Source organism: Rhinolophus sinicus, chromosome 3 (assembly GCF_057876585.1).
Source record: "Rhinolophus sinicus isolate RSI-liver-muscle chromosome 3, RSI-T2T, whole genome shotgun sequence".
NCBI lineage: Eukaryota > Metazoa > Chordata > Mammalia > Chiroptera > Rhinolophidae > Rhinolophus > Rhinolophus sinicus.
This window is the reverse complement of record NC_142503.1, coordinates 93,083,469-93,226,237: the sequence shown is the minus strand read 5'-3', so window position 1 is coordinate 93,226,237 and position 142,769 is coordinate 93,083,469. Positions and strand designations below refer to the sequence as shown.

The 142,769-nt window shown below is 43.4% G+C and overlaps 5 protein-coding genes and 3 pseudogenes across 9 annotated transcripts in view; 7 read left to right on the top strand and 1 right to left on the bottom strand.

The window, feature by feature from the left end:
* Positions 1–6,454, top strand: part of MLXIPL (MLX interacting protein like) — an 18,162-nt gene extending 11,708 nt beyond the window's left edge. Inside the window, exons 8-17 of one of the 3 annotated variants that reach the window (XM_019755007.3) lie at positions 1,234–1,403; positions 2,695–3,223; positions 3,449–3,504; positions 3,578–3,728; positions 3,884–3,993; positions 4,085–4,204; positions 4,376–4,503; positions 4,585–4,708; positions 5,292–5,421; positions 5,689–6,454. In XM_019755007.3, coding sequence (XP_019610566.3) covers positions 1,234–1,403; positions 2,695–3,223; positions 3,449–3,504; positions 3,578–3,728; positions 3,884–3,993; positions 4,085–4,204; positions 4,376–4,503; positions 4,585–4,708; positions 5,292–5,421; positions 5,689–5,807 — 1,637 coding nt within the window. In that variant the 3' untranslated portion in view covers positions 5,808–6,454. The other 2 variants (XM_019755005.3, XM_019755010.3) reach the window with 2 other exon arrangements.
* Positions 6,455–11,982: 5,528 nt separating this feature from the next.
* TBL2 (transducin beta like 2) lies at positions 11,983–18,976 on the top strand. Its single transcript, XM_019755012.3, has 7 exons — positions 11,983–12,194; positions 13,668–13,798; positions 14,058–14,242; positions 14,724–14,875; positions 15,216–15,342; positions 15,697–15,849; positions 16,034–18,976. Exons 1-7 carry the CDS (start codon positions 12,071–12,073, stop codon positions 16,494–16,496), a joined length of 1,335 nt encoding a protein of 444 aa, XP_019610571.1. The 5' UTR covers positions 11,983–12,070; the 3' UTR covers positions 16,497–18,976.
* Positions 18,977–38,109: 19,133 nt separating this feature from the next.
* On the top strand, positions 38,110–52,847 carry BCL7B (BAF chromatin remodeling complex subunit BCL7B). Its single transcript, XM_019755011.3, has 6 exons — positions 38,110–38,331; positions 41,649–41,724; positions 47,843–47,939; positions 50,164–50,334; positions 51,448–51,527; positions 51,790–52,847. Exons 1-6 carry the CDS (start codon positions 38,240–38,242, stop codon positions 51,880–51,882), a joined length of 609 nt encoding a protein of 202 aa, XP_019610570.1. The 5' UTR covers positions 38,110–38,239; the 3' UTR covers positions 51,883–52,847.
* Positions 52,848–61,211: 8,364 nt separating this feature from the next.
* Positions 61,212–129,638, top strand: BAZ1B (bromodomain adjacent to zinc finger domain 1B). Of its 3 annotated transcripts, none has more exons than XM_019754962.3 (20): positions 61,212–61,696; positions 70,034–70,150; positions 73,711–73,855; positions 81,956–82,157; positions 86,438–86,559; positions 88,418–88,615; positions 95,588–97,289; positions 101,320–101,458; positions 102,048–102,181; positions 105,126–105,231; positions 106,116–106,214; positions 109,123–109,300; positions 111,186–111,368; positions 120,440–120,587; positions 121,715–121,862; positions 123,681–123,796; positions 126,117–126,262; positions 127,428–127,531; positions 127,822–128,194; positions 128,661–128,710. In XM_019754962.3, the coding sequence occupies exons 1-19, from the start codon at positions 61,590–61,592 to the stop codon at positions 128,177–128,179; spliced, it is 4,452 nt and encodes a 1,483-aa protein (XP_019610521.2). In that variant the 5' UTR covers positions 61,212–61,589; the 3' UTR covers positions 128,180–128,194; positions 128,661–128,710. The 3 variants fall into 3 exon arrangements, with proteins under 3 accessions (XP_019610521.2, XP_019610520.2, XP_019610519.2); XM_019754961.3 differs by lacking the exon at positions 128,661–128,710 and adding an exon at positions 128,468–128,546; XM_019754960.3 differs by having other exon boundaries at positions 127,822–129,638.
* Positions 77,170–78,215, top strand: LOC148758530 (small ribosomal subunit protein uS2B pseudogene; annotated as a pseudogene).
* On the top strand, positions 78,515–80,323 carry LOC141570383 (calmodulin pseudogene; annotated as a pseudogene).
* Positions 103,773–104,354, top strand: LOC141570655 (large ribosomal subunit protein eL33 pseudogene; annotated as a pseudogene).
* A 4,182-nt stretch (positions 129,639–133,820) lies between the features above and the next one.
* Positions 133,821–136,175, bottom strand: FZD9 (frizzled class receptor 9). The gene has a single exon (XM_019754932.3). It carries the CDS (start codon positions 135,944–135,946, stop codon positions 134,171–134,173), a length of 1,776 nt encoding a protein of 591 aa, XP_019610491.2. The 5' UTR covers positions 135,947–136,175; the 3' UTR covers positions 133,821–134,170.
* Between the last annotated feature and the right edge of the window lie 6,594 nt (positions 136,176–142,769).

Here is a 142,769-nt window from a genome sequence, read left to right as displayed (position 1 = left end):
TCGTTAAAGGGAGGCAGGACAAGAAGATCCCTTCTGACGGTGTGGCCAAGAACACACACACACACACACACACACACACACACGGGCACAGGGCAGACATACACACACCGAGTATCTCACATCAGGGCAGGTGCACGCAGACTCAGAGCTACAGACAGTGGGACAGACACACAGCGAGGCAGATAGGCAGATGCTGCATGACATCACACACTGACTTGAAAAGCCATCTGCCCAGTGACATGTGGGCCCCAGAGTCACAAAAGGTATATACACAGGTTTGACCCCGTCAGTCTCAAGGTTTGCTGTGGTCTTCTCTGTCCCACTCCTGGGTGTCCTTCGAGGTGGACCCTGGGGGAGAGACCTGACCAGCTCTCTTGGCTGGGGGGCCGGGGCCCATGCAAGCGGGTAGGGCTGGGTCTGACCAGACCAGGAGGCCTTGGGAGCTGGTGCAGACTGAAGGCTGGTCAGGGTCAGAGATAGGTGCCCGGAAGGGAGCGGGTGGGCGGGCAGCACCCAGGCCCGGGATGTGGTTAGGCCACAGGCAGCTGCTTCCCAAAACCAGAATAGCCTGGGGCTTACACAACCCGCACCTCAAAAACTCTGATTGCCCCCTCCGCACCAAGTCGTCTTGGTTTTCCAGCCCCTCCACACTCCAGCCCCAGCTCTGAGCCCATTTCTGACCTGTATCACCCCTTAGCCCCTTCAGCCCACTCCTGGGCTCTACTCTTGAGGCCCCACTTGTTGACCTTCCGACAAACCACTTGTCCCAGACCCACTGACCTCCTGACCCCTCTCACCCCTTGAACTCGTGTCACCCAGACCTCCTCCCTTGGACCTCACCCCTTTCCCTCCCTGGCACACTCTATTACCCTTCCCCCTGCCTTCTACATCCCAGCAGGGCTGGTAACAGGAGCAGCAAAGGGAGGGTATAGGCCTGGGGATGGGGAAGGGGGCCTCATGAGCCAAGTGTGGGGCTCAGTGGGAAAGCTGCTTCTGGGGTCCTGCTCACACTGCCACACAGTTCCCTGCTGTCTTCCACTCAGGCCCATCCCACCCAAGCCTCTTGCTGCTTCCCCTGAGTGAGACAGAAACTCTCCCAGTTTCACAATCTCCTGTGGAAGCCCCCCCTCCCCAGCCCAGCCTGGGGACAGGGCACGAGGTCCGCTCTCCTCCCACAGCTTCTAGCCATGGCCTTAGCCCTAACTGCTGCCACCCTATGTATCTGAATTACAGATTTTTTCACCAACTACCGCCTCCCACAGACGCCCACACCTTCAGACTTCCTGGAGCCCCCCAGCTTTGGCCCCATGGCTGACCCCCTTTTCAGCAGTGGGGTCCTGGGCGTGGAGGTACCCCTGGCCTCCTCAGGCATGACCCACCTCTCAGGGCATGACCGCCTGCAGGTGAGTTCACCCCACCCAACCTTACCAAGCTCACCTGCCCATATCCAGGAGGTATTTCGGGCACTTTCTGAGTGTTCAGTCCTGTGCTTGGTCCACGGAGAGACACTGGCGGGGGCGAAAGACTACATTTCTGCTCTCCTCTCCAGGAGGACGTAATTCAGCTGTGGAGGAAAGACCACCCCCATGAAATAGAATTGACAAGATGGCTATGGGGGAGTTAGGCTGAGGGCAGGGGGATCATGGAGCAGGCACCACCGAGGGCTGGGTTGCTTGTGGAAGGCTTCCTGGAGGAGGGGGAGTTCTGGGCCTTACTGAACTGGTTGGATTTGGGCAGAAGAAACCAGTAGAGGGCAAGTCAGATGGGAGAAGCTCGAATGAGTGCATGGAGGCAGAAAGCTGAGAAAGTGTGTTTGGAAAACAGTGAATCTACCATTTTGGCTCAAGAAATCCCAGACCCAAATCGGATGTTGTCACCTGCTGCTAGGTTAGATGCCTTTCCCTCCATCATCAGACTTTTCAGGCATTATTATAGTTCATTGTTGAGGGTCTCTCTCTCCTGGACTGGACAGTGAGCTCCTTGCTGGAAAGGCTATGTTTTGCTCACCACTGCATCTTCCATACCTAGCACAGTTCAAGCACATTAACAGTACTGGGTAAATGATTGAGCAAGTGAATGAATAAATGAGTGTATGGACGGATGGGTATGTTGATGAATGGACAGATGGATTGTAGATGGGAGTAGATGCTTATATGGATTGATGTATATATAGGTCAGTGAGTGGTTGGATGGATGGATGGGCTGATGGATGAATCCATAGATGAATCAATAGTTTAGCGGATCAATGAATGGGGTGGTGGGTACATAAGTGGTGAATGTACAGATGGTGGATGAATGAAGGAAGTATAGATGGTTGGGTGAATTGGTGAATGTATTAGTACCTAGTGGGCTGATGGAAAGATAGATGAGTTAGCTCATAGGTGAGAGAATAAATAGGTAGGTGGATGGATGGATGGATGGATGGATGGATGGATGGATGGATAAATTATTTGGTGAATGAATGGGTGGGCAGGAAGATTGATGCTCTTTCTCATGCCTAATTTGTGCATAAATGTGTTCCACTCCCTCCTCTCATTAGGTTATAATGTCCCTTGTGTGTGTGTGTTGAAGGGCAGGGATCATGTCTCTGATCTTTCCCGGTGTCCAGTCCAGAGCTCAGCCAGGGCAGGAGGCGGCCTCGGTGGCTGCAAAGGCTAGCCTTCTCCCCTGCTGTCTGTCTGTCCCCCCAACCAGGCTCAGAGCAGCTGCCCTGGTTCCGTGGACTCCAGTGCCTTCCTGAGCTCTGATTTCCTTCTTCCTGAAGACCCCAAGCCCAAGCTCCCCCCGCTTCCCACACCCCTACCCCTCCTTCAATACCCTGCTCCTGCCAAGGGGCCTGGCCTGGAGCCCTGTCCCCCACCCCTCTTCCCTCCTATGGCTCCACCCCCTACGATGCTACAGGAAGAACCTCTCTTCCCTCCCAGATTCTCCTTCCCTACTGTCCCTCCCGCACAGGGAGTGTCCCCACTGCCTGCTCCCACAGCCTTTCCACCCAGCCCACAGCCTGGCCCAGGCCCTGACCCCTCCCACTTCCCCATGGACCATCTACCCTCGGGGTATCCAGAGCCCCCATTTGGGCCTCACTTCACAGTGCCCCAAGGCCTGCAGTCCAGAGGCAAGCCCCCCACACCATCCCCAAGGGGGCAGAAACCCAGCTCCCCCACCTTGGCCCCTGTCACTGCTGGGGGCAATAACCCCTGCCTCACACAGCTGCTCACAACAGGTGAGATGGGAGGGGCAGGATCGACTGAGGGTGAGATGGGGACAAATGTGGGAGTAGAGGGTGAAGGTTAAGGGGCAGGCTCAGCTGGGGGCAGGGTGGGGAGGAATTAAGGACAAGGGGCTGCCCTGAAAGGGGAGTGGGCTATTAGGAGTGGATGGAGGGGGTCTTGGGAGATGAGGGGTTGGGGCCAGTCCCAGTGGCCCTCACTGTTCTGCCTGTGCACAGCCAAGCCGGAGCCACCGCTCGTGTCCAGCACGCTCCTGCGGCCCCCAGAGTCCCCGGTAAGATGGTGGGCACTGGGAGTGGGGGGAGCTTCAGAGCTTCACCCCAACTCTTCACCCTTCTTCACCCCAGCAGGAGATGGTCCCTGAATTCCCCTGCACCTTCTTTCCCCTGACCCCAGCCCCGACACCACCCCGGCTACCTCCAGGCCCAGCCACCCTGGCCTCTCCCAGGCCCCTGATTGTCCCCAAAGCAGAACGGCTATCGCCCCCAGCACTCAGTGGTAAACAGGGTTTGCAGGAATTGGGGGACTCCAGGGGAGGGAGGGAGGAGAAGGAAGAAGGGGGAACTATGTCTGGGGCCAGGATGAGAGGGACGGAGCAACGGGCCATGTCCCCTGTGTTGGTCTGTCTGTGGGTCTGTCTATCCCTGCCACAGGTGGTGAGCGGCGGCTGTCTGGGGAGCTCAACTCCATGCCAGGCTTGGGGACTGTGAGTGTCCGAGTCTCTTCCCCTCAACCCGTTCTAAACCGGAGCCGTCTGGACAAGGTGGAACTATCCCCCTACCCCAAGATGTGTTTGCTACCCCTAAACTCTCCCACACTCTTTTTTATGCTCACCCCACTTTCTGCCCCCCAAGACTGAGAACCGTCGCATCACCCACATCTCTGCAGAGCAGAAGCGGCGCTTCAATATCAAGCTGGGGTTTGACACCCTGCATGGGCTGGTGAGCACGCTCAGTGCCCAGCCCAGCCTCAAGGTGAGCCCGCAATCCAGTCTGGCACCCCCAGAACCACAGGGTGCTTTGTGGACCCCCTACCCAAAACCAAACCCCAGAACACCCAGTTGCCTCTTTCCACCCCCTCAGTGCCTCAGTGGGTCCCAGGCTGGAGGGCTCCAGCACCTGAGTCCACACTGGCGATGCCTGCAGGTCAGCAAAGCAATGACGCTGCAGAAGACGGCCGAGTACATCACCATGCTGCAGCAGGAGCGGGCGGCCTTGCAGGAGGAGGCCCAGCAGCTGCGGGACCAGATTGAGGAGCTGAACGCTGCCATTAAGTAAGTAGATGGGGACCTGCGGGCCCTGGGCAAGGGCCCTGCCACCTGACTCCCAACACCTGACCCGCCCCATGCCCCCAGCCGGTGCCAGCAGCAACTGCCAGCTACTGGGGTGCCCATCACACACCAGCGTTTCGACCAGATGCGAGACATGTTTGATGATTATGTCCGGACCCGCACACTGCACAACTGGAAGTTCTGGGTGGTATCCTCATTTGGCTAGCAGCGGAGTGAGTGCTGCAGCCAGACCAGGCTGTGCTTGGCTGCAGGCTCAGCTCCATAGGCCAGGCAGGGTCTCAGAACTGCTCCCAGGGGAAAAGGCTCCAGTTCTGCCCCCTCCTTCCAAACCTTGGCATCTTTGCCAGCAGGACTGCCCAGTAATGGGCTGGGAGCAGAGGGAGACTGGGTGGGGGGACCACAGCCCTGCCCACAGAAAGTCCCAAGGGCAGTGAACTCTGAGGGGCATGAGTGGGCTGGGCCCTAGGAAAGACATGGAATTGCTCACCCCCTTCCCTGGTCATGGCCTTGACTGAGCCAGGGCAGGAAGCCCAGGGATGGGAGATGGTCTAGCCCAGAGGGGCCATGGAGGAGCGGGGGGTAGGGTAGAGCTGAGAGCCAGTAGCTGGGCAGGCCTCGGCAGGATGGGAGGGCTGCTGCTGGGGGCCTTGGAGTTCAAGGCGTCACACTGACCAGGCCTTTCCCCTGGTCTGAGCCAGATGTCAGGGCTACATGTGAGGTGGGTGAGGATACTGGCTGGACAACAGGCCTGCTCCTTGACCTGAGCCTAGTTCAGCATCCTCATCCGACCTCTCTTCGAGTCCTTCAACGGGATGGTGTCCACGGCAAGCTTGGAGAGCCTCCGCCAGACCTCGCTGGCCTGGCTGGACCAGTACTGTTCCCTGCCCGCTCTCCGGCCAAGTACGTGAGCCACCTGTCTGTCCAGGCCTTAGGGCAGAGGGTTCTACTCTGCTCAGACCCCAGATTCAGCCTGCCTTCAATATAGCCTAGGGTTTTGGCCATCCCACCATGCCCCCTGGTGGGTCCCCCCCACCACCAGGACGCTGGCAGACAGAGGTCCTAGGAGGGGCTGACAGTCTTGCCAATTCCCCTGCCCTTTGTCTTCAGCAGCCAAGGTCAGGGCCCTGACCCCAGGAGGTATCTCTCTCTCTCTCTCTCTTTCCCCAGCTGTCCTGAACTCCCTCCGCCAGCTGAGCACATCTACCAGTATACTGACAGACCCAGGCTGTATACCCGAGCAAGCCACACGGGCAGTCACAGAGGGCAGCCTTGGCAAACCGTTATAGTGCTGGCCAGACGCTGCTACTCACTCAGCTGCCCTGGTGCTACCTTCTCTGGGAGTCGGCTCCAGGGACAACTTCTGGGCACTCCCCTCCTACCCCAGGCCCTGGATGTCCCCTTTCCTGAGAATTAAGCAAGACCCAAGCTTCTCCCCACCTCTTGAAAGCCAGGGAGAGCTGAGTTCCAGGCCCTGCTCTACTAGTGGCTAACACTGTGACTTAGGGGACTCATAATCCCTCTTTGGACCTCCATTTTCCAGTCTGCAAAATAGGGGTGGGGAATCTTCAAGCAGATGATCCCAAGGCCTTAGCAGCTTTGTCACTTGGGGGTCTAAACTAGCAACTCAGAGAGCTTGAAGACGCAAGGGGATAATCCTATTTCCCTGTCACTCTCACCTGCTCCCCCACAGTTGGGACACAGGCCTCTTTCTGAGCAGAGAAGCAGAAAAAGAGGTTCCCTCTCTTTGCTCCTTCACTAGTAACCTGGGGGTGTTTATAGGATAGGTCCCTGGGTGGATGAGTCCAGGAAGCTCTCATCCCAGGAGACAGCAGGGCAGGGCGTGGCCAAACCAGGGCAGACATCTTGTGTGTGTGTGGATATGTGTGTGTGTGTTTTGTAAAAAATTCTTGACCAATAAAAACAAAAACTGTCAGGGACTGTCAGCATATCTTGCTCTGGGATGGAGAGAGTCGGTTGGCAATGGGAGGTGGTCTTGAAAGCTCTTCCTCTGAGCTGGAAGGCCCTTGGAGGGTTTTGACTACAGTTGGGACAAGATCAGAGGTAACTTCTAAAAAGGATCCCACTGGGTGCTGAGTTGAGAAGAGGCCGCAGTGGGGCAAGGGTAGAAACAGGAGGGCCAGTTTTAGGCTGTTGCTGTCATCCAGGCGAGAGATGACAAGACAAGATGGTCCTGGAAATCCTCCCTCCACGGCCAGGAGGGGATTCAGAGAGGCTCGCCACCTTCCAAGTTAGATGGCAGAGCTAGTACCCAGGACTGGAAGTGACAGGGCCATCCATCAGAACCATCCAGAAGGAAAACGTGCTACCTCAGGACTAGTAATGTCCCCCCGTGCGAGATGTGCAAACAGACTGGATGGCCACTTGGTTGGGATGTCTTAGAAGAAACTAATACTTCAGATGGGAGTTGGGGTACAAGGCCCCAATACTTCATTGACCCTTTCATTGATCCATTTAGCAAATACTCCCTGAGGGCCTACTGTGGACCAGGCGATGGCCTGTGCTCTGGGGCTTCTGTTCGCTGCTATAGCTCTCTCCTCATAGAGCTGACCGTTCAGGCCTGGCGAGTCTGAATCCCCTCATATCTTCTCAAAAGTTCTGGAGGCATTTGCAGGATACAAGACAGTCTTCGTGGGCTTTGCCCTTCCCTCACTCATGTAGACTAATAACGGTAACTGCACACCTATCCAATGTTTACTACATGTCCGGCACTACGGGGTCTGACAATTGAGTTCGCGAACTTATTTTCAGCAATGTTGCTAACCTTTTTGGATATCAGAGGGATTATTCATTATGAATTTGTATCAACTGGACAGTTAACCAAGTTTACTATTTGGAAGAGCTGAAAAGGCTGCGTGAAAAAGTTAGATGACCTGAACTTCTCACCAACAATTCATGGCTCTTGCATCACGACAATGCACCAGCTCACACGACACTGTCTGTGAGGGAGTTTTTAGCCAGTAAACACATAACTGTATTGGAACAACCTCCCTACTCACCTGATCTGGGCCCCAGTGACTTATTTCTTTACCTGAAGATAAAGGAAATATTGAAAGGAAGACATTTTGATGACATTCAGGACATCAAGGGTAATACGACGACAGCTCTGATGGGCATTCCAGAGAGAGTTCCAAAATTGCTTTGAAGGGTGGACTAGGTGCTGGCATCAATGCATAGCTTCCCAGGGGGAGTCCTTCGAAGGTGACCGTAGTGACATTCAGCAATGAGGTCTGTAGCACTTTTTCTAGGCGTTCACGAACTTAATTGTCTGACCTGTATTCTAGGTGCTTTATGTATATTAACCTCCACAACATCTATACAGGCGTGTTGTGAGGATTTAAGAGTAAATATATATAAAGCACTTAAAACAGTGTCTGGCAAAGAACCCCGTGTAAGAGTTATAATTATCATCATCATCTCCATTTCACAGATGACAAACTGAGGCCCAGAGAGGTGACTAGCCCAGGTTGCATGGTTACTGAGGTGCTCACTCACATTGTCTGACGATAGTCCCTGCTTTCGCCCCTTCTCTTTACTGCGCGGTGACAGGTGCACCCAACCTTTAAGTGCTATTTGCTGCTTCAGACAAAGGTGGAAGTGGCCCCTTGAAAGGTAAAATCCTGGTAGTTTGTGCTATTTTCACCGACTCACACCCCGCCAGCTCTCCCTTCTCCCCTCCCACTTACCCCCACGTACTCCCAGCTTCCTGCCTTTGGGCTCCTCCTCCGGCCTTCCACCCCAGCCTCACCCCTGCACTGACTGCTTTCACAGACGTCCCGACTCCCTTGTTGTCAAGTCCAGTGGCCACTTTGCATGCTCTTGTCTTCCCCAGGGCCCTCAGACCCTTTCCTTGAAGCCCTCTTTCCCTTGGAATCCAGGATTCTCGCCAAGCTCTCGTTGCTCCTCTCTGACAGTGCCTTCACAGTTCCTGCTGTGGGAGCCTCTTCCTCTGCCTGTCCCTTTCCCTGGCCCACTTCCCTCTCATTCTATGGCAAGCCCCGGGTAATGCCATTCCCTTCGGCCTCTCTCCTGAGACCCTCTATGTGTACCTGTCCTGCTGTCCCCCAAGAGCTACATAACCACATATCTGACTGCCACCCTGTCCCATCCCTTTCCATGTCCCATAGCTCCGTTAACCTTGAAGCAGTCAAAACAGATCTCATCATTTCCCAGATTGTACCCTACGGTGTTCACCCTCAAACCCGGTCCTCTCTATGCACCCATACCCCAGAAGGCTGCCACTATGCACACACTTGGGCGAGCTGCAGTCATCTTTGGCTCCTCCCCACACCCCACTGCCTTATGGTACCTGTTTCTGAGGCCTGGCCCATTAACCTTATAAGCATACACCTCTTTGACCACCGCCCTGGACAACAGAATATTACCTTTTAAAGTACTTTTGCATGAGACTTCTGGGTCCCTTACAGCTGCTCTTCAAACTTAATTGCGCATTTGAGTAACTTGGCAGGGGGAGGGGTGGCTTTTAAAAATCTTCACGACCAGGTCCAGTCTGAACCAATTAAATCAGAATCTCTGGCTGTGGGGTTTAATATCATCATTTTTTCAGGTGATTCCAATAATGCAGCCAACGTTAAAAACCTCTATGATAGAGGCGCTGAGCTGCAAATTATAAATGTCTGGGATTCAGATTAGTTTAAATCAGTGGTTCTTAAACTTCAGTGTGCATCAGACACCACTAAGTGGGCTTGTTAACATACAGATTGCCAGGTCCCCACCTCCAGAGTTTCTGAGTCAGCAAGTCTGGGATGGAGTCTAACAATTTGCATTTCTACTTATGCTGAGTCCAGGGCCCAGTACCACTGCTTAAACAGTGAGGAAATTTATTGTTTCACCTAACACAGGCCAGCGGTAGGCAGGATTCCAATCAATGCAAGGTAGATCTTCTATTGCAAATTGAAGTGGTGCCTCCATTACTTTTTTGGCTTCTGCTTCCCCCTCATGAGGCTGGGTTTCTGGACAGATGTTCAAGGTGCTTTGTAACTGGGCCTTGCTACCCCTGCAGGCTCATCTCTCTCCACAGCCTCCCTCCCTTCACGTTCCAAGGAGTCAGTGCTTCCTGGGATAAATCATTCTGGTTTGCCTTTGCAAGGCCTAATCCACCCATGAGAAGGCAGGCCTAGACTTTCCTGTCTCCCTGCATGTGCCCCTTTCCCACTGTACAATTTCCTCCCACCCCACCTGCAACACTCACCCCGACAGCCTGGCATATTCACGCCCTTCTGCACGGGAATCGGTTACTTCTTCCTCCATACCTTTGTTCATGCCTTGCTTCCCACCTAGAATCCCCTCCTAGCCTCTGCTTCATCTGTCTAAACGCCCACCCCTGAAGGTACAGCCGGGTCTTGCTGCCCCTCAGAGTCCATCGACAGCTCTCCCTCCCTGACCTGCCCAGCTTTGCCAAATCCTGCTGTGTGTCATCAGTTGTCCTCTGTGGCCTTGGCTACCAACTGGGCTTACAACACTTGAGGGGCAGAGTAAGACCTTACTTACCACAGCCCAGTAGGTGGTGGGAGGAGTATGGATTAGGAGTGCCGGTGGACCCAAGTTTGACTCTGGGCTCTAGCCCTGGCTTCCTTGTTGACCTTGGGTAAGTTACTTGACTTGAGCCTAGTTTTTTTTCATCTGTTTCGAGTTATTTTGTAGCATCACCTGTCTTAAAGGTCACTATAAAGATCAACTGAACTCATGATGTGAAAGAATCTTGTACCCTTGACTGAGCTATACACAGCTGAGCCTTACTCTTGCTTCTCCCTCTCACAGACCTGCACGTGTCCCCAGGTTCACTCTTCAGCCATGTGACCTCTGGAAAGTCACTTAACAAGCACCTCCTAGAACATCAATCTTAATCTGTGGGATAGGAATGTGAGAAGATTAAATAAAATGCCAAGATCCTGCATCAATAAACACCATATGCAAAATGCTTGGTGAATGAAATTCTTAAAAGTACAGCTTCATCTCTAGGTGGTAGAGAAAGTGGTTCATGAATGGCCTACAGTTCTAAATAACAAATTAATGAGGAAAAGCCCCAAGATGCTCTGGACACCCCCTCCCCACCCCGCTACCCACAGCTCAGTCATTGCCAGTACCCCCCTACACACACACACACACACACACACACACACACACACACAAAGGACAAAAGGGAAGGAAATGAGGCCACTTGGTTTGCTCTCTGACTGGATCTGCTTCCTCACCCGAGGTTGCGGGTATGTCTGTCTGTCATCTAGTCTCTGCAGCAGCCTCTTTCCCTCAGAGGGGCTGTCAGGAGAAGCTCCCTGGCGGGCATGGAAACGTTTGAATCTGGAATTCCCGACCCTGGTACTTCAGCTTGCTCCGGGTGGCAGGGCTAGGAGGCCTATGGGCCATGCCTGCTCTAAGACTGTTCCCTCTCCAGCCAAGTGAATCTAATCCAAACTCTATCAATTAGTGTTGTATCAGAATATCTCCTCTTTGGTGAAATCTGAATAAACTCTGTAGATTGTACCAATGCCAATTTCCTGATTTTAATATTGCACTGTAGTTATACAAGATGTTACCACTGGGGAAACTGGGGGAAGGGTACATGGAACCTTACTGTTCATTTTTCTCAACTCCCTGTGAATCTATAATTATTTCAAAATAAGAAATGTCTTGTTAAAAATCTCCTTTTCTACTTCCTTTCTGCTCCCCAGGCCACCCTTGGATCCTAGTAAACACCTCCTGGTTTTCCTTATGTCTTTAGTCTTGGCACTCACTAGTCCATCCAGGCAGAATCTCCGAGACACCGATTTTGCCCTATCTCGCCCTGTAATACCAGTGAAGTCTCATCTCTGCTTGTTGGATTGAACTGGTACTCACTGCCCTCCAGACCTTTCCAATCTTATCTACTACTTTTTATTTTGCTCATGTCCTGCCTCCCTAACAGTATGTGTCCTTCTCAGGTCTTTGCTAAGGCTGTCCCACACTCCAATTCCAGAACTATCCTTTCCCTTCTCCATTAATAGTAAAAGCCTATCTGAATTTCCTCCAATGCTAAGAATTTCCCACCTGTTAAATGGGAATAATAATTCCCGCCTTGTCTCCTTGAAAGGATCCAGTGTGGTGATGGCTGGAATAACGCCTTTAATAAACGATTATCAGTAAATTAAGCGGAAGCCTAGACAGGGCCTGCATGTCTTTCCCCTTCAGCCGCCACAACAGCCTCAACGACCAGGCCTCCCTAATAACCAAGCCCCGTCCCTGGGGTGGGCTAAGGTCCGGGCCCCGCCCCTCAGGACTCTCCAACCGCCGAGCCCCGCCCCTCAGGCCTCTCCAACCGCCGAGCCCCGCCCCTCAGGACTCGCCAACAGCCAGGTTCCGCCCCACGAAACTGTCCAACAGCCAGGATCCGCCCCTCTGAACGCTTCAACGGTCAGGCCCGCCCCGCGAGATACTTTAACAGCCAGGCCCCGTTCTGCGTGCGTGCGCGGCCCCGCGGAGACGTGCAGGCTCCCGCGTAGCCGGAGGCTGAGGTGGCAGCAGCTGGGTCAACATGGAACTGCCGCAGATGCCGGAGCTGATGGGGTTGTCGCTATTGCTCGGGCTGCTGGCCCTGATGGCGACGGCGGCGGTAGCGCGGGGGTGGCGGCGCGCGGAGGAGGAGATCCGGTCCGCGGGTTAGTGGGGTCGGGGCGGGTAGGGGCGACCCAAGGGGACCTCGCTCCCGGCATCCCCGTGGTCCGACTTGCCGTCTGGGCCCGCGGGTGGGCCGGCTCCCCCTGGGCCTCAGTTTCTCCTCTTGTGGAATGAGCCTCGCTTCCTAACAAGAGGTGCCGCCTCGCCGGGCTGGTCGCGCCCCTTCGGGAGGACTGGTGAGAATCTGGGTCCCGCGCTGCCGCTTTCTCGGTGGCCGAGGCTAAGCCACTTTGCCTTCTGAGCCTCAGCTTCTCTCCGAGGTTGCTGCGAGAAACTCCCAAGCGCGCTACTTGTTCGTTATTTTATGAAAATTGGCGCGGTGGTGGGGGACAGACGGACATTCAGTTGTAAGCACTCAGACTAGTTACCGGATTTATTGAGTACCTACTACAGTAAACTTTGGGGTCTGTTACTTTAGGGAGTCCACTGTCGGGTAATGGAGAAGAGCATCTAAAAATTAAAAATGTAAGTGAAAAATACAGTGTAATAGGTGTTCTAGAAGAGGTCAGTACTAGAAACAGGAAACCGAGGGGTGAGAGTGACCAGCCCTGCTTTTTTTTGGGGGGGAGGGGTCAAGAAAATCTTCACTGAGAACTGGGAACCCATGATGTATGGTCTTGAAGGATAGACGTGTAAGAGTTCGCCAGACGGCCAAGGAGGAACATTCCTGGCACTGGCAGCATGCACGAAGGTAAGGAGCCCCAAACAGCATTTGGTAGGACTAGTGTGAGGGGAGAGAGACCTGTTAGACAAGGCTGGAGAGGTAAGGAGTGGGCACATTGGGGCTGGCCATCTTTGTATTGGGCCTCAGGAGTTTTTTCCTGAGGAATTGAGGAGTCTTGGCAATAATGTAACACATGCCAACTTTGTGCCTGGCCTGATTCTCAATTAAATCTGCCGTTTTATGCAAAAGTGCCTGGCACCATTTCTGGTGCAGGGTAACTCAACACATGTTGACTGCCTCTCATCCATCAGCTCTCTCTTACTCCTTTTTGCCTTTAATGCTTGTGTTGGGTACTCTGCTTGTCATTTTGTATACGTTATCCAATTCTGACAGCTTCTCCTTAGGGAAACCAAGGCCCAGAGCAATTGAGTAACTTACCCAAGGCCGGGGCTACCAGATTCGGTTGTGCACATTATTCCCCATACAGGGATATCTAGCCAAGGATTTGCACTCCACTGGCTGTGCTTTGTGCCCACTTAGTGTGCCAGCCCCAGAAGGGCACCTTTTCTAATTTATATTGAGGTTCTATATGGACTAACAGTGAGCAACCTCCTCACAATCCAAAACTCAGGTCTGATTCCAAAGCCTGTTTTTGCCCACATCACTCTTGTTGAGAACAAGGGCCATATCTGGTCATCTCTTGCTGCTCCTCTCAATGCCTGGCCAATAATAGATGATGTAAATGCTTGTTGAGTGAGTAATGGATGGATGACATGACCCTTTCTTACAGGCCAAAAAGCAAATGGAGTTCCACTTGACAAGTCCTTGAGATCCAAGAAGCAGAAACAGCAGCAGCGAATTCGTAAGGAGAAGCCTCAACAACACAACTTCACCCACCGCCTCCTGGCTGCTGCGCTGAAGGTACATGGGTACCGTGTACGACACACACAACAAAGACATGTCCCCACAGACGTTTTCCTTTGTAGTGTTCTGTACATGTTACAGACCCCTCTGCTTCTGACCAGTCAGTTTGGACGCCCCATCCTATCCCTTCTCGTCACGTCCTATCAGGAACTTGCTGTTAATCCAGGAAACAGAGCCCTGGAGTTAGAGCTGTACATTGGGGTTCCCCATCTGCCCAAGGGGTTCCTGTTCACACTTCCTCCAACCCTTCCCCTAGAGCCACAGTGGGAACATATCTTGCATGGACTTTAGCAGCAACGGCAAGTACCTGGCCACCTGTGCCGACGATCGCACTGTCCGCATCTGGAGCACCAAGGACTTCCTGCAGCGGGAGCACCGCAGCATGAGAGCCAATGTGGAGCTGGACCATGCCACCCTGGTGCGCTTCAGCCCTGACTGCAGGTGGGGCAAGATGGAGCCTCGAGTTTGCCTATAGGAGCCCAGCCCCAGATTTATGGGCTTCCCTTCCTGGTTTGGGATAGTGAGGGGGACCCAGGGTCTCCCTTGGGGTAGCAGAAAGAGCATCTAGACACCTTGAGCCCTGCCTGGGGCTGCCTACAGGGTTATGCAGCTACACAGCAAGGCAGCAGAGAGGGGAAGGTCTGTTCCAATTTGGGAAGTACCAAAGCCTGGCTTCCAGGCCAGTCTTGGAAGCTGTAATGATTTTCTAAGCCCTAGAGAGAAACTAAAGGAGTCAACCTATGGGAGTCCTATCTTCCAAGGAGCTTTAAGAGATTTTGAAACAAGGGGTTAAGTTGTAAGGCCGGACTGTAGGCCATGAGAGGAGATCTTGATTTTCCTCAGTACCTGGTGCGGGCCTGGCACCCATAGGCCTCCATGTCCAAATGAGTGAGGGACGGACTTGTTTGCTGTCTGTCTTTAGAGCCTTCATTGTCTGGCTGGCCAATGGAGACACCCTCCGTGTCTTCAAGATGACCAAGCGAGAGGATGGGGGCTACACCTTCACAGCCACCCCAGAGGACTTTCCTAAAAAGCACAAGGCACCCGTCATTGACATTGGTATTGCTGACACAGGTAAGAGGCATTCAGAGGGGGGAGCTTGCCCAGGGAGGAGGCAATGGCCCGTTAGACGTGGTGAATGACTTAATGCTGCCTCTCTCAGCGTTATGCTCAGCCCCAGCATGATAAACGGGCTTTGGCTCTTGGTCCCCTGGAGTCGAGGAGCCATAACAAGTCCCCAGGGAAGGCAGGTAAAAGCCACAGTCTGCAGCAAAGTCCTTATCTGTGGTGACATGTGGCCCAGGAGGGGAGCATGGATACTCTGGGCAGCAGAGGCCTTCATAAGTGTCTCCTTGGAGACTGACGGTTGGTTAGGGCATTGACTTCAGCTTATGTCACTCCCCTCACTCCTCAGGAAAGTTCATCATGACTGCTTCCAGTGACACAACTGTCCTCATCTGGAATCTGAAAGGTCAAGTGTTGTCTACCATTAACACCAACCAGATGAACAATACCCATGCTGCTATATCCCCTTGTAGCAGGTGAAGGACAAGGGACTTGGGCGTCTGCAACGGGCAGAGGTTGGGGCTGGGGGCCAGGGACAGCAGTGAGCCAGCTAAAAATAGTGAAAGGAGCGTCATGTGGAATCAGGACACCTGATTCAAGTCTGTAGTCTCTGTTTCTTCATCTGTAGTTTTTAAAAGGTTGGTGTGGGGGTACTACATATCTTATAGCATGGCTGTGAGTGAATGAGGTCACGTGTATAAAAGCACTTTAAAAATACAGTGTTACTTAGGCATAAGATTATGAACTTCCTCAAGAAAGAGGCTTAGTGGGTTTGCAGAAACAAGATGCCCTTAAAATTAAGTTTTAAAGCAACCTGGGTTGTATGGCAGGTTTGTGGCCTCGTGTGGCTTCACCCCAGATGTCAAAGTTTGGGAAGTTTGCTTTGGGAAAAAAGGCGAGTTCCAGGAGGTCGTCCGAGCCTTTGAACTGAAGGGCCACGCTGCCGCTGTCCACTTCTTTGCTTTCTCCAATGACTCCCGGAGGTGAGTGAATCCTCTGACTTTTTACCAGTGGCTCTGAGCCCCGCTCTGAGGGGGGGTTGCCTGACCCTCAGCGGGAAGGAGATTTCGCAGTGGAGGGCTTCCTAGCTGAAGCCCTGGTGCTGTCTTAGTGCCCTCCCCTCCAGGGTGTGTTGGGACTAGAGCTGTGATTTTTTTCATGCTGCAGGATGGCCTCTGTCTCCAAGGATGGCACGTGGAAACTGTGGGACACAGATGTGGAATATAAGAAGCAGCAGGACCCCTACTTGCTGAGGACAGGCCGCTTTGAAGAGGCGAGCAGCATGCCGTGCCGCCTGGCACTCTCCCCTGACGCCCAGGTCTTGGCCTTGGCCAGTGGCAGCAGTATTCATGTCTACAATAGCCGGCGGGGTGAGAAGGAGGAGTGCTTTGAGCGGGTCCACGGGGAGTGTATCACTGACTTGGCCTTTGACATCACTGGCCGGCTTCTGGCCTCCTGTGGGGACCGGGCAGTGCGGCTCTTCCACAACACCCCTGGCTACCGGGCAGTGGTGGAAGAAATGCAGGGCCTCCTGAAGCGGGCCTCCAATGAGAGCACCCGCCAGAGGCTGCAACAGCAGCTGACCCAGGCCCAGGAGGCCCTGAAGAGCCTGGGCGCCTTGAAGAAATGACTCTGGGAGGGGGCAGCAGGCAGGATCGGGCCTTCTGCTGCCACTTTTCTCCCAGGTACTCTACAGCTGCAAACCTTTGAAAGGAGTATCCTGATTTTTTTAAATGGTGGCCCCCTCCTTTTTCACATTGAAACTGTTCTTGCCTACTTAGATCTCTCTCTCTTCTTTCTGGTTGTGACTCCTGGCCTTACTTGACCTCCCAGGCTAATGACCAAGGTGCTTCTCTTTTTCCTGAGCCCAACGAGTGCAATCTGTTTTCACTGAGCACTGAGGAGAGTGGTAATAGGGGGGAGAGAGAGAGAGAGAGAGAGAGAGAGAGAGAGAGAGAGAGAGAGAGAGAGAGAGAGAGAGAACATGGTCTTTGACCTTGTGGCAACACACCTTGGTATCCAAAGAAGTTTGTAATTGTGGAGGCAAAACCTAGAGAACGCCTGAGTATTACTCAGCAGTGTTGCAGAGGCTGAGACTGGGATATCTTCCAATTACAGAACTGTGGTGTGGGTCAGGGAAAGGCTAGTCTTGATCCAGGCAAAGCCCCTAACCTCATCCAAAAGTTTTTAAGGAATTCCATTCTGTGCCTCAGTTTTCTTATTTGGAAAATGGAGAATAATCTCATCTTGACCTCCTTAACAAAGATGTGAGAATATGAGAGTATAAGTCCCGAGATTTGGAAGGAAAATGGAAAAGAGTATTAATATGTTATCTGTTATCCAGTATCATTTATTAACTACTGGGTAAAAGTGGGGTTTCATACTACTCTGTAGTTTGAAACTAAATTAGAAAGAAACATATCCCTTGGGAAGGTGAAGTTTCTGGGATCATACATTTTCATATGTGGTTCTGCTGTAAGTGGTGTGGTTGAATCATAGAATCCGCAAATGAGATCCTCTCTTCCAGGAGGTTGTATCCTGTTGGAGGAGACCCATTTTCGATTCAACAAACATTTGAGTGCCTACTCTGCCCAGCACAGCACTGGACATAGATATAAATGGGACATGTGCTCTGCCATCAAAGATGGCTGCTGGGAGAGAGGTACGCATGCCTATTAAATGCTTCTTGTTAGCTTATTTATAGCTGTCGAAGGTTGTTGTAGAAGTCAAGGCAGGAGAGGACTGAACCAGGACAGAGGCAGTAGATACGAAGTTGAAGCTGAAGGGATAGATTGGATAAGAGGGGGTATTTAGAAGTTTGGATTTTTGGACTTGAGGACGGCCAGGGTGTGGGCGATAAAGGAAATGAGGAATCCAGGAAGACTTGAGTGTAGGCAACGTGGATTCAGTCAGATCAGGTTCTCCCTCTCCCTGAAACAGGGACCTCCCTGAAACAGGGACCTCCCTTCCGCACTGTTTGAACAAGCCACAGCCTTTCAGTACTCCCTCCGCCCCACTACCACCACCACCGTCCACTCCTCCGAAACATGCTTGGTTATACTCCAGATTGTATGATATCCTGAATGTACTGCTTCTCTCCATCTTCTCTTACAAGCCTGGTCCTAGCCACTGTCACCTACTGGACTATAATATAGTGTCCTCATTGGTCTCCCTGCTTCTCTTGCCTCATTAAATCACTTTTTTCTACATAGCAGAGTGATCTTTAGAAAATGTAAACCAGATCACCTTGTTCTCCAGTTAAAACCCTCCAGAGGCTCCCTATCACACTTGGAATAAAATCCAAAATTCTCACTAGGATCACAGCGTCCTATGGAATCTGGCTCTTTACTTCCTCTGTGATCTTGTTACCACTCACCCCACCACCCCAAGTTTGCTGTTATTCCACCACGCCACGTTATTTCCAGCCTCAAGGTGGACTTGTGACCCTGCTGTTCCCTCGCCTTGCAGGCATTTTTCTTTTCTGTTGGCTGACTTGTCATGCTCGTCATAATTCAGGTCTCCGTTTTAGTTACACTTCAGAGACCCTCCCTAACCACCCATCTGAAGTAGCCCTTTCCACCAGTCAAACCGCATCCATCGTATTTGCTTATTTTATTTATTTTGTTTTACTTAATGCTATCTGAAATTATCTTGTTTGATATTTGTTTGCTTCAGGGGTTTCAGTTTAAATGTTTATGGATGTCAAGTGGGTAACATAAATGCTTGATTCGGGCCAGTCTAATGGGTGTAAGACAGCAGGAAATGGTAGGGACTAAAGCAATCTCTAAAGGGCGTGTGTCCTAGATAGGGAGCAGGGGTGGCTGCTCCTTATTATCCAGGAATCCAGAAGTTGCCTGTTTCAGAGAAGCTACAGTTGGCAATTTATTATAAAAAGAAAAAATTCAGCCTGTATGGGCAAAACAAAACACTAACGGGGGCCAGCGGCAGCGCACCAGTCTCTGATTGGCAGCTTCTGGATTGTTCATTAACCCACTGGAATGTGAGCTCCACAAAGGCAGAATCCTTGCCTGTCTGATTTGTTCTTTCAAGCACGGTGCCTGGGATAGAATAAGCTCTCAATAAATTAAAACCAGGATTTGCTGACAGAAATTTCAGTGCTGGGTGTGTCTTCTCACTCCCGCTTTCCACTTTGGTTTTACATTCCTAATAACAGGCTCCTGATTAATAATACCGTGCACGTGGGTCCTGATGAATATTTGCTTTCTGATTGCCAACAGAATGAAGTTCTTTGCATATCTACTTGGCTCTGGCTTTCCTCTCATTATATATCTAGGAGAGGAAGTGACCATATAGAATGTTGAGTTACTGAAGTCAGAAGTCTTTGGTTCAGCTGGATAATTTACTGACTTGAGACCTTGAGCGGGTAGATCATTTGACCTCTGAGTTTGTTTCCTCGTCTGTAAAATAGGGGTAAATCCTATCCTGTGTTTCTAATGAGCTGAGTGAAATCACTGCAAAAAAAAGTCATGCAGGCTTCCAGAGGACAGAAAGTTCTCGCTAAAGATGAGGCTGCTTCTCTAGTAAGAATGAAGAAGGTATCTGGATATTAATGTAGAGCAGAAGCCGCTCTGTCTTTTTGATCAAAAATCCTTGTGTGTGCAAGCAGCATTAATATTTTAATATTGCTATTTCAACTTCTGTGGGTTTGGAATTTTTCAAAATAAAAAGTTGGGGAAATACTAAAAATGGTAGTCTATAACCTCTTTTTATCAGTCATGAAAAATAGAAAAAAATATTTAAACCACAAAAATACTTGTTTAAAGGCCTATTGATAGTCTTAGTCAGTTTTCATCAAGGTAATAATACTTATATTTAAAAGATTGTTCTGTAGTTGGAGATGATAGGAGGTACGTAGGAAACACTGTTGTGATGAGTTATCGTGATGGTTGGTTATTTCATACAGCGTTAGAGAGATGCAACACTCCCCAAGTTGGCCCCTTATCTAGAAACTTAATAATTTGGGGATTCATGTACTCCTCGACAAAATTCCAGAAATACGGGTCTCCTGGTGAACACGGCTTGGTTTCAGCCCACAGCTCTTCAAGTTGAAATCCACTGAAGGGCACAGGTTGGCATTGCAGAAGCACGCACAGCATCTCAAAGCATGATTCATACACACAAAATTGTGACTCTTCTGAGATTGTGACTGCATTTCCAAGTCTTCGTTTCTTCCAGCTTCCAGCCTCTAGAGTGCAGGGCAGTTAGAAAATGAGTAGTTTCCACTTGCTTTCTATTCAGTATACATACCCAGTTTGAGCCCATTTGCATTTTCTTGATCCCATTAATACTGGCTAACAGTGAGTGCCAAGAATTTAATCCCTACGAACTTGCTACTGTTTTTGCCTCAGCCATTCTCCCAGTAAACACATCTTCGTTTTCATTTGCTGAACTACCTCTTCCCTGACTTGATCCATAATAGATTTACAGGCGATAGACCCAGGCGCTCCATAGTGGGCGTGTAACCCATCAGCGGATCCTTGGACTTTGCCAAAACTTTAAAAAAACAAAAATGACTTTGTTTTTCTGCTGGGATTGCTTAGTAAGTAGGATGTAGGCTTGTTACTATGTGTAGTCGTGTCCAAGAATGAAGGTAACACAGGAAACCAGGGCCAAAGATGTAGAGAGACCACGTACTGAGGACGCTACCTCAACTGGCAACGCAGATACACCCAAAGTTTCCACCACTGGACTTGTTAGAAAAGCCACGAAGTTCCTGTCTGTGATTAAATCAATTCGAGTTGGGCTACTCTTGACTTGTAACCGAGAAAGCCTGAACGTCAATATTACTACCGAGTCCAAGTAAATTGCTCAAGGCACATAATCAATAAATGTCATGCCCAGATATTTAAATTTAAGCCTCTCTGGTACTAAGGTACATACCTCTAACTACCAGGCCCATCCCTAACATTTGTAAAGCCAGAGGCAAGAGCACAAATGGAAGCCCACTTGCCGTGTCTTAATATTTAAAAGTTATAAATCAAACAGCTCAAATACACCCTATCCTATCATGATAGTTTCAGCACTCTGGAAGGTCAAGTTTGAATTTAGAATTCTCAGACTCAGGTCTGTGCCGCAATGTGTCAAAGCAGGGCATCCCCTGGGTAAGGCCTGTTCCTCTTTTCTTCCCATCTGGTTCTTTCCCACATTGCAAGGGATACCCAAGCCCACACCTCCACGTGCCATCGTATCCGTGAGAATCACCATCCCTTGGCCACCCACCACTTGGGCCTTAGGGGTGCACCGTGGCAGCTCAGCCTTTGTGAGAATGGACCAAGGGGAGAGGCTCTTGCAGGACCTGGATTCAGGCTTGCCTCTGGGCAGGGATTCCAGGGTCTTGGGTAGCTGGACTGTGGTTTGGTGGATGACGTGGGGACACAAGCTCTGAGTCCTGCAAGCTCTGTGCCTCATGGGGAGGGACATGGCAGGAGGGGGGCCAGAATAAGTCCCCCCAGGAGTCCTCTTGCCGACGTCTAACACTATTAACCTCTGTGTTAACCACACTTCATTATTTCCCTGCAGTTCCTAGTTCACTGTTACTAAACTCTCTTAACACATTAGAAATGGAATGCTGTGTTTTATTGTGTGTTCCTGGGGGTTCAGCCAGGTATATCTCAGAGTTCTAAAAGTTCTGGACGTGTGGAAGTAGCCTCAGATAATTTTTTTAACGGGTATCTGTGGCCAGATTACTGACTTTCTCACCTTTAAGTATTTCCAAGTATCCCACAGATTAGCTGCAGCCAGGATGCCAGTAGAGGAACCATTCACACCTTGCTCTTTCCTTCATCACATCCCAGAATCAATCTGACAATGTTAGGAAGGAAGCCATGGGGAGCTGAGCACACCGGCTTTCTCCCTGGTACACTGATAGCTCTTCCTCCTGCTTTCATGGTAGGTGCTATTACCGCAGCAAGTGAACCCAGCGTTATCACGCTTAAACATTTCAAAGTGCTTACCAGCTTGTAAATTATGCTATCTAATTGAGTAGGGTTTTATTTGTTTTTGTAAGTAATCTCAGTTAAACTTATTGAATATCCTGTTTCATCCTCTCATCCTCTCCTTTACTTTTTTTTCTTCCTAATGGCACCTTTCAGCACAGCTGAAACATTTGATGATGGCACGCATTTGTGGAGTACTCACTAGAGTCCAGACACCGTTCCCAGTGCTGTAGTGATAACTCATTTCATCCTCCCAGCGGTTCTATGATATACATACTATTATCACTTCCATATTACCCATGGGGAATCTACAGCATTGCCCAAGTCACTTAGAAGTCGCATGGCTGAGCTGGGATTCAAACCCACGGAGTCTGGGCCCAGCACTCAGGTTCCTAACTGTTCTCAAGCTGTGGCAGGTATCAGATCCCCTGGGACCTGGGCATAACTACAAAGGTCCAGGCCCTATCCTGCTTCAACAGGCCTGGACCTCTGCATTCTTTCTTAGCTCTCAGGTGACTTAGATGCCAAACTTTGGGAACCATTGCACTGTGTTCTTCTGCCTTGACTTCGAATGTTATTCAGATGCTGCTGCCCTACCTAAGGGTGTGTTCCTATCCCTACAAGTATTTTCTTGCTTGTGCCTAGTGGAGGAGACACTGCAGGGGAGCCATCCAGGGAACCTCTAGAGGGCTGTCCCACTCCCTGCTTGGCACCGGAAATCCCCCAGCTCTTGTCCCTGACCCACGGCTATCACCTCAGCTCCCTCAGGAACCTCATTTTGGAAAATGCCTTCCCCCCATTATTACCTCAGCCTAACTGTCGTGCAGGAGACCCTGCGGGGTCTCTGCTCCCACTCCCCATACAAGAATGCAGGATATGGTAAGGCCAAAAAGGAACACCCACGGAGCCATAGGTAGGGGAGTCATACCACTATATTCTCTCTGGCGGCACTATACTCTCACTGGAGGCTGGATCCACACTGTCCGCAAACCGCCATCCACACTTGCCAGCCCAGCCGCCATCTTCTTGCTAGCCCCCATTCTTTCTCTCTTCCTTCTCTCTCCTAGCGTAGCCACAGCAGTTATATTAGTGGCCAATGGCTCACTGGTTACAGCTGACGGCCAACTAGCCACAGCTGATGGCCATGCAATCACAGTTGATGGCCATTTACTACCTGAGCCAGCACCTGTCTATGTGAGGCCGAGAGCCTGGAAACTACTTTCTGGGGCTCTGCCCCCACACTAACTTAATGGCTTCTCAGTGCTTTCACAAGCCTACACATTCCTCCATCTCTATCCCAGGTTGTATTGTCATTTATCTATGCTGTGATTGTCTGGAAGGCAAGTGACATGTCTGATTAATTTTAGTATCCTTACAGCATAACATAAGGTCAGTCCCTCATAAGAGCTTTCACCTCCCTGGAACCTTCCCCAGCTCCCCTGGGCCTCACAATTGTTGAGTGCCCCCTTGGATACTCATTCTGGACACCTCCCTCTAAAGGGCCCATTTCCAACACCTAACCCAGGGATCCTGCAGCCTCTAACCAGCACATGATTTGGGCACATGCTTTAGACTCCCAGAGGCTGCCTTAAGGTGAGGGTCAGGAACAGGCTTGGCTTGTGGGCTTTAAACTGCATAATCCATGGAGAGGTGAAGACGGCATTCTCATCCTGACAGTGGGCTGTTCATTGCAGGGCTTCCCTTCCCCCTCTCCCTCATTCTGACTACTTTCCCAGGAGCCGGAAGATCTTCCCACTGCCTGCACCCAGCCCCTCAGGGGCATCAGGGAAACCAGTTTCTTCCTTGGCTGATCTTCCTGTGATACTGAAGCTCTGGACAGTCTTTTGTGTGCAGACGTGCTTTCATAATTATAGCTACTCCATCCAGAAGTCGTGTTTCAGAGACTCATATCTTGGGGAAAAGCGCATTAAGTTTTGCTTCTATGTTGTCTGTTTTCTACAATGAACGTGTACTTTTATAAAAATTAGTAAGATCATCACGTGATATATGGTAAGACTAATAACCTCTCATTACATACATTTTCTCACATGCTTCATAGCAACTCTTGTGAGGGATCAATTACTATCCCCATATTGCAGATGAGAAAACAGGTTTATGGAGTAATGTTAAGTGACAAGCAAGAATTCAACCCTGGGACTGAGCATACAGTTCAAGCTTGTTCTTGGGGTTACCCCACATGGACTCTGAGTTGCCTCAGTTCCTTGAGGGCAGGGACTTTATAGTCTTAGGAGTCTGTCCTGCGCCTCGTTCTAGCCCTACTGCACCCAAACAAGTGAGCACACAGTAGGCACTTTATATTTGTTGGTTAACACAATAAACACATAAGTTATTGTTCAACAGTAAATGAGCTCACTATGGCCACCCTTTCCTCATCCACCATGTAATTGTGCTGCCAGTAGAAATTCCATTACTTTCTCAGGTCACTATGTCTTGTGAGATCACACACTGGAGCATAATTCTCCCAGGGACTAGTAGCTCCCTAATGAGGAGATCATGAAGGCTGCAGAAGTGGAAAGCCAAACCCTGGGGTTTGGAGGCTACAGCCACCTGAGCGCCTTCCAGGAATTGAGCTCACCTCCATCACAACCAGATGATTTGAACTCTCCACAGGCAAGAAAAAGCAGCAGCTACAAAGAAGGCTTCATGCCCATCCATGAGGGGTGGGGTGGGGGTGGGTGTCTGCAGTTCACCAGACCCCTAAGACCTGCTCGCTCCCTGGGTCTCTGCAAGACTTTCTGGGATCCCTGGAACCCAGAGCCATTGTCTCCCCGTAGTGATTCCAGGGAATCAGCTGATGGGATCGATGACAGACATTCAGAGGCCATTGTGGTGTTGCGTGATGCAGCAGCCTGCGCCCTGGTGTTCGCTGGGCAGCGTCATCGCTTTTCCCTCTGGCCAGGAAGACGTACCCCTTCTCACCTCTGTCAGGTCTTTCAGATCCAGCTACTGTATCAGATCTTAAACGACTGCTAAGTCCTCTGCCTCGGTGTTTGCAGGTTATAGTATATTTAGGTGTGTACACGGGTATGCATACAAGCCATCCCCATGCAGCCAGTAGGTTTGACAGCCCAGGTATTGGTTTCAGAGGCTTTGGGAGCACAGAGACAGGAGATTGCCGGTGCTCGCCAACATCCAGCTTCTTTCTCCTGGATACAAGGCTAGACATTTTCCAGCCTCTCTTGCAATTAGGTGAAGCCATAGGATGAGTCCTGGACTTTGTGCAGGAGTGATCTGTTTAATCTGGGACCACCACTAGGAACCCTCCTATAGTTCTCCATGCTCTCTCTTCTCAACTACCTGGGGGCAGAGAATTCAATGGACATTGCTGAGGCTGTAAATGGATGCGCCAGTAGACGGAGCGAACCTGGGCCCCTGAATGACTATGTGGAGCAGGTCACCCCCAATGCCATGAACAAGAAATAAATTTGAATTGTGTTAAAGCCATGGAATGTGTGGGGGTTGTTTGTTACAGCAGTTAGCTTATCCTAACATTCTTAGTACCGAATGTCTCTTCACTTACCCCAGTGAATGTTGTGATTTATAATAAGAAATATATGTTCCTGGCTCACAGCTCCCATAACCCTTATAATTTCTTAAGTGATTAGATCAATAGGAACAACTTTTAAAAATAATACTTGTTTTTTGTTTTTGGCTCCATAAATAGCTCCAGAGGGAAAATGGGTGTGTTTTGTAATTCCAACAAGCCCCTTTGACCACACCTGAGTTTATTTAATGTGGTTTTTGAAAAGCCCCTAGATAACCACTGACAGAGGCTGGTTGCCAAGGGAACCAAGCAAGTGATTAGAGAGTTGGCACATTCAGCCCCACCTGACCCCACCTCCAGAGATCAGGGAGAGTGTGGAGATGAACTTAATCACGAAGGCCAAAGATTTAATTAACATGTTGTGTACGGATCATGAGAATCTTCGTTTTTTCTGAGCCATGCGTTAAGGACAGATAACGAAAATTCTCGTTTTTACTGTTGACTCTTTTTACTTTGCATATTTTATTGAATTATTTGTAGAATAATTATTTATAGAATAATTTATAGAATAATTTATTTGTAGAATCTATTATTTATAGAAAAATAATAAATGACATAGAAGCATTTACGCTTTAAAGAGAAGAGTGCATTTTAAAGTAGTTTCTTTTAAAAACCTGCCGGAACAGAGGGGTATGAGGGATTTAAACCCCGCCATACGCAACGTGTTAATAATGCCTGCATAATGAAGTCTCCATAAAAATCCAGAAGGAGTTCCCAGGGCTTCCTGGAGGCTGAACACGTGGAGGTGATAGTGAGGTTACTGCACCCAGAGAGGGCATGGAAGCTCTGTGCCCCTTTCTCCATCCCTTGCCCTATGCATCTCTTCCATCTGGCTGTTCTCAGTTGTGTCCTTTCATAATAAACCGGTAATCAAGTAAGTAAACTGTTTTCCTGAGTTCTGTGAGCTCTTCTAGCAAGTTAATCAAACTTGAGGACGAAGTCATGGGAACCCTCGTTTTACGGCTGGTAGGTGAGAAGCTCCTGAACTGGGGGTGGGAGAGGCAGTTTTGTGGGACTGAGCCTATGGGATCTGTTGTTTACTCCAGGTAGGTAGTGTCAGAACTGAATTGAACTGTAGGACATTCAGCTGGTTTCAGAGAATTAGTTGATGTGGGGAAAGCCCACACGTTTGGTGACCAGAATTCAGAATACTGGTGAAAGAAACAGGAGTGTTTTTCCTATACCACCTCTGAGTTTGGGGGCACTGGAACTAGTGTGGCAGCCAGCTTTCTGGAAGTCTGAACCATGTGTTAACAAAAATTCCAAAAGAAATGAAAAGAGTTTTATTCATATATGATTTACAAATCAGGGACGTAGCCCTTGGTGTGAACCAAAGACATGTTCCAAAATGGAGGGGAAAGGGCAGCGTTTATAAAGGCAAAAGTTGCAAGGAGTTGATAATGAAAGAGATATGGATTGATAGGGGAAACAAGACCATAAACTTAAATCATTCGTTTTCTGATTGGTGGGGGTAATTGGACTTTCAACAGTCAACCGGCTCAGTGGTCAAGCAAGTGGGTTTGGGAGATGAGAACGACAGGTAATATATGATTAAGCAGATATGAAGTCCTAGTTTCAGCTCCGGCCTGTAGAACAAAAAAAGCTTTGATCACACAATTATGTTACAGGCCCTATTATTTAACAGTGATGCAAGGAATACAATGTACTAGAAAGGACAATCAGCACAGAGGCGCTGCTTGCTCTGCGGGCAGTTCCTGAGCCCAAAAGGACAAAGTTATTCTTTGCAAGCAGCTTCAGAGCTCAAGCTGTAAAAAAATCCAAATATTGGACCGCAAATTATGCTATTAAAGTTCTTGTCAGTCCTCACACGGGCTGTAAACACCTTCCTCCACCCCACCCCAATGGCAGTGGTGTTACACTTCTCTTCCAATTTTACCTACAGGCAGCTGGGCTAGAGGAGAGACCCTGAACCTGGAGTCAGAAGTCTTGGATTCTATCCTGGCTTGGCCACACACAAGTTATATGCAATCTTCTGCAACTCACTTAACCTTTCTGGCCTCATCTTGAAAAGTGGAAATAATAATAATGCCTACATTGCTCCTGACAATTGTGATAAACAGAAGTGAAAGCCAACTAACTGGAAGTATTAAAGACCGGTTACTTGTCTATACAAAGCTGGCGGCCCACATGGGGAGAAGTAAGGGGCATGGCCCCGGAGGTTTTATCGTCTCTGGCTGGTAACCTCAGGGAACCAGAGCTGCCTCTAGGAACCTCTCCCTTTCTTGTGATGCCTTCAGGAGTTGTTTCCCCACTCAAGCCTGTACTGAGATAAAATGTCCTTCCACTAGTCCCTAGTCTGGGAACTTGGGGTACCAGGAACCTCCTGCTTTGTCTCAAGGGTGCCCCACAATTCTCTTAACTTCTCAGCCCCTTCTTGCTTTCCACTTTTTGGGGACTCTCACCTCCCCATGCCCTGCACATCTGCGTGTCTATCTTTTTTGAGAACTTGGGGCCCAAAGTGCTCATCTTATGGAACAGAGGCTTAGACTGTTGGAGGTACTTGCCCAAAGTGATCCAGCGAGTTGTCACACAATGGAGACTAATGCTTGGGCCTTCGCCCACCAGCTCAGCTGGACTGTCTCCTCTCTTATTTCGGCAGACTTGGCTCTAAGGTACTTTCCACAATCCCTGCCTCTTAGTTAATCCCCCCCCCCTTTAAGTGTGAGTAGCAAGTGTGACTTGCTTCTAACCAATAGAATCTGCCAAAGGGGGTGGGGTGTCACTGGTGATTACATGATGTCATATACGATTCCTCGCTAGCGGGCTCCTTTTGTCCCTTGCAGGCTTATTGTAAGAGGGCCTATGAGTGGGCCGTGTGGGTCGCCTGTAGGAGTTGAGGGCTGAGGCCTTTAGTCTTACAAGTGCAAGGAGTTTGTTCTGCCAACAAAGTGAGCCTCAAAGTGGGTCCCTCACCAGTACAACCTGTAGCTGAGACCTGGGCCCTGACCAACACATCGATTATAGCCTGGCACAGGACCCAGGTAAGCCAGACTTGGATTCTTGACCCACAGAAACTGACATAATAGATGTGTGTTGTTTTGAGTCTCTAAATTTGTAGCAGTTTATTATCAGCATAGAAAACTAATATCTTCTGCCCTCTAAAATGTTGCCCAAATTATGTTCCCTCTGTCTTGTTTATGCTTCTCAAGAAAGGTCTTCTATTTTCCGGATTTCCCGCTGCCCCAGTGCCTGTCGCAGAGACCTGCCCATAGCCCTTAGGGGAGTCAGCGAAACAGGAGATACTGAATTTTTAAAATCATAATGTAAGTAAAATAGGGAAAAATTAATTCTATTTTTAAAAACCGATCTTGCTTTCATTCATTATAGGACTTTGTATAGTTCTTTATATCCAAGGAACACTCAATAAATAAGTTTTGATTTGATAAGTTAATCAGAATTATATCAGGATTCTTTCAGTTTCAAGTGTCAGAAACCTGACTCATCTTGTATTAGCCAAAAAAAGAAAGGGAGATTGTTGGTTCATGTAATGAAAATTCTAGGAGTTCAGGCATAGCTAGATCCTGGTGCTCAGCAGAGACATTGGGAATCTGCCTAAATCAATGTCTGAATTCTGTTTTCCTGTCTGCTGACTTCAGTATCAGGAAGGTTGTCCTCAGGTGACGATTATATGGCTCCAGGAGCTCCAGTCTTACAGTCTTGCAGCTTAGCCACTGGTGGAGAGAGTGTCTCTTTCTAAAGACTTCCAGCCAAAGTCCTAAGAATTCATGTATCCATCCTTGAGCCAATTGCTGTAACTAATGATATACAGTGCTCTGATTGGCCAGATCTGGGTCATGTGTCCATCCCAGACAAAGGGTGGAGTCAGTCTTGCCCAAACCCCATGGACTGAGGCTGTGGGGGAGGTTGTTTCCCAACAAAAAGAAAAGTTTGGTTTCAGAAGTAGGAATGCTGGGCGCTCAAAAGCATCAAATGACCAAAACTCAGAGTTACCTACATACAAATGACAAATGGGAACTTTTTTGATGATTATTATCTAAAGATTCAGTTTGTGGAATGTATGTAAGTGTGCTCCTCTGTTACATTTATTCAAAAGCCATCTTTTGCCTAGTTTCTGCACCCAATACTCAGTGCTTGCCACTGGGAAGAAAAGATGGATGGGTGGATAGCAGTCTTTCCATCCAGAAGGCGCTTGATGAGGCCTCAGGAATACGGCAATAATAGTAGCAATAGCGAATACTGATTATGTGGTCGGTGAGGTTCTCAGTGCCTGATACACATTGGGCTCCGTAAACTTCACCACAACCCTGTTGGGTAGATAGTATTGCTATTTCTATTTTACAAATGGTGAAACTAAGAAACAAAGAGGTTAAGGGGCTTCCCTAAGTGGCAGAATTAGGACATGAACTTGGATCCAGCACTGTGCTCTTAACCCACTCTGTTATGCAGGCTCCCAGCTGTGCCTGTACCCAGAACATAGGCCAGAATGTGGTGACCTACCGTCAGCAAGGCAACGTCCTGTGCCAGGTACAGTGCCTGGTACTAAGAAATGAAGAAATGAGGACCACCAAAGTATTACAGAGTATTAAAGGACCCTTGTTTGGAGGGGTTTGGAAGTAGCAACAGGGACTGGAGGAGAAGAGAGAACAAGCTCTCTCAGAGAGGTAGGTGGGAAGCTGGACCGACCCAGTGTCAGGAGAGTTCCCTCTTTTCCTCCCTCCTTCCTCTCTTCCCTTCCTCCTTTTTCCTTCTTTCCTTCCTTCTACAAATAGTTGCTGAGCACCTTCCATGCGGTGTGTGTAGAGCATACAAGATGTTTCCTCCCTGTGACTTTGGGGAGAAAGCAGGCCTGGCTGTATGTGCCTATGTTATAAATCTCAAACACAGAATATTAAAACAAACGAGCAATGTTTATTTATTTATTTAAATGTAAGGAGAATATTTAAACAAACAGCAAAATCAAGTCAGAACTCCCTACTCATCTTTGCATATTCTTTTTGAGCAGGACCCCAGCTTTGGCTATCAAACGGGGCTACACATCAGATCATCTTTTTCAAAACACATTAAATTAAATTTCCCCTGGTGTGGACAAATCTCTATGATGTGGTAACAGAATAATGGACCCCCAAAGACATCCATGTCCTAATCTCTGGAACCTGTGAATTTGTTAGTTTACATGCTGCCTTAGTCAGCTCAGGCTGCTTTAACAAAGTACCGTAGACTGGGCAGTTTAAACAACACAAATGTATTTCTCACAGTTCTGGAGGCTGGGAAGTCCGAGATCAAGATGCTGGTAAATTTAGTCTCTGGTGAGCGTCCCCTTCCTGGTTCATAGATGGTCCTCTTCTCGCTGTGTTCTGACATGGCAGAAAGAGGGTAAGAAAGCTCTCTCAGATCCCTTTTACAAGGGCACTAATCCCATTTGTGAGGGCCCCATCCTCATGACCTATTTACCCCCAAAGGTCCCACCTCCTAATCCCATCACACTGGGGGTTAAGATTTCAACATATGAATTTTGTGGGGACACAAACATTCAGTCTACTGTACATGCCGAAGGAAGATTTAAGATTGCTAATTAGCTGGCTTTAAAACGGAGACTATCCTGGATTATCTGGGTGGGCCCAGTGTAATTACAGAGACACGATGTCCTCAAAAGTAGGAGAGGGAAGCAGAAGAGAGAACCAGAGAGATAGCAGCATGAGAAGGACTCAACCTGATGTTGTTGGCTTTGAAGATGGAGGAAGGGGTCATGAACTGAAGAAAGTGGGCAGCTTCTAGAAGCTGGAAAAGAAAGGAAAAAGATTCTCCCCTACAGCCTCCACGTAATGACAAGCGGGGAAAAGAAGGAAGAGGGACACACGCTAGAATGGGGCTAATGAATTTATTTAGCAATATCTAATCAATTTATTTAGCAATATGCAATAGCAAAAGACAAAGGCAGTTAATGGAATGTGCTAATGACAGAAAGTAAAGGTGGTTAAGACTAAACTATATACATTGATAACAATGTCATGTTAAAAGAGTACACATACATGTAAGTTTAAGAGATCCCAACACTTTTATTATTGATCACAAATCACTTGGCTAAATACATAAATAATATCAGTAAGCAGTATCCAAAAACAGTAATAAGCTCTATAGGATAGCAACTATTACAGTAGATGCCAAAAGCTCACCAAACTTGGGGAGAACAGCACTGGAAAAGTCATAAATCAAAACTTTGCCAGGTCTGTAGCTGAGAGAAACTCAGGCGTCTCCCACACCACTGCTTGTTAGTTCCCAAGAATGCTATTGTTGGTGGTGGTGGTGTTGTTGTTAGAAGTCAAGGCGTCTTCTGACGCTATAAGCTGCAAGCTGCACACAAGTTTTCTAGATGTTAACAAGTTCTCAAGAAGGCTAACCGTGGGGAACAGCACTGGAGAGGCCGGGAATCCGCCAGGCCTCACCAGGTTCATGGCTGGAAGTCAGGGCATCCCCAGGTGTAAGCTGCATGTTGCTGGGAGTCTTCAAAATGTTAGAATGATGAGAAAGCACCAATGACAAATGACCAAATGACGAAACAATAATAATAATTATCCTGCCAACTGAGGTCTATCTTATCTATCTCTTTAGATGCACCCCAGAGCCACGCTCCTTGTTCCTGCCGCCCCCTCCGGGATGGCCAGTTCCGGGAGGGTCCGGCAGTTACTGATATGAATGTTGTCCATCCGGCAGAAGGGCCAATTCATCCAGATAAGCAACAAGGCCTGGCAACGTGCCTGTCACGTCGTCCTGATATAACTTAGCTGCTTCTTCACTTTATCTGCTGATGTGGGTGAAACAGACAGAACAAAGAGGGAACTCTCTCAACCCCTGATCAAGAATTTCTTTAACCCTAAGCTAACCATCACCTCACAGCACAGACAGAACAGCAAACATCATCTCATATCTCCCCTACTCGAGAGAATGAAACCAAACAGAAAACCTCATCTCAGGTCTTCCCTGCTCGGGAGAATGAGACCAAAGGGGGAATTTACTCAACCCCTGATCACAGCACAGAAATCACCTCACATACAGGAACAGATAAAAGCTAATAGACAAAAGCTCACATCAACCAATGAAGGCAAATTTTCTTCACCATCTTCCCTACACTCCAGAAGGAATGTATCTTGACCTTAGTCCAGTGAGATCCATGTCAGACTCACATCCATATCTACAAGATAATACACTTGTGCTGTTTTAAGGCACTAAGTTTGTTATACTTTGTCACAGCTGCAACAGATGAATACAGTGACATATTGAAACAGGGCCCGGTTGGGACCCCCACAAAAGAGGCCATGCAATGTCCCTGGCCTCGCCTCTCCCTGCCCTAGAGCTTAACAATTGATCAAACCCCTCCCTGTGGTTTGAGCTTGGAATGTCCCCTGTCCCCGTTCTTGAGCTTAGGATGTCCCCTGTCCCAGTTCCCTGCTTTAGATAGTTACCCTGAAACTTATGCTTGCTTACTAGTCCCAATACCCACCCCCCCCATGCTTGCCGATTACAATCTTTATGGCCTAGCATTCTTTCCAGGTCACTGTCATCACTGCTCCTGGGTTGGTGACCATGTTAGAGAGCCACATCGCCAGAGGGGCAGCTCCATGCAGACCCCCGAAACCATCACGTAGCCTCTGGAGGAATGCCCAGATTTTCTTAAATATCCCAGCCCGATCAGAGAATGGTAAGACAGTTTTTGAAGGTGTTAACCCGCTGCCTCCTCAGACCACCAGTGCTCTGACAATAAACGGTTGGTTCTATCACCCAACTCCTGTGTCGGTCTATTGGCTGAGCGGCACAGGCAGCACGTTGCCCTCCGGTTACAATATGATATAAAATATCAAAGTACAGAATAATGAATAGAGTGTGCTACAACCACTAGTATGGAAAAACAAAAGAATAGGTACTTTTGTACCTATGTTCATGAATATGTGGACGGGTGGGTCTCCAACTTGGCTACACTTTACAGCGATCGAGGCTTAAAAAGCAAATCGCAATGTTCAGGCTGCAGCCCCGTTAACTGAGAACCTCTTGGTGGGGCAGTGTGGGGGAAAGAAGCCAGGTCAGTATCTTTTGAACTTTCCTAGGTTGAGACCATTGGTGCAGACTCTCACTGAAAGGTCAGGGAGTGGAGAACAGGACGAGGGCAGGACCAGGGAGGGAAAGATGGCATTTGTTTAACCTTTGAACTGTACTGCAGACCTTAAAGAAACAAAACAAACGTCTTATTATAGAAAATGTCAGGGTATACAAAGTAGAGAGGACGATGTAGTGAACTCCCATGTATTCATCACCCAACTTCAACAAGTACTAACATTTTTATACCCTTTTAATTTTCTAGCACGTGTACATGTTATATATTAAGTAAATAATATGAAAATAGAACACACATGCCCAAGCTGTCCTACAGAACTGTGGAGATAAAACTTCAGGGACAGGACCCAAGAACCTGAATTTTAACCACCTCTTGGGAGGTTCTCTCCGTTGAGGTCAGCACTGGACTCTGCCTCTGATTGGCCTGCTTTGGCTGTATTCTTGTTTCTTACTTCCTGGCACTTCTCATGGCAATGCATCAAGGACCCACCACCTCTGAACATGTTGAAGGCCTCCTAGAATCATTTCCGTTTTGAGCCCATACACCTCTCTGTTAATGAATTCCAGAAGGTTCACTGTTGCGGCTTAAGAAGACACGGAGAGTCCTTTGCAACCTCCTGCAGGTTTCCTTTGCTCCTCAGGACTGTTTCTTGGGCCTCTGTGGCCTTACAAAGTGGCTTTCACAGAAGGGACACCCTGATCCCGCTCCTCTGTCTGCTCTCTCACTAGGGCTTCTCACACAATCCGAGGAGGACAGAGAGAGAAACTTCAGCATACTTCAGGCTCTTACTCCCTGAGCTTTTCTTCAAACAGATTTTCATGAATACCAGTGTGGGAGACGAACATCCAGGCTTCTAGGTTAGAACCACGGGCATTACCAGGTTCCGCAGCCTCTGTCCGCCACTGAAGCAGCCCAGGTGAAGGTCGTCGCTTTCTGGGAGGTTAAATAAAAGGAAAGTTTTGAGAGAGACGAACTCAGTACTGTGGGGCCTCAGTTAGCATGTGGGATTACATGCTTTTGAACAATTGTGGAGGTTTTCTTGAGAGATGGGGATTTCAAAAGGAGGGTGGTGAGTGGATTAGGAGAGGGAGCGGCATTCCTCAGGGGAGAAGCTTGTGAGTGACAGCAGAGGTGGAAATGTGCCAAGTTGTTCAGGGAACAAGGAACACAGGTCTTGTTCAGTGGTTGCTGAGTACGGGTGGGGGCAGTAGCACTGGAAGCCAGAGACTGTTTCTGCCTGCAAGACACTTTGTTGTTTATAAAGCTCCTCCACGCCCTACCTCACCAGATCTTCAACACAACCCTAGGAAGTGCAGAGCCACTGTTACTGAACTCATTACACAGGGGCAAAAAAACAAAAATGGATTCAGTATGGTTAGGTGACCTAGGCAAAGCCACAAGACAAGAAAATGGCTGAGCGAGGGTTCTGACCCAGAGTTTCTTGTGACTGGTGTCATACTTGGGGCCCGAGTGACCTGTAATGTACGGTATGAGTCTGAACTAGGTAGTGGGGAGCCACGGAAAGGTCTTTACAGGAGCCATGGTGATGAAAGTGCGCGGGGCAAGCATGTGTACTGGTTGGAGGACTGTGAATGCTGCAGAGAAGCTAAATCGCTCCGACAAAGAAAGTGGGATGATTTACAGGTAATGCGCACAGGGCAGAAAAGGAGGAAACAGCTGATGCTGGGCCCTAAAGAGAGTCTATGGGGAAGAATGGTGTTCAGTCATTCATTCATTCACACAGTCATTCAATAACTTTATTAAGCACCTCCTCTGTGCCAGCTGCTGCACTAGGCATTGGGATGTGAGGAGGTGATGGTGAACTTGACGACAGAGTCCCTGCCCACACTCGGCTGACATTTCAGGAGACAACAAATGATAAAGAGCAAATGAACAAGTAAAAGAATCTCAAATTGTGATTAAACATACTCGTATGATCTTCAAGAACATGCAAGGACATCCACCCAGTGTCATGTGGCCTTGAGGTGGCTTCTCTGCCTGCCCTGGAAACCCCTACCTCTAAGTGTAATGCAGACGGTGTTCAGGGCCCTGTGGGAGTGGGGTGGGTCAGGGGAGGGAAGTGTCCTTCCTCCTGCTGGGAGCGGTCTGAGGAAGGCTTCATGGAAAGGGAAACATTGAAATTGGGCATCCATTTATTCAGCAAATACGTACTGAGCACCTTCTGAGTGCCTGGCTCTGTTCTAGGTGCTAGTGATAATCAGTGAACAAAACAAAACGGACCATGTTGCCACCTTCATGGAGCTACTGAAAGATAATAAGCAAGATAGGCATGTAAAATATGATTTCAGATAGTGATGAATGCTCTGCAGAAAAATTAATTGGGGAAGGGGATACCGTGTATGTGGGGACAGAGACCGCTGTCTTAGACAGGGTGGCTAGGGAAGGCTGCATTAAGATAACATTTGAATAAAGACCTGAAGGAGGTGAGACAAGGAGCGTGCAAATATACACAGAATAGGTGTTCCGGGGGAGGGACCTACAGTTCAAAGGCCCTGAGGCAGGAGTTTTACTAGGTGCTTTCAGATGAGCTAGGAGGCCAGTGTAGTTGGAGCAGAGACAGCAAAGGGTAGAGGTGTAGGAGGTGAGGGGACAGATGGGGCATTATAGGCAACGGTAGCTTTTACTCTGAGAAGGGAAGCTACTGCCTTGAATGCAAGTTGCCCAAGGCAGAGGTCTGGCCTGGCTCATTTCTGCATCCCCCTCAGCATGTAGCACCAGACTTTCACCTAGAAAATGTCAAGGTGCGATTTCTTTTCTTTTTTCTTTTTTTAAGAAAAGTATGTTAACAGAGGGCATTTGTGTGGCCTATAGGGCATAGTTGGTAGGTGCCCCCTTTGAACACTGTCTTAATGGAATGAAGAGGAAAAGTAGGGCCAGGTGGACAAATGTGGGCAGGAAACAGGTAGATCAGTGGGTCTTCAGAGCAGGGGATGGCCTGAGGACGGTGGCTGACTGGCAGGGTGGGCTGGAAGAGAGACGGGTGCAGGAGGATAACACAGCCGGGAGGAGCAGGGTGGTCTGTGTAGTGGAGAGAAGCTAGACAGGAAACTTCAGCTGGTAAGCGGGCCAGGACATGGGAAAGGATGAGAGAGAAGTTACATATAAGTGTCAGGTGTTGGGCTGTGTGCCTAGACCAGGGGGACCTATGAACAGAATTGGAGAGGTCTAGAGAGCTGGCCTCTCTCATGACACTTACCATGTTATACCTTGCGTTTTATTTCCCTATTGCGTTTTCCTTATTCTCCCCTCCATGGCAGGAAGTATGTCTTACTCATCTTGGTGTCACCCACCATGTGCACTGCTGTAGGGCATATGGCAGGTGTTCAGGCAGTGCTTGTGTTATTTTGGGATCAGTAGGGTTTGAGAAACAGGTGCGACTGCCACCTTTGATCCCATTATTTCTAGAATCATCCCTTCCCTCCACATGCTGGTTCAGCAATTCCACTCCCCAGTTAGGCAGATGTTATTCCTGGCCTCTCACTAGCAGGACCACATATGCTTATGAAGCCATAATATTGGTCAATCACGAAAACGCTGAACAGTCACAGTCAGAGGCTGTGTCAAGTTCAGGGTTAATTAGGCATTTCTCTGGGGCACAAAGGAGGAAGTTTCTCTTGAGGTGAGAAAACCAGCCACTACAACCAATGCAAACTGTCACCCGCTTCCTTTGTCTCCTGAAACAGCTGTTACAGGACCCTCCCTGCATACTGCAGGCATCAATAAATCCCTGTCTGGTGGGAGCTGCACTGAAGATTCAACATTCACCCAAACATTTATTGAGCATCTACGTCTATGGACCCAGTTATGCCTTGGAGCAATTGCATCTACCCCTTTTTCAGCAACTTCAAGGTCATTTCCCCCCACCCCCCAAACCTCTGGACACCCCTCAAGTAGATTAGGGTTGTCATAGTACCTTGTACTTCCCTTAGCCTAGCATTTATAAAATGGAATTTTAAATGCCTGTTTTCTGCTCTGCCTGTTCTACTAAACTAGAAGCTCTTTGAAAGCAGAAGCCTAGATTTTGTCCACAGCACATAGCCGTGTACATCGCAGGCATCATTTAACTAACAATTGCTGAATTAAATAAGGCAGTGATGGAGAGTGCTAAGTATGAACAAAGTGGAATCCTAGGAAGGCTTCTCGAGTTCGAAATGGATATTGGAAGAGTAAGCGGTCAGTTCATCAGGTGGTGAACAGGTGTGTGCAAGGTCAGAAGGCATCCTGAAGAAAGGTGTGAAATTTTCTGTGGTTGTAGCACAGCGGTATATCTGGGGAGCTAGGGCGCCAGACAGGAAAAGCAGAAGGAAAGATGACGTACAACCACGGTCCCATTAGGGTCAATTCCATTCAACACAGGTAATGGCAGCATCCCTGGCGAGAGGACAAAGGTGCTGACCTCCAAATCCCCTGGGAAAGAACCAGGTATCCCAGCGGCAGCACCTCGCATTTCACCAGGCCCACACCACAGCACATGCCGCCCGCCGTCTGCGCACCCCGGCCTGCCTGGGGGCCAAAGGGACTCCCCGGGCACCTAGCGGGGGACGCCCGGGGCGGGGCGCGCAGGCGCGCTGAGACCTTGAGCCCCAAGGGGCGGGCGGGTGCGCGCGCTTCCTCGCGCACGCGCGCACGGAGGGGGCGACGGCCGCGGTGACGCTGCTGCGGCGGGCGGGTGGCGGCGCGTGAGGCGCGATTCCCCGCGTCTTGGGAGCAGTGCCCGGGCCCCCGCCGTTCCCGCCGCCGCCATGTCGGGCCGGTCGGTCAGGGCCGAGACCCGCAGCCGGGCCAAGGATGACATCAAGAAGGTGATGGCGGCCATCGAGAAAGTGCGGAAATGGTGAGGGGTCGGGCCGAGGGTGCTGGCGGGGGTCCCTGGGCCAGGCCCAGAAGAGCGCCGGACTAGCGGACGGGATGGGAGCCGACTGACGGGCGCTTGGGGGGAAGGGGGAGCTGGAGAAGGCGGGAGGAGGGTGCAGCTAGCGTCGGCGTGAGGTCAGAGGGCGCACCGGCCGCGACCAATCAGTGGCTCGACCGACTCGTGGCCCCGCCCACCTGCGAGTGGGCTGTGCGTCTCTCCGAGGAGCTGCCGGCTTCCGGTCGTGCTGGTCAGAGGACCGTTCCTCATCAAACCGGTGCAGGCTGCTTCCCCATGTCCTCCGGCCTCTGGAACCTTTGCGTTGTGAACTGTCCCATATAACAGTAAACAGTCTGAATGTAACCCGCTGTCCAGAATGAGCGTTCTACGTATTGACTTTTTTAAGTTTGGTGAGAGGTTCTCCGTACCTACCTACCTGCCATGGGAAGGAAGCGTGGTCGTCGGAATCAAAACCTTCTCTTTCTCCTAATACCGGCCCGCACCCTGCGAGCTGGGTAGGCATTTTCGCTTGGAGCCCTGGGAGCTGTTAGTAGAGGAGTTGAGACCTACCCCTCGTTTGTAAACGGCTCATGTCACGTTCATTGCGGGCGCCGGTTGACCGCCTATTTTGGATCAGGAACTCCGATGTATTTCTTATCACAGTTTCACAGCCAGTTATTTGCGCCAACTTACTGAGTGCTTTTAACTGATTACTACTAATAATTTTAAAGGCCTGGAAGTTGTTAGCTCCCTCCAAGAAGCCTTCCTCTAGCCCTCCCGCCCCTCACCCTCCACCCCCTTTAGGGGCTTCGTTACCTTGGACTTGATTTGCGTGTTTATTTGTCCCATTTCCCTACAAGATCAAGTTCCTTATCTCTATATCCAATGGCTTCGTATATAGTTGAGACCCATTATAAACATTAGTAAAATAGTCACGATTTTTCTTCCTCCACATCTAATTCTCCTAGGTTTTTTGTGAATCCTAAGAATCGGCACACTTTCTCTTCTGGTAGTCTCTGTCCCCACCAGTATCCTAGGCCAGATGACCATCCTCTCTCGCTCAGAACGGTACCAGCTTCCCTATGATCTTGCTTCCTTCAGTTCTTGCCCATTGGCTGGTCCTTCCCTCACATGCACTCAGAGTGATTTCATTTTTCTCAAGTGCAGATCTTATCACAGCACTCCCTGCTATGAAAATAATGCTCCAGTGACCTCTTCTTGCTCTTTCCCAGGACGCTGCCATCTTTAAGGCAGTTGGAGCCACACTGCCGTTCCAGCTGCCTGGTAGCCTTCCTCTGCCCTCATTTCCCTCTTGCCTTGTCAACTCCTAGCTCAGCTCAAAAGTTGATTCCTCCAGGATACATGTCAAGATCCCCAGTCTAGATAAGGCTCCCTTCATAGAATTTTCCACAATTGTGTTAGGTTGAACCATAAAACATTTCCTGTATTTGACTTTTTAACCTATAAAACTGGCAATCTGATATGGTTAAACCTAATGATTGACTAATTGTGACGTGAGTTGTATTATGTCTGTTTCCAACTGGAATGCAGGCTCTGTGAGGGTAAACACCTCATCTTGTTCCCTGTGTGCCGAGGACCAACCACAAGCTCTTTTATAGTAAATATTTGTTGAATAAAGGAGGAGATGGAGTGTCTTTTCCAGGAGTTAACTTCCAATATCCTGTCTTTTTTTTTTTTAAAGATTTTATTGGGGAAGGGGAACAGGACTTTATTGGGGAACAGTGTGCACTTTCAGGACTTTTCTCCAAGTCAAGTTGTTGTCCTTTTCAATCTTAGTTGTGGAGGGTTCTGTTCAGCTTCAAGTTGTTGTTCTTTTCAGTCTTAGTTGTGGAGGGCGCAGCTCAGCTCCAGGTCCAGTTGCCGTTGCTAGTTTCAGGGGGCATAGCCCACCATCCCTTGCGGGAGTCGAACCGGCAACCTTGTGGTTGAGAGGACATACTCCAACCAACTGAGCCATCTGGGAGCTCAGCGGCAGCTCAGCTCAAGGTGCCATGTTCAATTTTAGTTGCAGGGGGCGCTGCCCACCATCCCTTGCGGGAGTCGAGGAATTGAACTGGCAACCTTGTGATTGAGAGCCCGCGCTCCAACCAACAACTGAGCCATCCGGGAGGCAGCTCAGCTCAAGGTGCCGTGTTCAATTTTAGTTGCAGGGGGCAGAGCCCACCATCCCTTGCGGGACTCGAGGAATTGAACTGGCAACCTTGTGTTTCGGAGCCCACTGGCCCATGTGGGAATCGAACCGGCAGCCTTCGGAGTTAGGAGCACGGAGCTCTAACCGCCTGAGCCACCGGGCCGGCCCCCATTATCCTGTCTTTAGTTCATTCTTTTTTCTGTTTCATCACGGCCTCTACATTTCTGTGATGTCATCATTTGCTGAACAGCATCATCTGTAGCAACACTTACTTCTTTTTGTAATCTCAAATTTGAACCTGAAACCTTCAGAAGTTATTCTTCAGGCTCCCCACCTCTGCTTGTCCGTAATTTTCTGCCTTATTTAAGACTATTACTTGCCTTTCCCTGGGTATGTGCCTGGGGGAGAAAAAAAAGCTACTTGTTTTTTTAAGGCTTGTCTCAAAAGTTACTTCCTCTGTAAAATAAAACCTTCAAGCAGTTATTCCATGGCTTGGCCTTCACCCCTTTGAGGAGCCAGTGTAAGGCTTGCTTCTGTTAGCTTGAAGCAGCCTATCCTGCGATTAGTTTTAAATGGGGTCATGTTTCAACCCAGAGTTCCACAGGACTCATAGGAGTTCTCCCCTCCATGGGATATCCCAGTCTTACTGTCTTTTTGTCTTTTCTACTTCCTTGCCACCTTCAAGTATTACAATCATATCCTTATCTTTTTCATTCCTCTTGAGTTCCCAAGGTAGGGACCATATCTTACACATCTTTTATATCCTGCAGGACCTTGTGTAATAGGGCTTTGTAAGTATCAGTGGAATTGAATTAATTTTTGGAAAATAAGGAAGTGATGCCAGGTAGACACCTAAGTTTGAAAATGTGCTGGTACTTGATATTGGTGTAGTTTGTGAGCGAAAAAGGTTTTGGTACACTGCACGTAGGAAAGGTGGCAAGTAGAGAGTTCAGAGCCAAAGATATTTAACAGAATTTTTTCTGGAAGAGGTGATTTTGCACTGAAAGGTAAGGTACAATTTGACAGAGAAAGTTTAGAAGGCATTTAAGATTAAAGGAATAATCTGAGAAATAGGAAAGCACAAGTTATGAACAGAAAATCTATTTGATTTGTTTTATCAGTCCTAAGAAGTGTCTTTTTTTCCTAGGGAGAAAAAGTGGGTGACTGTGGGTGACACATCCCTTAGGATATTTAAGTGGGTTCCTGTGACAGACAGCAAGGAGGTAAGTGTGGAAGAAAATCCCAACAACAAAAAGGTACTGTTTTCTTTCTTTCTTTTTTTGATTGCCTCTTAATTATGAAGGAATTTATTTCTCCAGAATTGAGTTGACAATACTTCAAGGCATTCTGTCATTGGTCCACACAAGCTTCTTTTTATTCCCTTTCTTCAACCCATTCCTCTTTTCTACCGTGTTTCCCCAAAAAATAAGACCAAACCGGAAAATAAGCCATAGCATGATTTTTCAGGATGCTCGTAATATAAAATAAGCCCTAATGCGTCTTTTGGAGCAAAAAATTAATATAAGACCCGGTCTTATTTTCAGAGAAATATGGTAGGGCTCATTTTATATTACTAGCATCCTGAAAAACCATGCTAGGGCTTATTTTCCGGTTAGGTCTTATTTTCGGGGAAACACAGTAGGGCCTAGTGAACTACAGCCCAGGCCTGCTGCCTGTGATTGTCGTGATAGCTCAGTTGGAACTCAGCCATGCCCATTGGTTTCCTTACTGTGTGCATGCTTTTGAGTTACAGTGGCAGAGTTGAGTAGTTGTCATAAGACCTAATGTCCCGCAAAGTCTAAAATATTTATCTGACTTTGAAAATATTTGCTGACTCCTGCTCTTATCCAATTAGCTACCCACTGTAGTGTATTTTGTGTTTTATATGTATATATGCCTTTCTAATTCCTTTTTGATGGGTTTATTTGGACACCTGTGTATTCTTGAAAAATACATAGCATTGTTTCATATTGGTACTTAAAAATTTACATCTATATATAGCATTGTGCTATAAACCTCTATTTCTTCTCTTATTCAACCTTGTTTTTGAGAACTTGCCATATTTCTGTAATTGTAAATAGACTTAACTACCTTTGACTCTTGCATCGTATTCTCTTATGTACAGTGACCACATTTGTCTACACATTCTGGGTAATAAAACACCCTGATTGTCTCCAATTTTTTTCCTAATTGTTTTGAAAAATCTCAAATACAAAACATGCAGAAAAGTATATAAAACATAAATGTATAGAATAATGAATAAATATAAAGCTAATACCTTTGTCGAAAAAACTCAAGTCAAAAAATAGAGCATTGCCAACTCGCCCGGACGCCTCTGTGTGACTCTTCCCAGCATTCCGTTCCTCCTCTCTAGAGGAACTCACGCTCCTACCTTTGCTTTTCCTACCACTTCTCTAGTCATTGTAAACATTTTTAACTTTATATAAACAGCATCATGCAGTGTCTATTTTTGTGGGTCTTGCTTATTTTACTCAGTGTTATGTTTATAAAATTCACCATGTTGTCTTTGGAGCTGTTTTTTCCTTTTCGTTGCTATATGGAATTTCATTATAGGACTATATGGTAATTTATCTTTCCGATTCTCCTGTACATAGATGTTTGGGTTTCCTAGTTTGGGATACTAGGAGCAATGCTCCTCTGAATATTCTAATTCAGTATATGGGTCAACATGTGCATGAATTTTCCTAGGACATATTCCTAGGAGTGGAATTACTGGGTCTTAGTTAGGGTCTGCGTATTTTGATCTATACAGTACTACTTACTGTAGCTAATGCTAAACTATTTCCCAACGTGAGTGATTGTACTAATGTATGTTCCCACAACAATTATGAGAGTTCTCACTGCTCCAAATCCTCATCAAGAATTGATATTGTTAGACTTATATGTAAAGCTACCTCATTGTGGTTTTAATTTGATGACTCTATGTAATTATTAATGACAGTGAACACCTTTTCAATGTTTATTGGCCTCTTGGGTGTCCTCTTTTAGGAAGTGCCTGTTTAAGTCTATTTGATGATAGTCTTTTTCTTATGACTTGTGGGAATTCTCTGTGTTCTAGACACAAATTCTTTATATACTACACATACCTTTTTCCATTCCATGGCCTTTTACGCTCTTTATGCTGCCTTGAGTAACAGAAGTTTTTAATTTAATGTAGACAAATAATTTATATTTTTCTTTATAATTATTAATTTTAAATGTCTTAAGAAATCTCTTCTTAGAGGAACAGAAGTATGGGCTGGTGTTGTGATTCTGTTCCAAGAATCCCGAGGGACCTAGGGTCTTCCTTTAAAAAAAATTTTGTAGAGTGTAACGGCTCTATTCATTTTACTTGATTTTTGTGATAAAATATACATATCATAAAATTCACCATCTTACCCATTTAACAGTAGTGTTAAGTATACTTGTATTTACCTATTGTGCAACCAATCTCCAGAACTCTTCATCTTATAAAACTAAAACTATACCCATCAAACAACTCCCATTTCTCTGCTCCATTTTTGACCTTGTATCCCAAGGTCAAGCTCTAGCCCTTCATTCAGCACATTTAGATTCCAAGCAGCAGGAAGAGTGGAAGGATGGCAAGTGGTATTTTCATGAATTTAAGGAGTTTTCTAGAAGTTGCCTCAGGACATATATATATATATATACTTACTATGTGTGTTCATAATAGTTTGTGGCACAGGAAGGCTGGAGAAATGTGACCACCTAAAAATTTTATTAATATGGACAAGGACTTCTATCATAATACACTTTATTTCTTTTTCTCTCTTTACCTCATGATGATGATAAGTTTTTTTCTTTTGATTTGAAAGTTCTTTTTTATTTTTCAATTGGCTACCTCTAACTTAGTAAGACTTATTGTTTTTCCCTCTAAAGCTTATCAAAATCTGTTTTCCCTCTGAACCTGATAACAGCCATAACACATTTTACCCGCCTCTAGTTTCCACCTCTCCCCCACTTCCATCCTTACCTTGTCCTTAGTTTTGGAGTTTTATAATAGATCAGATATTTCAGTTTTTGCAGATAGTTCTTGTTTTAGTCATTGCTTAATTAGAGTAAACATTACTAATTATTTAACCCATTGTACCTACTTATTATTTTTTTCAGATTCATTTCTCTTGCTGCAATACACCCTTGATGAGTTTTGTCAGAGGGCTTTTCTAGAAAAAACTTTCTGAAAATATGTTTTTATTCCTGAAAATATTTTTGTGTTACTTTCATGTTTAGTTGATTATTTTACCTGTATATGAAATCCTGTGTTCAAAATTACTTTCTTTCAGCATTTTGAAATTATTACTTGATTGTTGTGCTTCTGGTGTTGCTGTTGCTGATGGCAGTCTAATTCTTGATACTTTCTAGGTGATCCTCTTGTATTTCTGGAAACTTGTAGAATTTCTTGTCTTTGATCTCCCAGGACTTCTGTAAGACTGTCCTGCAACGTTCACATCTAGCGTCTTTGTTTTTGAACTTTTCTCATTTGTTTCATCTCTGTCCTTTCCTCATGTATTCTGATTTTTCAACCCAGTTTTTTCTTCAGCAGTATCTATTTCTGCTGTTAAACTCATTCATTTAATTTTTATTTTGAACAATTACATTATTCATACCAAATTTCCTCAATTGGTTCTTCAGGACAACTTTCTAGTATCACTATCTTTCTGAGTAGACATATTATGTTCTATTTAAATTCTTCTGTCCTGTTATCATTCTGGGATAGCTTGTTCTGTTCATTGTCTTTCTCATGGTGCTGTTTTCCTCCAATATCTGGTTAGTTTTTTTCTGTGCACTGATCTTTTATTCCCTTAGGACTCTGTGCTGCCTTGGCTAGTAATATGTAACTGAGCAGAGTGTGTAGGCCTCAGCTCTGGTTTTCTCTCTTCTAAATGAATTTAAGGGATGGGGTTATAGCCTCAGGATTCAGCCTTTCCCTTTCCCCTCTCCCATCTTCCCCTGCCTCCCAGGGAACTCCCTAGTACCAATCTTCTCTGTGCCGCCTTTATATAGGAGCAATATCCTGCCTTATCGTTGCCAACCAAGCCCAAGGAGCTGGAGGGGGAACGTTAGGAGGGCTCTGGAGCCACCCTTTATTCTTCATGCAGCCCTGGCTCCGGTAGTGCCATCACCCCGAAGGCCCAAAGGTCAGGCAGCACATTTCTTGGGTAGTCTGTATATGTGGGGGAAGGACCCTGCCCCAACTCATTTCTCCCGTATGAGTCTCTGGCCCTTTCCTGTTTCAGGTTCTCCCAGGACTCAGCTCCCTTTGTCTCTCCTGAAGGCTTTGTCAGTGTTTGTGTCAGTTTGCAAGCTGAGCCTGAGGTCTGTCAGTTGGGCCTCCAGTGGTTCGTGGTAGTGTGCCATCTTTGAAGGTTGGAAAAGGATGAAATTGGTAAAGAAAGTGATGTAAAGGATACAGGGAGTGGGACTGCTGATGGGAGAGTAAATTGGCCCAAGCTTTAGACAGGTCGAGTTGACCATATATGTACATTTAAAAGCTTTCAGTGATGGATGTATTGATTCACTAGATTCACATTGTATACATACATCAAATCACCACAATGTACACTTTAAATATCTTACAATTTTATTTGTAAGTTATTAACTCAGTACAACTTGGGGTTGGGGGAGGCTTTCTAAACATTTAATCCCTTTGATCTAGAAATTTTATCTCTAGGGATTTATCCTCAGGAGATAATCCTGATGTGTGTAAGGTACATCGACAATGGTGAGCGTTACAGTATTGTTCACAGTATTTAAACATTGCAAGCAAAATAAAGATCTTATGGTAGAGAATTTATTAAGTTATTGTGCACCTGCATCTTGTAAAGCTGTGTAACCTCTATAAAAAGGCTGTTGTGGAAGATTATTCAGGGGCATTATAGGAAAATGTTGTTAATGTGGTGAAGGAGGGAAGGGGAAGCAAGTTATATACTGTATCATGATCCATTTTCACACACGTATGTGTAGGTTGTCTCTGATTGTACAGGCGATTTTCATTTCTTTTTCTGTATTTCCAGAATTTTCTATGGTGAATGTGTATTTTCCATGAACACAGAACCATTAAAGATAAATGAGAGATCAGGAAAAAAAATAACGATAAAACCAAATGTTGGCCCGGGTGCTGTGAAACTAGTACACCAACTATATGGCCACCATCCTTTTAGAGAATGGTGGGGTACAGTATATTTCAAGAAAAATAATATGTTTGTATGTTCTGATCTAGAAGGAGTTTTTTTTGTATATTTATCTGAATGAAATAATCCAGAAAAAAGTGAAAGTTGAGCATTGTGGCTTTATTTCTAGTAGCAATAAATAAACTCAATCCTAAATAAGTTAAAGCTAGATGTCCAGTGGTTGGGAAGTGATTATGTGAAATTGTGGCATATGGAATATTATGCAGCTATTAAAAATCAGGTTTATGTAAGTTATGTAGTAAAATGGCAAAGTGTAATTAGATTAAAATTCTATCTGCACAGAAAAAATGAAGGGAAAAACATTCATAAATGTATACAGTTGACTTATTGCAGAGATAGGATTGAGAGTTACAAACAAAAACTGAGTTGTATTACTAGTACAATGCATGTACAATAAATGGACATTATAAACAGTATGAATTAGTGAATTTGAGATTACTCAGTTTAAACTTTTGGCTGTTGGGATGCTCTCATCTGCAAATTTCCTTTCCTGTGGGCTTGTTTGCTGCAAGCCAGTGCTTACCTTCCCACTGTGATTTCCCTACACATGTAACCTACTCCTACTTGAAAGAAATAATGTTAATACGCAAAGGTTGACGTGGAGTGATCATTTTTAGTGGACGGGGTTCATTGGTCAGGAATAGAGCTAGCAGGGGCCCCTTTGTCCCGTAACTTCTTGCATTACATGTAAGTGATTCCTTCCTCTGTCCAGTCGGAGGTCCATTCTTTCACTTATTATTTCTTGCTGTGCTACTAAAATAGGAATCTTTCTTAGATGAGTATTTTGTGTTTCTCACTCGTCCACATTGGGAAGGGTTGAATAGAGGCTTCTGATTAGGGCAGAAAGCAGAAGAGTACCACAGGGAGCTCTAGTGGAAGCATATGTATCTGTCTGTCACTTTTGATTAATGATGTTAGCGTTGGAAAGGTCCATTTTACAGATAGAGACACTGAGGCTTGGGGACACCTTGTCTAGGATTTTGTTACTCCTTGGGCCCTGGATTCTGAAGCCGCTGTCATTATTCCTGTTCAGTCCTAATCCAGACCTCTGTGGTGTCTCAGCACCATTTTCCCTCTCTGTGAGTCTCCTGCTTGGCTCTGTCATATTCCTCTGTTTTTCCTTTTCTAGAAAGAAAAGTCAAAATCGAATGGTTCAGCAGCCCGGGAACCTAATGGCTTTCCCTCTGATGCCTCAGCCAATTCCTCTCTCCTCCTTGAATTCCAGGGTGAGTTGCATCCATATGCCTTCCTTGCAGGAAAATGAAAACTTAGATGAACCCACTAATAATAATAGTTCTATATATCATTTCAGTGCCTACTGTTTTGCTGGTATCTTTCTCGGCACTTTACTAGGGCAGTCTTTTCATTTAGACCTCACGATAACCCTGCAAGACAGATGATAGTATCCTCATTTTCCATTTAAGGAAACAGGCTCAGAGAGGTGAAGTTATTATGCCTAAAGTCACATAACTAGTAAGTGGCAGACCTCTCGTTAGTTCCTGGTTTTCTGGATCGGAAGCTCTTTTCTTAGAGTGTGTATTTTATGATAGTGCCTTAGAGTAGGCCGCCCAAAGCCAAGGCATCTGCATGTCTACTGTTGGCATAAGTTCTGCCTTCTAGACCAATCTTCAGTAAACATCCTGCCTGTGTCAGCACTGCATTCGTATTGTTACCTTTTACTCCTATGTGGCATTTACTATTTGTAAAGCACTTTCACTTCAGTTTCTCATTTTTATCCTTACATCAACCTGTGAAATAAACCGGGCAGTAATCATCATCTCTAGTTATGGAAACTGATGCTTGGAGAAGAAAAGTGTTTGCCTAGGCTCAAAAATGACAGAGCTTTATTCTTTTTACAATAAAATGCAACTTCCATTTTAGCATAGAAGATAGGTCTTTGTAAAGGTCAAGACTAGAAAGGGGTTATGATTTACTCTTCAAGACTAGACTGGGAGTGTGCAGGTGTCCCCTCCCCACCTTTCTCCTACCCTCTCCCCGCCCGGGTCAGTGTGATACAGGAAGAGTACAGGGGAAAGGTTGTAGCTACGTGTGGGGTGTTCAATAGTCATAGGGCTCTGGGAGACAAGCGAGGCTCCATTTTCTCAGCCTGCCCACCGTCTCATCCTTTTCATTCAGTGAACAGTTAAGGCACTTTTACTATGTGCCAGGTACTGTGCACAAGAGACTCAAGGACCAGTAAGCCACAGCGCCTACCTGCACAGAGTATAATAGAAGGAAACCGGTGTGTAAAATAATACAAATATAGGTGCACACAGGATACAACAAGAGCATAAAAGAGAGAGTGGTCGTTTCCACCCAAGGGAGCCTGGGACGTGGCTCCGCGGAGGACGTGATGCTTCAGCTCAATGTTGGCCTACACGGGGGCTTTCCAGGAAGACTGGAAAGAGCAAGTTATAACAGACACCTGTGCACGAAGCCGCTCTTGCTCAGGTCCAGCTTGGCTAGAACCGAGGGTGTGTATGGACTAAAAACAGGCAGTGAGCCTGGAGATCAGAAAGGACTTTGTATGGAGTGCTAGGGCCACCTTGTGCCTGCTTGGAGAAGCAGTGGGCTTTGAAACATATCCTTTAGGCACAGGGAGCCATGGGAAGGTTTAGAAAGATGGCGCTGGCAGCAGTGTGAAGTACAGTTGGGAGGACATGGGGCTGAAGGAAGGGCAGTAGGGCACTGTTGCTGGAGACCAGGCCAGAGATAATGAGGCCTGAACTCAGGCAGCAGGAGAAGAAGGAGTGAACGTAAGTGACAGAGCAGAAGGGTGGATCAGATTCGGTGACTGGAGGACGGCTGCCGGAGGAGAGGGAGAGGAAGGAGTAGTGGACTCCTGTGTTTCCATCTTAGGTGGTGACTTTAAGCCTTCAGACAGCTTCCCAGGTGGGAACCCCGTGGTCCTGGAGGTGTCAGGGGGAGCCTGGGCTGCGGAAAGGCCTGAACTGAGGACCTCCAGTCACCACCCTCCTCTTTTACGTAGCTGAGAGTGCCAGGCAGATTTGATCGTTTTCTACACATCTTGTGTTGTGAGAAAGGTTGAGAGGCACAGCTACGTCCCTCTGGGCGACTAGACAGTGAGAAAATACCAGGTCTAAGCTATAATTGGTGGGTAATAAAGGATTAATAACTATATCCCGACCTTCCTGAAATATATATGTTGCATAAACTTAAAGATTCTAGCTGCATGTGGTGCTTAGAATATGTGTCGTGAAATAGAAGGTGCTTAAATTAATCAGCTTAGACTTTGTTGATACTTTGCAGTGCTTAGAAGCCCTGTGAGTGTGTGCCTTCGGGTCAGGGTGCATCTCCAGCAGTGATCTCTGTATCCGGCATGTCCATGGCTGCCTGAGGAGATAGAGCAGGCCCTTGGCTCTGTACTGTGTTACTCTCAAGGAAAAATGACCACCCTCAGCTGTTGCCTTTGTTATGTTTGGTTTTCAGATGAAAACAGCAACCAGAGTTCTGTGTCTGATGTCTATCAACTCAAGGTGGACAGCAGCACCAACTCGAGCCCCAGCCCCCAGCAGAGCGAGTCCCTGAGCCCAGCACACACCTCCGACTTCCGGACAGATGACTCCCAGCCCCCGACCCTGGGCCAGGAAATCCTCGAGGGTGAGTCAGTGGACCCAGGATGAGTATCAGTTGACCCAGGAAGAGCACCTCTTGCTCTTGCCTTTTCTCTTCAGAGTAAGAGGTTAGAGAAAGTGCTGCAGAGCGTGGCGGCCTCAAGCCATTTGTTAACAATTTTGGCTGTTTTGGAGAATGGTTGTATTTTTCCCTCCTCACAGAATGAAGGAAGAAAACAAGCAACACAGCTGAGTGCCAGGCTCTGTGTGAGGCACTTTTCGTATTTGATTCTGGGACAATTCTCTCCCAAACCCGATGAAATAGCAGCTATTCTATTGTCTCCATTTTACAGATGAGGAAGTGGAGTCTTAGGAAGGTTAAATTGCTTACCCAGGATCACGTAGCTAGTAACTGGTGGAACTGGGTGTCTCCGACTTCATTCCTTCTAACTTTGAGTTCATGCCCTTTGCATTATATCCTGCGAATTTCTTCTTTTAATACAGGTAACCCCCATAAAACATGGCACTCCTATCACACAGTTTCTCTCTAACACGGTTTGAAAATTAGAGAAATCTCCAAACAACATGGAGCATAATAAGAGCTTTTAAGAGCAAAAAATATGTCATTCGAAATTTTTCATTCGAATGTGGATGTCATACCAGATTTGACTGCAGAATTTTCAAAATTTATTAGAATTTTAAATCCATTTTGTTCGTGGAGTATTAAGCTCAGAGGATGAAGATATCTTGTCAAAAAGAAATCACCCTCGGTTAATGGTGCTTAGTAGTGATGATGAAGAAAACATTATTTAATACACATTAATGTGTTATACTTTTGGTGAAGATTGCTTTAATAAAGATATTTCTCTTAATTATAAAAATATAATAGTATGTTTTTTTAATTTTTGGAACCTAACCCCCTTTTTTGTACTAGTTCTTTGTTTCGTATAACACGGATTCGCATAATGGTGTTTTTAGGACCCTAACAGCGGCGTTACACAGTGGTTGCCTGTACATACTGATTCTCTGGCAGTATTGCCTCTTTACTAAGGCACCTCCACATAGCTGCTGGGAAGGCTCCACCAGCTTGAGGCAGATTCTGTAGGAGCCTCCCGCCTCAGGAGGCCCTGCAGTTATGCTGACCTTGCTGCTTTTTCAGAGCCCTCGCTGCCTGCCTCAGAAGTTGCTGATGAACCTCCCACCCTCACGAAGGAAGAACCAGTTCCACTGGAGACACAGGTAAGGAGGCACTTTGGGTTTCCCAGTTTCTAAGAAAAAAGGAAGGAGTCTGTTGCTGTGAATTGTACCTATGGCCTTGAATATGCTATAGTAGCGTGGGAAGGCAGCATGGGAAACTGGTGTCCCCAGGTCACAGGGTAGGGGAAGACGTTTGGTTATCTGCGAGAAGGTTGGTATCCGGCTTCTGGTTTGTAATGAGGGTGAATGGAAGGTTCTGGTTCAGAGGGATGGCCCTGTAATTCCATGCTCTGGCTGTTCCTAGATTACTGAGGAAGAGGAAGACTCAAGTGCTCCACCCCTGAAACGCTTCTGTGTGGACCAAGCCGCAGTGCCGCAGACAGCGTCAGAAAGCTAGCACCATCCTGGTGCCCCAGCCTCTTGGCCCCCTGCTTCTATTTATTGCGTCTGGTTCTGACCGTGCTGTGTGGCTGGGGTAAGGGCAAGCCCTGGGGTCCAGAGCCTGCACATAGGAGCCTTCTGGGCTGGAAGGCTGCCAGAGGACTTGGGGCTGTAGCATCACCTTCCTGTCCCCGGCACCTGTGTCTGCTTGCTCCTGAGAAGAAGAGCTCATGTCCTTACTGCACCCCAAGTAGGCTGGGGCGTCAGCCATCCCCAGGTTCATCTGTCACCACCAGGTAGCAGTCTCTGCTCTAGAGCCTCTGGACCGAGCTGCTGGCACTTCTACAAGAGGAAAGAGATGTGGAAGGCACCCCTGGAGAGGAGAGGGCCTGGAGTTACTTGAACTTGAATGGCGACTGTAGACTCATGGACTTTCATAGTGCTGGGTGCCCTGTAGGCTGCTGTTGGAGAATGCCTGGGCAGAGACTTTGGAGGGAAGGGGCTTTCCTCCAAATGAAGGCAGAAAAGTCCATGTAGATCTCTTGCTGTCCTGGCACTTCTGCCCATTCCTGAGGTTATCCTGCCTCACATGGGCTCTCTAGCTGCTGACAGTTCTTTGCCCCCCACCGTAACCATTCCCTTCCCCCAACACACACACACACAAACGCAGCTTTCCCTGTTTTCACCTGTACATTTCATTCCAGCGTGCCTCGTCTCCTACTATGGTCCCCAATACTCATGCCACAGACTCTGCCCCAGCAAGCATTTAAGGTCTGATAACAGTACCTGTCCTCCACAGTACTCCTTCAGCTCAGACTTTCTAGAAAGTTCCCTTTTCTTTGAAATCTGCATGTTTAATTGAACTTTGTGATTTTATTTTTTGTTTTGAAAAAGTTTAAGAAATGGAAATGGGCAACAGTGAGTGAAGACATATTTTAGCACTGAATAGAATATTTTTAAAATTAAACTATTTGAAATATGTCTCGTTGGTATCTGAATATTTTACTCTTGAAGGTTGTGGGGGTGGGGGGGTGGGGGTAGTGGTGGCTGAGTGCTTGTGAAGTCACTGTGGGCTGGGCTCTGCCGATTGTCTTATTTCCAGAGTGACTTTCTGATGAAAATGATTTGGATATACCCTTTGAAGTTGTCATGTTGTCAGATTATACTTCTGTCCCTGTGTACACTGAATACTTATTTTCCACAGTTCCAGGTCCTTAGGAAGCATTCGTGAGTTCTTTTTTTTTCTTCTACTTTTTAAAAATTATGGCAAAAGATATATAACATAAAATTTATCATTTTAACCATTTTATAGTGTACAGTTCAGTGGCACTAAGTACATTCACAATATTGGGCAATCAACATTGCTGTCTAGCTCCAAACTTTTCATTGCCTCAAACAGAAACCCTGTACCCATTAAGCAGTCACTCCCCACTTGACTCTTCCCTGAGGCCCTGCAATCACAAATCTGCTTTCTCTCTGTGAGTTCCTGTTTTGCTCCTGGTTCCTAAGGAAAACAGAATCATGGTTGAAAATAATTCTATATTCTATACGTTCAAGAATTTCATTTCAGGGGCGGCCTATTAGCTCAGTTGGTTAGAGTGCAGTGCTCTTAACAACAAGGTTGCTGATTCAATCCCTACATGGGCCACTGTGAGCTGCGCCCTCCACAACTGGATTGAAACAACTACTTGACTTGGAACTAATGGGTCCTGGAAAAACACAAATAAAAGTAAGAAAAAAGAAAAATGGAGGGACCACAAAGAAGAAAAAAAAAGAATTTCATTTCTTCAAATACTTTCAAAAAGTATTTCCTAAAGTGATTCCTTATTTCTCGCAGGGGTTCCAGGTATCTTGGACGAGACTAGAATCCAAGTTCTGCCCTGTTTTGTCATCCTGTTTTTTTTTTTAATATGTACTGTCAAGTTGTCAAATGTCACAGTTATTAGAATTGTATGTGGTACATAAAATGTTTTAATGTGTGTTTTTTTTTTTTTTTAATGTGTTTTTAAACAAAGGAAGTTATGGAAAGTATAATGACTATGATAAAAAGAACAGGCAGATTTAGAAAAGAACCAGAGTTTCTGTAAACAGAATTATTGAAATCAAGCGTCCCAAAAGGTAAGCAGGAGAGAAAACGAACAAAGGGAGATGGCAGTTGGCATCTGTGGTCACTTCGTGACCAGGTGTGAGGACTGGGAGGAATGCTTTCCCTTGGGGGTGATGGACTGGCTCGGGAGCTGGACCTCTCCAGGGAACTACATAGAGCACAGTGTGGTAGGTACTGGGGTAGAGCCCACGAAGGAACAAGTAGGATGATGAAAAATGTGTAATAGAAACCGTTCTCTTCTTTCATTGACTTCCACTTTACCATCACTTCATTGATATTCTGAGAAATGCAGGCTAGCAGTCTCCACTACCATCCCAGAATCTTGGTGCATAAGGATTAGGAGAGGAGTAGGAAAAGAGAAGGGAAAAGGTCTAGGAATGACCATAGTTACTCACAACTTGTAAGTTCCCTCTGGGTAGCGGTAGGCCCAATGCATATGCACATTTGAAGTATTAAGAAAATACATTTTAATTTATATTCTTTAAATATGAATAAGCACTAAAAAGCAATAGAGCTTGTTGGATTTTTGCACATGAGAATTTTGGAGTATGCAGAAGGTGAGTACATGGGAACAGATTTACTCATCATCTTGGAAAATGGTATTTATTTTACAAACATTTATTGATAACATATCCTGGGTCCTCTGTAAGGTTCAGCTGGTAGACACATGGTCTCCACCTTTCTGAGGTAGAGAAGCTAGTCAGGAGTCTGTGCAGTGGGGGTGGTGAGGATAGGCTACTGTCAGGGCTCAGAGAAGAATCTTGGAGGCTTAGTGGTCCCAGAAGGTTTATAGAAGAGCTGGCAGTTGAGGCTGGGCCTTGAGAAATTTGGATGTGAGGAAAGACTACTTTGGGCAAAATAGCATGAGCAAACAAATGGGGGCCGTGAGGCATGGGGTGTGTGTGGGGAGCAACTGGGGAATTGGGTGTCTATTTTTACAACTTTGTATTTTGAGAACTTTCAAAACTCCAAAAGTTGAAAGAGTAGTTCAATAAGCTATGTAAACCCTTCACTTAGATTCAGCCGATTATTATCATTTTGCCACATTCGCTCTATATTTCAGTACGCATTTTTTCTTTGCTTGAAAATAGGTCGCTGTCATTCTGACTCCTTAGACCTAAATGCTGGTCTCTCCTAAGAATAAGGACATTCCCCAACATGACCAGAGTATCATTGTCGTACCCAAGAAATTTAACAATGATAATATTTAATCTAAACACGGTCAAATTTCCCAAACTGTCCAGATAATATACTTTATAGTAATTCCCCACACCCCCAGATTCAGGATCTAATCTGAGAGCACACATAACATTTAGTTCTCATGTCTTTCTAGTCTCGTTTTAGAACCGTTTTTGGGAGGTGAATGGATAGATTTCTTTCATATCAACAATATTTTTGAAGGGTCATGGTGGTTATTTGTAGAATGTCCCATAATCTGGACTTGTCTTTTAAGGTTGTCAGGTTAAATGGTTTTGGCTAGAATACTACAGAGGTGATGCCTTATATTCTCATTGCCTTATATTAAGAGACACTTATTGTCCTTATTGTCAGTTTGTTCCATTACTGGTGATGCTGAGTTTGATCACTTGGCTAAGGTGGTGCGGGCCAGACTATTCCACCTTTAGGGTGCATTTACATAAATAATCTGTAGGGAGTGTTAACCTTTCGCCCAGTGATTTTAGCATCCATTGACGACCTATTTCCGAATCAATTACTTCATTGGAGGTTGCAAAATGGTGATTTTTCTAAATCTTTTTATATTCATTCACTCATTGTCAGCCTTCTGTAAATAACAGATTTCCCTTGTCTTTCACTTCCGTTTCTCCTTTTCTCTCTGAATATTATGACTGGCTCATGGATTCTCTTAATATTCAATGTGTATTATATTAAATCCATTACTGTCATTTTTCTTTTTGTACTGTCATTTTCTAAAATGTTCAAATTGTCCTAGATTCAGCTAATTAGAATCCCTTCACGCTGGCTCTTGTGTCCTTTTGACATGGCCCCATCATTATTTGAGCAGTTCCTTACTATCAGGCCCAACAAGATATTCCTGTCTTAACTTGAACTTTACTAGCCCCAGTCATTTTTCTTAGGAGCTTTAGATCTTTTCAGTGGGGTATTTAGAAACCTAGACAAACCTGGTTTTGCTGAAGAGTAAGGAGTCTGAGGGATGTCGTAGACAGATTGAAGACAGATTGTGGAGGGCCTTGAAGGTCAGGCCAAATAGTTTGGTTTTATTCTGTTGGCTTTAGAGAGCCAGCATTGGAAGCCAAGAACAGGGGAGTTGACATAGTGTAGCAAGATGCCATGGAAAGGAAAGAGGGAGGCAGGGGGACAAGTTGGAAGGACATTGCCCTCCTGATGCGTTTGCATGTATTGAGAGAAGACTTAGAGTTCTGTCAGTTTGGGGATAGAACAGGCAGTGACAGAGGAAAACAGTAATAATAAACTGAAGCAAACAATGGAAAACAAAAGAAGAAAGATCTAATCAGTTCACCATGTGGATCATCTGCGAATAATACATAATCATAAACTATACACTGAATTTTGATTTAACTGATTACAATATAATTGTTTTGGGAATATTCTTAAATATGTGTGTGGTGTTTCTTGGGGAAGAAGACGGCTAAATCCTCATCTTCCATTGAGGATTTCAAATTAAAACTGAAAAACTAAAACATAGCATTACGTATATTACTTAGAAATATGGAGATAAATGCCAGAGGAAACAGCTTAACAAATTGAAAATGGCTGCCCAGGCTACTAGGAAGTGGATGGGGAGAGTGCTGCAGGGCTGCTTTTCGAAGAACTATTTGGTTTTTTAAACAATTTATGCTCGTATGTTCCCTTCTTGGAGCTACGTATGTTCATTTTACCATGAAAAAAACTATAGTTTAAAACATATATAGTTTATAAAAATAATATAGTTTAAAACATTTTAAAAGAAGGAAGTCATAGTTTTGGTCAGAAATAATAAAGGCTTGAAGTAGGATGCTGGAGGGATGGCAGGAAGGGGATAGTTCAAGATCTTAGGCAGATAGAATTGACACTACAGTAGTCCCCTTTATCCACGGTTTTGCTTTCCGTGGTCTTAGTTACCTGTGGTCAGCCATGGCATGAAAATATTAAATGGAAAATTACAGAAATAAACAATTCATAAATTTTAAATTGTATGCCATTTGGGGTAGTGTGATGAAATCTCATTCCATTCTGCTCCCTCCCACCCAGGACATGAATCACCCCTTTGTCCAGTGTCGCCACGCTGCACTATACCTACTCCTCAGTCACTTAGTAGCTTTCTCTGTTATAAGATCAACTGGCTGTAGCACAGTGCTTATGTTCAAGGAACCCTTATTTTACTTAATAATGGTCCCAAACCACTGGAGTAGTGATGCTGGCAATTTGGATATGCAAAGAGAAACGTAAAGTGCTTCCTTTAAGTGAAAAGGTGTGTATATATAGAAAAAAACAGGAAATGTTAAAGAAAACTTTCATGACTGAAAGCTTTTCCAGCAGAAAGGGTTTATTCAGCTAAATCCTAGACAGAAAAAGGACTAGGTTCTGGAGTATGAAGTCTACACCACAAACATCAGGGCTAGACAAAGAAGACAACATGTCCACCGTCCTGGATTTGATGGGCTCTTTTATGCAAAGTTTGGAAAACAAAGATGTAAGTTGTTTTGAAAGAATTTACATTGGCTATAAATAAAAGAGGTGGGAGAAGGGGAAGTGGGGCCAGTTCTGGGATAGGTTGATAGTCCATAAGGAAGAAGTGTTTGCTCCTGGTTGTGGGCAACAGTCTGGAAAGTTCTGCCTAGGCAAGAAGTGGAACTGCCTGTAGCCAGCTACTCAGCTATTCTCTTTAGATAATGGAGGAAACAGCCACCTGGAAGTTATTTCAAAGTTTCAACACATTCAGGAATGTAAGCAGTATTTTGTTGGTCTTGCCCCTTGCAGTTATTAACCGATTAACCTCTCTTGTCTCATTTCACCCCCAGGCCTGCTGTAATTTAATTTAAGACATCTCAGAATTTTCTCCATATATATAATATTATACATATATATTATATATATTGTTATATATATTTTATTATATATAATATATATTATATATTATATTTTATATATGTATATAAAATATATATATGGTTCAGTACTAGCTGCAGTGTTAAGCATTCACTGGTGGTCTTGGGACGTTTCCCTGTGGATAAGAGGGGACTGCTGTATCTGGTTGACCCTATGGCTGTGGAGCTCAATCGAGGTCAAGGCTGAGTCTGCAAGTTTGTGAGGAAGGTACGGCTCTTAATAGAAATAAAATACTCAGAACAGATGATAGAGGGACGGAAGATAGTAAACTGTGGGTTTGGGATGTTTTGAGTTCTAGGAACCAACAGGACAGGTGGGAAAAGACCAGCCAGGAGCTGAAACTGTGTAATCAAGGATTTGTGTCTGCATCAGTAAAGGATGGGTGTGTGGCGGGCATAGTTCCATGTGACACAGACCACAAATATGGGCCCTGCTTGCTGAGCTCATGTCATAGAACTACCCAGTGGAGATCTGCATAGGGAAATGTGCTATGCTTCCTTACATAGTGTTACTCCTGCAGCTAAGCAGTCACAGTTGACTTTGAGCAGTAGAAGCACACATTTTAATCTCTGCCCTTTATTATCATTTATTCAAACGTTGGGAGAGAAAACACATTGAACAACAAATTTTGCTAAAATTATGATTTAAAAAACCCTGAGAGTGCAGTGAAAGCTGCCTTTTCCCGATTGTTCCCATGGGCTGGAACAATCGGGAAAAGGCATTATTAGGAAGACTGGGATTCAGATAGAGGAGGAAGAAGTACACTTCTGGCAGTGGGGAATAAGCATAGTGAATTCTGGGAATTAGGAAGTGGTGCGCTTGGGGCTTGGTGAGAGTTAGGCACTCAAAGACTGGATGGGAGAATAAACTCAGAAAGGTTTTGTTGGCAACAGGAGTCAATGAAACTACTACAACAGGAAACTGACAGTTGTGTTAACTTAGTCTCTCTACCTCCCCCTTTTTTTCACATCTTCAGGACAAGATGTTAAAATCTTGTGTTAATAATCAATTCCATTGTTTGTAAACTTGAGCCAGAGAAATGGCACACATCCACCAAGCGAGAGTCACATTAAGTTTATTTTTTATATTGTAAAACTAATATAGCATAATCACTATAGAAAATGAATTGAAAAACATAAAACAATTTAGAATAAAACCAAACATAATTCCACCTCTCCAATGTAACCAGTTCTTTATTTGAGGAGACCATTATCAACTCCTTATTTTGGGGCTCCCGTTGATAAGCTGTGCTCACAAATCTCCACCTCCACCTTCCACTTCTGGCTTCAGAATTTCCAACTGTGTTCTGGATGGCTCTCCGGGGTGTCTGGTTTTTGTGGCTGAAACCGAGCCCATCACTGATTCTCCGATTCTAGCTCTCTAACAATACTAGGGCTGGACTCCAGCGTGCATTGGCTCCAAGGGCTGGAACAATTACGTTGCTCATTCTCCGGTGCAATTAGATGCTTGTTTTGAAATATCAAATTTTCCCCCAAATTTGTTTCTTAATGTTTTTGGAGTCTGCGTGTGTAGTCTGCTGTTAGGTACCTAGCCCTGGGAATGTCTATCCCTTTAGTCACCTGGTCTGTGACTCTCAAATATGTCCGCCTGTCTCACTGATCCTGTTACGGTTGAAGCCCTTGGTATCACTGCCACAAACTACTGCAGTTCCCTTCAAAGGGGTGACTCCAATTCAAGCACCACACGCTGTGCCCAGGGTGATCACATCTTTTGCCACTCTCATCTCTGTACTTTCTGCCTCAAAACCCGTTTTAGGCACATGTCCTGAATTTATCAAGTTGGTCCTGCTGCTCGCTGTCTGCAATGTTCGTCTCTCATTTCTCTGCCTAGTCTAATGCTACTTATCTTTTCACAATCAACTCAAATGCCACATCCTCTGAGTTTCTCCTAATCCTCTTAGAAGAAAAGGCTACTGAAGGAAGATGAGCTCCCTTCTCTGTAGGTGATCAGAGGAGGCTCCATAGAGGTGGCGTCTGACCTAGAAGTTACCCTTTACTGGAGGTATACTTCTCACCTCAACGTGAGACGAAAAGAAGTCTTGTATTGGAATGCTGCATTCAGGGACATCTAGCAGTGTAGCCCTGTTGAAGAACAGGCTGGGAAAGTACGTTCTGGGGCCACTGAAGATCTTTGAAACTAGGGGGACAAGTTAATAGGGAGAGAATTATTATGAGTGTGTTTCTGACTGCATTGAATAGTCAAACAGATTTTGGACTATGTGGGTGTACTCAGCTTGGAGAAGCAGCTCAAATGTCTCACTCTCCAGGCAGTTATTGCTGTCTACTTACTGTGCATTTTGTTCAGCACTCATCACACAGAACTGTGATTATTTGTCTCATTTTTGCAGGGCAGTCCGTCTTATTTTCCACCCTTATACCACCCAACACACGGGCTAGCAACACTCTGGTGCTAGTAAAGGCTCTGAAGGAATGCTGTCTCTTTAATAGATGGATGTCCTTGAATGCATTTTTCCAAGAAGCTTCTATGTTATCATTTTCAGCAAGCCCCTAGAAACAAGCACCATACTAATATCCACATCTCAACCACACTTTCGTCCAGAAGTTAACTTTCGAGAGAGCAAAGCTGGGGCTCAACTTCTCCTTCAGTAGAACCTTTGCTTGGGTAAGGTCTTGGGGTTACTTCCCGCCAACTCCTCCTCCCATCCGCTCCACCCGCGCATCTCCGGGCGTGGCCGAGCGCTGCGCCTTTAAGAAGGGGGCGGAGCACAAGTGGAAAGACAAAGCCCCTGGCCGCGCGCTCCCCCTCCCCCCTCCGGCGCACCACACGGACAGTGGTGCCCGGATGTCGGTGTCGCCGTCGGTGACAGATGGCGCAGTGTCTGTATATGTTAGGGGGCTTCTCTGGCCTGACTGCCTTGAATTTCCGGCTTTTCGGTTCCCCGTTATCCCCCACTACCAATTCCGCGGGTGGAAGCCCGCACGCCTGTCAGCGGCGCTTACATAACGTGACCTTTCACCTTTTCATACTGCCCTCTAGTTCCCTGCAACCCAACTACGCGGTCGGGTAAGGGGGCGGGACCCAAGAGCGGAGCGGCAGCTCCTTTGAGCCAATAGACTGTGAGCGCTGTCCAGCTCTCCGCCTATTGGATCCTTCGCCACCGGCGCCACAGGGGAGCAAGTTAGTGTGTGCACTGGCCGGGCGTGGGGGAGGAGGGGAATCTCCCGCCATTTTTCAATAATTTCCTCCTGTGCAGCTGAGGAGGAGTCGTGACTGCCGAACACGGGGATCGATAGTGGAGGTTGGCCGGAGGCTGCCGGGCAGTGCAGCGGTGTGCGTGGGAATTCTGCGCTCTTGCGCCCCGTTCCATGGTCCTCGCGCGGCCGCGCCAGCAGTGAGGGAGTCGAGTTCGCGCCGCCCTCTCACCCCTCCCCTCCCCCACCCCACTCCCGGGAGCCAGGCGCTCACTCCGGGCCGCAGGGCCTAGTGTTGCACCGCGGGCTTGCCGAGTACCCGTCTCTGCCTTCCTTGCTGCCGCCGCCGCTGCGATGGCGCCGCTCCTGGGCCGCAAGCCCTTCCCGCTGGTAAAGCCGCTTCCCGGAGAGGAGCCGCTCTTCACCATCGCGCACACTCAGGAGGCCTTCCGTACCCGGGAGTATCCTTTTCTAGCCGCGCCAGCCTGGCTGCCTGCGGGGTGGGGCAGAGTGGGCCCCGGGATCGCCGGGCCGGAGGGCCATGCAGCCCTGCGTTGGTGGCAGCTGTCAGCATGCTCTGCGATGGCGGGTTTGCACCCTGAGCCCGAGCCCGCTGTTCTGGAGAGGGGAGCGGGTGGGGGTGTGGGCCGGCTCCGCTCAGGCCCTCCGGAGCCCGGCGCCCTCCATCCTTTCCTCCGCTCCGCACTTTGTCCCCGGGCCTCTCGGTTGAGGAGAGACCCTCTCCCCCCCCCCCCCCCACTCCATGGTTGGTTTTAGGCCCTAAGTACCACGGGAAGCGGGGTTTCCTTTGCTTCTTTTTTCTTTTTAAATTAAACCTTCAACTTAAGTTGTTGAAATTGTACCCGCGTGGCCTCGTGATCCGGCTTGTACAAGTCTCGACTGCGTGTTACTCCGATCTCTGCGAGGGCACTTGTGTTTTTCTCCTCCGGAGTGGACTTTAGGCTGCTGACGAACTGACAGGATCGTGAGGCACAAAACCAAGAATAAATTTCCAGACTTAGAGGAGGAAAGGGAAGGAAAAAAAAATTACCTTGGAGTAGCTGATGCCATCCTTCCCTGGGCATGCACAGGTTTGAAATTTTGATGATTTAGAAGGAGTTTGGTATTTGTTTTTAAGTAAAATTAAAAACAGATACCAAGATATAGGTCAAGTTTTTATGTTATATTTTAGAAGCATGAGACTGATGTTTTAAATACGAAGCATCCTTCTAATCATTGTGTCTTGCACAAGCTTAGTCATTTGGTTAAAAGTTGTACCTTTATTTACTTTTTCTATGGATGTCAGTTGAGTCCGTTTTGAATGTTAAGTATAAAAAGGATTTCTGAATCAAGCTTTCTTTAATGTACAGAAAGCTTCAAGGGTGAAGGCTAATGTATTCAGTTTTATTTAATGTATTATTTTAGTTCTTTTAGCTCAAGATCCTTTAGGACTTGATTTCTTGTGGCTTCTGCTTGCTCCTGTATAGAGAAGGAAGTGCCCATGGGAGCTGATATAATTTAATTTCTTTTTGATCATCCCTTTAATGTAATACTTGATAAGGTAATCTCATTCTTGTTTCAGTGTAGTTTGTGAATGTTGGGTGTTTACATACAAAGAGACCTGGAAAGTGAGTCCATGCTGTAGTAAGGCTTTTGAAATATAATTATAGCATCTCAGAGCTGAATGGGTTTAGGAGATGGTTAGATTCTCCTCTCGGGTTTGCCAGTTGCGTCCAGAGAATTGAGGTTGACTTGTTAAAGCTCACACGCACTGTAAATGATGAGAGACAGGAGTAGAATCCTGTGCTTTTCCTACCTCATCCCTGTAAGTAAATAAAAAAAAAACATGGAATGCTTCTCCTTTCTTTTAATGTTAGTCCACTTTGTCAGTTTGTGACATGAAAAAGGTGCATTTAAGGGACAGGTGAGAGTGGTAATCTGGTTCCTTTCCTTGTCCTGTTAGAATTTTTGGATTGCTTTGGAGAAGTACTCTAGCTCTACTAGATACAGTGTTATTCTAATGGTGCCCTACTTTTTTTTCTTTTTTTTATAACATTCCAAACATTGGTGAAGTAAAAGATTACTTGTGGGAATCTGCCATATCCTTTTTAAATGTCATTTAGATGTCACCTTTTGAGCAGTTGATGATTACTCACGCACTAATATTAATCAGATGTCAATTTTTCAGGTCTGGTTCTAATGCAGTAAAAGAAACGTGATAGAGAAGAGACGAGTTCTAAGTCTGTAATAGGTACTGAGCCATGTAAAAAATTGCGGTAGATAGCTAATTTAGAACTGGCAGCACAGGCCTTTTCATATCATTTGCTGAAATGATTGAAATATAATGATATATGTATGTGTATAAGTATATATATGGTATATGAGGAGTTCCTCTTAATAATGACAGTTGAATCCTGAAACTTTTAGAGTGGTATGTATTTAATAAAAATCTTCACTTAGAAATTTTCCCATACCAGTATTTAGAACACTTTCAACAAAGGAGTTCTTAAATTTTGTTACATATTGGAGAGAAATTGCTCACTTGGGAATTTCTACAAGTGGAAGCACTTTCAAGATGGTTTTTAAACAATTGTATTGTGTGGTTGGTAGGTTGGCATATTTCTTTATTAGACTATTAGGGATTTCATAGAGAAGAATAAGTATGTGGTTGGGTAACAGTTGCCATTTGAAGTATTGCTATTTCCAGTTCTTAGTTTATAGTTATAATTATGTTTTTAATAGGATTTGATACTTTAATTTTCTCCTAATACCTACCTTTTGATTGCATGTATATTCTATAGCAAATTTATATTTTATTGATTTATATCTGTGAGTGTTGGTATGTATTTGAAGGCATCATTGTACATCTTAAACTTACATTGGTAGTTGTGAATGATGTAGACATTTAATGACTGGGTGTTGTATTATTGACGATGTGTTTATTATACTGTGTCTTTGAATCTGTGGTACATTACTCTCTAGGGTAGTACTACAGGCTAGACACTAGATCTTAGTTGGAAAAATTCACTTTATCAGTCAATTTTTGATGTGATTATTTGACAATAGGATAATACACTGACTAAGTCAAGATGTGTGTTAAGGAGGAATGAACCTACAAGCAGCCTGTTGTAGATTAATATTTTTGTTGTATTGCTTTAACCTAGTTTCTAAAGCCTAACCACTAATTCATAACCTTTGTGGCATCAGTGTTTGAGAACTTTTAACTGGTGTAATGAGGAGGGGCTATTATAATATGGCTAGAATAACTTGATTTGTCTAGAAAAACATGGGTAGAGCACGTGACATTTGGAATACTGAGCTCTTATGTTGATGTTTGTAATTTAATTTTTTAAAGTAACAAATTGTACCAGATCAGAATTATTTTTAACTTAATGACAAACTAGTCCAAAGAGAAAATAGGATAAAAAGTAACTCTTGACATGGTGCTTTGCCATCTCACTTAGAAGTCTTAGGGTTAGAGTTGTGCTCCATACTTTCCTGGGCCACCTCATTTCAGGCACTTGTAGAATCAAGTACTTTATTAAAAGAAACAACCCTCATACGGCTAAAGAGAACAAAGAAGCAGCATATTGTGGTAAGGTAGCTCTTGAACTCATGAAAAAGTAGATGCACATGAGATAGTCAAGGATTTGAAAATATCATTTATAGCTTACACAACCTTTAGAGAATTGCTTTGACATTTTGTCTGCAATTATATGTACAGCAGTTGCTGGAACATAAAAACCTCAATTGGCATTTGCTCTGAGTGGTTTTTTGAGAGTGAGTGACTTATTTTCGTAATCTAAAATGTGAAGTAGGATTTAGACGCAGCTGGCTCAGTATCCTTTTAGTGGACGCTTTCTTCTTTCATTTTCACTTTTTTCTCTTGCTTTCTCTTAACATAAAGTAATAATCAGAACAGAGGTACATAAACTTAATAATACCCAATGTTAAGCATTGTAGGAATTCCAGTTTTAGACTTTTGAAATTACTCTAATTTTGATGACTAGCCACTTCAAAATACTGTGTTGTCAGCGGCATTCATTCCTAGATGTAAACCTTAGGTTATAGTGCTGTCCAATACAAATATAATGTGAGCCACATGGGATTAAAAATTTTCTCATGATCACATTTGAAAAAAAAAAGGAAAATGGGTGAAAAAAAGGAAGAGACACGTTTTTCTTATTCCTAAGCCCAGGCTGAAAGAGCATCCCAGTCTGCAGCATGCTTTTCTAGTGGCAGGAACAGCTGGAGGAAACCATGATGGCTTTTTAAGTTTCTTCCTGGAGGTGGCATCTTTCACATCTCACATCTGTTGGTCAAAGCAAGTCACGTGGCCAAGCCCAACATCAGTGGGGGAGGGGATATTTTTCCTCTTCACCTCAGGCATTGCAAGCCACAGGCAGTGGGTGGAGATGTAGACTACTCTTATGGAAGGGAAGTGAATATTTGGAAAAAATAATACAGTCTACCGAATTTCAGGGTTTTAGGGAATGTTTCCTGGGGAAAGTTACTTTTAAGCTGAGATCTAAATGATTAGAATGTAGTTAAAGGATGGAGGACAGTTCTTTGAAGAGTTTGTGAGTTTGAAAGGTTCTTGATTTTGAAAAATTCTTGACAGAAGTTTCATATAGCTGGAGTGAAGATGGAGTTCCCTAGTGGTGAGAGATACAGAAAAGGGTTGTATCGCACAGGTCCTTGTGAGACAGGTTGAGGACTTTACCTTAAATTTAGTGGAGGCTGTTGAAAAATTTGAACAGGACAGAAGCAGGCTTTTAGGTTAGAAAGGTCACTGGCTGCAATGTTGAGCACGGATCTGCAGCCATGAGGCTAGCGGCACCTAGACTTAGTAAGTGGTCATTCAGTAATCTAGGCAAGAGCTATTGGTGGTCTGAGTAAATCTACTAGTCCTTGAGGTGGAGAGAAGTACAATAGATGGATCTCAGAAATACATTAGGTAGCTTGGACAGAATTTGGTGAGGAGGAGTCAAGGATAGTGTTTTGGTTGTCACTTGGTTAGTGGTGTCAATGTCTGATACAGAGAACCCTGAAAGAGGAGCAAGTGCTTATTTTTTGTTTTGACTGGGAATGGGTGGGGGGGAATAGGAAGTGAAATGCTTAGTTTGGACATTCTTACATTGAGTTCCTGTGGATATCCAAGTGGAAATGTCTGTATTACTAGTGTATAGGAGGTAATTTAAGTTTGCAAACTTGTTGCAACGATGTGGCTAACCTTTTCTGATACCAGAGGGATTATTCATTATGAATTTGTACCAGCTGGACAGTTAACCAAGTTTACTATTTGGAAGTGCTGAAAAGGCTGTGTGATAAAGTTAAGACAGCCTAACTTGTCGCCAACAATTCATGGCTCTTGCATCACGGCAATGCACCAGCTCACACGGCACTGTCTGTGAGGGAGTTTTTAGCCAATAAACACATAACTGTATTGGAAAAGCCTCCCTACTCACCTGATCTGGCCCCAATGACTTCTTTCTTTGCTCGAAGGTAAAGGAAATATTGAAAGGAAGACATTTTGATAACATTTAGGACATCAAGGGTAATACGACGACAGCCCTGATGGCCATTCCAGAAAAAGAGTTCCAAAATTGCTTTGAAGGGTGGACTAGGCACTGGCGTTGGTGCATAGCTTCCCAAGGGGAGTACTTAGAAGGTGACCGTAGTGATATTCAGCAATGAGATATGTAGCACTTTTTCTAGGATGAGTTCGCGAACTTAATTGTCAGACCTTGTATTTGGACCTGGAGTTCAGACAGGAGTCTGAGCTGGTGAAAGAAATTGTTATCATGTAGATTGTACTTGAAGTTATAGAAATGATGAGGTTACCCAGACAGACTGCAGTGATTTTCAAAGGAGGGTGGGAAATCTACGTAACAGGTAGAAGGGACTTTCATTGTTTGAAAAACCATAATCAGTCAGTATTTGGTATTTGAATATATATGGTTTGAAACAAGGTTTCCCCTTTTTTCTAATTAAAAATAATAAAAATCACAGAAAATAAACCTCAACAAAATCTTGATTAGTGGAGTGATTTTTCAGTACTGTGGGAGTCAGAGGATTGCTTCCCAGTGGGAATATATTTGCATTTCAGGGGGCCTGAGGGCAGATGGGATTGTTAAAGTAATCAGAAGAAGAAATGAGTTTAAAAACAAAACTGAGAAAAAAGGATATTATGTTGAGAAGCACAAAGGACCAGAGAAGAAGAGGATTAATGGTGAGGCCAGTTACAATGTTTTAAAATGTTACGGCTGAGTGGGAAATGAGGATCAGAGGCTGGATTTAGATAATGGCCGTGTTACTAGAGAGAAAAGACTGAATTGAGAAATATATAGGGGTGGCCGGTTAGCTCAGTTGGTTAGAGCGAGGTGCTGATAACACCAGGGTTGCTGGTTCCATCCCCACATGGGCCACTGTGAGCTGCGCCCTCCTTAAAAAACAAAACGAAACAAAACCAAAGAAATATATAAGTGGTTGTAGTTAGGGACTGAAGAGATGAAGATGATTTCCTGAGTTCTGATTTGGCACTAGGGCCGTTCAGGGAGAGTGGGATTATCTATTAAGGAGCAAATTTGGGAGGGAGGAGAGAGGTAATAAGAATTTAGTTTAGAAAAAGGTGGATTTGAGGTATCACTGAGGCATCCAGGTGATACCAGTTCTGTATGTTGCTGATTGTGGATCTAGATCAAGGAGAAGGGGCTGGGGCACATTAGTCCTACTTTTTAAAATAACTAATAATAAAAACTTAATGTTCCTTCTTTAGGACATATTTGCTAATCTCATTTGCATTCACACTGATTACTCAGAGAATTTCTTCAGTGTAGCTAAGTAACATATTAGAATGTTAGGCTTTTTTGTATGTTTGAATGAATCCAATGACTGATTCTGTCTTTATTTTACCTCCCTTCCCCCAGTGGAAACAGGCAAACAAAAACAGAAAACAAATCCATCTTGTTGATTAGTTATGATAAAGGAAGCCATGCTATTTCCTTTTCTCTATATACAGTAGTCCCCCCTTATCCGCGGGGAGTTCGTTCCAAGACCCCCACTGGATGCCTTGAAACCGTACCGAAATACTGAAATAGTACTGAACCCTATATATGTTTTTTTCTTATACATACCTACTTATGATAAAGTTTAAGACTTCTCTTTAGCATATCCGAATTGCCAGCAACATTACCCTTTTGCTTTGGGGCCATGATTAAGTAAAATAAAGGTTATTTGAACACAAGCACTTCGTTGCCCAGTAGATCTGATAACAGAGATGGCTACTAAGTGACAAATGGGTGGGTAGCCTATACAGCCTGGATACATTGGACAAAGGGATGATTCACGAGTGGGATGGCACAAGATTTCATCACACTACTCAGTTCAAAAAAAGATTTCATCACACTACTGCAGTTCAAAACTTATGAATCGTTTATTTCTAGAATTTTCCGTTTAATATTTTCAGACCATATTTGACTATAAATAACTGAAACTGCAGATAAGGGGGACCATGTAGGTTTTTACAAATTTTTAGTGATTGGATTTACAAAGCTTTGTATGGAAGTCTGACTCCTGGTTTTTACTGTTACTCTGTTTTGTTTAACCCTTTAAATATTAGCACCACCACGGTGAGGAAAAGAGACTTACTGCTTTGTTTTTGTTAGATCCAGAGAATGATAGATACAGTGAGTGCAGGTGCTTTTACTATTGGCTAAAACTACTATTTTAGATTGCCTATAGATTTGACCGTTTCTGTTTTCACCGATCATAACTCTGGAAAACCAAGAATCTCCATATATTAAAAATGAATTACTTGTTTAGTTGTGAGATAATATTTCGGAGGGAGTTGTTTAAATATTTTTATTTCAACCGGTATAAAAAAATGTCACTTGTGCAGAGATTGGCAGCTAATTCTCTAGTGCTGTCAGTTTATTTTCTTGCACAGCATTTTCTTGCACCAGATGCTGTGCTAAAACAGTTACTTGTCATTTGAATTTGAATGTGGCTGGCTGATGTTGAATTCCAGTTAGGATGTTTTGGAAAGTTACCATGTATATGGCACTAACTTAATGATGCTCTCTTCCTCCATCTTACAAACAAGGAATGACTAGTAAATGACTTGTAAATGTATTATTATTGGAGACAGCATAAAAACTGGATAAATATTATATCAAAATTATTTTTAGGACTTTATGAAATTTATTTTTTAAACCCTAAAAATGAATCAATATTATATCAAAATTATTTTTAGGACTTTATGAAATTTATTTTTTAAGCCCTAAGAATGAATCAACAGGTGTTTCTAAGGTAAAAGCCAGACTTTTAGTAAATGGATCATTAACAAATGTGGAAGGTTATTAAAGTGCCGTGAGACTGGTCCAGTCATCGCATCTTGCTGTGGAACTGATTCTTAAACTTCCTGACCATCTGAGTTGTGTAACAATTCCATATACCTTAAATTCTGTTCCTTGTGACTTATGTCTTATTTTACCTTTATTTTTTCTTGTGAATTTTTAGTACTATGTGAGTTTTGTGAAGTGAAACGGGTGAATTGAAGAAAATATTTGTACTGAAATATTAATATTTTGTTTGTAAAACATGACAAACCATTCTAATCGTAGTTTAGTCTTAATCATCTTTGAATTTGCTAATTGAAAACTGATTTTTATCTTCTCGTGCTATACATGATAGAAAGAATACTATAGGTTTTTTTCCTATGTATGATAAGTATTTTATGGATATGGATTATTTGTCTCTGTTGCTTGAATATTGTTTTCCTGAGCCACTGCTAACAGAGAGTATGAAGCCCGCTTGGAAAGGTACAGTGAACGCATTTGGACGTGTAAGAGTACCGGAAGCAGTCAGCTAACACACAAGGAGGCCTGGGAGGAGGAACAGGAAGTTGCTGAACTGTAAGTAATAGAAGCATTCCTCTTCCGGCACCATCTTCATATTATTATGAAAGGGAGAATAGTAACTATAAAGCAGTATTTGTGTTTAAATTTATGGGGCATAAATTGGAATACATTGCATTAGTATAATGTGGTGTCTGAGTGTCCTTGTCTAGTGGCATTTTGTTAGTAGCAAAGTGTGTGGAATATATAATTGTGTGTATACTTATTTAGATAGTTATCAGGCTTTTGAGTGTTCTTGCTCTATACTTTTACCTTGTAAATATTCTGGAAGTGTGGTTCTAAGCAATAGAAGCAAATATAACCTAGAAGTAATATGGACGTAGCAAATTAGCAGAAGGTTTTATTTTGTGGTCATTTGAAATTTAAGACAGTATTTACAGCAGCTATCAAAAGTATGCAGTTTGAAGACCATTTATCCAAGTGGGGTAGTTGAACGAGCTGTTGTAAAAATCCTGTCTATATTCAAAGCGCGTGCTTATCTGGGTATTCTCTCAAAGAAAACACTCACAATTTGTGCAGTAGGAGCATGCAAATGATAAGTAGAAACTAGGGATGATGAAATTACTCTTCTGGGAATTTGGAATAGAATCTTTTTCTGTGGACTTCTCATTGGCTTCTCTTGATAGTAGATAAGCAGAGAGCAATACAATTGAGTAATCTAATCCTATTCTGCTCTTTTCCTGGTGTAACAGAGCACTGGGTTCAGTTGAGACTTGGGTTCTAGTCATGGCTCCATCATTGATAATAATTACTCAAGTCTGTTAACCTGGTGCCTGTTTCTTCTTTGCTTGGATCACTTACATCATTCTGTGTTGGATTAGTGTTATTTATGTATATTCCTTGTTTAGACCAGGGATTGGCCAACCTTTTCTGTAAAGTGCCAGTTAGTAAATATTTTAGGGTTTGCTATTCTGAGGTTGTACAGTGAAAACAGCCATAGATATACATAAACGAGTGGGAGAGACTGTGTTCCAATAAAATTTTATTTACAAAAACTGGTAGCAGGCTGGATTTGGTCCACGGGCTACTGTTGCCTCCTGTATTAGCCTGTACACTTCTTGAGGGCAGGGCTCATATTTTACATATTCTTGAACTGGTTACAGTCCTCTGCACTATATAAGCACGTACTGTTTGCTCTTTGCAAATAGAGATAGTGCTACTTTCTCTGGGTGTGTTTTTGGGAACACAGGAGACTGAGCTGAAGTTGCTAGGGAAAACTTAATGGGATTTCATGAAGACGGCGATGTTTGACATTTGAAGACAAGATGAGACATTTGAATTTAATTCAGTGAACAGTGTGAGGACAGCAATAATTAAGAGAGGTACATATGACGGTACAGTGTTGATTGAAGTTGGGCTTTGAGAAGTTTAATCTGGAAGCAATGTGTAGGAAGAATGAGAAAGGCAAGAGGCAGGTGTGAAGTCGCATAGGCCAACTAGGATGCTGTTCAGGTTGGGAGTCATGGCACTATTGGGAAGGGAGAGAATGAGATGGATCCTCTCGTTCTTCCTGAAAAGAGGGTTTTGGCCATAACCAGAAAACCACTACACACTTTGTTTTTGAAAAGTTTTACACATTAGCATGTTAAAGATTTTCAGAAGACCTGTAATAAAGAAATGTTAGCTTGGTTTGATCTTGTGGGCTTCAAACTTCTTTGACCTCAGAACTGATTGCATCAGTTGGAAGTTCTGAAGAACACACTCGAGGAATGTTTTATGTGATTGGATAGCTAACAAGATAGGGGGTGATGGGAGGGATAACTGAAAAAGACAGGTTTTACAATTATTCAGAGTAGAAATATTTTTTTTTCTGATTATAAAAGTAATGCATACTTGTTATAAGAATGTAAATAACACAGAGTTAGTAAAAGAATCTGAACATCATTGTCCAATTTCATTCAGAAATAACCCAGACAAATGAAGTTTAAGCCAAGTGACTGGGAGGATTAATGGAAAGAGTGTGTGAATTTATAGGGGCCAAGAAAGGCCTTAGGAACTTGAGGAAGGCTGAGGACAGCTCAGAAGCATGGTTAAGCAGTGAAGGAGGACAGTGGGGAGAGGACGAAGGTTACAGCCTTAACAAAGGCAGGGAGACCAGAAGCTTATTGATTGTGACTAGGGAAAAGCAGCTAACTCGGTAGGTTAATTGTAAGGGAGTGTAAGAGGTTTTTTTTTCTTCTCCCCAAGTCAAGTTGTTGTCCTTTCAATCTTAGTTGCGGAGGGTGCTATTCAGCTTCAAGTTGTTGTCCTTTCAGTCTTAGTTGTGGAGGGCGCAGCTCAGCTCCAGGTCCAGTTGCTGTTTCTAGTTGCAGGGGGCACAACCCACCATCCCTTGCGGGAGTTGAACTGGCAACCTTGTGGTTGAGAGGACACGCTCCAACCAACTGAGCCATCCAGGAGGCAGCTCGACTCAAAGTGCCATGTTCAATCTTAGTTGCAAAGGGGGGAGCCCACCATCCCTTGCGGGACTCGAGGAGTTGAACCGGCAACCTTGTGGTTGAGAGCCCACTGGCCCATGTGGGAATCGAACTGGCAGCCTTTGGAGTTAGGAGCATGGAGCTCTAACCGCCTGAGCCACCGGGCCGGCCCTGTAAAAGGTTTTAAGTCTAGCAGTCAGTTGGTGGAACATTTGTAGTTATGAATAATAGAGTGATTGAGACTATTTTAAGATGATAATAAACCTAATACTTGAATTTGCATGAATGTTCTCATGCCTGATGACCGCCCCTTTACCCACAGCACAAATACTAAACTATCTGATCAGAATTAGATATCTAAAGATCCATTTAGGTTGCTTCCTATTTTCTGCTACCATGAAGAATTCAGCAGTGAATATCTTTGTGTACATATGACAGTTTTGATAATTGTTGTCAAACTGCTTTCCAAAAGAGTTGAAACATAGGCTGTCGGTAGTATATGAGTGTTACATTCCACTAGTCAGTTGCCCGTGTTGGGTATAATTAAAATCTTTTTTGCTAGTTTAGTAAGTGAAAAGTGGTACATCATAGTTTTACTTTGCAAGGGCTTTGGAGTTCAAGTCATGGTTCTAACATGTTGACTCTTTCTGATTAATTTTCCTTATCTATAAAATGAAAATTCTAGGTACCTCATAATGTATTATAAGAACTAAATGAATGAATATATATGAAAGCATATTATTGATTTGAGATGTAATATAAACATAATTGTTATGGTGCCCTAACCAAAAAATGGGAAGAGGCTATGAATAAATAAGTCACACCTAGAAAGGGAAATCTGCAAAAAAAAAAAGAAAAAAAAAAGAAAAAAAAAAAAACTAATGGAAAAATAATCAGTCTTACTAATGATGTGCCCATTATTTTTATTTTATAGATGAGAAGATTAACCTGGATAGGTCAATCTGACAAACTACTTAAAAGTTCTTTTCTTTTTCTTGTGTATCACGTGGTTTTAATCTTTGTATTCCCCAGTGCCTTGCATATATTTACCAAAGAAATGTTTGAATTGACCCCTGAATCGAATTAAAACTGGATAGGTTTTTCTGTGTTTTCTTGGTAATTAATGGCATACTTGTTTAGTTTGAAGGAAGAGTTTCCTGCCTGGTATGAGAAACTTGTTCTGGAAATGGTTCACCATAACACAGCCTCCTTAGAAAAGTTGGTAGATACTGCTTGGTTGGAGATCATGACCAAATATGCTGTGGGAGAAGAGTGTGACTTTGAGGTAAGTGCCTTTCTTTTTTTTTTTAATGTAATTTGACTCACTAACCATATGTCAGGATTGGAGCTACTGATGTAGATTACAGAATGCATTTCTGTGTGTATAAAGTTGTGTTAATAAGAAACTTGCTTTTCTTAATATCAAATATAAGGACCAAATTTTAGAATCATAGTCATTATTGGGAATGTTTAATGTTATAATTGTTATACTGTGTATCATTGCACTTTTGTTTTCCCTATTTTATACCTTATTAATAATTCAGTGCGATCTTGGCTTTTTTTTTTTTTTTTTTTGTAATTTTTTTCATACTTTGTTTAAAAGACTCAGATGTATTTAATCCAAAATCTATGGTACCAACAAGCAAAGGATCTCATTTCATTGTGATAGTGAGTGAGTTGACTTTTTTCTTTTTCATCTGAAATTTGTTTTTTAATTTTCCATCTCAAATAGCTCAGGGATAACTATTACTAAAGTGATACCTAACACTAAAGCAATCCCTATATAATCCTTTGAAAGCTTAACGTAAGATTCAGAAGGAAGGGAACTGACATTTGTTAAATATCTGTATGTACTGGATACTGGGCTAGTCATTTTATGTAATGTCTTGCAGAATCTGCACAGAAATGTTGAGGTAATAAACAGGCTCAGGTATTTAAACAGGTTGTTTACATTATTAACTCATGAGATACAAGTGATTTCAGTTGTATGTAATAAAATATCTAACAGGCCAGTACTTTTCAAACTTTAGCCTAAATAAAATCACTTATTTTTTTAAACTGTTTCAAAACATTGAAGCAGAAGGAATGCTTCCAAACTTATGAAGCCAGTATTATCCTGATACCAAAACCAAATAAAGACGTTAAAAAGAAAGAAAATTACAGGCCAATATCCTTGATGAACATAGGTACAAAAATTCTCAACAAAATATTAGCAAACTGGATTCACAATGCATTAAAAGGATTATACACCATGACCAAATGGGATTCATTCCAGGGATGCAAGTATGGTTCAACATCCATAAATCAGTGATACATCACATTAACAAAATAAAGGGTAAAAACCATATGATCATCTCAGAAAAAGCATTTGACAAAGTTCAACATTCTTTATTATAAAAACTCAACAAAGTGGGTATAGAAGGAACATGTCTCAACATAATAAAGGCAATGTATGACAAACCCACAGCTACCATCATACTTAATGGTGAAAAAAGCTGAAAGCCTTTCCTCTAAGATCAGGAACAAGATGAGGTTTCCCACTATCACCACTTCTGTTTAACATAGTGGTGGAAGTCCTAGCCAGACAAGACAAAAACAATCAAAGGTATCCAAATTGGAAAGGAAGAAATAGAACTCTCATTTGCAGGTAACATGGTACCATGTATAGAAAACTCTAAAGACCACTGGGAAACTATTAAAACTAAAAAATGAATTTAGTAAAGTTGCCGGATACAGAATCAATGTACAGAAAACTGGTGTGTTTCTATGTACCAATAATGAAGGAGTAGAAGAAAAAATTAGGAAATCAATCCCATTTATAATTGTATCAGAAAGTATAAAATACCTAGGAATAAATTTCACCACGATAGCACAACTAAAGATACAAAAGAGGACTTCCAGAACTGCTTTAGAAAGTGGCAAGAACGGTGGGATAAGTGTGTTTGAAGCAAGGGGGAGTACTTTGGAGGGATTAATGGCAATGTATCTTTTACTCTAATAATATTTTTTTAATTTAAATATTCACCATAGTTTTTAATCATACCTCGTACTACCTAACATGATACAGTGATTCAGTGCAATCCCTATTAAAATATCAATGGCATTCTTCTCAGAATTAGAACAACTCATCCTAAAATTGATATGAAACCACAAAAGACCCCGAATGACCAAAGAAATACTGAGTGAGAACAAAGTGGCAAACTTATACTACAAAGCTACAATAATCAAAATAGCATGGTACTAGCATAAAAACATATATCAATGGAATAGAGAGCCCAGAAATAAATCCTCATTTACATGGTTAATTAATCTACAAGAAAAGAGGCAAGGATATACAGTGGAGTAAAGATAGTCTTCAACAAGTGGTGTTGGCAAAACTGGACAGATACATGCAAAAAAATGAAATTGGACCACTTTCTTACACCATATATAAAAATAAACTGAAAATGGATTAAAGACTTAAATATTAGACCTGAAACCATAAAACTTCTGGAAGAAAACATAGGCAGTAAACTCTTGGACATCGCTCTTAACAATATCTTTTTGGATATATATCTTTGGTCAAGGACACAAAAGAAAAACAAATGGGACTACATCAAACTAAAAAGTTTTTGCACAGCGAAGGAAACTGTCAACAAAACAAAAAGCCTACCAAGTGGGAGAAGATACTTGCAAGTGATAACCTCTTATAAGGGGTTAATATCCAAAATATGTAAGGCACTCATACAACTTACATCAAAACCCAAGCAATCCAATTAAAAAATGGGCAGAGGACCTGAACAGACATTTCTCCCAAAATGACATACAGAGATGGTCAACAGACATGAAAAGATGTTCGATATCACTAATCAGGGAACTGCAAATTAAAACCGCAATGAGATATCACCTTATACCTGTCAGAATGTCCATCATCAATAAATCAACAAGTGCTGGTGAGGATGTGGAGAAAAGGGAACCCTTGTACACTCTTGGTGGGATTGTAAATTAGTGCAGCCACTATGGAAAACAGTATGGAGATGCCTCAAAAATTAAAAATAGAGCTGCCATACGATCCAGCAATTCCATTTCTGGACATTTATCCAATGAAAACAAAAACACTAATTCAAAAAAATTTATGTACTTTCCACGCTATACAGTATTGTTCTTGATGCCCACGTAACTTAAAGGAAACTGTCACAATGTCCCTAGCCTTTGATGTCCTCAAATTTCTTGTAGCAGTAACACACTTAGGTGGCACCATCCGCCCGCCCCTTTCTTCCTCCTCCCTCCCCTCCCACTCCGGTTCAAGCCGTTGTTTCTCAGTCTAGTTGTGTAGGACACAGCTTCCTGGCTCATGCTGGTATTATGAGCCTTGCACTCTCCCCAGCTGGCTGAGGCAGCTGGTCTCCAGTCGTCGGTCGGCTGCTCACAGCAGCTCATGGCAGCTCTCGCTGGCTGCCGGCCATTCACGATGGCTGCCGGTCACCATCCACTCATGGCAGCACACGGTAGCCCACGGCAGCTCACGCTGGCTGCTGGCCTCTGACTGTTCAGGGCAGCACAGAGTAGCCCGCGGCAGCACTCAGCCACCCAGCTCCAGGGAGAGCTGTTGTTCACAATCTTAGCTGTAGAGGGCGCAGCTCACTGGCCCATGTGGGAATCGAACCGGCGACCTCGGCATTAGGAGTACGGCGTTCCAACCACCTGAGTTACCAGACTGGGCCCGGCACCATCCTTGACTGGTAAATGGAACCGTACATCTACAAACAGAGACGTGATGGCATATACATCATAAATCTGAAGAGAACCTGGGAGAAGCTTCTGCTGGCAGCTTATGCTATTGTTGCCATTGAAAACCTGGAATACACGCTGGCCAGTGTTCTTGGGTGGCGATGTGTGCTGAAGTTTGCTGCTACCACTGGAGCCACTCCTATTTGCTGGCCATGTTACTCCTGGAACCTTCACTAGCCAGATACAGGCAGCCTTCTGGGAGCCGAGACTTGTGGTTACGGATCCCAGAGCTGACCACCAGCCTCTCACAGAGGTGTCTTCTGTTAACCTGCCTACCATTGCTCTGCGTAACACACTCTCCTCTGTGTTACATGGACATTGCTATCCCTTGCAACAACAAGGGAGCTCACTCAGTGGGTCTGATGTGGATGCTGGCCCGGAAAGTTCTCTGCATGAGTCACACCATCTCCCATGAACACCCCTGAGAGGTCATGCCTGATCTTTGCTTCTACAGAGATCCTGAAGAGATTAAAAAGTAAGAGCAGGCTGCTGCTGAAAAGGCTGTGCCCAGGAGGAATTTCCGGGTGAATGGACTTCTCCAGCTCCTGAGTTCACCATTGCTCAGCTTGAGGTTGCAGGCTGGTCTGAAGGCATGCAGGGGCCCTTTGTGTCTATTCAGCAGTTTCCTACTGAAGACTGGAGTGTCAGCTGCCACTGAAGACTGGTCTGCAGCCCCCACTGCTCAGGCCACTGAATGGGTAGGAACAACCACCAAGTGGTCCTAAGCTGTTCTTCCACAAATGCTTATTAAACAAAATGGAAATAAGGTTGATGAAAAATAGTTTCTAAAAGTTAAAAATAAAAGGTATATGCACCCTATGCTCATTGTAGCATTACTAGTTACAGCCAAGATACGGAAGCAACCCACATGTCCATTAATGAATGGATAAAGATGATGCGGTAAATATATACAATGGAATATTACTCAGCAACAACAAAAAAATGAAATCTTGCCATTTGAAACAGGCTGAATGAACCTAGGGAGTATTATGCTAAGTGAAACGAATCCGACAGAGAAAGACAAATACTGTATGATCTCACTTATATGTGGGATATAAAAAAATAAAAATGAGTAAACAAAACAGAAACAGACCCATAGATCTAGAGAGCATGCTGATGGTTGCCAAAGGGGAGGGGTGGGAGGGATGGGGATTGATATAAAAGGAAGGTGTAAAACAAATGAGTTGCTTAAAGAAACAGGGAGGGTACTATTTTTCTATTTTGGATAAGGGTTTTATTTTTACAAGTTTGATGTGATCACCATAGGTGGACAAAGAATCTCACACACATAGACATATACACATGGACATAGACAGACTCAAATAATAGTCATGAGCCTACCGAAATGAAAACAACAGGCAAAGGAAAGGAAGAAAACAGACACACACAGACATGAGGATAGATACAGAGATAAACAAATTAAGAGAGGTGTACACAGATACAAACACAGTTTTCTTATAAACCCATCAACCTGGCCAGTCTGCCCATCTTGGGAAATAGTAGCTGATTCAGCTCAGCAGGGAGCAGCTGAATAATTGAAAGATTCCTTGTCCAGAAGGCTTAAATATATGACCACTACCCTAGGCAAGGAGATGCAATATAAAGGCTCATTTCAGGTGCCAACTTGTGGTTCCAGTTAATCTTCTTCACTGATGAATTGTCTCAAACATGTAAGGAAGAAATAATACCAATTCTATACAAACTCTTCCAGAAAATAGAAGAGGAGGGAATTCTTTGTGATTCATTTTATGAGGTCAGTATTACTAATACCCAAACTATATAAACACATTACAAGAAGAAAACTACAGACAAGAAAAACAAATATATATGTATATATGTTCACAAAACTCTCTCATGAACATAGATGTAAAAATTCTAAAAAAAAAAAAAAATTTTAGCAAATGAAACCCAACACTGTATTAAAAGGATAATACATAATGACCAAATAGTTTATCCTAGGAATGCAAAGTTGTTTTAAATTTGTAATTCTCCTTATTGAAAACAAGAAAAACAATCTGATCTCAGTTTACACACACACATACACACAGAAAAACATTTGACAAAATCCAACATCAATTCCTAATAAAAACTCTCAGCAAACTGCCAAGAGAAAAGAAACTTCTTCAACCTGATAGAGGATATTTACAGAATAACTTGCAGCTAACACCATACCTAATGGTAAAAGACTGAATGTCTGCCCTCCCATTCTACTTGACATTGTATTGGAGGTTCTAGTCTGTGTAGTATGTCAAGAAAAAGAAAAGTCATCCAAATTGGAAAGGAAGAAATCAAATTATCTTCATTCCAGACAACATGATTGTCTATGTAGCAAATCTCATGGAATTTACCATAAAAGTTATTAGAACTAATAAGTGTGTTTAGCAGGGTGGCAAGATACAAGATAAATATACAAAAACCAATGTGTGTTTTTACATGTTTGAAATTTTAAAAAAGTAATAAATTAGCCTGAGTGGAGCAGGGAAGCTGAGTGGTTATGGGCTCACGTCTCAGAGACAGGTAGGTAGTGCTTGCAGCATGACTGACCAACTGACTGAAGAGCAGGTTGCAGAATTCAAAGAAGCTATTTCACTATTTGACAAGGATGGTGATGGAACTATAATAACAAAGGAATTGGAAACTAATGCGGTCTCTTGGGCAGAATCCCACAGAAGCAGAGTTACAGGACATGATTAATAACATGAATACTGATAGTAATGGCACAACGGACTTCCTGGAATTTCTGACAATGATAGCGAGAGAAATGAAAGACACAGATAGTGAAGAAGAAATTAGTGAAGCATTCCGTGTGTTTGATAAAGATGGCAATGGTTTTATTAGTGCAGCAGAGCTTCGCCATGTGATGACAAACCTTGGAGAGACGTTAACAGGTGAAGAAGTTGATGAAATGATCAGGGATTCAGATATTAATGGTGAAGGGCAAGTAAACTATGAAAATTTTTTATAAATGGTGGTAGCAAAGTGAAGATATTGTGCAGAATGTGTTAAATTTCTTGAACAAAATTGTTTATTTGCCTTTTCTTTGTAACTTATCAGTAAAAGGTTTCCCCCTACTGTCAAAAAAATATACATGTATACTAATTAGGACTTCATTCCTCCATGTTTTCTTCCCTTACTATCAATGTCCTGAAACCTTATTTTAGAAAATCAGTCAAGTGATATGTTGCTTGCAGCATCCTCTGGATATATCTAAGCCCTTCTGTACATCTTAACTTGGAGTTGGTCTAATGAGGGGACATCTATCTGGGTTATATCTTTTTTTAAGTAGAAACTGTCAGCATGTTGAAGTGTGGAGTTGTAACTCTGCGTGGACTATGGACAGTCAACAATATGTACTTAAAAGTTGCACTATTGCAAAACAGGTGTATTGTCCAGGTACTCGTACACTATATTTTTGTACTACTGGTCCTGTACCAGAAACACTTTCTTTTATTGTTACTTGCTTTTAAAACTTTGTTTAGCTACTTAAAGAAAATTTGCTTATAGCACAATTTGCCTCAAATCCATTCCAAGTTGTACATTTGTTTTCCAATAAAAAAATTTTACCCAATTAAAAAAAAAGCAATACTACTTCAATAACATCAAAAAATATGAAATACTTTGGGAGTAAATCTGACTAAAGATATGCATGACCTGTACCTAAAAATTATAAAACATTACTGAGTAATTAAAGAACACCTTACATTAACGTGTCAGTTCTTCCCAGATTCAATACAGTCCCAGCAGCTTTTTTGTAGGAATTGCCAAGCTGATTATAAAATTGATTTGGAAATGCAAAGAATCTAGCCAAAACAACTTTGCAGAAGAACGATAAAATTAGAGGCTCAATACTATCTGATTTTGCATCTTTAAATATTAAAGTATTAAAATGATGTGAAATTGGTGCAAAGGTAGACAAATAGATCAGTGGAACAGAATAGCATCCAGAAATAGACCCATATGTATACATACATGCATACATAAACACATACACACACTACTGAAATTTGGTAGAAGTGGAAAGGTAATTAAGCGAAGAAAAGATAGTCTTTTTAGTAGGTGGTTCTGGAAAAATTGGATATCCATATGTATAATTGACTTTATAAAATGGAAATTCTTGAACTGTAACTACATACATCTGTGGTTTGTGCAATGATTGCCTTTGGCCTTAGTACATTGGTACATGAATTATGAATTAGATTGTGATCATTTTATTTTTTAAGATGTCATATTTTAACCTAGAAGTCTGAAAAATAAAATTGGAAAGACATCACTGTACTTGGCTACTTTATAGAGTTTTAGTGAGTTTTTTTTTTTAACTTTTATTTATTTTAAGTGTGTTTTTCCAGGATCCATCAGCTTCAAGTCAAGTAGTTGTTTCAATCCAGTTGTGGAGGGCACAGCTCACAATTGTTTCAGTCTAGTTGTGGAGGGGTCAAACCAACAACATTAAGAGCACTGCGCTCTAACCAACTGAGCTAACCGGCCACCCCAGAGTTTTAAGGAATTTTTGTCAAATGAGGTGGAATGTATAATGGATTAATATATTCTAAACATTATCTTTAAGTTTCTAGTTCTTATTCATTATCTCTGATTCTCTCTCCTGTCTCCTTTATAGATTGGGAAGGAAAAAATGCTCAAGGTGAGGATTGTGAAGATACATCCTTTGGAGAAAGTGGATGAAGAGGCCACTGAGAAGAAATCTGATGGTGCCTGTGATTCTCCCTCAAGTGACAAAGAGAATTCTAGTCAAATCGCTCAGGAGCATCAGAAGAAGGAGGCAATTGTAAAAGAGGATGAAGGAAGGAGAGAGAGTATTAGTATGTATGATGCTAGCTTTCTTATGTGACTCTGTTTATTTTATTATACACAGATCTTTTTGTATTCTCTTTCCACTAAACTTGTAATTGAGTTTTGTAGATAGATAGACATGCTTTTGTTCATTTATGATTCAGAAAACAACTAAAATACTCAGAACATTTTGTAAATCTCCCTACACAATTAAGACCCTTGGGAAGTAATTTCCTCTAGTTGCTTAGAAATCTATGTGCGCATACCTAGCTACTCAACAGGGTAAAGAAAATTTGCTTTCCTTTTCTAAGTTGGGAATACGAATGTGTGTGTGTGTGTAGGGGGTCAGAGTAGGAGGCACAAATTCTAATTCCCCCCCCTTTTTCCGCCCCCCCCCCCCCCACTCACTCCCGTTTAAGCCATTGTTTCTCAGTCTAGTTGTGTAGGACACAGCTCCCTGGCCCATGCTGGTATTATGAGCCTTGCGCTCCCCCACAGCTGATGCAGTCGGTCGCAAGTCGGTCGCCAGTCATCGGTCGGCTGCTCACAGCAGCTCTTGCTGGCTGCCGATAGCTTTCACTGGCTGCCAGCTGCTCATGGCAGCACATAGTAGCCCACGGCAGCCTCTTGCTGCTCAGGGCAGCCCAGCTCCAGGGAGAGCTGTTGTTCACAGTCTTAGTTGTAGAGGGCGCAGCTCACTGGCCCATGTGGGAATCAAACTGGCAACCTCGGCTTTAGGAGCAGGGCGCTCCAACCACCTGAGCCACCAGGCCGGCCCCAATCTATTTCTCTTCACATTGTAAGCCAATGTGATGGTTTTAAGATACTTCCTTTTATCTATATTCTGTAACTCAGGTCCCTCTCAGATGGGAGCTGCCAGAATTTTGAAACACTGTGATGTCTAAAAGTAATTTTTAGAGACTTGGAGATTCTAACAATACAGTTTTGAAAGTTGAAGAACTGACATTGCCCATTGGGAAAATTATTCAGCCTCTGAAGCTTCCATTTAAAAAAACAAAATCTGTAAATAAGGAATTTGACTGGAATAGATTCCTTCTGTCTCAAAATATGAGTACTCAAAAGGGTTTACGTATTTTGAACCTCTCCCCATGACTGTTAGACAATCAAATAATTTTACCTCACGTTTAAGTGGTACAGAGTTTGAATTAGAATGTCGTAGTAGAGTATTATGCTGTCAGTTTTCCATTCTATTTTGTGTCTTTCCAGATGTTTTCGATATGTGCAGATGGTTTTAGAGAGACATCGTTATCTAGCTCCAAGGAAACTTTAGATACTAGTGTTGTAGCTGGTCCACCCCAGTTGTTGATACTTCAGTTTTTCTTTTAATAATTTTAAAATTGCAGTTAATATTATATTACTGTACAGTACTATGTTAGTTTCAGGTGTAATTAATACTTCTTTTTGTTTTCCACTCTGTATTATGAATGCTAATGTCTGTGTTTTTAGTTCTTCTTTTCTTTTTTATACTGAAGGTTTTTTTCTTTTTTCTTTTTCTGTAAGAGTGCCAGGTTATTAAAAAGTGACACTTGGTCAACCCCAAACAGCAAGCACCTCCCCATTCTTCCTAACCTGGCCCTGCTACATCTAGCTCCTTGGTACCAGGAGATCAGACGTGTCTCTTAGTTTAAAGGTATTGATAACACAGAAGATTATTCAGTATATCGGTGTCTCAACCTTGATTGCCACTAGAATCAAGGAATTTACAAATATTGTTGTTGAGACTCCACCCTAGGCAACAAAATGAAATACTCACTGGGATTAGTGTCTGGATATTGGTTATTGAGGAAAAAAAATCTCTTTGGGTGATTCTTATGTAGAATCAAGGTTTTGAGACCTTGGACAAACTTGAAACATATGCAACCCACCTTTTTATGATCTTACAGCAGGATTCAAGTTGGTCTGAAAACAGGAAAGCCAAGTAATCCCTGAGAAGCCCAAGTAGAGCAAGAAATATGGAGAAAAGACCATTTTTCAAATGTTTTTATCTCTTCTTAAAGTTCTCATACACTCATATCAGATACTGAAGTTTTCTAATATGTGCAATACTTAAAATCCCAGGACTCGACGTTGATAAATGTTTTGGTTAGGTATTAGCTGATGATATGTCCTGTAAAACTTCTTTCTTCTAGATTCAGATCATTGGACTACCAATGATGTGTTGTAGCTGTTAATTTTATGCCTTAAGCATTGTGTACCAGGACCCCTACCTAGTTTTAAGCTTTGACTTCTTTTTTAGTGTTCTGTGCCTTAGTTTAGTTTTCAGTTATTGGGATATAATGTTATTGCTACTATGTGGAAAGAGTGGTGGGCAGATTAAAGAACTTGTGTGATGATGCCATCGGAATATTTTCAGGGGAACAATTGATTAGAATTTCCATAGAAATGATAGATAAATTCCCGTATACAAAATATTTTCTTACCAGTTGACCTTGCCTTCTACTTTATGAAAATAATAATGAATTAGGCAGGAACTTTTTCAGCTTTGTGATGTTAAACTCCCTGTTATAAATTTCTCTATTCTTCCTCCATCTTAGTAGGGAACTATCTTTCTTCTTGTCTAAAATACTTGTGCTTTGTATTCCATTTCCTCCTACTTTCTCAAGGGTTGGATTAATTTATATTATTCTACTCTATAGTGTTTTTTAACCTTCTTGCTAGTGATTCTTTTTTTTTTTTTTTAATTGGGGAATGTTGGGGAACAGTGTTTTTTTCCAGGGCCCATCAGCTCCAAGTTAAGTCGTTGTCTTTCAATCTAGTTGTGGAGGATGCAGCTCAGCTCCAAGTTGAGTCTCCATTTTCAGTCTTTAGTTGCAGGGGGCTCAGCCCACCATCCCATGCGGGAATTGAACAGGCAACCTTGTTAAGAGCTCGTGCTCTAATCCACTGAGCCATCCGGCTGCCCATCACTAATGATTGTTTTCAATTTATAAACAAAATTTTATTTTCTAAAAACAAAAACATATCCTCTCTTGATCCTGTTCTCTTTGTCTTATTCAAACCAAGATTCTTAAGAATGTTGTCTCTACTTTCTATCACTTTATTTCTTATGCTATTACAGTCTAACTTCAGCTTCTTTACTCCTGAAATTGTTCCTAATAAGATTATAGGTGACCTCCTAATTGCCAAATCCACTGATTTCTTAGCTATGTTTAACTTTTCTGTTACATTTAATTAACACTTTTGGTCACAATCATATCTTTTTACTTATTTGATACCACAGTCTCCTAGTTTTCCAACTACTTTTCTGTTTTTTTACTTCCTTTTTCCCCGTTATTCCTTAGATTTTTTTCCCAAAGGTTGTTGTTCTGCCTTTTTATTTTAATTCAAATCTGTTGTATTTCATCATGCCCACGGTTTTAAACTCAATCTGTCTATAGGCTGATGATTCCCAAACCTAGATCAACTTAATTTCTTAACTTTAGACCTAGTCTTCAGTTACATGTCCCAGGCAATTCAAATTTAACACATGTAAAGCTAAATTGATCATCTAATTATTTATGTTGTCTCTCCAAGGCAAGTAAACAAGAACCCTGATGTTTTTTAACATTCTCTTACTCAATTAACGATACCATCATCTACTCCATCCCAAAGGCAGAAAACTTGGAAACTTTTAACATTCCCACATCTAGCTGGTTACCATGTCTGTCTTCTGACTATCTCTTGGCTCTTTCCTTCTCCATTCTGGTTGCATTAATTCAGGTGTTTAACATCGTATCTTCTGATTTCCTTATCTTCAGTTTCACCTTCACATTTTATTTATTTGCTAACTGCTGAAAGTTTTCTTTTTTTAAATTTTTCATACTAGTGATTTTCCCAAAATGTACGTCTAGTTAGTAAGACCAAAAATCATTTGTTTCCCTAGTGCCCACAAGACAAATTCCAATCTCTTTAAACGGTATATAATGTTCTTTATAATTTGCTCCTTATTCACCTCGTTAGTCTGATTTTTTACAATATTCTAGATCATATTCACCCATACTTCATTACTTGCAGTCTCTGAACAAGTCATATTTTTTCTATTTTTTCTAGGCCTTTCCTGCCTATCTTCCAGATTAAGTTAGACATAGTATTTTTTCTGTACCAACTTCTATTATAGTATTTACCACATTGTATTATACTTGTTGTTGACTCCTCCCATAGACTTTAGCTTTAGCTGGTTGAAGTAGGATTTTATGATTCATCTTTCAGTGCCTGGTGCAGAGTAGATGCTGAATAAGACAGTTATTAATGAATGAATGGATAGTATTAAGAATCATTTTTTTCACTAATTTTTTCTTGATTTGACTAGATGACAGAGCACGTAGATCTCCACGAAAACTGCCTACTTCATTAAAAAAAGGAGAAAGGAGATGGGCTCCTCCAAAATTTCTGCCTCACAAATATGATGTGAAACTACAAAATGAAGATAAGGTTAGTTGGCTCTTTATATTAAGGCTCTTACATGAGGTACATGTTGTTTAAGAAAATATCATAGGACTAGTTTTCTGCGAAAATATAAATGAATGTGTTTCTACAACAAATTATGAGTGGTTGTCTAGTCTTAGTAATTAAGATTTTAAGTTAAATTGTATTTTCTAGGAAATTACATGCTTTTTCCCTTTTAATAGAAATTATTAGGGTTAAGAGTAATTTGCATTTGAACTTCAAACTCAGATAGTTTGAAAAATAAGGATCTATCCCAGCAGTTACAGACTTCTGAGGTAAAAGCTCTTCCCAGTTAAAAGTAGAGCAATTTGTAATGTAGTTAAATTCAGAAACTGATTCAACACTAATTAGTGCTTTTTCAAGGAATCTGTGGAGCTAATAATCTAAAATAATAGTAAACACCATTAAAACAACTTAGTACTGTGTTTCATTGATTCTAAGATGTTCACCTTTCATATTTTTTAATACGTCAAGAATCAGTATATATCTTAAAGTCAACTGGCAAGAATTTTTTTCTTAAGTGGTGCATAAAATAATGTTTTTCATTAATAACATCTCAGATTCCATAAACTGTGATATATTACTTTCAGGTACTCATATACCTGTGTGTAAAATCTTATGATTAGAAAGAAGTGGGAAGGGCGGCTGGGTGTGGAAGGCAGCTGCACATTTTTCTTCATGTTTAACTGTTTTATAGAAGAAATTTCTAAGGCCTGAGAAATGTACTAATTATGTCAAAGTTCCTAATTTAGTAAATGAGATTTGGGAGGATTATAGCCCCTATTGTTTTGCCTCTTTTAGAGTGTTGTTTTTTCCCCACCTCAGAATGTTGACAAGTCCTATTCCATTTTGACTCATTTGTTTTATAGTTAGTGATGTCAAGACGTAGCTAGATTGTGAGGACTTCTTTATATTTGAAAATGTTAAATACAATTTTTCGCTAAGTTTCTTACCTCCTGTTCAGCAAGGTAGCCCGTTGAAACATCGCTAGGGAGTTTCAACTACTTCCCTGATTATCATTTGTATTCTTATTGATGAATATACATTGTTTTGTTTCACATCCTAAAAAAGTTTATAGGATGATAGAAAATGCAAATAATAAAGATATTTCTAATCTCATACTCAGATGATAATTGATGAATATAGATGTGGTTAATGGTGGTTATCTTCTAAGTGACTTTTAAAAGTAGGAATATTCTATACATACTATTTTGTTGCTTGCTTTTTTCATTTACTGCATGGTAAGCATCTGTATTGTCATTACATTTTCTTCCAAAACAATGTTCTCAGGTTGCAGTGTATATATTAGGCACCAGGGAGTTTATTAAAAATGTAGATTCCCAGGCTTTACTGCTAGAGATTCTTCTGATTCAGCAAGTTTGGGGTGAGGCCTAGGCATTTGCATTTTAATAGCACCCTAGATGATTCTGATGCTTTGTTCTGACTGAGAAATGTTTTTCCCCCATGGCTGTATGGTATCCATTAAATGGGTGTATTTTAATTTTTAAAATCAATCCCTTATTAATGTGCCTTTATATAGTCCTACCCTTTCTTGTTTTTGCTTTTATAACAAGTTGATGACTGTCCATTTATTTCTAAATTTTAATGAGAGAAATTGCTGGTTCAATGGATATACACATTTTAGGACTTGGATACATATTGACAAATTACCTAGGGGTATCTTTAAATGAACATACTGTCTCTGAAAATTATTTTTTCTTCCATTTAGTTTATAGCCCTATTTTATAGATGGAATTAGGATTTTTCTGGAGAGAACATAAATCTTCTCATTGGTTAATTTATTTTTACCCCAGTGTTGAGTTGTTTATATTTGTTAACCTAGATCATCAGTAATGTGCCAGCAGACAGCTTGATTCGTACAGAACGCCCACCAAATAAGGAGATACTTCGATACTTTATACGGCATAACGCTTTACGGGCTGGCACTGGTGAAAATGCACCTTGGGTGGTTGAAGATGAGTTGGTGAAGAAATATTCCCTGCCTAGCAAGTTCAGTGACTTTTTACTTGATCCATACAAGGTAAGGTCACTATTAGTTTTTGAACAGCAAGATAGAACACTATTAGATGAGTTTCTTTTCTCAGATGGCTCCAATAAGATTAGATTTATAACAGATTTTGAACTCTAACATCAGATAATGAATTCAAAACTTCTCAGGTATGTCTCATGTAGGTTGTGGTGTGTGGGGTTTGTAGGGGAGAGGCCACATTGCCCTATCTCCCCTAATTCGGTTTTTCACTATGGTTGCCTTATTAACAAAAAAACTACATATATGTGCTTTTTTTTTTGCCTCAGATCCTTGGAATGAGGTATGGTATAAATACAAAAAATATTTTACAAATTGATTCTTAAAAATGAAAACTGATTTTGTATATCAGAAAAGATGATAAAAATATACTGGCAGCCTTGAAAAGGACTTGGAATGAGTATTATTTTGACAGGTTAGTAGGAAATTTGGCATTTCCCTTTTGAGAACTTTTTTTTTGTCTTATTTGATCTTCAAAGTATAGTTATGAAGTTGTATGGTGTGTGTATGTTAACATTTTACTTTCCAGTTTGTGAAATGGAGGCCAGTCTAATGAGAAGCAAAAGAAAGTAAATGACGAAAGCCAAGAAGACATTGGCCTCAGATTTCTGATTGTCTTTTCCATCTCAAGGTTTCTCCAATAAGATTTTTAATGTAGCTATGAGAGTATTTATGCTTCTTTCGTTGGTAAATATTTGCATACTGATATTTTCATCTTGGTCTCTGGGCCAGAATGGGACCAGAAGAGAGCTGCTGATCCATTGAAACTAAGTCAGAGTTCCAGGATTTCTTATTTTCCCCCTTTTCTTTTTAATTGTGAAAAACTAAGGATATCTTGAGTCACATAACTAAGTTACCTCAGTTACTTTATGTTGATTTTTGATGACAAAAGTATGTTGAGAAATAACTATTTCTCCAAACATTGATAAAGACCTCCAATCATAGTTTAGCATTTAGCATGTTTTCTTATTCAAGACCACCATGATAAAGCAGTATGCTCTTTACATTTATATTATTTGCATAAAAGGAAAAACTCAGGAATTAATTGGCATTTTCTAGATCAGGACTAAATTTTCCATGTAACTATAGTAAACCTAAAATTTTTCCTTAATATTTGCATTTACTTAGGGGAAATAATTTAATTCATTGTCATTTCATTGCTATAGTTTTGGAACTGATACAGCTTTTGCTGGTTTTAACTTAAGATTACTATTTTTACTGTATGAGAATCCTATATAAAATCATCTTGAGTGGGTTTTAGACTCTTGTATCATTTGAGTCCTTTAATAGTTACCTCTTTTTAAATGTTATAGCTGTCTTTTAATGTATTTTAGTTTAGTGATTCAAGTATGTTAATAACATAAAAGACTAGTATTTATGGTTAAAAGTTCTTTGGAGTTTATTAGAATAAAATGGATCCACACTTTGTAAGGACCAGAGATTAGAGTTCCAGGAACTTATATCTTGAAAAGCAATTTCTGAAAAAATTTGCTACTCTCAAATTTTCTAATGCATGCTTAAAATATTAACTTAATGAAAGTTGGCTATAATTCAGTTTGAGGCTTGAAAGTACAAGCTTGTATAGACTAAACTGCTATAAGAAGGCAGTGATTCTACCTAGTAAGAGAAATTGAGACTCATGTAAAATACTAGTCTACAAAATTAAGGGCATATACTTAGTTTTTATATATTTTTCCTACCTTAAACAATATTTATTATTCCCAATACTATTTGATATTTCACTGATTTTGTCTCCTCTCAGTTTTGCATAAAAGTTGTTACTCCTTTTTGTAAAATTAGTTTTCTTAAAGGCCTCTTGGCGACTCAGCCAGGATAGAATATAGTAAAGGGATAGATAAATAGACCATAAAACAGTGCTTTTGATTCTTTCCTCATCTAAGTGAAATTTTAAATAATGCATTGAAAATTAGAGTTTTGATCACATATGATCCACCTATCCCCAAAGCAACAATTTTTTTCTCTTTGTTTTCTCTTTGGTTTTGTAGAATTTAATGTTCTGCTAGGCTGCTGAATACAACTACTGTTGAGAGAAATGAGGCCTGGAGAGAGGAAGCAAGTTCTGAGTAATAGTTTTAGGAAAGGACTGATAGGGAAAACTTAGGTGGGAGAAAGGAAAATTATTTAAAGGTATAGAAGTTTGAACTGTTATCTGAATAGGACCTAGTATGATGAGGGTGTGTTTGTGGTCTTGTAAACACTAGAATATGAATTACTTGAGAACAAGTACTGTCTTACTCATTTTATATCCTGTGATGTTTAGCATAGGTATAATAGGTTTGTGGCTAGTGAATTCATTTCTTTAAGAACTTCTGTTCCTCAAGAAAAATGGAATTGACAGTTGAGTTTAGGGATAACAATTTTTTTGTAGGCCTAATGACTTGGAGGAATGATTTACAAGGCAATTGGGTAATAGGATAACTCATATAAGATGAAATCAGCCTTGCAGCTCATTTTCCTTTTCTAATACGTTCAGTTCTAGTGTTTTGTTATTCTGTCGATAACGTTTGAACTCTTATTTTGTAATGGTATATCCTAGTGGGGAAGCTTTTGGATAGAGACATAACAAGAAAATAATACTTTTTAAGAAATTTAGAATACTGAAATAATTTGAATGATTTAATATGGTTCTTAATACATTTTAGAAACATTTTATTTTGAAATAATGTTATATAGAGAAGTTGACAAAATACTATAGAGAATTTCCCTTCAAGTAGATTGTAGGAAATTCATGTAGATCCCTTAAATGTTAACATTTACCACATTTGTTTTATTATTTTCTCTCTATACACACACCAGTTTTTTTTCCCCCAGAGATATTTGAGAGTAGGTTATAAGACAGGATGCCTTTTTACAAAATACTTGAATATGTGTTTTTAAAAACAAGGATATTTTCTAATGTAACTATATAGTACAGTTATCAAAATCAGTAAATTAACATTGAAACAATACTATTACCTGACCTATATAGTTCTTACTCAAATTTTGCCATTTATCCCCATAACATACTTTTAGCCAAAAAATTTTCATTTTGGTTTTAATAGGATCCAGCGTAGTTTCATATATTACATTTACTTATGTCTCGTGAGGCTCCTCTGATATGGAATAATCCTGCTGTTCTTTGTCTTTTAAAAACCTTGACATTTTTAAAGAATACAAGCCAGTTTGTTTAATGCTCCTCAATTTGGGTTTATTTTCTCATGATTAGATTTAGGCTATGAATTTTTGGTAGAAGCACCACAGAAATGGTGTTGTGTTCTTCTCAATGAGTTATATCAGAAGGCACGTGATGTAATTTTGTGTCATTGCTAGTGATAATTATTATATTTTAAAAGATGTTTCTTATCTCTCCCAATAACTGATGTTTTTAATAACTGTTCATAGCCGTATGATTTTTCTTTAAATTTTGGCTCTCAAAGTTTGTTTGAGTTGGAGAATAGAACAGAAGTATTTTAAAAAATTAAATTATATTTTCAAAGCACTTAAAATATTTTATACCGTGTTTCCCCGAAAATAAGACCTAGTCAGACCATCAGCTCTAATGCATCTTTTGGAGCAAAAATTAATATAAGACCGGTTATTGTATTATACCCGGTCTTAAATTATAGTAAAATAAAACTGGGTCTTATATTAATTTTTGCTCCAAAAGATGCATTAGAGCTGATGGTCTGGCTAGGTCTTATTTTCGGAGAAACAAGGTAGTAACACATTTCACAAGTTTGCTGATGGAGGCATCTAGGTTGAGACAAACCCACTATATGAATGTTGCTTTGAAACTCCTAACATGGTTCCTTGGGTGAATGAGAAGAGTAAAAGAAGAATCAGAATATAGACAGCCAAAGTTTTCTAATTTAGGGTTCTTGCTGCTCACTGTTAAGTTAAATTTAGCATGTAAATGGGCTGCTCTAAATCAAGTTTCTTCATTTTTCTTGTTAGATTTCCTTTTTTGTGGTAGTGGTGGTTTGTTGCAGGTGACAGGGAACAAGTATAGAATTGTATATACTATTTTCTTATAGCCTCTCATGTTGCTGAGACAGATAATTATTCTTTCTTGTTTAGCAATTAGGAAGGGCTTTTACTGACAACTATAATAATACTGTTAATCCAGATGTCCATTCTTTTCTCCCTCCCTCCTCTAGTAGATTACTTATTCTGAATGGGAGGTAGGGGACACCCTTAGCACATAAGTGGTTTTATACTTTTTCAGATCCCCCTGAGTCCAGCCATGCTGGCTCCCCATTTGGCTGTGACTGCCCAGCATGCCCTATGCTGAGATGATCCAGTTACTGAAGGACTGCTCACGCTGGGAGCTGGCCTGTTGGGAGGGGGTTGGGTGAGTTAATTTCTTTCATTTTTAAGAGAAAAAAAGTTACATGGTGTGGCTTGGCAAAAAACACACCTTATAAATAAAAATGGGTAGCTGGACCCTTTTTCATGGTTAAGCCATCCCAGCTCTTTCTTGCATAATTTCTGCAAAATATATTGCTTCTAAGTAGAAGAAATTAGAGGAAACTTATGCTAAATTTGAATGACTTTTTAAATAGAAAGAAACAATCAGTAAATTAAATGGCCCAATTATAATCGACCCTATTAAAACATCTAAAATGGTGAAAATGAAACAGTCTCAAATTGGTGTCCTTTTTAGAATGATTTAAATATAACCTGTTATCCTAAGCATTAGAAAATGTATTATTCTATTTTGTCTGTACTCCGAAGATTTTCCAAGGCTAGCTGAAGACGTTGGTTAACTCTTGGGAGGCACATTTTTTGTCTTTAATTCCTGCCAGGATAGTGTTGGGTCTTACTCTGTGATTTATAGAATCGTCTTGAAATATGGTTCTCTATTGTCCACAAGAAGAGTGAAATCTTACCTAAGTTATCTTTGCTTATTCTTTTTAACTTGTTGAAACTATTTCTGGGGAACCAGAACTGGGAGATTCTGCAGGGATGTATCCCCTGAGTCACTGATAATGTTTATATTCTGTAAACTACAAATTTGTCAGCCCATGTTGATGCTGATAATTGAGTAACCCAATTTAGTCAGGCAACAAAAACAGTCAGCTAGAGGAACCATAACCTGTAATTGCCTGTAATTCTTAAAAGGCAGATTGATTTTTAAAGTTAGAGAACAGAGCCAGAAAAAGGGTTTGTTAAGTATAAGCCCATTTATTCATTGCAGACCATACTTAAACCTCTTGTGCTGCCTTGGTTTTGTGAGTTTGTTTCTCTGATTATATTCTTATATTTGGCAATGTAGTACAGCTTATTAAATTTTACTATTCCTGTTTGTTTACTCCAAACAAGAGCATAGGTGTTTTTCTGTATCATCTCTGGGATTTATTTCACCATAGCCATTTCCCTATAAAAGGGGTTCATAATTTCCTATTTGATAGTCTTTAGCTGTTTCCTTGCCTACATCTCATTTCACAGTAACCTGTTTTACCTACTGCCTCTAGATTGCTTCTTCATGTGTTGCTCTGATCAAGTTAGTTCCTTCCACTCAAAAACCTGAAGTTTTCTAGAATTAAGTATTCTTAAAGTAATCTAGTCTTTCTCCTAATCACTTGAAACAATTATTTCTTTTGAAATTGGCGGTACTTTTTATTGGTGGTTATTATTTCATTTAATTTGTGTTTTAGCTTCCAGTCCTTTTCTTAGTAATTATATTCTTTAAAGCATGGAAATCAAGTGTTTTTTGTTTGTTTGTGTTTTTAAATATACATTTAAACAGAAACAGTGGTATCCTGACAGGTTGACTGGTTCTAACGTAGTAACACATTTCTGTATGACGAGGATAAGGTAGAGGTTTGAGGAGACAGGAGAAGATGTGTGTCAAGGGAAGTGGGAAAGTGAATAGACTAAGGGAATACTGTGATTACTGGGTGCCATTCAGGAGAGGTACCTGGTTATGAATTTAAATAAGACTACACAGTCATTGTAGTTTTTATTCTAGTCTTGTTTAAGCCAGACACGTGCAGGCCAGGAGTAACTAGATACGAGAGCAAAGGAGACGAGAGAACTGTCGCTTTATGCAGGACTGATTATAATTACTGACTGGACTTTAATCTGGGTAAGAGGGATAAGGAAGTGAGCATGGTGAAAATGTGATAGAATTAGCAGATTTAAAGTCGTGGTGGGGTTGAAGGATTGCAGAGTTGGGATGCTTGAGGGAGTGAATTAGAAAGATGTGAGGGGATGATCAAAGAGAATGATACGAAATTGAGAATTTAGAGGGCTTCTAGCTACTAATATATTCATGGGAATGAGTTCTGGAGTTATGGGGAGACAACAAAGGGGGGTTTGAGAACTAGGAGGCCGTGGTCACGGTGGCTTTTTATTTGTGAGCAGTGTTTTTGTTGTTGTTAGTATACTCACTGATACTTTTAATAAGAAACCATACTTCTGAATTTAGACAAAAATTCTTACACAGTAAACGCAGTAAACTTTCTCTTTAAAAGCATATACTACCCCCCATTGAGAACAAATGCTTAAAGGATAAAAATCCAGTCCTGGCTCAAGAGCAGTACTTTTGAAATTTCTCACATGTTGCCATTCCTAGATAATGGATATCCTTCATCCGAGATCCATGGATAAATTCTGAAATTGTATGCATAGTTTTTGTGTGTTGTTTCTGAGGAAAGGGTTCATAGTTCATTAAAGTATTTAAGAACCTAATCTGTATATAAACAGAAAGCTAGTTGCATAGCAGAAATGTCTAATATTAGAGCATAGATTTTTAAGTGTGGGTATCGAGAGTATTTTGTGTTGATATGGCTAAAACATTAGCTAACATTCATGTGTTTGTTTTTTTCAGGGACATAGTGTCTATGAAGAGAAATGAATATGTAGTTTTACCTGAATAGTAGAAAGAGGGCCTTTAGGGTGCTTAAATATTGCTTCTTTAAATTAGTTTTTAAAATTAATTTTGCTCCTGTTCTTAAATTCTAGTACATGACTCTCAACCCTTCTACTAAGAGGAAAAATACTGGATCCCCAGAGAGGAAGCCCTCAAAGAAATCCAAGACGGACAGCTCTTCTCTGAGCTCACCGCTAAACCCTAAGCTATGGTGTCATGTACACTTGAAGAAATCCTTGAATGGCTCCCCACTCAAAGTAAAGAACTCAAAGAACTCCAGATCCCCAGAAGAGCACCTGGAAGAAGTGATGAAGATGATGTCGCCTAACAAGCTACACACTGACTTTCACATTCCTAAGAAAGGCCCGCCTGCCAAGAAGCCAGGGAAGCACAGTGACAAGCCTTTGAAAGCAAAGGGCAGAAGCAAAGGCATCCTGAATGGACAGAAATCCACAGGGAATTCCAAATCTCCAAAAAAGGGCCTGAAGACTCCGAAAACCAAAATGAAGCAGATGACTTTGTTGGACATGGCCAAAGGCACTCAGAAGATGACACGAGCCCCCCGGAATTCTGGGGGTACACCCAGGTCCTCGAGTAAACCTCATAAACATCTGCCTCCTGCTGCCCTCCACCTTATCGCCTATTACAAAGAGAACAAAGACCGGGAGGACAAGAAGAGCGCCCTGTCCTGTGTTATTTCCAAAACAGCCCGTCTTCTGTCTAGTGAAGATCGAGCTCGTCTCCCAGAAGAACTGCGAAATATTGTTCAAAAGCGCTTTGAGCTTCTAGAGCACAAAAAGAGGTGGGCCTCTATGTCTGAAGAACAGCGCAAAGAATACTTGAAAAAGAAACGAGAAGAACTGAAAGAAAAGTTGAAGGAGAAAGCCAAAGAGCGGAGAGAGAAAGAAATGCTTGAGAAACTAGAAAAACAGAAGCGGTATGAGGACCAAGAGTTAACTGGCAAGAACCTTCCAACATTTAGACTGGTGGACACCCCCGAAGGGCTGCCCAACACTCTCTTTGGGGACGTGGCCATGGTGGTGGAATTCCTGAGCTGTTACTCTGGGCTCCTCTTACCAGATGCTCAGTATCCTATTACCGCTGTGTCCCTTATGGAGGCTTTGAGTGCAGAAAAGGGTGGCTTTTTATACCTGAATAGGGTGTTGGTCATCCTCTTACAGACCTTACTACAAGATGAAATAGCGGAAGATTATGGTGAGTTGGGAATGAAGCTGTCGGAAATCCCTCTGACTCTGCATTCTGTTTCAGAGCTGGTGCGGCTCTGCCTGCGCAAATCTGATGTTCAGGAGGAAAGCGAGGGCTCAGACACAGATGACAATAAAGATTCAGCACCATTTGAGGACAATGAGGTCCAAGATGAGTTCCTGGAGAAGTTGGAAACCTCTGAATTTTTTGAGCTAACATCAGAAGAGAAGCTGCAGATCTTGACAGCACTCTGCCACCGAATTCTCATGACATACTCAGTGCAAGACCACATGGAAACCAGGCAACAGATGTCCGCAGAGTTGTGGAAGGAACGGCTTGCTGTATTAAAGGAAGAAAATGATAAAAAGAGAGCAGAGAAACAGAAACGGAAAGAAATGGAAGCCAGAAATAAAGAAAATGGAAAAGAGGAGAATGGGTTAGGCAAAACTGATAGGAAAAAAGACGTTGTGAAGTTTGAGCCCCAAGTAGATATGGAAGCTGAAGACATGATTAGTGCTGTGAAGAGCAGACGGCTGCTTGCCATTCAGGCTAAGAAGGAGCGGGAAATCCAGGAGAGAGAAATGAAAGGTAAAAACTTATGTTGAAAGAAAAGGGGAAGAAGCCCTTTAGGAGATAGCAAAAGTAAGGAAATTACTGAGGTAATGGTGGAGTCTATTTGTCATAACTGTGTAGTTATTTCTGTATGTAACAACCCAGGCCCTACTACGTATGTAGTATTCTAGCAGGAGTGTTCAGCCTGGCACTCTGCAATTCGTGATAGTTTGGCTTAGAGTAATGTGATGTTAGCATCTTTTCTGGCTTTTCTGGTTTGTACCAATCCACAAATAGGCATAGTGGAAATAACATATGACCTGGAAATTGCTGGTAAGAGTTCTAACCCCACCTCTGACTTAGCTGTGTTCCTTGGGGCAAGTTACTTATTCGTGCCTCAGTTTCCTCATATGCTTAAGATTGTTGTAACAAATGAATGACAAGGTATTTGAAGCTGTCAGCATAGTTGCCAACTTAGATATTAATATATATTAAATTTTTTTATTAAGATGTAAGAACATAAAAATTTGGGGCTTTGTTGAGAGCCCCATTAAATCCGAACTTTTAAATAAACAGCTTTATTAAGAAATAATTCATATACCATGCAATTCTTCCATTTATAATGTACAATTCAATGTTTTTCCTTTTAACACATTCACAGATACGTACAACCTTCACCACAATTTTAGGACATTTTTATCACCTCAAAAAGAAAGCCCATACCCTTTGGCTATTATCACTCCACCCTCCCATCCTTCCCAGCTTTCAGCAACTACCAGTCTACTACTGTTGCTAAAGATTTGTCTGTTTTGACATACATAAATGGAATCATATAATATGTGGTCTTTTGTGCCTGGCTTCCTTCACTTACCATAATGTTTTCAAAGGTTCATCCATATAGTAGCATGTTTCAGTAGTACTTCATTCCTTTTAATAGCAGAATACTATTCCATTGTTTGGATAGACCACATTTTGTTTTATCCATTAATCAGTTGATGGACATTTGGTTTGTTTGTACCTTTTTGGCCATTATTAATAATACTGCTATAAGCATTGGTGTACAATTTTTTGTGTGGACATATCTTTTCATTTCTCTTGTGTATATTCCTAGGAATGTAATTGCTGGGTTTTATGGTAACTCACCGTTTGAGGAATTGAGCAGGTCTACTTAATGTGTGGACATTTTTCAAAGTGGCTGTACAATTTTGCATTCCTACGAGCAGTATATGAAGGTTCTGATTTTGCCACTTGTCTGCATCCTCATCGACACTTGCTGTTATATGACTTGGATTATAACCGTCCCAATGGTAGTGAATTGGTATCTCACTGTGGTTTTGGTCTGCATTTCCTTGATGACTGATGACGCTGAACATCTTTTCATGTCCCTGTTGGTCATTTGTATATCTTCTTTGGAAGAATGTTAATTCAGATCTTTTGCCCATTTTCAAATTGGAATTTTTGTCTTTTTTTATTTTTGAGTGGTACGAGTTCTTTATATATTCTAGATATAAATCCCTTTCCTATCAGATATATGATCCCATGTATTTTCACCTGTTTTTATGCATTGTCTCTGTGCTTTCTTGATAGTGTCCATCAGTTTTTTCCTTTTGGTTGCTTGTGGCTTTGGTGTCATCTAGGAACCCATTGCCAAATCCAAGGTCATGAAGATTTACCCCAGTGTTTTCTTCTAAAAGTCTTAAAGTTTTAGCTCTTACCTTTAGGTTTCTGATTCATTTTGAGTTAATTTTCATATATGGTATGAGATAAAGGTCCAACCTCATTCTTTTGCATGTGACTATCCAGTGATGTCCCAATGTCTTTTGTTCAAAAGATTTTCTTTCCCCATTGGTACCTTTGTCAAAAATCATTTGACTATAGACGTGCATCAGTCTATTTCTGGACTCTCAATTCTATTCCATTGATCTATATGTCTATCCTTACACCAGTATTACAGTGTCTTGATTACTGTTGCTTTGTAGTAATTTTTGAAGTGGGAAAGTGTGAATCCTCCGACTTGTCTTTGTCAAGATTGTTTTGGTTGTTCTGGGTCCATTGCGATTCCACGGTAATTTTAGAATTACATGTAGCTTGTTAATTTCTACCAAGAAGCCAGCTGAAATAGAGGTTGTTTTGAATCTATACATCAATTTTGGGATCTATGGATCTAATAGACCTATTGCCATCTTAATGATATTTTCTGTTCTGATCCATGAATATGAGGTTTTCCATTTATTTAGATCTTCAATTTCTTTCAACAACGTTTTATAGTTTTCAGAGTATAAATTTTGTCCTTCTGTTAAATTTATTTCAAATAAAGCTCAATACCCAAGGGTTCTGCTTTGCCATTCCTCATTCTGTATTTGTTTCTCCCATCTTGTAGCATGTGATCCCAGGCTGTCATCAGTATCGTTTACTTACTTGATCAGTTTTCTGCGTACACAAAATTAGTTTCAGAATTGCTGTCACCACAGTAAACCTACTAAGTGTCTTAGGTGGTTTTTTTTTGGTCATTTACACTATTTTGATCACTGTTACAGTTTCCAAACTTATGAAAATTTCCAGCTTATAAAATGAAGGTGGTAAAAACCATTTATTTGTCAAAGTTGGATATTTAGAATTAGATAGACAGATACTAGAAATAGTCTTAAATTATATGTGACAGATTTTAGGTTAAGTCTAACAACTTTACTTTAGTGGTTCTTTCATTAGAAAATACGTAATATCTCTTTTATAACAATTTAGGTTATACTGTTTATGGCCATTGAAATGTTTTTACATATATACGCACACCATGTGTGAGTATGTGTATATATGTACTTTCCAATTTGGAAGATGCTATGTATACTTGCATTCGGATTAGTGTTATTTATATCACACTTCAGCTGTGTTTTACCTGAAACATAATGATTTCTTCTTGAGTTTCTGTGTGTTATATTTATCTTATCATAGGAGAAAAGCGAGGCAGAAGATACTGTATTATTGATATAGAGAAACGGGACAAAGAATATTAGTATTTTGCCACGGCCAGTATTTGAATTAGAGTTCAGGTCTTTCATATCTAGTTCAGTGCTGTAACCTCTGACACTAAATTTGGTCTTCTTTTGACTACTTGCCCAGATTCTTTTTTGTTTGTTTGTAGCTGCAGGAGAAGAAGCTTTTCCTTTATTGTGATTTGACCATCACTCTTTATCATTTACATTTGTGTACAGACCTCTACTGAAATCATTGTTGGGAGCATAGTTTCATTCAGACTAGAAAACTGTTTATTAAAAGGTAACAAATGCTATGTTGTGTTTAAATAAATGAGATTTGTCTTAACTTTTTAAAAAATAACATGGTTAGACTGATAAATTTTCCAGATTCTCATCATCTTGTAGATGTTTAACTGGGCTTTTGTTGTTCAGGGAAATTTCAGTTGGGATAGAATAAACCCATATAACGAATGATCAGAAATTGATTAAAACTTTTTTTATGTCACTAACAGTAGTAACTTGCTGAACAACTCAAAACATAGTGTTCAGTATGCAGTTACTGTTATTATCCACAAGTGCTTCTCTGCCCCTGTTTTTCCAATTCTTTTTCTTGTCACCAAGGCTAATAAGCTGAGTTACTATCAAATTCCTCCAAGGCTGAAATTTGTTTTATCTTGAAATAGCTATTCTAGTTTTATTCATCCTGATCATTTTGAGGATCGTATGACTGGTCCTATCATGTTTCAGTTAATTCCATTTAAGGACTGTTTAAGGTTACATTTATAATTAATTATTAATAAAATAAAATTAATTTAATTATTGCAATTAATATATTATATTTTGGAGAGAAAAGATTTTGCATTGAGCTGATGGCTGAGATATCACCAAAATTCAAAGCTCATTGAAGGACCAGATAGAAATTGCTGTTGTCACATGTCATTTCTTATAACAGATTGGAATTAGGAGGAAAAACTTTAAGGTTTGATGCAAATCGACTTTATACCAGGCACTTTGTACTCCATATTTTATTTAAGTTGTAAGAGTGGAATTTACTAGAAAAAAAAAATCTAGTTGATTCTTTTTGTCTTTAACAGTGAAACTAGAACGCGAAGCTGAGGAAGAACGAATACGAAAGCACAAAGCAGCTGCTGAGAAGGCATTCCAGGAGGGAATTGCCAAGGCTAAACTCGTCATGCGTAGGACTCCTATTGGTACAGATCGAAACCATAATAGGTAAGTTGAACTGAATTTTTGTCATCTTGTAGGGCCTTTATGTTTTTACTAGTTATGAAACTGTTAAGTATTAGGTTGGTGCAAAAGTAATTGCGGTTTTTGCAATTGTTTTTAACCTTTTAAACCGCAATTACTTTTGCACCAACCTAATACGAAGACTAGGCAAGCTTCCCTGTTCATGGATTTTGGAAACAGAATTGCTTATCACATTCATTGAGTATTTACTCTGCCAAATGCTAGGGTTACAAAGTTAAATGAGACATGACCCTGTTCTTGAAGACACCAGAAATATGGAACTTATAAATTATGGTGATAGGTGAAATGTGAACCAGATAGAGGTCTTTGGAAATTGTAATATATTTGAAATGCATACATTGTCTGGAACCTAAAGTAGAGAAATATTAGAGTTATGAAAATTACAGATAAGTAAACAAGACTGAAATTCCAAAACTTTTGGTATTCTTTGCTTTACTTTATAATTTGTATATTTCTGAATGTTCAGTAATATTCTGTAATCATCTGCCCAAACAACAAAGTCATCCTGTGCTCATGATGTATCATGTTATTAATATGTAGTTGTGATTTGTAGATACTGGCTCTTCTCTGATGAAGTTCCAGGATTGTTCATTGAAAAAGGCTGGGTGCATGACAGCATTGACTACCGGTTCCACCACCACCGCAGAGACCACGCAGACTCTCCCGATGAAGATTACTGTCCCCGTAGTACGTATATCTGTTAGTTACTTACCCTGCTCAAGTAGGGTAAATATTAGGACTCTTCCCTCTGTCACCTTTTCCATTCGCAAAATTTCTTTATTGCCTTCTTAGGTAGATGCATGTGAGTGGGGTGGGAGAATCTGAAATGTACAGAAAGAAGGGAGGAAACTAACATTTTGATTATCAACTTTGTTCAGGCATAGTGTAAAAAGATAGAGCTTGGAAACTACTCGTGTAAAATCTAATTCTCAAACAAGATGTTGACAATAGATTTTACACGAGTAGTTTTCAAACTTTGTTTCTTGGAAATTGAGGTAAGAGGGATAAGAAGGCAGTTTATGTCTTCTTCCACTTTTAAAATTCATTTATTCAGTATTTATGGAGCGTCTCTTATTTGCCTACCAATTTTTCATGTGCTGTGGTACGAGATAGCAAATAAGACAGATAAGGTTCTAAATGTCATTGAACTCAAATTCTAGTGAGGCAAAACAACATCTAACTAAAAATAAGTGACTGAGAAGGAGGTCAGGAAGGGGCAGATTATGTTCTTTTCCTTGATCTGGGTTCTGGTTACATGGGTGTGTTCAGCTGGTAAAATCAATACAGAAATGTACTTTTCTAAGTATATATATGTATATCTTTTCGAGGTGTGTATGTATATATACATACTCAGTATATATATACACTCATATATATATACTGTATATATGTGTGTATATATGTATATGTGTATATGTATATATGTATGCATATACATATACATGTACATATATACATGTGTGTATATGTGTGTGTGTATATATATATATATATATATATACACCTACATACTACATACACACACACACACACACACACACACACACACACACACACACAGTTGACCCTTGAACAACACAGGTTTGAACTGCAGAGGTCCACTTGTATGTGGACTTTTTTCAATAAATACCTGGACGGTTTTTGACCCACGGTTGGGAGTCCATGGGTGTGGAGGACTGACTACAGATTTTATTTAGGGGACTTGAGCATCCTCGGATTTTGGTACCCGAGGGGGCTCCTGGAACCAATCCCCTGTGGATACCGAGGGGAATTAAGTTTTTGGTGAGTCAAAAGTTTTATGTGGCTTTTCGACTGCACAGGGGTTTGGTGCCTCTAATCTGTGTTGATCAGGTGTCAACTGTATAATATTGCAAGGAAGAAATTAAATATATATTTTTTTAATTAAAAAAACCCAGATGGTTAGGCTAGATCAGGTTTTCTCAACCTCAGCTTTATTGACATTTTGAGCCAGATAATTCTTTGTAGCAATAGTGACAACCAAATCGGTCTCCGGACATTGCCAGATGTCCCCTGGGAAGCAACATGGCTCTGAGTTGAGAACCACTGGGTTAGATGATCACAAGCTTCCTTCCAGCTCCACTTTCTATAACCTAATAAAAATTGCTTCTCAAATATTAGATTATGTTTTTTTGAGAAGCCTGTTTTTAAAAAGTAGTTTTCCTTCATTTTAGAGGAACTTGTAATCCAAATTACAAACTCAGGAAATTGTTAAATATGGTAATTAATATATAGCCCAAATTTCAAATTTAAGGCGTTTTCGTGTTCAATTATGTTAAGTGCTAGATTGTAATACTTAGTATAAAAGTCTATTTCTGGCCTTTTCTGCCATCTTGGGGCTTGTGGAGGCCTACTGGGAACAGGACTTCTAAAATGACAAATTTGTCTGGAAGGCTGTGGTCCAACGCCATTTTTGCTGGCTATAAGTGGCGTCTCCGGACCCAGAGAGAGCGCGCAGCTCTTAAAATTAAAGATGTTTATGCTTGAGATGAAACTGACTTCTGTCTAGGAAAGAGCTGTGCTTATATGTACCAGGCCAAGAACAACACAGTGACTCCTGGTGACAAACTGAACAAAACCAGAGTCATCTGGGGAAAGGGAACTTGCACTCATGGAAACAGTGGCATGGTGGTTCATGCCAAATTCCAAAGCAACCTTCCTGCTAAGGCCGTAGGACACAGAATCCACGTAATGCTGTACCCCTCAAGTATTTAAACTTACTGAACAGTAAATAAAGTGGATTTGTTCTCAAAAAAAAAAAAAAAAAAAAAGAGTCTAGTTCTGGTAGACTCTGTAACCTCATCTGGTAGACCCCAGGTGAGGGCAGTTTGAGGGCAGTAAGTTGAAGTCAGCATCTTCAGACATAGAGATTCCAATGGGTTGAGAGACTGAATGTGTTTCAGAAACTTAGTGACTGTCCTTAGAAATTGGGCCTCCACAGTTACAGCTCCTGAGAGAAGGTTGGCATCCAAATCCCTTCACTTCTAGAGCATCCTGGTAGATGTTGTTGCTTCATGTTTTCTAGTTCTAGCATGGCAGGATCTCACCAAAATTACCTGACTGAAAAGATAAAAAAAAGATTGTGTTAGTATTGCAGGGGTGAGAATGGGAGCAGGGGAGCAAACCAATCGTAGTATTAGGTAAGACTTCAAATATTGGCATAAGATCTATCTATCTTTATTAATGTCATATGTTAGTGTATAGGAACTGGTTTACAAAAAAGGTAATCATGTCTGACCTTTGAAGCTTCCAGGGATAAGTTTGTAGTAGATATGTTTTGATTGACTCTCACTACAGATGCCTTTGTGTTAATATTGGAGTAAATTATTTATTTGCTTTGATAGAAAGAGATTTAATCATCCCCCTCCATTGTAAGTTGTGTAACTCTTAAACTTTGAACTGTGCAATGATTCAGCTGTATAGAGAGCAAATATCTCAGATAGTGTGCTATATGTTAAGATTTTTAAGAGAAGTTAGCATCTATTGTATATGTAGATATATTTAAGATGCAGCATCTGTGTTAATTGTTGGATTTGATGTAGTGTACTGCTTAGGTTTGAAACTAGGAATTGGATATTTACTATTTTCAACTTAATGTATAAATTTTTCATAGGTAAGAAAGCAAACTTAGGCAAAAATGTAGGTGTGAACATACAACATGGACCAGCAACAGAAATCGCTGTAGAGACCACCACCCCCAAACAAGGACAGAACCTATGGTAATGTGAGCATTCATCTGGTTGCTCTTTCTTTTCCCTTTTCAATGTAAGAAACTATTTAATATAATGATACCAATGAGTTAGTGATTATTAAGGTCATTTTGTGTGACTTTGATTTCTTGGATGTGTAAACTCATTGCTTTAAAAGCAGACTTGATTTTTTGATAAGGAAATATTTGTTTGTTCTAAGGTTTGGAAATTTTATTCCCCGCCCTCATAATGTAACCTTGTATACTATATGATAGATGTGACATAGTGTTGGAAATACTTTTCAGTCTATTTGGTAATAGAAGTATTTAGGATTTTCATCTTCATTAATTAAAGAATAAAAAATTATATACATAGCCATTAATCTTCTTTTGTGTCATTCTGCTTTCAGGCAGGGAGCTAGATTTTAAAAAGGTCCTTTGGACTTTGTGATTGCATTAACTGTTTTAGTTATGTTCATCTTTGGTGTAATGACTGTTGATCTTTTATTTTTGGATATGTTTACTCTTTGAAGGTGTGTGGACAAATATGCCTATTAACTTTATAAAATTTGCCTGATTATATTTTAGTAAGAAACGTTGGCTCCAATAGCCAGTGATAAAGTTAACATTAAGCCTCATAGAAATAGTAAATTGGGGCGGCTGGTTTGCTCAGTGGTTAGAGTGCAGTGCTCATGACACCAAGGTCTCCAGTTCGATTCCCACATGGGTCAGTGAGCTGCGCCTCCACAACTAGATTGAAGACGACTTGACAGTTCCCCAATTAAAAAAAAAAAAAGTAGTTCCTATTGTAAGCAAGTTTGGGATTCTGCTCTCCCAACTCCCACCATCAACCCTAGATCCCTTTCTTAGTTTGATCTCCCTCCCCCCTTATTCAGCTCTGTTTTGCCCCTACAGGTTTTTATGTGATAGTCAGAAGGAACTGGATGAATTGCTAAATTGCCTTCACCCTCAGGGAATACGAGAAAGTCAGCTTAAGGAGAGATTAGAGAAGAGGTAAGGATTTTCATCTTGCTCCTCACATGTTACTTCTCTTCAGCATTAGATATTATAAGTACCTTAGAGGGTTTTTATTTTTTTATTTTTGTTTATCTGTACACTTAAATTTTTAAAAATGTCTGTAACTCTTTTATATTCCTTTTGCTTGGTATTTTCTTGGTACATCATGCTTGTTTGGAAAAATATGCATTTAAACCATGTATACACAGGGTAGCAGGACTAGTCATTGAATAATGTATGCCATGCACCACGCTGAGAGCCGCTTTGTAGGGAGGAAGCCTTGCAAATGCAGTTCCACATCAGCTGGTGTTCAAAAGTTTTCTCTCATATTCAAAATAGCCAAAAAACGAAAATAACCTTAGTGTCCATCAACTGATGGATGGATAAAGCACAATGTGGTTTGTGTATCCATAAATTCAGCCAGAAAAAGGAATGAAGTACTGACACATGCATTGACATGGATGAACCTAGAAAACGTTTTGCTGAGTTAAAGAAGCTAGACTTAAAGACCACCATATTGTCATCTAGAATAGGAAAATCCATGGACAGAAAGCAGATTAGCAGTTGCCAGGGGGTGGAGGAAGGGGAGAATTGGGAGTGACTATTAGGTATGGGATTTCTTTATGGGGTGATGAAAATGTTTTGGAATTAGGTAGTTTTAATGGTTCCACAATATAAAAACCACTGAAAGTGTATGCTTTAATATTGTGAGTTTAATGTTATGTGAATTACATCTTAGAAACCCCCAAAATTCACAACAAAATCTGTTCTGTGTACAAAATTAGCATCAACTCCATCTGGATTTGCTAGTGTCCTTCCTGTTCTAGCCATTGTTTCTATCAAAGCCAGGACAAGGTTTTGCCTTAAGGCCACCTTTAATTTCTGACCGCGTGCATCATGGTTGAATTTAGGTTTGATTGAAGAGAGAAGGAAAATACCATTCAGTATATACTGTGTTTCCCCAAAAATAAGACCTAGCCGGACCATCAGCTCTAATGCATCTTTTGGAGCAGAAATTAATATAAGACTGGGTCTTATATAATATAAAATAAGACTGGGTCTTATATTAATTTTTGCTCCAAAAGACACATTAGAGCTGATGGTCCAGCTAGGTCTTATTTTCAGGGAAACACGGTACATGTTCTGCAACTTTGCCAGGCTTTTGTGAGTGATAATGGGTACATCTACTGGTTTTAGCCCACTGCTTAATGTGTAAGATCAGTTAAATTTATATTCTGAATCATGCTGCATTGATACAGACATGAGACTAGGCAAATTAAGAAAGACAAGGGAAAATGTCAGTACTCAGAACCACAAAGGAGTACAGTTCTATAATGTTCCTTCTGTTTAAATATTTGCTAGGTACATGTGTTGGATTGAAAGGACTTGATCCGTTCACTAAATGTGAACGGATCAAATCCTTCCATTAAAAGGTTAGAGATTGTCAGGATTAAAAACAAAACTTAACTTTTTTCCTTTGGTTTTGTTGATCATTAAAAAACCCCACTTCATTTTGTTTGGTTTTGTTTTAAACTTTTTAAAAGCTGTCAAATAGTATAAAGCCTTTGGGACTTTCTGCTCTTTACTTAGCACTAAAGAGCCATCAATTTATTTTTTTTTTAAGTAACTGAACTTCATCATTTTCCTTTCTATATACTGTTCCAAGACACTAATATTTGTGAATCTGCCCCAGTTTATCTATTTCTCTTGTTGATGGTTATTTGAGTTGCTTCCCCTGGGGGTAACCAAGGGGATAGGATAATGTATCACCATTTGAGGTTCAGATTTATAAAAAATATATATGCTCTTTATAAGAAAATAAGTAAAGTGATGAAGGATATAAATTAAAGGGTGTGCAGTCAATTATAGCTCAATTAAAAAAATTTTTTTTAAAGTGTGCAAAAAGCTAGGCCAGTTGGAAACTATAAAGAAATAGTTTTTTCTGTTAGATCCATTGAACATTTGTAAAAATTTGTCACATACTTAGCCACATAAACAAACTCAACAACTTAAAAAGTAGAAATCTTCAGGATACATTCTCTAATCAGATTGTAATAAAATTAGAGATAAATTCTTTAAGATGACTAAAAAAATAAAAGGGAAATTATGTTGTATCTAGAAAGCAATGGAGACTTCTTTATAAAGAAAAACAGCAGGACACAATGAAGTTGTATTCAGAGGAAAATAATATTAAAAACCCTTACTATTAAGAAAGGATGGGGAACTTAGTAGTCAGATGTCCTTGAGCTTTAGTTTTCATTTTGGTGTAGGAAGCAAACATTAAGGTTTATGGCCCACCCAGGGTAGGTAGTCTTATTGAAGTCTTTTTTGCTGGGACCTCCTCAAAGGGTTTAGTGTTAAGCTTTAGTATGTAGTGTTTAGCTTTAGTGTTAAGAGTGAACTTGAAGGTCCTTATATAGGTTTTCAGTTGAAATCATGTATCTTCTGTGTTGTGAAGTATTTCAGGCAGATGATTTAAAGTAGTCTTGGGTTGGTAGCAATTCCTGACAGCTGACATAAGCAAAGTGCACATTCTTTGGAGGAGTACAGCTTCACAGCAGGCTTCAAAGAATTCCCACAGAGAAAATTCCAAGAAACTCATGGTAAAAAAGTTACAAAATTCACAAACCAGGTACCGTGATGAATGAGAGCTAGGAATTGGAACCCACTTCAGACACTGGAATTCATCAAATACAGAATAAAATAAGGGTTTTTAAAGTTAATCTAGAATAAGAGAGATTTGAAAATCTGTTCAAGAAACATGAGACTACTAAAAAACACCAAAGACAGATGAAAAAGATCTAAATGTTTTATAGAGGTAAAACATGTTATTCAAGGAATTGAAATTTATAGACTATCTTCAGAATTCCTTTATTTTCCCTCCCACTTGCTTCAACTTTTCTAGGTACCAGGACATTATTCATTCTATTCACCTGGCCCGAAAGCCAAATTTGGGTCTGAAATCCTGTGATGGCAACCAGGAGCTCTTAAACTTTCTTCGTAGTGATCTCATTGAAGTTGCAACAAGGTTACAAAAGGGGGGTCTTGGTTATGTGGAAGAAACATCAGAATTTGAAGCCCGGGTAAGAACATGAAACACCCTTTGAAATCTCTTACTCATGGAAACCCAATTTGGAATTGTTCCCTGATATTGTTCCTGACTTCCCTAGATGATTCTGGAAATCATACATTTGGGTTTGTCTTGAAAGACACATGTGGCACCAAAACGTATTTTCCCTTTGTCATCTTATGCTGGTATCCAGAAAAATCCATTAGTTGGCTCAGAACCTTTGTTTAAAAAGAGGTTTTCTGTTAAGTTGAAGAAAACCGGCACTGGAGCCATAGTCCTGTAACATTTAACCTGTCTATTCCCATGTGGTGCTTGTGCTTTTAAGGTATGAAACATGATTGTGTATCCTGCTTTTGTCCATTCTTTACACCTGATCAGCTCAGAGTTACGCTTATATTGGGCAACACACATGCTGTTAAATGGGTCCATTTCAGAGCCCATTTATAGTCCCATTATTTGCTGCTCAGTAGGACCCGTAAGCGGTATAGGCGAAACAGTTCAAGAGACCTGATCGATACTGCACTTTAGATAGGTTTAGGTGTCAAAGATGGAGAGAAGATAGGAGAATACTATCCATCAATTATTATTGTAAAATGTTTTGTTACTGATTTTAAATAATAAAGTCCAGATTAACTCCAAATAATATATAGGGTGCCCAAAAAATGTATACAAATTTTAAGAAAGGAAAAAACTATTAAAATTGTAATACTCAATAATACAAGACACGTTTGACTTCTGCAGTTACAAGAGGTCCTCAGGGTGGTTGCCATCAGTGTCCAGATGCTTCTGATTACAGCGAACCACTATTTGAGCAACATTGACCAGTGTCCACTTGTATACATTTTTTTGACATCTTGGGTATTTGTGGGTCGTTTCAAGTTATTCATATGCATTATTATATTCGTGTGAATATAATATATATTCATATGTATTATAGTTGTGATTTCTATAATCCCCCCCCCCCATTTCCCCAAATTTATGAACACTTTCCATTTCTTTAAGTCTTTATATCTTTTGGGGGTACATACTAACCCTTGGAGTTGATAAAATCTTAAATCTTCTGTCAGAGTTTGTATTTGCTATTTGAAATAGCAAATTATATATGCATCTTATGTATGCACACCTTATATATGCAACTTTTTTCTTTTAAATTAGCCTGGTTATGAATTCTTGGTGCATTTCCTGCGGAAAAGAATTTAAACAACTCTGTGTTTTTTAAATGATTTTTAAAATTATTCAGCCCAAAGCACTTCGCCATTTTAAAATATGTATTACTTTTTTGTTTACTTAGGAAATGTTTATCAGTTGCCTACTTTGTGCCAAAATCAGCCCGTTCCTTGCTAACATCATCCTTGGGGTATCATCACTCTTTGTTTCTCTTTGTGATTTTAAAATGGTATCTTTTAATTGGCAAGTCTTGCGTGACAGAGAAGGCAGTCTTCAGTATTGAACAGCATGATTTGGTTCAGAGTGATTTAGTTTCTTTTCCCTCATTCATAAAATAAATGTGAGGCTTAGATGAGGTCAAGTATGTAAAGCATATTACCTGGCTTACAGGTAGTAAGCCAGTAGGTCAGAAAATTTTTATTCTCGTCAGTTTTTCTTTGCCTTGGGACTGTAGTTTGCACATAATAGGCACTCAGTTACTGAATGAATGAACGAGTGGCCTAACTTCGTAAGTAGAGCAACTGGCAGCATCTCCTGGATCCCTCCACTGATGAAATGGACACAGTCAGCTACTTTTAAATGCAAAAGCCATACACTGAATTGAGGAACCGGGATCAATTAATGTTATGTGACCCATTGCGGTTAGGTTGTTCGAATTTAGTCAAGGATAGTCTCCTTTCATCTTTCTCTTGGCCCTTCTCTCAATCTGGTTTTTAAATCAATTCCTGTAGGTGATCTCATTAGAGAAACTGAAGGATTTTGGTGAGTGTGTGATTGCCCTTCAAGCCAGTGTCATAAAGAAATTTCTCCAAGGCTTCATGGCTCCCAAACAAAAGAGAAGAAAACTACAAAGCGAAGATTCAGCAAAGACTGAAGAGGTGGATGAAGAGAAAAAAATGGCAGAGGAAGCAAAGGTATCTATTTAACGAAGATAGAGTTTTATGACTGTAGAAGAGTGTGATTTGGTTTTAAAATAGTCTAACCCTATGCTTTTTAGCTACTGTAAGTACTGTTCCCTGAGCCATTCTTCCATTTTTGTCACTTGCACTGAATTTTGTGATTTTCAAACTGGCCTGTGGAACACAGGCCTGTTTCTAGGGCTGGGTAATGGATCAGAATGCTCCCCCCTAACAGAGCCAATTCCTTGGTGGTGGTTTTAACATTTTTAAAAATTGTGGTAAAATATACATAACAATTTAACATTTACTGTTTTTATATGTACAGTTCTGTGTCATTAAGTACATTCACATTGTTTTGTAACTGTCACCACCATGCATCTTCAGAGCTTTTTCATCTTCCCAAACTAAAACTGTGTTTATTATAAACACTAAACTTTCCATTTTGCACCCCTCCCACCCTGGCAACCACCATTTTCTTATTGTGTCTATATATTTGACTATTCTAGGTACCTCGTTTAAGTGGAATCGTAGAATATTTGTCCTTTGGGACTGTTGTACTTAACATAATGTCTTCAAAGTTCATCCACATTGTAGCGTGTGCCAAAATTTTCTTCCTTTTTCAGACTGAATAATGTTCTGTTGTATGTATAGACCACATTTTGTTTATTTCTCTGTGGATGGACACGTGGGTCACTTTCCAGCTTTTAGCTAATGGGAATAATATTGCTATGAACATGGGTGTACAAATATCTGTTCCAGTTCCGATTTTCAGTTCTTTTAGGTATATATCCAGAAGTAGAATTGCTGGATCATACAGGTATTCTACTTAATTTCTTTTTATAGGCCCCAAATTTTAGTAAGGTCCCCATTTATTTGCTACTAAAAACTGAAATAGCATATCAAAAAAAAATTTTTTTTAATTAAAGTTTATTGGCGTGACAATTGTTAGTAAAGTTACGTAGATTTCAGGTGTACCATTCTGTATTACATCATCTATAAATCCCATTGTGTATTCACCACCCAGAGTCAGTTCTTGTTCCATAACCATATATTTGATCCCCTTTACCCTCATCTCCCACTCCCCGCCCCCTTACCCTCTGGTAACCACTAAACTATTGTCTGTGTCTGTGAGTTTTTGTTTCTCATTTGTTTGTCTTGTTCTTTTGTTCTTTTTGGTTTATATACCACATATTAGTGAAATCACATGGTTCTCTGCTTTTTCTGTCTGACTTATTTTGCTTAGCATTATATTCTCAAGATCCATCCATGTTGTCACAAATGGTCCCATTTCATCTTTTCTTACCGCCGAATAGTATTCCATTGTGTATATATACCACAACTTCTTTATCCATTCATTTATCGAAGGACATTTTGGTTGTTTCCATGTCTTGGCCACCGTAAATAAAGCTGCAATGAACATTGGAGCACACGTGTCTTTATGGATAAATGTTTTCAGATTTTTGGGGTAGATACCCAGGAGAGGGATTGCTGGGTCATATGGTAATTCTGTTCGTAATTTTTTGAGGAACCTCCACACTGCCTTCCATAACGGCTGCACCAGTCTGCATTCCCACCAACAGTGTATGAGGGTTTCTTTTTCTCCATAGCCTCTCCAACACTTGTTACTATTTGTCGTGTTGATGACAGCCATTCCGACTGGGGTGAGGTGGTATCTCATTGTGGTTTTTATTTGCATTTCTCCGATGATTAGTGATGTTGAGCATTTTTTCATATGTCTATTTGCCATCTGTATGTCCTCTTTGGAGATATGTCTCTTAGGGTCCTCTGCCCATTTTTCAATTGGGTTGTTTTTTTGTTGTTGAGTTGCATGAGTTCCTTGTATATTTTGGATATTAGCTCCTTATCGGAGGCACTGTTTGCAAAAATCTTCTCCCATTCAGTTGGTTGCCTCTTTATTTTGTTGATGGTTTCTTTTGTTGTGCAGAAGCTTTTAAGTTTGATATAGTCACATTCATTTATTTTAGCTTTTCCCTTGCCTTTGGAGTCAGATTCATAAAATGAAAAAAAAAAAATTGAAATAGCACATCAAAAAAAATTTTTTTTCAAATTTTTGAAAAACAGAGAACCTAATGTACCCTGCCCTAATTATGCTCCAGCCAAACCACACAATGTTTTCTTTTTTACATTCCTTCCACACAAATTACTTGCTTCTAATTCTTGATATTGGGTTTCATGTCACTGACTTCAGGCCTCTAAAGCACACCGGCCATACTGAAGACAGATTAGTGCTTCTTTGGGTCAAGTAAAAAAGTGGAACTAAAGTATATTGAAGTCATTCAAATCAAATTATATAGATTCCTTATAAGTTACTGGTATCAAGGTAGACAAAAAAGATGCAAGAAAAAAGACATCACAGAACATACCATAGGGTATCGGAATATTGGTATACAGTCTGTCCGAGCATAGAGTAGCTTTCCTTTTTATTTAATTTCTTGAGAAACTGCCATAACGTCTTCCATAGTGGCTGCACCATTTTATACTCCTACCAGCAATGCACAGAGGTTCCAGTTTCTCCACATCCTTGCCAAAACTTAGGTTCTGTTTCCTTGATAGTAGCCTAGGATGTGAAGTGGTATCTTGTGGATTTGATTTGCATTTTCCTAATGATTAGTGATGTTGAACATCTTTTCAAGTGCTTATCGGCTAGTTGTCTATCTTTGGGCAAATGTCTAATTTAGTCCTTTGGCTATTTTTTAATTGGGTTGTTTGTTGTTGAGTTACATGGGTTCTTTATATTATCTGGATATTAATCCTTTATCAGATATATGATTTGCAAATATATTCTCCCATTCTGTGAGCTGCCTTTTCATTCTGTTGAATGTCTTCTGATGCCTAATAGAAATGACAAGAAGTTCAACTTAGCTATTTCTTTTGTTGCCTCTGCTTTTGGTGTCATATCCAAGAAATTATTGCCAAATCCAATGTTGTGAAGCGTTTCCCCTGTTTTCTTTGAAGAGTTTTAGCTTTTATGTTTAGATCTTTGATCCATTTTCAGTTAATTTTTGTAGATAGTAAAAGGTAAGGGTCCAACTTCATGTTTTTGCATGTGCATATATATGTAAGTTTGTGGTTTTCTAATTTTAAAAGCCTGTTCATTGCAAGTAAATCATATGTGAGAGGTAAATAAAATATGAAACAATCTTTATTTTAACTTCACTCCCCAAGAATATCACTTTCTAATAGTTTGACCTGTTTTCTGTGTACATACAGTGACGGGTTTGTTGGTGTTTACAGAATGGAATTTTCTGCATGTTCTGCAGTTTTGTCACTTGTCATCCTACCCTGAGCATCTGTCCCCTCTCCCTGTGAGTCCATGTAGATCCACCTGACAGTGTGTTGGTTTTGCTAACATCTCAATGCCTTACTGATGAATATTATGTTGTCTCTGTTTTTTCTTTATTAGAAAAATTAGCAGATCTATTTTTGTCTGTTACGGGTATTAGATTTCTGCTTAAGATTACTTAAGAATTAAGAATTATTTGAAAACACTACCTTAAGGGAGAGGTCCCAGCCATTATCCAATGGAATACTTTCCTCTGTTTTTTGATTTCTCTCTCTCCGTTTCTCCCTATTTCCTTTCACAAACAACTGGTAACTGGCCTGTGCCAGTCACCGTGGTACATCTGGAGCTTATAGTGATGAGTACAAAGCCAGAAGTTTGTGCCCTCGGGAAACTCAGTTTGAGTGTGAGAGATGGTTAGAGGAGTGTGACAAGTACCGAGGATGATACAGGAGCCGTCCTCGGTTCACTGTGAGGGATACCTAGGGCAAATGAGAGGACTCCCCAGAGGAGACAGCCTAGCAGCTGGGTTTGGAAGAATAAGTTGGAGTTAATCAGTTCATGGGAGGGGCCATAACTTGGTTAGATTGAGTTGAAGTTGGCCTTCTTATCATAGCTGCCCTCCCAGTTTACACAGAATAAGTCTGTTCGCTAAAGCTCCTCAGATATTTGAACACAGTTGTCATGTTCCCGAGGCCAAGGGTGATAGGTGCTACAAGGAAGATCATTTTGGGGAAGAGGTAAGCAGAACAGGAAACTAAGGCTCACTTAGATGAAGATTTAACATTTATGAAGTAGGCTCAGAGACTCCATGCCCATGTCGTTATTGTACTGGGATTTAGTTCTCACCTTCCTGTGTTCCTTTTAATGAGTATACGGCATCCAGGTAACTAGATGAAGTCTAAGACATTAGATAGTAGTCTCCTTTGCTAAATCTCTTCTCATTAAGCATGATTTCTAGCCTTGCTGAGTACTACATGGGTTTTGTTTTACACTTGATTTTAGCCAAAAGGCCGAGAAGCGATACATGGATTTTGTTTTTAGTTTTGTACAGGAGAGTCTTTCTTAATGTGATCTTTCTCTGCCGTTCCTTTACCTGTAATGTTTTCTTATTGAGAACTAGTAGATGTAGAATTCTCATTAAGTTTTTTTTTATTTTAGTGCTCACCCCATAGTGAAGTAACCTCTTTTTAGCTTGTCATATGAGACTTTATTCTTAGCTTGATTAGGGAAGAAGATACGAGCACTTTGCAGGTTTAATCTTGGGGCTCAGACACGTAGTAAGTACACAAACGGAAAGCATGGAAGAGTTTCTTGGAAAATCAGGTTGCCTACTGAGTAGTTCAACAATGTTCTCCATTAAAATGGCATTATGCCCTGCAGTTCCCCACTAAAGGTCATCTTTGCCACAGCTCTGAAATTTTCTACTGTCCTTTGCTTTGAAGGCTTCCCCTTAGCATGGACCAGGCTTTTTTAAACTGGCGCTGTGTTGTTGCATGAACTAATATCAGTCTCTAATCTGGGCTTCAGTTTCCTTATGTATAAAAGTAGATTATCTCTCAAATCTCTTTTTGTAATAGTCGATAATTTCAAATATTTAATGCTTATTTCATTTTCTTGTATTAAATGGTAAAGGCATTGTATAATTTGGCAAAATCTTGGGTTCTGTTAGGCTCTCTGTTTACTTAACTTTGGATGCATTTATCCTGACAACCTGATTATGTTTTTCCATTTTATATATTATTTTGTGGAAGAATGTGGTCTAAAGCCTCATTATATTTTTGCCAAGATATGATACTGCCTTTTTACTATTAGGCTAAGGGATTAATGGTGACGTGCATGTAAGCTAGCTTCCCCTTGGTTCTGTTAATACCCACTTCTAACTAGGGACCAACTTTATTTAAATGTGCTAGGGAATTAGAATTTTTCGTCAGAGTACTGTGTCTAGCCTCCCAGTAGCACTGCACGACAGAGAGATTTACTGGATGCCACCACTGTTGAACGTCAGAACTTTATCTTGCTGTTGTTCTGTTTTTAAAAACACTGCCGTGAATATGGTAGGGTTTTTTTGTTTTGTTTTGTTTAATGTGCTGGACTGTTTGGAATTTTGTGCAATGGGATAAGGCCAGGATGTTCTGTCAAATCTTCGGTGCTTAATGTTTTTACCCTCAGAATTCAAAGCTTGTTGGAGTCTAGGCTGATCTAGATGGATAACTCAGTGGATATAAAAGATCCTAGTGATTATCTAGTATGTGTCCTGCCAACAGCATTGGATTGGGGATAAATTGGACCTAAATTGCTGTGAGACCTTGGACAAGCTTTATTTCCATGAACTATAAGCGAACGTTACATGCATGTTCATAGCTAAAAAATGGAAATGACCCAGATGTCCATCAACTGATTGATGGATAAACAAAATGTGATATATCCACACAACGGATATTCAGCAGTTAAAATTGAATGAAGTATTGTTACATGCTGTGATGTGGATGAACCTAGAAAATATTATACTCATAAAAGCATCCAGTCACAAAGGCTACTATTATATGAAATGTCCAGAATAGGCAATTCTATAGACAAAAAACAGATTAGCAGTTGCCTAGGGCTGGGGAAGTGGTGGGTTAGGGTAGGGAATGGGGAATGACTGTTAACGGGTACAAGGCTTCTTTTTGGAGTGGTGAAAATGTTCTAAAATTAAGATTATGTTGATAGTTACACAAGTCTGTAAATATATGAAAAACCATTGACTGTACACTTTACAAAGTAAACTTGTTAATATAAATTTTATTTTAATCAGTGTTTTTAAAATGAGGTTAAGTTTATTTCCAAGATCTTTTCCAGTTCTTTTTTATTTCATTGAGGCCAGATGAGCTATCGAGTACCCAGATTTATAATTTATCGGAAATAACTTCAGGAAGTAAAAAGCAGTACTGGGTTGGGTGCTGGTGACTGTTTCCTGAATACTTGTGTGCATCTGACTGTCCACTAGAGGACAGCAAAGTCCATTTTACCCATTCCCTGCCTTTTCTCACTAGCACTCGTTTTAAGAACTGAGCCTAAAATCTTAAATTTATATCCCATTGATGAGATTTGGGTTGTTATTACAATAAGAGCCTATGGTTCCACACGTTAGCTCGATTGTATCGGGAAAACGATCAGTGTGGCAGCTGTCATAGTGGACCTCACGTTTTACTGAGCTCTAAAGAGGGAAGGAAGGAGATTGTGCTGTATTTCGAAGGCAGATGTTGAAATATCTGCAGTTGGAGGTTTGAGTAAGGAATGAGTCAGTTTCCACGACAACTTTAGCAGCCTCTTAAATAGATTATTTTGGTGTGTTTATATTATCCTTGTTGTTCAAGATTTATACCTGCAAGTCTCTCTCTGGTTCTCTATTTCTGTAGGAAAGAAAGGACAGCTTTAGTTTCTCTCCCTCAGCCCTCACACCACAGCTTCAGATGTTGCTCACTATCTTTGTCCCTCAGTAGCTCTGTTTTAAAGACTCTAGCCTTTCCTGTAGGAGGAAGGCTATATTACTGATCACACCTCTCTGCCTAGGGCAGGGCAGTGGGATCCAGCAGTTCGCTAGCGCTGAGTAACTGAGTTAGGAAGTAGCAGGGGTTGCTCATCATGACTGAGTTGGCACTATGACGCCCACAAGGTTGATGATACTGAGACAACCCAGTCTCTCAGCTTCTGGTGAATTGCCTGAAGAAGCTCTACCTTGTCCATCTCTGTTGTATTTTCTGACTCTTTGAGAATTATATCCCCCATATTATATTTGCTTACGTGGATGCTCACCTGATCATTTAGGCAGGAAGTGCTTTGAAACATCAAAACACCACCTTTTGACTAATAAAACAGTAATACAATGAAATGAATTATCCCAAATGGCATTTCTGTTCCGCCTTAGAATGCATATTTTTTAGGAGAGAGGGTTGTGTTTATCAACAAAATTCTATATTTTCCACCATCTTATGTTTTGCTTGGCTGTTTCTAAATTATTTTTCATTTTCTGATGATGGGAGGAGGCAATGCAGGTTATACTGAAAGTACCTACCCAGAATGAAGTCAAGCATCCCTGGGACTTTAGCATTTTTACTTTAAGTTGGAAGTGGTGCTAAAGGGGGATATTTTGTATCAGTACTTAATACTTTTTGTTTTTAATTGGGGAATATTGGGGAAGTGTGTTTTTCCGGGACTCATCAGCTTCCGAGTCAACTCATTTTTCTCCCCCTGCCCCCTTCTGCCGTATCCCCCACCCCACTCCGGTTCAAGCCATTTTTTCTGTCTAGTTGTGTAGGACTCAGCTCTCTGGCCCATGCTGGGGTTATGAGCCTTGCGCTCCCCACTCCCCGGTAGCTCTCTTCAGTTCTCCCCGGGTGCCGGCAGCTCACGCTGGCCACCGTCTGCTCCTGGCGGCCCATGGTAGCTCACGGCAGCCCAGCTCCAGGGAGAGCCATTGTTCACAATCTTAGCTGTAGAGGGCGCAGCCCACTAGCCCATGTGGGAATCGAACTGGCGACCTTGGAGTTATGAGCACTGCGCTCCAACTAACTGAACCAGCCAGCCGCCAGTACTTAATACTTTTTTCTTAAGTATTTAAAATATATTTTAATGAGAATGTTTTCTCACCATGTTTAAATAAAAATGATTTGCATGTTTTAATCTGAAACTGCTCTGGATTAGGACTTAATTGTGTCCTGGTCTATGGGGCTTAGATGCCAGCACACTTACCTCCCAGCTCTCCAGTGGCGCCTGTGACCCTTGTTCTCCTCTGTTGGGCATCCTTGTGACACCCTCAGGGGCTTCTTAACAAATGTTCAACCATTTCAGTTTTGCATCCACTGGAGGGATGTAAACTTGAGGAATATGTGCTTTTCTAATCCAAGCATCTTTTATTACATCTTTTTCCCAATGTGGACGTCTTTTTGTATTTTTTATTGTGGTAACTATGCAGTTTATGAGGGTGCTATGGATCCCCACCATATTTTTCATGATCTGCAGGTGAAGGCTGAAACGCTTGATCTGGAATTCTTGAGTTGGTAAATTTGTGACGAATCCAGTCTGTACATACGAGAGACTCCATACCTTTCGTCAGTTTGTAGTGTGCCCGGGGCTTCTCAACCACTGCGTGCAAAATCCCCGCCATGAGTGTGGTGACTGTTCTCTGTAGAAGCAGCGATTACTAAATGTTGTTCAGCTGAACTTACCTGCCGACCAGTACTTAATATTAGGCTGGTGCAAAAGTAATTGTGATTAAAAGGTTAAAAATAATTGCAAAAACCGCAATTACTTTTGCACCAACCTAATACTGTTTAAGGGTTGTAGAATGCTCTATAGATATTATTTATTATTTCTAGGCCCTGTAATCTCTGACTGGCACATACTAGTGTAGAAACTGATAATCTTTTTAATAACCAAAGTTTTATTAGCTCTGCGACATTGTTGCATACTAGCATTTACGCAATACAAGTGTTCCTGCTTTTAAATGACACTGAATCTTTAAGTGGTTTTCATTAGAAGAGACCTATCTTTAGTCATTTCCCCCACTTTAATTCTTTGTGTGACCTTTGGTAAGTTTTTTTAACCCTTCAGAACCTTGATTTCTTCTGTAAGATAAATGAGTTAGACTAGAGGGTCTCTAGGAGGTAAATGTACTTGGAATTCTCTGGTATCTTTACCTATTCCTAGTCCTCTCTCCGTGTGTGCTCTGTCAGCACTATATGAAAAATCCACGTCTTTGAGGTCATTGTAGTAATGCTGGCCTGATTTGGTCTCTGTTTAGGTTGCATCTGCTCTGGAAAAATGGAAGACAGCCATCCGTGAAGCTCAGACTTTTTCCAGAATGCATGTTCTACTTGGGATGCTTGATGCCTGTATCAAGTGGGATATGTCAGCAGAAAATGCTAGATGCAAAGTTTGTCGGAAGAAAGGTATATTTAGGTCAAAGTTGCTTATCGGAGTGTATTAGGGACTGGGACCTCCATTTCCCAGATCTTTTCTCCCCTAAAAAATTGTGTGCACAGCTTTTAAATGTGGGGGGACGGATTTTACCTTCTGGGCTATGAAATGCTAGTCTTTGAAATCCCATGCCAGCAAATCATAGTAGGCCCTTTGTTACTCAATTTTGACTAGAAAACAATGGCAGTTGGTTTCTCTAATCTTTTCATTTTCTAGAGGGAACAAAATTACTAAAACATTCTAACTTACCATCTCTGAATTTTAGTCATCTGTGAAGTAAGGGGGCTGCCAGCAGAGGGCAGTGTTTGTACACGGAATCCTCAGGTTTGGGCAGACACGCAGGGTGTTCTGTAGAGCAAAGAATTTGGGACTCATACCTATGGACTCTGACGGCTCTCAGCATTAGAGTCTCAAATTCTTTGCTCTACAGAATACCCTGCGTGTCTGCCCAAACCTGAGGATTCCGTGTACAAACACTGAGTCCATAGGTATAAAAGAAACGTGATGGCTAAAAGCCTCCCTCAGTGATTTGGCTCTCCAGTGGCTAAAGTTATCTTGTGAATTAGGTTAGAACTTAATTCCCAAGGATGAGAAAACCTATGTAAAATCATTCAGTTGCTCTAAAAATTGATGATAGTTGGAGAGGGGAAATGACCATGTTAAGTTGGTTCAGTGCATTTTCAAATGTAGGCAGTGTTTTAAGAGAACCGTATCAGGTATGAGTTGGGAAGTGCTTACGGGGTCCAGGAGGAGGAAGGGCAGAAAACATAATCCTTCTTGGGGGGTTCGTCTCTTAGTGGGAGAGGAGCAGCAACATTTCCTGCTGTCACTTGGGTTTTGCTACCTCTTAGTGTTCGGTGCCCTGTCCTAGCCCTGGGTAGATTTGGAGACAGAAATTAGAAGCCCTGAGCCCTAAATTACCTACAGCCTGATTTGTGCTATATTTCTTTTCAGAAAACGACTGCAGTTTTAAAAAAAGGGTTAGCACTGTACTAGAATGTTTGTTCTTCCATGGTGTTGAGGGTGAATGGTCCTTTCTTACAACTCCTTGACTGTTGCCATTCTCCCGACAGTGCTGTACAGTTTTATCTCCTTGCAGGTGAGGATGACAAACTGATCTTGTGTGACGAGTGTAATAAAGCCTTCCACCTGTTTTGTCTGAGGCCGGCCCTCTATGAAGTACCAGATGGTGAGTGGCAGTGCCCAGCTTGCCAGCCTGCTACTGCCAGGCGCAACTCCCGTGGCAGGTGAGAATTGCTTCTTTTAAAAGCAAATAAATGTATAAGTAGCTGTTATAATTAAGCTTCAGTTATTCGTACTGAATGATTCTAAGGAGCTTTAAGTTCATCTTTTGGGTAAAGAGCCTAATCATTCTAAGGTATTACAATAGGAGCTCAAAGGGCTCTGAGGTAATTTTAGCTTAATGTTGACATTTCTAGTTTTCACTGCCAGCCAGTTCTCTGTCTTGAACCATACCTTCTAAAATAACAATATATCTCCCTCTGCCTTTGGCTTCCACTTTGCCCCCTTCTTAATTTGTGATTACTTCTGCAGCCGCCCATTGCTAAAAGCCCTGAAATTCATGACCTTCGTTACCCAGGCCTAGGATGTTCCTTCTTTATCATGATGAGAACGTGGGCATCACCTTGCACATCTTCACCCTCATCGTCCAGTCATTTATTTGCCAGGTGTTGTCAAGTCAGTGTCCAGATGTCTCATGAGTCATGTCCCCTGCTGTCCATTTTCCAAGGTCACTGTTGTCACTTGGCCCTCCTACATCTCTCACCTGGGCTTCCCAACTCCTTACCTCATACCTTTCCCTTTCCAGCTTTTGTGGTGATACCAGAAGGGTTTACATACAGCAGAGAGCTGCTTATGTCACTTTACTATTCAAAAACATCAATCTTTCCGTTGTCTCTAAAGTCAAGTCCAAACTCCCTAGCCTAACTTGAGACTCTGGTACAATACTGGCGTGTGTTTTTATGAGCCCTCATTCCCATATTTGTGTGTTCATTGCAGACTGTTCATTGTGTATCCTTGCTTCTTGTGCTTTCCTCCCAACTGGGAATATTCCGTCTTCCCAGAACTGCCCCCTGGGCAAACCGCCCATGGCCTATGGAAAATTTCACTGCTCTTTTGAAATATCCTTACGTCCTTAGAATTAATTGTTCTTCCTCTGTGTTCCCTCTGAGTTTTCGAGCTCTAAAACAGTATTTTGGTACATCTTGCCTTTATGATTAGTTTTGTACGTGACCGTCTTCCCATGAGATTGTAAGTGCCCTGAAAGTAGAGGCAATGCTTTGTTCTTCACCCTAAACCCAATTAGGACAAACACAGGGCCTTGTAATGAGGAGGCGCCTAATATTTGCCAAGTTAATAACTGTTGTTCTCCATGTTGAAATTTGAGGTTGTAAAAAGGTGGCTTACAGGCACTCTGGCTCGGTCTCTGAAAAGGCAGAGTTGTTTGATCCTGACCCCCCCCCCCCCCCCCCCCCCCCGGCAGTATTAGTTGGTTATTTCTCAGTCCACTCCAGCTACACTTAGAGATGAGGCTACTGTGAGATGGGGCTTTGGACCAGCTGTTCTGAGCCGGGATTACCACTGCTTTGATGTTCTGGTCATCGGCAAGCTGTTTCAGCTCCTGGAAGGGGGCCATCAAGGTGGAGTAACACCTGTCTGGGCTTTCATGCTTTCAGTCCACCTCAGAGTTGGGACACATTTTAATACCTGAAATGTTACATTATCTGGCTGTTTTTATGAGATAAAAGGAATAGAGTTTTGTGTTGTTTGATGTGGGGGAGGGGAGGATTGCATTTTGGTCTTGATTGATGTTACCATTGGTGTCTTAATCCAAAGCACTGGGCCTGGTGGCGGAGGCATGCTGTTGAAGCTAGGTTTTCATTTTGGTTCCTGTGTCCTGGACTAGATTCAGGTTCCCTCCCCCACCATCAAATCTGTCTAGTCTGCAAAGAAGAAAAAGTTGCTGGTATCCCTGTGGGACTTGATCCCCTTAGAAACACTTTGACCTAGAACCATGTTCTGGACATGCTTTTTCCACCTCACAGGAATTACACTGAGGAGTCTGCCTCTGAGGACAGTGAAGATGATGAGAGCGATGAAGAAGAAGAGGAGGAGGAAGAGGAGGAGGAGGAAGAAGATTATGAGGTGGCTGGTCTGCGATGTAAGTATTATGTATTCAGTTTGCCTTCGAAGTTAACCCTATAGCCTTTTAAGCTGACTTGGGAAGACTGGGGGCTGGTAGTAGATACTCAGCGTTGTCATCAGGCCATCTTTTCCCACGTGTTGTGGCTGTTGGGGTGACTCTGTCGTCATGGTTTTCAAAGGGTTTATAAGATGCCCTTTAACCATCTTCCCGGTAGGAGGTTGGATAGCTTGGTCACAAGGACATCAATTTATGGCAGATCCATTTATTCCAAAAATTAGTGGAATTCAAGTTTCCAAGTTTGTTATGTGATGAGCCTGCTAGTTCTGACCCCCTCAGTGTCTGAGGACAATGGGTAAAGAAGGTCTAAGCCCATTGCTACCTCCTTACCGTTCTTTTGGCCTCTGGTGTAGTGCTGCTCGCAGAGGAGTTATTTTTCCTCTGGTCACAGTGATTTTCTCTTCCCTGTAGTGTGCAGGGCTATAGCTTTACTTGTTTGAAAAATGAAAACTGGGTTTCCATAGTTTAGGCCTAAAGCTGTTATGAAGGTTCAGATCTGTTTCACACGAGGTGCCAGTAGGGAGAGTAAAAGGCCTTATTTCTGTTCACCGCATTGACTCTTATTCTCTCATGTTTATGTTTCATGAGTCTTTGAGAGTCTTGTCATTTTCATGGTTAAACCTAAAGTTCTGCAATCTATCCTTTTCAACAGCTTGCCTCTTTCCAAAATATACCATTTTTTGTAGGTTAGTAGAAAAGAGACCACAGGTCAAGATTTTGATGAGCTTTTGAAGAGATGGTACAATTCCCAAGATGATAGCACTTGAGCGATCGGACTTGATATAAGGAGAGGATGTTTGGCATAACCAGTCTCTTACTGCAGTGGTGCTGCCAGACCTGAGGGCTTTGGACTTGCACACTTGCTCCCACCTGCCCAATCCTCAGGCTTTTAATTTGGGACACCTCAGTTTCTCCCATTCCTATTAGGCTCCTTTTGTTTGTTCACTAGGCGTGTTTTCCAGGTATCCAGGGGAAGGAGACAAGCAGTCATTAACCCTGCATTACAGAGGCTGGCATCTGCTGGCCCAGAGTTGTGATTTGGATGCAGGTTTATCTGGGAACAGATTCTGAATATTGCAATGTGCTGATTTTGTTTATTTTCAAACTAGTTTGCTTTCCACTTCTGAGTTGTTACTCTCTTTCCAAGGAATTATTTCCTTTCCAGATTTTGAGGATTTTATCTGCCAAAAGGATGTAGGAAGGTATTTGTTTGGTACTTTAGAGCTTTTTGCCTGCTCTGCCTTTTAGGTCACCAAAGATGTGGTTCTGGTGCAACTCAAGTTCCTGGGTTAGTGGCTGTCCCTAGCACCCCAAGTTTCATCCTTGGCATCAGCTTCTTACTCATTCTTCCTAGTCTGGTCTTGAGCTAGAGACCCTAAAATAGCCAATGAAGGGTTATCATGGTCCAGAAGAAGGATGTAAAACATTGTTTATTGACTCGTTGTATCATTGCCTCTGTATATCCCCTATCTCTGTCCAAATGTCACCTCCCCAGTTTGCAGAGAAAATTAGTGGAGAAACTTTGAGCTAATCCTTATGGAGCATTGCTTCCTAAGGACATACTGAGGAAATGCTGGTTTGTCTGACAGTGAGCACCTGTTACAAACCTGAGTCACAAGTAGTCTTGGGTGACGTGGTGTTCTTTATTCTCTCCTTGGGGATCCTGGGCAGAGTGCTTAGGGAAGTGGCCTAGCCAACTGTCTACGCTTTTCAGACGTGTAAGAAAGCAGGACTGGGGCTACCCCTAAATTGGATTCAAGGAGGAAGACTTCGCATAAGTGTTTCCCATAAGTTATCAGCTTTTCTCTGAGAAGACTGATGGCGAGTTTAGGATAACTCTGGGAACTATGAAACACGATCTCTTCTACAGTCAAATCCCATTTCACATGTAAATACACTGCACTCTCTTAGGCTGAGCTTAGGCTGTAGGAATTCCAGGCAGACCTGCAGCAAATGGCCTGTCCTCCTGAGTGAGTTACTTTACAATTGACTCCTTCAGGGGCCTCATTCCCGGGAGTAACTGAACGGGGTGGGGCCAGAGGATAGAAGTACCCTTCTGAAGAGACTTAAGAGGTCTTTGGCAGTTGATGAAAGGCATCCATTCTTCATTGACACTGGTGCCTTCAAAGTGTCCTGATAGGTAAGGCCGGAGAGAGAGCAAAGAGCACCCAGAACCCAAGGAAGCCATTGCTCTGCTTGTCAGGTTGTCTCCCCATTCTACAGACACGCTCCCGTCATCCTCAGTTGTTCTGCTCTTAGTTTGTATTTTTTATTTCAGTGAGACCTCGAAAGACTGTCCGGGGCAAGCAGGGGGTCATCCCCCCTGTGGCAAGGCCAGGCCGACGACCAGGTAAGAAGCCGCACCCTACCAGGAGGTCTCGGCCGAAGGCACCACCTGTGGACGACACCGAGGTTGATGAGCTGGTAAGAATTACTTCTCATCCTACCTCTAATGTTTCTGCTCCTGACCCCCACTCCAGCACTAGGAATTCATTGGGCAACAGGTGGGAGCCTTTCCCTCTCCTCCTGCCTCCCTCCCTTGGGCGGCTGATGGGTGGGCCTGCAGGCAGACGGGCAGCAGGCCCTCCAGGAACAACTATGTCCGGCATCCCCTGCTGTAGCCTGCAAACATTGCGTCCTCCAGTTTAACAGGCAGCCTGCGACTTGTGAAGGGGTTTAAAATAGTACCCATGTGTCTCCATTGGCCCAGAAGGGCTGGGTCTCCATCGTGGGAATGCCAGCAATGCTGGAGCCTCACTTACTCTCGGGGCTTTTGCTGACAGTTGTTATGGGAGGGCCATTACCCTCCCCTCTGCTCTTCAGCCAATGTGATTTTAGCGGTTTTGCTTTAGATTTCATTCCAGCTTTAAAGAACAAAAAGAGGTTCTTGAAAACTTGCTTGTTTTGACAGATCAAATTGGCAATGAGTGAGTTGGGGGCATCAAGTCAGCCAGTAGGGAGCTCAGAGGCCTTTGGAGATGCTCCCTGCCCAGCCCAAGCCCTTTGACTCCGTGGCCCCACTGCTCTGAGACGCGGCCTGTGAGGGCTGCTGGAAGGGATGCCCACTCCCTTTCTCCTTAGCCACTTGGCTCCCACATGCCTGCGGCAGGAGAGCCCAGGAAGGGAACTGCCTCTTGCTTTTCTTCTCTGAGACTCCCTGCCCCCACAAAATTGGCTGCTAGTGGTCCCCATAACCCATCTGGCTTTCTGCAGTTGCTTGTACATAACCCTCCACAGTGTTAACTATAATCCCAAGTCCATCTGCTCTCAGTGGGCCAGCGTCCTGTTGACAGTGGCCCTCTCTAGCTGACCTCTGGCAGGACTGCTGTAATACGGCAACTGCTGCCTGCCCCCTGCTTCTCTGATCACCATCCACCAGGGAGGAGGCAAGGGGGCTGATGGGAAGATGCCCACTCCTCGCTGAGAGGGCTCCCTGACTGAGAGGCAGATGATTTTGATTGTCTCGGTTCCAAGAAAATGGTTGAACTCAGATTTCTCTTTTTTTAAGCAGATGTACACATTTTCTGCCCTATTCACTCTTCTTCTCTTGGACCTGTAATAACAGCATGTCTTCTTCCTTGGACACCAGGTGCTTCAGACCAAGCGGAGCTCCCGGAGGCAAAGCCTGGAGTTGCAGAAGTGTGAAGAGGTCCTCAACAGGATTGTGAAGTACCGCTTCAGCTGGCCCTTCAGGTGAGTGAGCCTTGTGTTTTCACGCACCTGGGAGTCGCAGCTGGCTGAGGGAGTGTCAGCTGAAGCCCTAGGAACCAGCCCGATCCCTTCCTTTCAGGACATGTCTCAGTGACGGGATTAGCATTCCAAACCTGTAGAGACAGCTCTTAGTACCAGGCGAATTCATCGTCCCTGTGCCTGCCTGTTGGCTGAGGTCAGCAGGGTTGTGCCACCGGCTGGTGGTTTGATAACCAGGTTTCTGTCCGTTGTATTCAAGGCTGTGCTGATACCTCCGTTCGGTTTCTCCGCAGGGAGCCTGTGACCAGAGATGAGGCTGAGGATTACTACGACGTGATCGCCCACCCCATGGACTTCCAGACGATGCAGAACAAATGTTCCTGCGGGAGCTACCGCTCTGTGCAGGAGTTTCTTACTGACATGAAGCAAGTGTTTACCAACGCCGAGCTTTACAACTGCCGGGGCAGCCACGTGCTGCACTGCATGGTGAAGACAGAACAGTGTCTGGCGGCTCTGCTGCATAAACACCTCCCTGGCCACCCATATGTCCGTAGGAAACGCAAGAAGTTTCCTGAGCGGCTGGCTGAAGATGAAGGGGACAGTGAGCCAGAGCCCACTGGACAGTCCAGGGGACGAAGACAGAAGAAATAAAGAGGCGGGGCCCTGGTAAGGGAGAGGGAGCTGAGGTTGGGGGGATCCCGGGGAGAGCAAGGGAAGTGTGGCAGGAAGGCAAGAAAGGAAGATGGAGAAGAACGTGGAAGGGAGGAGATCACAGAGGCCAGAAATGCCCACCATCCCAGTCTTGTGCTGGTTTTCTAAAACTCTCCGTAGGGCCTTAATCACACAGAACTCTTGGAGAGCTCATACTGGGTTGCTGGTCTCTGCCTAGAGAGATTATGGGTAGTAGATGGCCTTAACTTTCCTTTCTTCTTTCCTAAGGTCCTTTCCACTTTGGCCACCACACCAGTGCCAAGCCCTCTGGTCTCCAGGGGAGGGATTACTGTATTACATAGAAGAATCAAGTGTGATCAGGCCAGTTGGGGAGGTGGTGGTGATTTTTTTAAATCTGTATTTATATACAGTCATGTTTCTTTAAGCCCGCGCTCTGTCTCTTCCTCCCTCTCCCTCTCAGGTGACGGGATCAGTGAGTGCCATACAGAGTTCTGTATTCACCAGCATCATGAAACAGTTGTGTTCTTTTGAGTTGATCTTGACAGAGTAAAAGGACCTGTCCTGGAGCCATTCCTGAATACCCTTTCCCTTCTTTGTGACAACTCTCTCCCCACTCCCACCCCACCTCACCCCCTCAGAAAAACATACAAAATCAAAAAAAAAAACTAAGGCACTTCACTTAGAGACTGGAGTCCTGCTTATAATCATGCATATAACCTTTACTTTGATGGATCTGGCCAGAGGGGTGTTGGAGCCCAGCCCACCCACATACCAGACAAGCTCTTAGGGGAGCAGAAGAAAAGCAGGAAGAATTGAAATGTTTAATTTTTTTAAAATTGATTTTTCTAGTTATTAAAAGTTGCTTGTTTCAGCAGTGATATTGTATAAAGAACATCTTGTAAAATATTTCTGTCATCTTGCTTTGGCACATGTACAGTACAATTTATATGATAACGTGTTTGCTTTCCTTTGCCCATCTCCCTCAGCCCATCTTCTCTCGCTCATCAGAGCAGGCAGTGGGACCTGGTGGGGGAGGGGGTGTGCCCCTGCCTTCCCTGGTGACCCTGTCCCTTCCTCCGCCTCCATCGCCTCCTCCCAGGCCTTTTCTGGCCTCAGAGTCTACTCCCAGAGAACCCAATCTGTCCGTGGTGTCAGTGGGAGGTGAGAGAGGAGGGACGGGAGGAAAAGCTCCCGCAGCCCCTTCCCACAATGACTCTAGTGTAGTAGTTACATTTAGGCAAAACTTTGTAGTCTTTTCCCTTTTATGGCCGATTTTGATAAAAATGCAAAACAGGGTTTAATTTTCTTTTCTATCAACTTTGAATTTGGAAATTTTGAGCACCTAGGTTCTTCTGTACCTATTTAAATTAAGGGAAAAGAATTCCACCAAGGGAATTGCAACTCATAGAACTTGAGAATAAAGACTCTTAATACTGAACTTCAAGGTGTGGTCCGTTTCTGCCGTCCTCCTCCTTCAAGGACTCCGGGGATTTGCTCCAGTGGCTGGTGGATAGGTTTACCGTCCCTTCCACCACAGGCGTGGTTAGCACTGACATTACAATTACATAAGCCCAGCCGCCAGCACCTTCTGCCTCTTACCCTAGAGCCAGTCTGTTCTTGTTAATAGTGAGACTCCTGTGTTCCCACTTCAGTGACACCTGAATTGTTTGTTTTTTAAATTGTCTTTAAGGAGGAAGGGCCCCATTGAGGGGTAAACTTGTAATAAATTGGAATTTCAAATAAACATTATGTACTTGTGTTTATAAAGAAGAAAGTTCTGGTGAGTCTTTTTTGTGCTCTTGGGGGTGGTAGTGGATGGTAGAGGCCGAGCACTGTTTCCCCACTGACTTGCCAACAATTGTTCTTCAGAATCAAGAGGGTCTCTGCTGACTTGGTCTTTTTCACCACAGGTCAGATCCAGCTACTTATTTCTTTGCTTCCAGGAGACATTTCTGACGCCCCGGGTATCAAAGCCCTGTCTTCAAGTTTCTCCTGGCCTTGTCTCTGTCTGAAACCCCCAAAATTTCATTTGAAACTTTTACATATTAGGGGAAAGTATTTTTTAAGGCTTCACGATGGGAATTTATGTAGTCCTTTAGTTAATTTTGGGGAAACGCCTGATATTTTAAAATACGTTTCATGAAAATTTCAAATATAACACAAAAAGAGAGTGAAAATACAATGAATTCCCATGTACTCAGCTTCAGCAATTTTACCACATAGCCAATCTTGTTTTCTTTATACCTTCTTTTTTTTTTATGCTGGGAGATTTTATAAAGTCCGAGTGGTTGATTTGAGTAGGTCACTGCTGGGTGGCAGACAGCCTGCCTGTGGAATTCAGAGGTTTTGCAGCTACTCCGTGACCCCACTTACCGAGAAGGGAAACTGCCGGTTCCTGACTGCCTGAACCAGGGACAGCATGGGAGAAAATGGGGAGACGTTTGAGGACCCTAATCCGTGGGTGTGGATTTTGCCGCGTACTTGCTGAGAAGCCTTGCTGAATGGGGGTTTCAAGCCAGGCCTGTACTGAGCACTTGGGGATTTTCAGTCCTGCAGGGGAGGAAGCAGTTTGCCCCGAGGTCAGATCAAATTTGGTCAGCCTTAAGGCTCTGGACAAGAAAGCTATACTTCCTCACAGCATTTTCTACACAATCAGTCGGACTCCCAGCCCGAATCTGCAGCCCTGTTCCTCCGGTAGATTCCTTAGGCCACACTAGGGTAGTGCCTGTCCAACTATCTCAGCCCATTCCCCAAGGTGTGACCATGGAGGAGCCGCCTAATTTTGGTTGTCTTGCAAATGAGGACAAGAGAACTTTCATTCTCGAGGTGGGTCTGAGTCATTCTGAGAACCAGTGGAGGCCTCTCCCTTGTGCTGATTACTCCTTCCTCAAACCCTGTCTCTGGGGAGGGCACAGTCAGGTGGCAGTGAGGTGGTATCTGGATTCGAAAGTCGCCACTGGGGCAGTGGGTTCTGCAACTTCCAGGAGTCAGGGTCTCCTTAGCAGGCGTGAGAAACTCAAGCCAGGTAGGAAGAGAGGGCTGCCCTCTCACTGCTTTCCTTATTACTCTGCCAGGGCCCTAAGGCCAGAGAGCAGCTACTAACCCCCCTGGGGCCTCTCCTCAAGCTGACCTCGGTCAGCATCACCCTGCTGACTCCTGTGAACTTGGAATTGTTTCCCTGGAACTGACACTGACTGAGGTAGGTCAGGGCTTAGAAGTCGTCTGAACTCAGGCCCTCCCTCCCATGCACAAGGTCAGATGTGTGGACATGAGCACACAGACCCGCTGCTCTGCACTCACGTGCTGAGCCACCAGCACCACTGAGGTGAGGGGCCGGGGGCACACAATGCACAGGTCAGCAGGTGTTGGTTTCTGAGGTAATTTTTGGGGCTCTAGAATTTTTCTTGGGGTCTGGGGAGATCCTGCTGTAGGAGCGGCTTCTCGGGACAAAACCATCCCAGGTTATAACACGTGCTATCCTCCTGGGGAGGTGGCGGTGCTGTGGAAGTCACAAAGGCTCCGCAGCCTGCCGCCCGCCTGGCTGTGTAATCTGGAGCCAGCCAAGCCCTCCACTTTAACCCATCTGTAAAGTGGGGAGAGCAAGGTGAAATGGAGGACTTCGTGAAAGGTCTTTAATGGTTTCCTTCTTCCTTTTCCTCCAGGCTCTGGGACTTTTCCATAGTGTCTTCCAGCTCTGAGAAGCCTTAACTGGCAAGGACCACCTCCCTCCTTCCCTCCTCTCCCTCCATCCCTCCCTCCCTCCCACAAGTCCTGGCTCATGCGAACCATCCCAGCCTCAAAACAGACAGAACCCCTTGGGGACCTATGTAGTCCCTTAGGAGTCCTTTAGCTTGTCCCGACTACACAGCACCCTCATCCCCTACCCCTGTCCCAGATGTGGAAGCCAGTCTGGTTTCGGCTGAGTGGGGCATAGCTAAGGACCATCTATCCCCCATACACTGACTGGCAAGGAACAGCGTAAACTGGTGTCACTTTGATGCCCACCCTCTCCTTTGCCCATATACACTTGCCTTTCTCTTCCTATCTCCGGAATCCTCTTTTTTGCTCCGGCTGTCCCAGCCCTTAGCAGCTTCAGCTCCACTCCCTGCAAACCTGACCTATAAGCCCAGCTGGGTGCAGCCACTGCCCCTCGGAACCTGGCCCGTCACCTTCAAGAGGCTTATCCTGTCTCACTCAAGGATGTAACTCTCCTCATAGGGAGAGTTACAAGGCGCTAGGGTCACTTGGTTTCACTGGTTAAATAAAGCCCTGGCACCTACAGTGTGTCCTGTGAAAAGGGAAGGATTTAGATGGGGAGGGCATTCCACGTTCAAGAAATGCAGAAGCAAAGGTGTAAGGGTTGCAAAATTCCCCCAGGGGTCAGTACTGTGCCTTGTGAGGGACAACCCTAAACCCCTCTCAGTTCCTGATGGAGTGGTCTTCTGAGAAACGGACACACACCCGTTCAGTTTTTATCTGGTTTCTTCCTTGCCCTGTGAGATGGGTGGTTGGTTCAGGGCAAGAGCTCTGGCCATAGAGGCCCTGGGTCTGAGAGCTGAGCCCCACCACTAAAGCGAACCAGTTGATCTCGAGCCTCCCCTTCATGCTAAAGTGAAGCTGGCAGTGCGCTGTGTCTTACACGCCCAGTGATCTTCACCTGCCTGCAGTCACAGTAGCCAAAGCCGAGGCCAAGATGGAGTCCTGGGGTCTGACCCCAAGCTGATGGGGGTCTCTAGGATCTGGCACACAGATACACACGGGACCTTTTCCTAACCCCCCCTCCCAAGAATATGTAAGATGCCCCAGAGGAGCCGTGCACATTCCCCTCACCGATCCCATTCTCACTGCTGCTCTCAGCACCTCAAATCTTTATCCACAGCCCTTCAGAAGCTGGGGGCCCAATTCCCACTATACTCAAAGGCCCCCATCTCCATGCCCATGTCTGCTACCAAGATGCCCTTATACCAGTCCAGCCCCATCTCTACTCCATCCAGAGACATGAGGGGGTGGGGTGCCCTGACTAGGGCCCCAAGGAGTGAGGGGGACGCACCAGCAATCTTCAAAGGCAATGAGGATGGTCAGACTCCGGCCTCAGGCCCCAGAGAGGGACAGCAGGCTGGGCTACAGGAGGCAGTGGGAGCAGGTCCTGAACCTCTGAGGGAACCTTTGAGACAAGCTGATGTCCTCATTTTCTACATAAATGAGGAAAGTGGAGTCTGTGAAAGTGAAGACTTACCCACAGCCCCCAAATAGGCTAGACTCCCAGGGCCAGAGGTGGGGGTGTCATCCCAGGAGATTCCCTGAGTATCTCAGCTGGAATACTTCCCAGTTTCACTGGGAAGCAGGAACCCAGGCCTCAGAGACAGGCAAGCCGGTTGCCAAAAGGAGCAAAGGCAGGCAAAAAGGGACACACACACACACACACACACACACACACACACAATCTGGAACTCCTGCAAAACACAGCTGTTCCATGGGGACGTCCTGATTGGTGGGGAGCCAGAAAACGGGGGCAGGGGGATGAGCCCAGCACCCACCTCAGCTCTGCTCACAAGGGAGACTCCTACAGAGCCCCCACCCTCTAATCTTCCCCTTTCCCAGCCCAGAGAGGACTCAGGAGTGCCACACGGGGGTTTATTCCAGTCACAGCTTCCAGAGAAACTGAACAATAAATTACATCATTAAATAAACTCCCTGCAGGACCACGTGCCCTTCTGCCCCCTCCTCCTCTCCACATGCTCCCCCAGGACCCTGTGGGGACTCAGCCAGGCAACCCCCTGCACTCGGCCATAGGGGAGCGAGCCTCACAGGGTCCTCACAGTGAGGGTTGAATGAGTCTCCCCACCCTGGTCCTTGGCCCCCTTGCACTCACTTGCCTGACCTTGACAGCTGGGCAGCTGCTAGTCAGCTGTCTCCTCCGGAGGGGGGTGCTAGGAGGGGACAACAGCCGCCCTGTGCAGGCCTGTGTTCCTAGAGGTGTGTGGGGTTCTCCAGAGAGGGGTCCGTCTTAGTCATGTGCAAGACCACAGTGGGGGCCTTATAGTGGCAGTGGGTGCCACGACCATAGCCCCCAGGGGCCCGGCAGGCTTTTGCCCGGGCCCGGCCCGCTGCCATCTTGCGGTGGCAGAGGCTCTGCCAGGTCTGGAAAGTCTTGGAGCTCCATACCCAGACACCGCTGGTGATGCCCACCACCAGTGACATGAAGATTTTGAGCATAAATACAGCCACGGTGGGCACGGAGCCCCCCTTCAGTGAGCAGTCCCTTCGGCCACCGGGCATGCTGGCCGGGGAGCACGGCTGCTCCGTGGCCCGAAGGCGCCAGAAGTCCATATTGAGCCGTTCATACACATAGCACACAATGACGCAGGTGGCAGGCACGGTGTACAGGATGGAGAAGACCCCAATTTTGACCATAAGCTTCTCCAGCTTCTCCGTGTTGGTGCCACCTGTCTTCATGATCTTGCGGATGTGGAAGAGGGCCACGAAGCCCGTCAGGAGGAAGCTGGTGCCCAGCACCAAGTAGCAGGACAGGGGCACCAGCACGAAGCCGGTGAGTGCAGCTGCGTCCATGCTGGCCACGTAGCATAGCCCAGTCAGCTCGTCCCCGGCCACCTTGCGCAGCGTCAGGATAACAATAGTCTTGAGGGCCGGGAGGCCCCAGGCCGCCATGTGGAAGTAGCTTCCGTGGGCCTCAATGGCTTCGTGGCCCCATTTCTTGCCGGCTGCCAGGAACCAGGTGAGTGTTAACACCACCCACCACAGCGAACTGGCCATACCGAAGTAGTAGAGCAGCAAGAAGACCAGCGTGCAGCCAGTGTTCTCCAGACCCTCCTGGATCACGTAGAGCGCACCCGCCTCCTGGTCGCAGGCCACGCTCTGGGCCCCGGCCACAGCGCGGATGAGAAAGGCCAGCGAGTAGACGTTGTAGCACATCGAGAGGAAGATGATGGGGCGCTCGGGGTACTGGAAGCGGTGAGGCTCCAGCAGGAAGGTGAGTACGGTGAAGGCCGTGGAGAAGAAGCACAGAGCTGACCACACGGCCATCCAGACGAGTGCGAAGTCCTTGTCACGTCGCGACCAGAACACTTCGACACCCGGCCCGCAGCGCGGCGCGCACGAGCGGCTCTTCTCCACGTACTGGAACTTCTCGGGGTTCTCGCAGGTGCCCCCGCCGCCTGGGTCCGGAGCTGCGTCTCCGGGGGGCCGTGCGGGCCGCGGCGCCACGGGCAGCATGCCCAGGCCCTTGTGGGGCTCTGCCGGGCCGGCCGTGGCGTTCTCCGGCGCCTCCATGCAGAGCGCGTGAGGGTCGTTGCGCGTGGGCAGCCTGGCGCAATCGAGCGAGTCCGGCCAGCCGAAGTTGAACTGCTCCATGATGGGCGCGCAGCGCAGGCGCGCTTGCTCGCACATGGGCCGGCAGGCGGGGATGGGCGTCGAGACCTGGTCAGTGCACATGGGCGCGTAGAGCGAGCACAGGAAGAAGCGCAGGTGGCTGTGGCAGCCGTACTGCACGAGAGGCGCAAACTCGGCCAGCTCGGCGGCCGCCTCGCCCTGCGACGTGTGGCCCAGCAAGTTGGGCATGCGGGTCAGGTTGTAGCCGATGCCGCGACACATGGGAATCTCCACAGCCTGGCACGGCGCCGGCCCGCGCCCGCGCTCCGGGTCGAAGCGGCCGATCTCCAGCGCGGCGCCGCCCGCCGCCAGCAGCTGCCACAGCAGCAGCGCCCGGCGGAGCGGCGGCACGGCCATCCCGGGCGGCCCCGGCCGAGGGCGGGAGGTCGGCCCCTGCTCACTCGGGCCGCGCCGTCCTGCACCCCCGTGTCCGCCCGCCACGTCGCGAGGCGCGGGCCATCGCCGAGCCGCCCGCGTGTGTCCGGGCACGGCAGGGCGCTCTGGGCAGCGCGCAGGAAAGCCGCCCGAAGGAGAGGAGGTGCCGAGCCGCTACCGCCACAGCCACTCCTGCGGCAGCAAAGCCAGAGCTGGCGCCGCCTGGGGAGGCCGCCGCTACAAGCCTCGGGGCGTGGCGCCAGGCGGACACGCCCAGGGGCGGATGCTCCGCGCATCGGGCACGCCCCCGGCTGGGCTTTAAAGGAGCCGCGTCTCGCATCCACCCCCTGGCGCCCACGCCGCTGCGGTCCTGAGGGGCGGGGTGTAAGTATGACATCGTGCCCGCTTACACTCGGTTATTCCCCTTCCCTTGCTGCCCAGTCTTTCTCCGAGACTGGACAGTCAGCTGGGAGATTCCCCCTCCCACCCCATACTGGGTCGCCTCTTCTTACCCCACCCAGGCTGGAGACTGTTTCTAAGGCTTCCACGCGTAGGGAAGCCTCGGCCTTGTACTCAGTGACAGTTCAAGTGCTGCCTCTGCCTCTTCATAGTTGTATGTGACTTTGGGCTCTTCTCTCTAAGCCTCAGTTTCCTTTTCTGTGAAGCAGGCAGATAATCCTGTAAAAATTAACACCATTTGTTGTGCGCATGCTGCTGATCTGTCACACTGCACACGACCTCGTTGTGTCTTCTCGGCTCTCCTTTTGCCAGGTGAGGAAACTGAGGCTCAGAGAGGAGTGACATATCCAAGACCCTCGGATATTAAGTGTTCCATTTGTGATCGTCTAACTCCGACCCAGGTACATTTCACAATACCGCTGTGCTCCCCTCCAAGAGGTGTTGTTACCTTTATGGGCCGTCCGGGAGTCCCTGCTGTCTAGGGTACCCCCTCCACACCTCTGGGATCCGCTTAGAACCTGCTTCCCACAGAGCTGGAGGACTCGGTTTAACACCTCCGGTTTCCTTTTCCCCCCTCCCATCCTGCACTTTGAGCTCCCTTGGGCTTTCCCTGGGAATTCCTCTCTGTCTCACCCAGCCGGCTCTGGTGCTGCCTGCACCACCACCCTGCAGGCCCTCAGAAAGCCGCCTTCTCCTTCCAGAGCCTGCAGAGCTATGGGCGATGTGTAGTGACCGCCCATGGATATACCCTCCTCACCACAATATCAGAATGATACTGGATTACTACCCCCGCTTCCATGGGGGCACCTAGACTGTGGGGAGGACAGTCCTTTCTGCTGACAGATGGAACCACCAAGGCAGGGTACAAGGCAATAACTGTGACCCCCTACGGATATGGCTCAGTCTGCCGGTGACAGCTGACAGTAAGTGAATGTGGTCTGAGATTGAGATGCTTGACTACCCACTCCACCCCACCAGCACACCCCCAGGTTGGGAAGGTGCTTCTGAGAGGCTGGGGTTGTGGGGACTCCTTAGGGTCTGCTCAGCCTCTGTCCAGCCAGGTTCCCTTCATGGTTCCTGGATAGCTCTGTGGGTGAAACTCAGTGCCACCCAGCTGGCTAACCAACTGGCCCTGCTCTGGTCTGGGACTCACTTTGAGACTGCCATCTCCCCTCCCTCACCCACCCCCTGTGCCCTCACCCCCTTGGCTTAGGCGTACATGGAAGACTCAGATTCAGATTTGACATGTGTTCTCAGCACAGGTCCGGGCACCCTAGCAGCTGCTCAGGGAGGCTTAGAAGGTGAATGAGAATTGAATGACCCGCACTGCAGTGGGGCTAGGAAACTGACCGAGGACGTGTGGTGAGCAAAGTGGGCCCAGGCCAGGCATTTTACAATGACCTTTTAAACTCTCATAATAGACCTGCAAGGAATTCTGTACCCATTTTACAGATGAGAAATTGAGGCTCAGAAAACTCAAGATATTTGCTATGGATTACAGAGTTCACAAGGGTCAGGTTCTTCCACTGAATGAGCTTTCCTGTCACCACCAGAGAAAGGGTGCCTGCTTAGCTGGCCCAGTTCAGCCAACACTGCCCTGCTATAAAGCCTGGCATGTGGTGGGGGCTCAGGAAGGAGTTGGATCAGAAGCTGTAATTAGGGCTCACCCTGCCTTAGACCTGTGCGGGAGCAAGGAAGGGAGAAAAGAAAGATGCTCTGTTGCGGGTGCGCAAGCAGCCTCTTGCTCTCCTTGGGGACATGAGAGATTGGGCGTCCGTGGAGATGCAGCCAGCACTGTGTCCAGTGCATAGTACACACTCAGCTCACTTGAGCCAGGAGAGGTGCTGCTGCAAGATACTGAACTTCCCAAGGTATCGGCGTGGAGTACCTCTGGAAAAAGGACCTGGCTTTGACCACCTGGTAAAGGATAGCAGAGGCTTCCAAAATGCCAGCAGCAGCTTCCCATTGCACAGGGTGAAGCTTGTACTCCTGGGGAGAGCAGGCATATTCCCCTCCAGGCATAACCCCCACCTGCCTCTTCATTTACCTGCCATGCCCCCCCCCCCCCCCGCAACTTCTCATGGGAAACACCTTGCCACCTCAATCATGCCTCCTATCCCTCCAGCCCAGAAGACCCTTCTCTGCTGTTTTGGCTGACACACCTCCTAGGAGCAGCCCCCAGCTCTCCTGGATGGAACTGGAGGCTCTGCTCTGTGGGCCTAGAGTCCTTGCCCACCCACTGTCCACCCACTTGTGCATTCATGTACTGTTAGCCCTCCATCCATTCACACCCCCTTCCCCACTGCCCCAATATCAGCAGCTGTTCGAGGACCATGGGGACATTTTATTTTTCTCCATATCTTGCTGGAGCATGGCCCTTCCTCTGGAGCCCTTGCATCATGACATTGGTAGGACGTGGGAACTCTAGAGCTGCCCCCTCTGCTGGCAGCTAGATTGGAAAGCTCAGACTGGTGGAGGCTTGCTTTTGCTAGGACTGGCCTGGGAGCCAGGTTTTTTGTGCCCCTGTTTCCCACCCACGCCTCCCCAACAGGATGGAGAGGAGTCCGGGGGCCTTCCTCTGGCAGCTGTAATGGGGAGGGTGCCCCAGGAGCCATGGGATGCCAGGCCTATCACCATGGCAACAGCTGCTCCTGAGAAGCCAGAGGTGGGGGTGTGGAACAGCCCCTCCCCCATGCAGATGGGGCCTGGGAGAGAAGAGGCCTCTTGGGCCGCCTGCCCACCCACCCAGCTATGTCACTTGATCCCCCTCTTTACAAAGGCTGAACAATACCTCAGGCCCTCACTGAAAGGGAGACGATGAGGAGGACCACAGGGGAGTGGGAGGAGCATCGGAGGGAATGGGGAGGGAGATCACTATCAATGCCCACCCCCAATTCTGCTCCACTGGGTAGAGAGGGCCAGAGATGGGGGTGAGGTGGGAACGAAGCCCCTCTCAACTCCTCCTTCTGGGGGAGATGCCTCCCTTCCTGGGGTCCTTTGGCTGTGGGCAGCATTGCCCCGCATACGTGGGAAGGAACATCCTCCCACCACTTCTGTATCCCCACACTGCACTCCCGTGGTCCTTCCTACCACATCCGGAGGCCCTTCCTGACTGTAGCTACCACTCACCCCAACCAGACACAAGCCACCCTCTCTTCCCCACTCAACTCTGATATTGCCTCCACTAGGGCGATCCCTCACCTGATGGCCCAGGTGCCCAGCTCTGTGCCTTGGATCCACCACAACTGTGCCTGTCGCCCCACAAAGCTGGGAGCTCCTGGGAGTGCCTGGCCTGGAAGAGGGTTCCAGAAATATCTGCTGAATGAAAAGAATGTTGTGATGAGGAGGGTGAATGCAAGTGGACCCTGCGGTTGGGGAAAGGGTGTTGATTGGACTCTGGGGGACAGAGGTGTCTGTGAGTAAACAGGAACTAGAAGGGAGGCCGTCCTGCACCTCTTCCAGGTCCCAGGACATCCCTCAGGAGGGGCATCGGTGGTGATGCAGGACCCAGCAGGTACACTGGCACACCTGCTCCTGGGCAGGGCTGGGATGTGGAGTGTCACTGTAGCCTAGGCAGATGGAGGGGGTGCCGGCACATGTGTGCACTGTGTGTGGGGGGTCAGAGGTCAGTTAAGGGGGGTCAGTGCACACCCAAGGACAGGCAGGGGCCTGGTTATTCGCGTGTGTACACACATGCGACCCTGCACTGGGCAGGGCTGGGTAAGATGCTTGGGTGAGCCTCAGAAAATGGGCCACCTCCCTGAAGCTTAAGCCCTGGTTCTGACTCAGTTTCCCTTTATGGGGATGTAAAGGGCTGGACTAGACTGTTCCATTCTTACTAAAGAAACATTTTAAAAATTCCTTCATAGGCATTTACAATTTCTTTTACAATTTTCACAACTAATTCAACATTAGAGATGAGCAGAGAAATAAAATAATTGTTTCTTCCTCCCCTTACAATCCTAGCCCTCAGGCAATCAGTATTGAGTTCGGACGTCTCTATTGATACTTTTTTCTAGATGTTACAAACACTTGTAGTGCAGTTTCTTCTTCCTTTTATTAAAACTGAATTAATACAGTACATTTCACACCTCATTTTCCGTACCTCATAATCTATTATGAATAAATGGATGGATATAAGATAAAAAGAAGTGTAGTAAAATGTTAGTGGTAGAATCTAGGTGGTATGCATTCAGGTACTCACTATAAATTTTGTGCAACTTTTCTGTAAATGAAAAAATTTTCATAATAAAATATTTTTTATAAATCTATCATGAAAGTCTTTCCATGTCAATGCATAGGATCCAACCCATTCTTTTTAATAGTCACTCTGATTTCCACAGTGTGAGCTTATTATAAATTATTCAGCTAATCCCCTTTGGATAGACATTTAGGTGGTTTCTGTTGTGATCTGGACTAGCTTTGCAGATACATGGATATATGTGTCTTTATCAGGTTCTGCAAACTGTGGTCCACAGGCCAAACCTGGCCCTTTGACTGTTTTTGTAAACAAAGTTTTATTGGAACACAGCCATACTCATTGGTTTACGTAGAATCTCTGGTTGCTTTTGAGCTACAATGGCAGTGTTGAATAATAATGTCAGAGACAATATGGTCTACAAAGTCGAACATATTTACTATTTGGCCCTTTACAGAAAGCGTCTGCCCTTCCCTGAATGTACTTGTGTTTTTATTTTTATGACAGTCTGAGAACTTGCTGGGTTATTGGTTATGTGAATTTTTTTTTTTTTTGCAGCATTATTGCAGCACATTATTGATGTACAATAAATGCACATATTTAAAGTATACAATTTCATGAGTTTTGACACCTGGATGTACTTGTGAAATCATCACCACAATCAATCCAGATAATGAATATTTGCCAGTTAAAATGCAAATATCTTACTAGGAAGTAGCACATTACATTGTTAATAACTGGTACATATATAACCGGGATATATAGTAACTGGTCAATACAGTGTGAAATGAGCTTAATAATAACTACCATTTATTAAGTAGTAACTTTTATCTCATTTAATCCTCAGAACACCTTATAAGGTAGTTATTATTTATTTTACTTTTTAGATAAATAATTTAGATAAATTTAGATTTTTTTTTTTTTAAGAGCATGCTAGCTCAGTGTGGAGCTGCTCTGTCTTTTTAAAAAATTTTTATATTGGGGAACAGTGTGTTTCTCCAGGGCCCATCAGCTCCAAGTCGTCCTTCAATCTAGTTGTGGAGGGTGCAGCTCAGCTCTAAGTCCAGTTGCCGTTTTCAATCTTTAGTTGCAGGGGGCGCAGTCTACCATCCCGTGTGGGAATTGAACTGGCAAACTTGTTGTTCAGAGCTCGCGCTCTAACCAACTGAGCCCTCCAGCCGCCCTGATAAAGGCACAGTCTTAAAGAGAGTTGAAGCAACTCGCTTGCTTAAGGGCAAGCCATAGCCCCAGGATTAAAATCAATCAAAATACATTCTTCACTCCCAAAACTTTTCTTGTACTCTTCCTCCCCTTCCCAGGCGACCACTGAACTGCTGTCACTATAGATTAGTTTGCATTTAGTTTATATAAATGAAATGTTTACATGATTTTATGGGAATTTCTGGTAGCAAACATAAATTGAGCACCTACTCTGTGCCAGGCACCGTCTCCTTTGTGTCCGAGGAAGCACACAGCACTGATGGGGCTGAGTGCCGGGGACACAAGATGACCAAGACAGGCCACCTGCCCTCTGACTGCTCATGGTGAGCTGGAGTCACATGAAACAGTGACAACTCTGGTGTAAGCTGATGTCTGTGATTAGATAGGGAAGCTGGAGGCGGGTGTCAACGAAAGTGACACATGAGCAGAGTCTCAAAGCCAAGTGGGAGCCAGATAGAAGAGAAGGAAGGGTGTTCTAGCCAGAGGGAACAGCCTTTCTGAAAATATTGGAGAGAACACAGAAGCAGCCTGCCCAGATCCACAGGGAAGCTGGAAAGCCAGGATTTACCTTTGGGCAACAGGGGGAATGGGCATGTTTTAAGGGAGGAAGTGTTTTACGTGGGCTGTGCACAGTGGCAAGGGTAAAAGACAAGCAAGTGCTCTGCTGGGGAAGGCAGGGATCAGAAGAAGTGACAAAAGTCCTGGAGAGGGAGGTACTTTAAGGGCAGAGAGGGATGGAGGGCACTGGAGGCAGAGGAAAGGCAGAACTGATAGTAGGAAACAGGTCCTTTCGGTGCAGGGACTCTGAGGGGAGCTGCTGGGAAGGGACTGGTGTCTGTGTATGTGGGAACAAAGGGCACCCCACCTCCGGGGAGCCCCCATCTGTGTCCAGCCCCAGCCCTGCTGGGGCTGCTGTGGCCACCCTGT

Coding starts and splice junctions, on each gene's coding strand:
- BAZ1B (XM_019754960.3), top strand. CDS start 61,590: ATGGCGCCGCTCCTGGGCCGCAAGCCCTTCCCGCTGGTAAAGCCGCTT. Junction 61,697..70,033: donor GAGGCCTTCCGTACCCGGGA/GTATCCTTTTCT, acceptor CACTGCTAACAG/AGAGTATGAAGCCCGCTTGG. Junction 102,182..105,125: donor TGAAGATTACTGTCCCCGTA/GTACGTATATCT, acceptor AATTTTTCATAG/GTAAGAAAGCAAACTTAGGC.
- BCL7B (XM_019755011.3), top strand. CDS start 38,240: ATGTCGGGCCGGTCGGTCAGGGCCGAGACCCGCAGCCGGGCCAAGGAT. Junction 41,725..47,842: donor CTGTGACAGACAGCAAGGAG/GTAAGTGTGGAA, acceptor TTCCTTTTCTAG/AAAGAAAAGTCAAAATCGAA. Junction 47,940..50,163: donor TCTCCTCCTTGAATTCCAGG/GTGAGTTGCATC, acceptor TTTGGTTTTCAG/ATGAAAACAGCAACCAGAGT.
- FZD9 (XM_019754932.3), bottom strand. CDS start 135,946: ATGGCCGTGCCGCCGCTCCGCCGGGCGCTGCTGCTGTGGCAGCTGCTG.
- TBL2 (XM_019755012.3), top strand. CDS start 12,071: ATGGAACTGCCGCAGATGCCGGAGCTGATGGGGTTGTCGCTATTGCTC. Junction 14,243..14,723: donor CGCTTCAGCCCTGACTGCAG/GTGGGGCAAGAT, acceptor GTCTGTCTTTAG/AGCCTTCATTGTCTGGCTGG. Junction 15,343..15,696: donor GCTATATCCCCTTGTAGCAG/GTGAAGGACAAG, acceptor GTTGTATGGCAG/GTTTGTGGCCTCGTGTGGCT.